This window comes from Entelurus aequoreus, linkage group LG04, assembly GCF_033978785.1.
Source record: "Entelurus aequoreus isolate RoL-2023_Sb linkage group LG04, RoL_Eaeq_v1.1, whole genome shotgun sequence".
Classification (NCBI taxonomy): domain Eukaryota; kingdom Metazoa; phylum Chordata; class Actinopteri; order Syngnathiformes; family Syngnathidae; genus Entelurus; species Entelurus aequoreus.
This window is the reverse complement of record NC_084734.1, coordinates 3102734-3246912: the sequence shown is the minus strand read 5'-3', so window position 1 is coordinate 3246912 and position 144179 is coordinate 3102734. Positions and strand designations below refer to the sequence as shown.

The following is a 144179-nucleotide window of genomic DNA, read 5'->3' as shown; positions in this document are numbered from 1 at the left end:
CATATATATATATATATATATATATATATATATATATATATATATATATATATATATATATATATATATATATATATATATATATATATATATATATATATATATATATATATATGAAATACTTGACTTTCAGTGAATTCTAGCTATGTATATATATTTTTTTATTTTTATTATACATATAAATAAAAGACATACTTGAATTTCAGTGTTCTGCAGGCTATCCAGTAGATGGCAGTATTGTCCTGTTTAAGAGTGTCACAACATTGCTGTTTACGGCAGACGAACTGCTTTACGGTAGACTAAACGTGACGTGTGTTGTTGTGTGTTGTTACCGCGCTGGGAGGACGTTAATGAAACTGCCTAACAATAAACCCACGTAAGAAACCAAGAACCTTGTTGTGCACTCTACTCTCTAAAAGCCGTAGATGTTATGACGTCATCGGGCAGGCAAGCTATTTATATTGTGGGAAAGCGGACGTGAGAACGGCTGTCCCCACTCAGGTCCGCATTGAGCTGGAGGGGGCGTGGCCTCCAGCTCCGGCTGAATACCGGGAGCTTGTCGGGAGAAAATCTCTGCCGGGAGGTTGTCGGGAGAGGCGCTGAATACCGGGATTCTCCCGCTAAAAACGGGAGGGTTGGCAAGTACGCCTCACAGCGACCGCTTAGCAACAAGCCGGATTTGTTTACGTCGGGACAGGTTTAAAAACTCGAATTCTATTGGTTCAGAATGGCGTCATCGGGAATTCCATGCTCATTTTTAGAAAGTAGGTCAACTTGGCGTCACAATGATAGCAAATATGGCTAGGGGGATTCCCCCTTATTGCCGCGAGTGAGCGTTGAAAACACTTGATTTTCTCAAGGAATTTTAACACAAAGGACTCATTTCTGAAGACATACCTCGTACAAAACCTTCAAATAAAGGTGATTTAAGATGTTTTCTTGCTAATTCCATGATTGGGATCGCTAGATTGTGGCTTTATGGACTCATTATTATATGGAAACGGGGTTTGTAGTTTTGGACTCCATAGTTCCTGTTTTTGTGCACCCTTGTTTGTTTTAGTTACTATGGTTACTTATTATTTCGCCCGCTCACCTGCTTCCCGAGCACTAATCAGAGGCATTATTTAAGCCTGCCTTTGCCGGTCAGTCGGCCTGGCGTCGTTCTGTCACCACGGGGTTTTCGCAGCTTACTGCGGGGTTCGTTCTCCCGAAATGCAGACGGACCACTCCGGACATGGCGTGCAGGTCGGAACATGATTTATTCCTCAAAATATCAACGTTGTACAAAAAAAACGGAAAACAAGTCGCACTCGAAGCTAATGCTACTATTTAGCATGGACTATGGACAAGAAATAACCACGTAACTTTGGCATGAAACAAACAACTTACGTAGCAGGTAGCATGAAGCAAACAATGACGCCAGGCCGACTGACCGACAAAGGCAGGCTTAAAGGCCTACTGAAATGAATTTTTTTTATTTAAACGGGAATAGCAGATCAATTCTATGTGTCATACTTGATCATTTCGCCATATTGCCATATTTTTGCTGAAAGGATTTAGTAGAGAAAATCGACAATAAAGTTCGCAACTTTTGATAAAAAAGCCTTGCCTGTAGCGGAAGTAGCGTGACGTCACAGGAGGTAATATTCCTCACAATTTCCCTTTGTTTACAATGGAGCGAGAGACATTTGGAGCGACAAAGCGACGATTACCCCATTAATTTGAGCGAGGATGAAAGATTTGTGGATGAGGAACGTTAGAGTGACGGACTAGAATGCAGTGCAAGACATATCTTTTTTCGCTCTGACCGTAACTTAGGTACAAGCTGGCTCATTGGATTCCACACTCTCTCCTTTTTCTATTGTGGATCACAGATTTGTATTTTAAACCACCTGGGATACTATATCCTCTTGAAAATGAGAGTCGAGAACGCGAAATGGACATTCACAGTGACTTTTATCTCCACGACAATACATCGGCGAAGCTCTTTAGCTACTGAGCTAACGTGATAGCATCTGGCTCAAATGCAGATAGAAACAAACTAAATAAATCCCTGACTGGAAGGATAGACAGAAGATCAACAATACTATTAAACCATGGACATGTAACTACACGGTTAATAATTCTCAGCCTGGCAAAGCTTAACAATGTTGTTGCTAACGACGCCATTGAAGCTAACTTAGCAACGGGACCTCACAGAGCTATGCTAAAAACATTAGCGCTCCACCTACGCCAGCCAGCCCTCATCTGCTCATCAACACCCGTGCTCACCTGCGTTCCCGCGATCGACAGCGCGACGAAGGACTTCACCCGATCATCCGTGCGGTTGGCGGCTAGCGTCGGCTAGCGCGTCTGCTATCCAAGTAAGTCCTCCTGTTGTGTTGCTACAGCCAGCCGCTAATACACCGATCCCACCTACAACTTTCTTCTTTGCAGTCTCCATTGTTCTTTAAACAAATTGCAAAAGATTCACCAACACAGATGTCCAGAATACTGTGGAATTATGAGATGAAAACAGAGCTATTTTGTATTGTATTCATTGGGGTACCGATACTTCTGTTTCACTGGCTACGTCACGCGCATACGTCATCATCCAAAGACGTTTTAAACCGGAAGTTTAGCGGGAAATTTAAAATTGCAATGTTAAGATTTCATCATTGATATATAAACTATCAGACTGCGTGGTCGCTAGTAGTGGCTTTCAGTAGGCCTTTAAGCCTGTCTTTTTCTGTTGGTCGGCCTGGCGACATTTAACTCCGTTACCCGTGTTTAACTCTGATGACTTCTGCTACTCATGTTACCCATGCTACCAAAGTTCCATGCTAAGTGAGTTTTGTCTATTTTCATGTCACAGTAAGTGTTTTCGTTTTCATGTCCACTACAGTGTTGTTTTCGTCAACGATGACGATGACGAAATCATTTCGTTGACGCCACTTTTTTTCGTGACGATAACGAGACGGCGACGAGACAAACGCGTCTCTCTGATGACGAAAACATGACGAGACGTGTGTGAGTTTTCGTTGACGAGACGAGAACGGACGAAAATGTTAGTGGGTAATCTGTCAGACGTTTAAAATGCATGACATTTCTGTTTATTGTGTGCGTCAATTAAAACCACGCCCACCAACTGGTGTGCAGCGCACAACGTACTCAACACGTCAGACTGTTGTTACTCGTCACGCAATGGATCGTGATGGCGGCGGCAGTTTCAACACGGGGGCTCGGTGGTCGCAAACGTAGAGACGACATACGGGTGTATTTTAAATATAACCACGCAGATAATAAAACAGAGTGTATTGTGAAGGAAGACGGTGACAAATGTGGCCACAAAATATGCGGAAAAAATACGACCAACCTTAAGGCTCGCCACAAGGATATTTTTTCGAAGGTAAGTTACAAATGCTGTTAACATAATCGATAAATGTCATATTAAACTGATACATTAGTACGTTTTCCACATACTCCTGGCGCAAATGGGCTGCTAACTTCAGGCTAAAGTTAGCTTTTGTTACGCTAACGTCAATTCATTATGTGTGTGTAAATTTAGCAGCATGTTTAGCCATGTTTACATTCAGTGACGGTGTGGTTATCTCTTTGTGAGTACGTTCTGTCAGCACGTAACTTGATATGTTAAACAGGTCCAGTTACTGTTATACGTAGAGTCTGCTAGCTTTAGCCTCAAAGCCACAAGTGACGTTGTGCAGCCCCATTAAGGAATCAGGAATGAATTGATTATTTTATTACATGGTTTGCACAAAAGAAAGAGATGATATCTGTTGTAATTGCACTGGCAGACAGGGCCAAGTTGAGCATGTGTTCCTCATCCATCACTCATATTTTGGGCATGTTTATGTTCATTGTACTTTAACACATTCTGAGAAATAAAGCCACAATTGCTGAAGTAGAATGTTTTTGTTTTTTGGCTTTTTTGGAGTAATGAACTTTGATTCCACTGTTACCACTTTATCTGTGTGTAATACACAATCCTTGGATCAGAAATTTGCTGTTGGGTGGAAACCTTATATGTCTAAAACAGGGGTCGCCAACCTTTTTGAAAGCAAGAGCTACTTCTTGGGTAGTGATTAATGCAAAGGGCTACCAGTTTGATACACACTTAAATAAATTGCCAGAAATAGCCAATTTGCTCAATTTACCTTTAACTCTATGTTATTATTAATGATTAATGATATTTACACTTAATTGAACGGTTTAAAAGAGGAGAAAACACGAAAAAAAATGACAATTCAATTTTGAAACATAGTTTATCTTCAATTTCGACTCTTTAAAATTCAAAATTCAACCGAAAAAAAGAAGAGAAAAACTAGCTAATTCGAATCTTTTTGAAAAAATTAAGAAAAATAATTTACGGAACATCATTAGTAATTTTTCATGATTAAGATTCATTTTAGAATTTTGATGACATGTTTTAAATAGGTTAAAATCCAATCTGCACTTTGTTAGAATATATAACAAATTGGACCAAGCTATATTTCTAACAAAGACAAATCATTATTTCTTCTAGATTTTCCAGAACAAAAATGTTAAAAGGAATTCAAAAGACTTTGAAATAAGATTTAAATTTGATTCTACAGATTTTCTAGATTTGCCAGAATAGTTTTTTTGAATTTTAATCATAATAAGTTTGAAGAAATATTTCACAAATATTCTTCGTCGAAAAAACAGAAGCTAAAATGAAGAATTAAATTAAAATGTATTTATTATTCTTTACAATAAAAAAATAATAATTACTCGAACATTGATTTAAATTGTCAGGAAAGAAGAGGAAGGAATTTAAAAGGTAAAAAGGTATATGTGTTTAAAAATCCTAAAATCATTTTTAAGGTTGTATTTTTTTCTCTAAAATTGTCTTTCTGAAAGTTATAAGAAGCAAAGTAAAAAAAATAATGAATTTATTCAAACAAGTGAAGACGAAGTCTTTAAAATATTTTCTTGGATTTTCAAATTCTATTTGAGTTTTGTCTCTCTTAGAATTAAAAATGTCGGGCAAAGCGAGACCAGCTTGCTAGTAAATAAATACAATTTAAAAAATAGAGGCAGCTCACTGGTAAGTGCTGCTATTTGAGCTATTTTTAGAACAGGCCAGCGGGCTACTCATCTGGTCCTTACGGGCCACCTGGTGCCCGCGGGCACCGCGTTGGTGACCCCTGCTCTAAAACCATTCCTTTATTGTTATTATTTGTGAAAATAGCAGATCTGCAAGCTTATAGATCTGCTGCTATTTTCACAACTTATGTGTGACACTGCCCAACAGCAATCTCCAATACTTATTGACCTACATTAATTTGTTAAAAGACTATACTTATATACTTATATTATACTTTTTATTTTTATTTTTTTGGACTAAAACTAGACTAAAACCTTTTTGACTTTTCATCGACTAAAACTAGACTAAAACCCTTTTGAGTTTTCGTCGACTAAAACAGGACTAAAACTATCACATATAAAAGTGACTAAAATGTGACTAAAACTAATAAGCATTTCAGTCCAAAAGACTAAGACTAAATGTAAGATGGTTGTCAAAAACAACACTGGTCCTTAGCTTTTGCCCAAGTGCTAGTTTCTTGTTTTCAAAGCCAAGTTTGTACTTCCACCTTGTGTCCTTTTGTTAGTGTTAAAATAAATGATGTAGTCCACTCCAACTATTCTTGCATCTCAGGAAAACAAACCCCCCATAGTCCAGGTAATGACAGCTGCTGAGTACAAAATGGCTAAAGTGACAAAAGGTCGACAATCATGACTAATAAAAGAAGGATCAAATGTATTGTGATTTAGACTAAACTCCCAGGCAGCCATCCTTGCCCTGCATGTGTTTGCTGTTTGTCCGCGGTTGGCTTCTTTATACACTTGTATGCCAGTCAGGAATGTCCTCACTGTGTCATGGCGCATCAAAGTATTTGTTCTTGAGCGTAATCACTCATTTTTACGCGCGTATTGTGTGACAGTTAAGAATGCTACACAGCCACTTAAGACACCGCCAGATTTTGTCACGGCAACAGTTTTGAATGTGTAACTGATTATTTTCATTTACATATGTAATGGGGGGAAAAAAATCGAAATGGAGAATTACCAGCGCTCCGGAGTGGATTATGTTTGACTTTGGAGGTTCCACCGTGCTCAGGAATGCCGCTTTCTCCTCGCCCGGCGCCTCGCTCTGAAAGGCGAGCGACGTCAGCAAGCATCAACATAAGCGAGCTATGGATGGACGTCAACAGCAGCTGGAGTTTGATCCGTGGCGAAGACCCAGGGACCAAACAGCGGTCTTCACATCGGAGGAACCGGCGCTCTCCAAGTATGACGGAGGCACGTCAACTCCGGGGTGAGGCGGCTCAAGCTTTCCCCCCCGCCCCCGCCCCCCGAAAAGTATTTATTCAGGAAGGGATCTGCGCTTCTACAAAGGCACCTCAGTGGTGGCATGAGGGGAAAGTGGGACTGAACCCATGACCTCCCGTCACCGCCGTGTTTATGCTCGGGTTTATGCCCACTTTTCTCCAAATTCATAATTCATGGGCATGTGCGGCGTTGAGTCGTTGATGTTTACGTAGTCAAATACAAACCCTGTTTCCATATGAGTTGGGAAATGGTGTTAGATGTAAATATAAACAGAATACAATGATTTGCAAATCCTTTTCAAGCCATATTCAGTTGAATATGCTACAAAGACAACATATTTGATGTTCAAACTCATAAACTTTAATATTTAACTTGGAATTTCATGGCTACAACACGTGCCAAAGTAGTTGGGAAAGGGCATGTTCACCACTGTGCTACATGGCCTTTCCTTTTAACAACACTCAGTAAAGGTTTGGGAACTGAGGAGACACATTTTTGAAGTGGAATTCTTTCCCATTCTTGCTTGATGTACAGCTTAAGTTGTTCAACAGTCCGGGGGTCTCCCTTCTGCTATTTTAGGTGCCACACATTTTCAATGGGAGACAGGTCTGGACTACAGGCAGGCCAGTCTAGTACCCGCACTCTTTTACTACGAAGCCACGTTGATGTAACACGTGGCTTAGCATTGTCTTGCTGAAATAAGCAGGGGCGTCCATGGTAACGTTGCTTGGATGGCAACATATGTTGCTCCAAAAGCTGTATGTACCTTTCAGCATTAATGGCGCCTTCACAGATGTGTAAGTTACCCATGTCTTGGGCACTAATACACCCCCATACCATCACACATGCTGGCTTTTACACTTTGCGCCTATAACAATCCGGATGGTTCTTTTCCTCTTTGGTCCGGAGGACACGACGTCCACAGTTTCCAAAAACAATTTAAAATGTGGACTCGTCAGACCACAGAACACTTTTCCACTTTGTATCAGTCCATCTTAGATGAGCTCAGGCCCAGCGAAGCCGACGGCGTTTCTGGGTGTTGTTGATAAACGGTTTTCGCCTTGCATAGGAGAGTATTAACTTGCACTTACAGATGTAGCGACCGACTGTAGTTACTGACAGTGGGTTTCTGAAGTGTTCCTGAGCCCATGTGGTGATATCCTTTACACACTGATGTGGCTTGTTGATGCAGTACAGCCTGAGGGATGGAAGGTCACGGGCTTAGCTGCTTACGTGCAGTGATTTCTCCAGATTCTCTCAACCCTTTGATGATATTACGGAGCGTAGATGGTGAAATCCCTAAATTCCTTGCAATAGCTGCTTGAGAAAGGTTTTTCTTAAACTGTTCAACAATTTGCTCAGGCATTTGTTGACAAAGTGGTGACCCTCGCCCCATCCTTGTTTGTGAATGACTGAGCATTTCATGGAATCTACTTTTATACCCAATCGTGGCACCCACCTGTTCCCAATTAGCCTGCACACCTGTGGGATGTTCCAAATAAGTGTTTGATGAGCATTCCTCAACTTTATCAGTATTTATTGCCACCTTTCCCAACTTCTTTGTCACGTGTTGCTGCCATCAAATTCTAAAGTTAATGAGTATTTGCAAAAAAATAATAATTATCAGTTTGAACATCAAATATGTTGTCTTTGTAGCATATTCAACTGAATATGGCTTGAAAAGGATTTGCAAATCATTGTATTCCGTTTATATTTACATCTAACACCATTTCCCAACTCATATGGAAACGGGGTTTGTAGAATAGGACAGGCCTGGGCCAATATTTTGACTTGGGGGGCCAAATTTAGAGAAAAAAATGTGTCCGGGAGCTGATTTTTAGGAACACTAATACAAAACCTCACAATTAGAGATGTCGGATAATGGCTGTCTTGCCTTTGTCCAACTCTTAATTACCGATTCCGATATCAAGCGATACCGATATATACAGTCGTGGAATTAACACAATATTATGCCTAATTTTGTTGTGATGCCCCGCTGGATGCATTAAACAATGTAACAAGGTTTTCCAAAATAAATCAACTCAAGTTATGGAAAAAAAAATGCCAACATGGCACTGCCATATTTATTATTGAAGTCACAAAGTGCATTATTTTTTTCAACATGCCTCAAAAAAGCAGCTTGGGACATGCTCTCCCTGAGAGAGCATGAGGAGGTTGAGGTGGGCGGGGTTATTGGTAGGGGGTAGCGGGGGGTGTATATTGTAGCGTCCCGGTAGAGTTCTGGGTATTTGTTGTGTTGTGTTTATGTTGTGTTACGGTGCGGATGTTCTCCCAATATGTGTTTGTCATTCTTGTTTGGTGTGGGTTCACAGTGTGGCGCATATTTGTAAAAGTGTTAAAGTTGTTTATACGGGACCCTCAGTGTGACCTGTATGGCTGTTGACCAAGTATGCCTTGCATTCACTTGTGTGTGTGAAAAGTAGTAGATATAATGTGACTGGGCCGGCACGCAAAGGCAGTGCCTTTAAGGTTTATTGGCGCTCTGTACTTCTCCCTACGTCCGTGTACACAGTGGCGTTTTAAAAAGTAAAACATTTTACTTTTTGAAACCGATACTGATAATTTTGAAACCGATACCGATAATTACCGAAATTACATTTTAAAATATTTATCGGATATTATCGGACATGCCTACTCACAATAATGTCTGATTGAATGCTAAAAACGTTTTGACAGACCGCCTGAAAAACCGGAATGGGATTCTATTTTTTTTTACTGAATAGGAATGTACATGTAAATAAAGAATGTGGGATTTACAATATTAACTATGAAGGGTAAAACACTGAATATTGACAAAATATGAACGTCACACCCCCTCTCGATCGACATATTTTACAATCAAGCGAAATGCAACAAACACGGTGAAATATGAACACAAGGGGGGAAAAAACCCCACCTACGATCTGATATATCTGATATATCACTAAGCTTTAGAGCTTTGTTGTAAAAATCTCCTTCCACGTCTGTCCCTGACACCCGCATTTCTGTACACACTCTGTGGAAACGCTCCCCACCCACACTGCTTGGTGCCTCGTCTCAGCTGCTGTGACTTAGACGCTGTCTACATTAAGCCGGATAACTCATTAAACATATAATTATTTAGCCTAAGCCCCGTTTCGGCCACAATAAATCATTGTTTAAAGTTCCCCTACTTGAATAATTTTTTACACGGGTAAGTGCGCCGTCTATTTCTTGAATCTCCGGCTCTTAGCTTTGTATGGACTCATTGCGCCTATAATAATCCGGACGGTTCTTTTCCTCTTTGGTCCGGAGGACACGACGTCCACATTTTCTAAAAAAAATCTGTAATGTGAACTCGTCAGACCACAAAACACTTTTCCACTTTTGCATCAGTCCATCTTAGATGAGCTGGGGCCCAGCTAAGCCGGCGGCGTTTCTGGGTGTTGTTGATAAATGGCTTTGGCTTTGCATAGTAGAGTTTTAACTTGCACTTACAGATGTAGCGACAAACTATAGTTACTGACAGTGGTTTTCTGAAGAGTTCCTGAGCCCATGTGGTGATATCCTTTAAACACTGATGTCTACAAACTGAGTTCGGGGAGGAAGTGACGCCAGAAAGACCGCGCCCCGTACAGGAAGTGACGTCAGAAAGAATGCGCCACAGCCAGCTTCGTAATAAAGCGGTTTCGTAACTCGGAGGTAACCACTGGAAATATGGAGGCGAGTCATCCAGACATGCTCGTGTTTCTCCTTCTTCTACATGTACAGATGCTTGAGAAGGCGATTGCAGCTATTTGGGATACAACACTTCTCAGACGGCAAGAGAATGTTCCAACGTCCAGGTCAGCTGTGATTCTACTTACCGAAAAACTTTGTCCATTTGTGGAAGGAGAGACAACTAGAATGTGAGCTCCCGTGGATGTGATAAAAAAAGGTAACGTGTGCTTTGTATTACCTGGCCGACGAGGGAAGACTACGGGAAACGGCAAATGCTTTTGGACTGGCAAAGCAGACTGTATCAGTTATTGTCCGCCATGTATGCCGCGGACTCAACGTCTAGGTCCAGAGTATATAAATCAATCAATCAATCAATGTTTATTTATATAGCCCTAAATCACAAGTGTCTCAAAGGGCTGTACAAGCCACAACAACATCCTCGGTACAGAGCCCACATACGGGCAAGGAAAACTCACCCCAGTGGGACGTCAATGTGAATGACTATGAGAAACCTTGGAGAGGACCGCATATGTGGGAAACCCCCCCCTAGGGGAGACCGAAAGCAATGGATGTCGAGTGGGTCCGACATAATATTGTGAAAGTCCAGTCCACAGTGGATCCAACACATCAGCGAAAGTCCAGTCCATAGTGGGGCCAGCAGGAACCATCCCGAGCGGAGACGGGTCAGCAGCGTAGAGATGTCCCCAACCGATGCACAGGCTAGCGGTCCATCCCGGGTCCCGACTCTGGACAACCAGCACTTCATCCGTGGCCACCGGACCTGTGCAACTCCCCCTCCAAAAAGGAATGGACAATGAAGGTGAAGGCAAAAGAGTGAGGAGTGTCCTGACCAGATATCTAGATCCCTAGATTGATTGTTGTCAAATGTTCTTTATCACATTGTTTACGTGTCTAATAAAGTTGTGATTAATGTATGATGTCTCAGGTGTGATTGACTACAATAGTGCCCCACAGCACACTGGATTCCAGTTCATTGAAATACCACAACACTGGATATTGTTCAGATAAGTTACATTTAAGAACTTGCACACAAAGCAACACTGGAGGTGACTAGGACGTGCGCATTTTCCGAGCATGCGTACTAGGTCGCGTTGCGCCGGCTGACGGACACGGGGTAGGGGGTCTTAAACGACCATTGTGTGTGTGTGTGGATAAGGTTAGGTGGGATTTACCCTGGATAACGGTGGAACAGGGGTTAGTGCATCTTTCTCACAATACGAAGGTCCTGAGTAGTCCTGAGTTCAATCCCGGGCTGGGGATCTTTCTGTGTGGAGTTTGCATGTTCTCCCCATGACTGTGTGGGTTCCCTCCGGGTACTCCGGCTTCCGCCCACCTCCAAAGACATGCACCTGGGGATAAGTTGATTGGCAACACTAAATTGGCCCTAGTGTGTGAATGTTGTCTGTCTATCTGTGTTGGCCCTGTGATGAGGTGGCGACTTGTCCAGGGTGTAACCCGCCTTCCGCCCGAATGCAGCTGAGATAGGCTCCAGCAACCCCCGCTACCCCGAAAGGGACAAGCGGTAGAAAATGAATGAATGAATGAATGAACCTTAGCCGGCTTAGTGTAGAAGGGGCCTTAGATTACCATAGTAACTAATTAGATTACCATATTAACTAGTATATCATGCAAAAGGATAGGATAGAATAGGACTTTATTGTCATTGCACAAGTACAACGAAACTATGTTTTCAGCACAAACCCATTCAAGATTAGACAAACAAACGGTGTACAGTGTTACAGAACAGGAACGCTGATGGGTCGCCAAAGGCGCCCCGTAAAAGATAAGAAAAGGGTAAAACGCTGGGGAAGAAGATGAGTAAAAAAATACAATCTAGACTGGGCTCCTAAGGGGGTCTAGTCTGGAGTGGGGAAAAAACCTCCATGCCATGCACACATAAACATGTTACATTTAAGCTAGTCAGGTTACTTCTAGACCTCCACCCCAGATCCCACCTCACTCCTACCCACTTCTCCAAAGTGGGCTGGCTCAAGGTGGAGGACAGGGTTAAACAACTTGCACTGAGCCTAGTCTATAAAATCCACTACACCTCCCTGATACCGAAGTACATGTCAAACTACTTCCTTAACGTAAATGACCGCCATAACCACAACACCAGGGGGAGCTCCACTAACCACGTTAAACCCAGATTCCGAACTAACAAAGGTCTTAACTCATTCTCTTTCTATGCCACATCAATGTGGAATGCGCTCCCAACAGGTATAAAAGAAAGGGCATCTCTATCCTCCTTCAAAACCGCAATGAAAGTTCACCTCCAGGCAGCTACAACCCTAAACTAACACCCTCCTCGGATTGCTAATAATCAAATGTAAACAATCAAATGCAGATACTTTTTCTTATGCCTTCTGATCTATCTCTCTCTCTCTCTCTCTCTCTCTCTCTCTCTCTCTCTCTCTCTCTCTCTCTCTCTCTCTCTCTCTCTCTCTCTCTCTCTCTCTCTCTCTCTATGTCCACTACTTGCTGTCCATATCCTACCCCCCCCCCCACCCCCCCCCGATTCGGGTGTTACCATTTAGTGGTCAATTGTACGGAATATGTACTTCACTGTGCAACCTACTAATAAAAGTCTCAATCAATTAACCAATCAATAATCACGACAACTCGCAACAGAGGGGTGGGGAGTTGGGACCCTGGAGGTCGACTGCTGCTATGAAGCGCTGCCAGCCGTCCATCACCTTGAGGGGAAACAAGCGGTGGTGAAGGCGTGGGGTGGGGGAGGGAGGGGGGTGTGTATGTGCCCATTGTCTTGGGTGTGATGATGTAATGTTCTTAAGCTGGGGCCGTTCCGCATGCAAGCAAAAGTTCAACTCCAGGTGTCGTTGAGGAGGGAGGGAGGACAAAAGCATCCATCATTGAGGTGTCCTCAGGGGTGTTTTCAGAACAGTCTGTTCCTGTTGTTCGCAGCCTCAAAGCCATTCGAGGGAGTCAAATCGTAGATTAGGATGTTTGTTTTCCGCGAGCAGACATTACAATGACTTGTCTGTTCTATCCGTCCATGCTGGCCCTCATATTCAATTTCTCCTTTTCAGCAAGCTTCTCCATGATGTGATCCATCTTGCGATTCAGTTCAGAAATCGCGGATTCCAACCATTGAAATACTTTGTATATTTCAAGACTTACGGTCATTTGAAAACATCACTGCACATCATAACGGCAGCTACAGTTTCTATCTTAAAGATCTAAAAAAAAAGTATTTGGTAATGTCCGGCGGGCCAGATTGAAAAGCTTAACGGGCCGCATGCGGCTCCCGGGCCTTAATTTGCCCCGGCCTGGAACAGGATCACAGCTGTACACCAGAGGGAGAGGAAAGAGGGAACGGAGCAGCGAAGAAGGACGGTTACCAACTCTTATTGATGTGCACTGTGAACCGTATACATCACACCGCATGGCCCATAAAAAGCCCCACATGCTTGCAAAGATGCGTTCGCCCGGGAGAAGCACGCACAGACGTTGCTCACATGTCGGAATTCCACGCTCGAGTCCGTGTGAGTTCACGCTCATTTGTTGACTATTTTCAGACTGTCTTCCTGTTCTGTCATATTCCACTGAGCCATCATACTCCTTGTTTCCACCGCAGGAAACACACGCGAGGCCCTGCCACTTCTCCCACACGCCTGACGCGGCAATACAACACAACAATCCACATCCAGAGTCCTGTCATGAGTTATAATTCGCCACTTAGCTTTTCCCTCCAACTGTCACCTCTCGGATATTACCGTCACTCACGTCGTCGGCGCCCAGCGGAGGTGTCGTCCGTGTTTCGGCGCCCAGCGGAGGTGTCGTCCGCGGTTCGGTCCGAAAGGATTCGCGCAGGCCTCACCTGTGCATGAATGGAGCAACGATTAGAGCGGGACAGGAAGAGGTGAGCGTACCAAGGTGAAGATGACAAAAAGCAAGAGGGCCTACCCATGTTAGGCTGCATGGTTAGCAGGGGGCTACCCTGCAGGCCTCTCCATATGGAAAGTGTTAGCCCGGCGACGTCTAATGAAATGCAGGCTGACGTCAGACCGGCACCCACCCATTGTTTTGCTCCTTAATTTGTTATAATATTTGTCTTACAAATGAGGATTCAACCGGGGCAGAGGAATGACTTTTACTGTAAAAAAAACAAAAATATAAAATGGCAGAGGGTGAGAGGCACACAATGAAGGGTTCTCATCCGTTTGAGTGGCCAAACGTCTGCAAGGAATTGGTGTTTATTGCACATGGAAGTTGAGCGTGAACAAACATTTGAATATGACAATATTTTCTTTAAGCGAAATGAATCACTCGGCTGACACGTTTATGTATCCTCATTTACTCAGGCTTAAAGAGGACTTGGATCCACAACACCCGAAACCGGTGAAGTTGGCACGTTGTGGAAATGGTAAATAAAAATTTGCTAATCCTTTTCAACCTATATTCAATTGACTAGACTGCAAAGACAAGATATTTAACGTTCGAACTGGCAAAATGTGTTGTTTTTTGCAAATATTTGCTCATTTAGAATTTGATGCCTGTAACATGTTTCAAAAAAAGCTGGCACAAGTGGCAAAAAAGACTGAGAAAGCTGAGGGATTCTAATCAAACACTTATTTGGAACATCCCACAGGTGAACTAACGATTTGGGAACAGGTGGGTGCCATGATTTGGTCTTCTGTCCTCTGTTGTCCTGTGTGTTTTTTTATACATTTTGATGTCTATTTTACTGTTTTAATTGGTTTTACCCTTTAAAAATCGCTTTTAATCATATTTATTTTTTATATTGTCTCTGTATTGGTTTTCTATTAATTTATTCTTTGTTTTTATTCAGTCATTGGTGTAGCATAATATTGTTTTTAATATTGTTTTTAATATTGTTTTTAACATGGCTGTGCAGCACTTTGGAAACATTCTTGTTGTGTAAATGTGCTATATAAATAAAGTGGATTGGATTGAGTGGATTGGTATAAAAGCAGCTTCCATGAAATGCTCAGTCGTTCACAAACAAGGATGGGGCGAGGGTCACCAATTTGTCAACAAATGCGTGAGCAAATTGTCGAACAGTTTAAGAACAACATTTCTCAACCAGCTGTTGGAAGGAATTTAAGGATTTCACCATTAAAAAGATTCAGATAATCTGGAGGAATCCCCGCACGTAAGCGATGATATTACGGACCTTGGATCCCTCAGGCGGTACTGCATGAAAAAGCGACATCAGTGTGTAAAGGATATCACCACATGGGCTCAGAAACACTTCAGAAAACAACTGTTCGTAACTACAGTTGGTCGCTACATCTGTAAGTGCAAGTTAAAACTCTACTATGCAAAGCGAAACCCATTTATCAACAACACCCAGAAAGGCAGCCGGCTTAGCTGGGCCCGAGCTCATCTAAGATGGACTGATGCAAAAGTGGAAAAGTGTTTTGTGGTCTGACAAGTGCCGACTTCACTGGTTTTGGGGTTTGTACATTTAAAATACATCCTTAAAGGCCTACTGAAAGCCACTACTAGCGACCACGCAGTCTGATAGTTTATATATCAATGATGAAATCTTAACATTAAAACACATGCCAATACGGCCGGGTTAACTAATAAAGTACAATTTTAAATTTCCCGCTAAACTTCCGGTTGAAAACGTCTATGTATGAGGACGTATACGCGTGACGTAGCCAGTGAAACAGAAGTATCGGTACCCCATTGAAAACAATACAAAAAAGCTCTGTTTTCATCGCAAAATCCCACAGTATTCTAGACATCTGTGTTGGTGAATCTTTTGCAATTTGTTCAATGAACAATGGAGACAGCAAAGAAGAAAGCTGTAGGTGGGAAGCGGTGTATTAGCGGCCGGCTGCAGCAACACAAACACGTAGCCGGTGTTTCATCGTTTACATTCCCGAAAGATGACAGTCAAGCTTTGCCATTGGCCTGTGGAGAACTGGGACAACAGAGACTCTTACCAGGAGGACTTTGAGTTGGATACGCAGACGCGGTACCGTGAGTACGCAGCTGCGGCTTCCAAACATTTGATCGCTTGCCCGTACGTGCGTGCCGCTATGTGCATGTCACGTACGTAACTTTGGGGAAATATATGTGCTGTATGAACTTTGCGGAGGTGAACGGTTCTTTGGGCTGTGGGATTGAGTGTGTTGTGCGGGTGTTTGATTTGTATTGGCGGGTTGTATGGACGGGAGGGGGGAGGTGTTTGTTATGCGGGGTATAATTTGTGGCATGCCCTCTAGTCCTTCACTCTCACTTTCCTCATCCACAAATCTTTCACCCTCGCTCAAATTAATGGGGAAATCGCCGCTTTCTCGGTCTGAATCGCTCTCATGATTGTAAACAATGTGCAGATGTGAGGAGCTCCACAACCGGTGACGTCATGTCCATATCGTCTGCTACTTCCGGTACAGGCAAGGCTTTTTTTATCAGCGACCAAAAGTTGCGAACTTTATCGTCAATGTTCTCTACTAAATCCTTTCAGCAAAAATATGGCAATATCGCGAAATGATCAAGTATGACACATAGCATGGACCTGCTATCCCCGTTTGAATAAGAAAATCGCATTTCAGTAGGCCTAGATAACATGTATCGGATAGATATATCCTGTTCATGGTTTTATGGCATCTGTATCGTCCATGAGCGAGATCGTATTAGGCCGATTACATGTATTAACTGTAAATGTTTCAATTCCTCTGTGCTGAGTGCTATTGACAGCTTAACGGTATTAACACAATGTTTAAACACGTTCCTTATTCTCTTTTATTACATATAATTGTTTGAGCAAAACAAAGTCAATAGTACACAACGGGGACTTTGATAGGATAGACGTTAATATTTTATCTCACAATGGGGAACTTATGCGGCTGCTGGGCAGATTCAAAAAGTCTACCAAAAAATTAAGTAAAAACACATGAAAACAAGAAAGGAACACAAAGGACACGGAAGTCAATAAAAGAGTACTGAGCTGATGCAACCAGCTGCCGCTACAACGGTGCCACTTCTGCGTACAATAACAAAAGTAAAACGCGAACGGAAAAACAAATTTGCGTGCAAAAATATCCAAACAAATACAAAAACTACTATCTGCTACGTATTTGCCCTCAACGTCCTCCTGTGTCCAACAAACTATTCCCAGAGTTTGTAAACATTAACATCCCATGATTGTTTTTCTACATTTTTAAACACTTTCTTGTGGTCGACATAAAATGGAACCATTTGCATATAGATTTTGTTTTAAAGACAAATTTTCAAGCCACTTGTTTCTCCCTTTTAAAACGAATCGTTCTGAAAGGTGGAGTTGTTCGATGCAAACGAACCTCTCCCCACCACGCCCCCTCACGCTGACTGGGCATTCGCCCCCCCAGCCCCGCAGAAATCTTTTGTAGTTTTTTCGCTTTCAATTATTTTGACTCGGGGGGGGGGGGGGGGGGGGGGGGGGGTGCAAATTTAAATCAAATCAAATCAAATCAACTTTATTTATAAAGCACATTTAAAATTTACCACGGGGGTAGCCAAAGTGCTGTACAATGGGCAGGTTAAAAATAATACGAGAACCGAGCAAACAACACAACACAAACAGAACACGATAAAAAAATAAATAAATAAAATATAAAAACATAAAAACATCAAAACAGGTTCACAGCAGGTGTATTATGGGGTGCCATTGCAGGATGGGTATCACTCAGTGTTAAAAGCCATGGAATAAAAGTATGTTTTTAAGAGAGATTTTAAAACAGGAAGAGAGGAGGCTTGTCTAACACTCAGAGGTAGGTCGTTCCAGAGCTTGGGAGCAGCAGCGGCGAAAGCTCTGTCACCTCTAAGCTTCAGCCTTGTGTCCGGGACCGTCAGTAGCAGCTGATCGGCTGATCTTAGGGATCGGGTGGGGCAGTAAGGCTGAAGGAGGTCGGAGAGATATGTTGGCGCGAGGTTGTTTAGACATTTAAAAACGAATAAAAGGAGTTTAAAATTGATTCTGTAACGCACAGGGAGCCAGTGAAGGGACGCTAATATAGGGGTGATGTGCTCACGTCTGCGGGTCTGTGTTAGCAGACGAGCAGCAGAGTTCTGCAGGCGGGCTAATGCCTACATACAGGGCATTGCAGTAGTCTAAACGAGTCGAGATAAAGGCGTGGATTAATTTCTCGAGATCATGTCCTGATAGAAGCGGTTTCACTTTCGCTATTTGGTGTAATTAAAATCTGAGTCGAACTTTACCCCCAGGTTTGTGACACAGTCGCTGAGATACGGGGTCAGAGTGCCGAGGTCAACGTTGAGGGAGGGGGAGCGACTTAGACCGAACAACATAACTTCTGTTTTGTCTTCATTTAGGCTCAGGAAGTTAGCTGAAAGCCAGGCTTTGATGTCGTGCAGGCAGTCAATAAGACGTTGAACCGTGTTATTTTGTGCCATGGGAAAATAAATCTGGCAATCATCGGCATAAAAATGAAATGCAATATCGTACTTCCTAAAAATAGAACCAAGGGGGAGAAGGTAAAGCGCAAATAAGATTGGGGCAAGGATTGAGCCCTGGGGGACCCCATGTGGTAAGGGAGCTGTGGAAGACATAAAACTGTCTATTTTTTAGAGAAAAAAATGTGTTTGGGGGCCAGTATATCAGATTTTTTTAGGAACAAAACCTCACAATAATGTCTGATTGAATGCTAAAAACGTTATGACAGACCACCTTAAAAAACGGAATACAATAGTGACCACCACTTCAGCATCTGGCAGACGTTACACAGCAATCCTAGGAGATGAGGATGCTGCGGACGGAAAGAAAAAAAAAAGCAAGAAGATGAACCAAGATAGAAAAGAAAGGAAAGATTAATGGAGGAGGGTGTGTGGTTCTTGCTCTCCCACTCTGACATGCCAGCTCCAAGGTGCTTTATTGGCGTGAGTAACGATGGGAGGTGCTGCCAGAGCAATTACATAGCACATTAAAGGGTTTTTACAAACATTACAGTTCCTCCTTTGCCCAGTGGCAAGGCCGAAGGGCAGCCAGAGAGGAAAAAACTGAATTAGACGTGGTGAGAGAAGGTCGGAACAGCGGGGGGGGAAGGCAGCGAGGACAAGTGAAAGGTGAGGGAGGAAGAGGAAACGTGGTAGGGAGGAACAAGGAAGTGGCGAAGAGGGAGGACGAGTGAAAGGAATGGATGATCACCATCATTTTTCACATAGTATCGTGATACCAGCAGGGTACTTTAGATTCCATTGCTGAATGTGTGAACGATACCTACAAAAACATCCAGGGGAGAACAGGGTTAGTTATAAGGCACACTGCCGATAAGCGGGTCTATTCAGGTCTATTTTCATACAAAAGGCGCACTGGATTATAGGGCGCATTAAAGGCCTACTGAAAGCCACTACTAGCGACCACGCAGTCTGATAGTTTATATATCAATGATGAAATCTTAACATTGCAACACATGCCAATACGGCCGGGTTAACTTATAAAGTGACATTTTAAATTTCCCGCTAAACTTCCGGTTGAAAACGTCTATGTATGATGACGTATGCGCGTGACGTAGCCAGTGAAACAGAAGTATCGGTACCCCATTGAATACAATACAAAGTAGCTCTGTTTTCATCTCATAATTCCACAGTATTCTGGACATTTGTGTTGGTGAATCTTTTGCAATTTGTTTAATGAACAATGGAGTCAGCAAAGAAGAAAGTTGTAGGTGGGATCGGTGTATTAGCGGCTGGCTGTAGCAACACAACCAGGAGGACTTACTTGGATAGCAGACGCGCTAGCCGACGCTAGCTGCCAACCGCACGGATGATCGTGGTGAAGTCCTTCGTCGCGCCGTCGATCGCTGGAACGCAGGTGAGCACGGGTGTTGATGAGCAGATGAGGGCTGGCTGGCGTAGGTGGAGCGCTAATGTTTTTATCATAGCTCTGTGAGGTCCGGTTGCTAAGTTAGCTTCAATGGCGTCGTTAGCAACAGCATTGTTAAGCTTTGCCAGGCTGAGAATTATTAACCGTGTATTTACATGTTCATGGTTTAATAGTATTGTTGATCTTCTGTCTATCCTTCCAGTCAGGGATTTATTCATTTTGTTTCTATCTGCATTTGAGCTAGATGCTATCACGTTAGCTCAGTAGCTAAAGAGCTTTGTCGATGTATTGTCGTGGAGATAAAAGTCACTGTGAATGTCCATTTCGCGTTCTCGACTCTCATTTTCAAGAGGATATAGTATCCGAGGTGGTTTAAAATACAAATCCGTGATCCACAATAGAAAAAGGAGAGAGTGTGGAATCCAATGAGCCAGCTTGTACCTAAGTTACGGTCGGAGCGAAAAAAGATATGTCTTGCACTGCATTCTAGTCCGTCACTCTAACGTTCCTCATCCACAAATCTTTCATCCTCGCTGAAATTAATGGGGTAATCGTCGCTTTCTCGGTCCAAATCGCTCTAGCTGCATTGAAAACAATAGGAAAATATAAGGAGGCGAACAACCGACTACGTCACGCTACTTCCGGTAGGGGCAAGGCTTTTTTTTATCAGAGACCGAAAGTTGCGAACTTTATCGTCGATGTTCTATACTAAATCCTTTCAGCAAAAATATGGCAATATCGCGAAATGATCAAGTATGACACATAGAATGGATCTGCTATCCCCGTTTAAATAAAAACATTTCATTTCAGTAGGCCTTTAAAGAGGTCTTATATATATTTTTTTTCTGAATGTAAAAGACTTCCTTGGGGTCTACATAACATGTAATGGTAGTTCTTTGGTCAAAATGTTGCATAGATGATGTTTTACACATCATCTTCAAGTCGCTTTCTGACAGTCGCTTCAGGATGCGCCGTTTTGTGGGCGATTTTATTTACATGGCTCACCTTCGACAGCGTCTTCTCCCCGTCATCTTTGTTGTAGCGGTGTAGCGTGCAAGGACGGGAGTGGAAGAAGTGTCAAAAGATGGCGCTAACTGTTTTAATGACATTCAGACTTTACTACAATCAATAACGGAGCAGCATCTCCTCATCCGTGGCTCACTAGTGCAACAACAACGCTGGAAATGTGTCCCGTGAAAAAACGTACGACCGGAACTCTCTAATAACTGAAGTTCCTTGGGTGAATAATGTAAAATCACTACACCGGTATGTTTTAGTGCTTTCATGGCGAGTTTACTGACAGATATAAGTAAGAACTTTACACTACTTTATATTAGAAATGGCAACAGCGGAGGATGAATGTCACATAACAAGAAGATAAGAGAAAAAGAAGAAGCTTATCGACTACGGCGTTGGCACGGACTACAAAGGCAAACGCAGGCAAATTTTCAGGATTCATGCAGATCCCAAATACAGATCAGTAGGTACCAGAAGGTAAGAAAAGTCTCTTTTGCATAATATTATGAAACAAAACGCCAGATAATGTCTTACCAAAAAAAAGTTGGAATAACTGAAAACCTGTTTTATATTCTAGTTTCTTCAAAATAGCCACCCTTTGCTCCGATTAATGCTTTGCACACTCTTGGCATTCTCTCCATGAGCTTCAAGCACACCTGTGAAGTGGAAACCATTTCAGGTGACTACCTCTTGAAGATCATCGAGAGAATGCCAAGAGTGTGCAAAACAGTATTCAGAGCAATGGGTGGCTATTTCGAAGAAACTAGAATATAAAACATGTTTTCAGTTAGTTCACCTTTTTTTGTTAAGTACATAACTCCACATGTGTTCATTCATAGTTTTGATGCCTTCAGTGACAATCTACTATGTAAATAGTCATGAAAATAAAGAAAACGCATTGAATGAGAAGGTGTGTCCAAACTTGTGGTCTGTACTGTATGTGTTTGTTCACCTGTGTAACAAATTGAGTGTGTAAGAACTTGCTATGAAATGAAAAATGGGTAGAATTAAATAAGCTTTGCTTCTTCCGACTGTTTTCCGGACATGCTCTAATGTGAAACTGTAAATTAGTAACAGCATGCATGCTTTCAAATAAACCAACACCATAGCCTCAAGTTGAGCTGTCTCACTCCAGTCCAGAGAAGACTACGTAGGTAAGCTCTGGGGCCGTATTTATCAAGCTTCTTAGAATTACTCCTAAGAAGTCTGCTAAGAGTTAACTTAAGAGTAAATAAATTCTTCGCTGAAAGCTGCACTTAAATGTTAGTTATCAAGTGTCTTACTCACACTTTCAGCGAAGTGTAGGACTGAATCTTAAGTGTCACACTCAGAGCTGAATTACGACGTTACTTTGTGCCGTAAACGGAATTTTAGGTGACGTCATTTCTGTGTCCATAGAAATGACCAATCACAGAAGGGAATCCCTTGTCTAAGAATAAAGAAGAATCTTGGAAATATTTAAGTGGACAATGGGAGTGTATATTTTGACAATAAACTACAAAATAATACAAAACAAACTAGTCCCCGCCGGCACTCACGCTACCGCTCCCTCTCTTCTATCGCCCACACACTCACTGACGTCACTCACCTCACGGCCACACACATACGCTACTGTCATAACATTTTCTTTCCAATTCATTAATTAGGCAACTAATTTGAAACTGGTGTGGGTGGCTCTATATATACTAGCCCACTGCAGCCACATGCAGAAATCAACAAGGAATCGAAAAGTATTAAATCTGTGACAAAAATAATATCCGCTCTGTCTAAACGATACCGTTTGATCAGCTGCTCGTCATCAAAAAAAAAAAACATTGTTCCGTTCCCTGAACGTTCGCGCACGTCTCTCTCGCCTCAGTGCCATCCCCTGCTGGCAACTCCTAACCACTTAAGACACCTCTGAAGGTCTCTTAAATATCGTGGAGAGTAGGAGTGATTCTTAGACTTAAGAACGTTGATAAAAAGCTTTTATTCTTAAGTTTGAGAGTAGGACTAAATTTCGCAAATTCTCAGGACTTAAGTGTAAAATGGCACTCTAAGAAGCTTGATAAGTACGGCCCCAGGGAAGACTACGTAGGTGAGCTCTGGGGCCGTATTTATCAAGCTTCTTAGAATTACTCCTAAGAAGTCTGCTAAGAGTTGACTTAAGAGTAAAGAAATTATTCGCTGAAAGCTGCACTTAAAAGTTAGTTATCAAGCGTCTTACTCACACTTTCAGCGAAGTGTAGGACTGAATCTTAAGTGTCACACTCAGAGCTGAATTACGACATTACTATGTGCCGTAAACGCAATTTTAGGTGACGTCATTTCTGTGTCCATAGAAATGACCAATCACGGAAGGGAATCCCTCGTCTAAGAATAAAGAAATATCTTGGAAATATTTAAGTGGACAATGGGAGTGTATATTTTGACAATAAACTACAAAATAATACAAAACAAAAAAACAATATTGGCAATGAATCAAAAATAAATGTTTCCTTTTTGTTGCACCTTTCCTGCTTCCTGCTCCCAGACTGTAGTCGAAGAGCGCAGGGGAGACACTTCTCCAGGGCCGATGTATGCTCGGGGCAACACCCTTCACTTTACCCGGCAGTGGGTCTCCACAGCGGACGACTTTAGGGTGAATGATGAGTCCGGCGATTAGTTGCAAATCTTGCTTTATTGATTGCTTGCACACAGCCAATCCAACACAAAACAAACTAGTCCCCGCCCGCACTCACGCTACCGCTCCCTCTCTTCTCTCGCCCACACACTCACTGACGTCACTCACCTCCCATGCTGTCACCTATTAAAGGGCCACACACATACGCTACTCTCATAACATTTTCTTTCCAATTCATTAATTAGGCACCTAATTTGAAACTGGTGTGGGCGGCTCTATATATACTAGCCCACTGCAGACACATGCAGAAATCAACATGGAATCTAAAATGATTAAATCTGTGACAAAAATAATACCCGCTCCGTCTAAACCAGGGGTCACCAACCTTTTTGAAACCAAGAGCTACTTCTTGGGTATTGATTAATGCGAAGGGCTACCAGTTTGATACACACTTAAATAAATTGCCAGAAATAGCCAATTTGCTCAATTTACCTTTAACTCTATGTTATTATTAATAATTAATGATATTTACAATTAATTGAACGATTTAAAAGAGGAGAAAACACCAAAAAAATGACAATTACATTTTGAAACATAGTTTATCTTCAATTTTGACTCTTTAAAATTCAAAATTCAACCGAAAAAAAGAAGAGAAAAACTAGCTAATTTGAATCTTATTGAAAAATTTAAAAAAATAATTTATGGAACATCATTAGTAATTTTTCCTGATTAAGATTCATTTTAGAATTTTGATGACATGTTTTAAATAGGTTAAATCCAATCTACACTTTGTTAGAATATATAACAAATTGGACCAAGCTATATTTCTAACAAAGACAAATCATTATTTCTTCTAGATTTTCCAGAACAAAAATTTTAAAAGAAATTCAAAAGACTTTGAAATAAGATTTAAATTTGATTCTACAGATTTTCTAGATTTGCCAGAATAATTTTTTTGAATTTGAATCATAATAAGTTTGAGGAAATATTTCACAAATATTCTTCGTCGAAAAAACAGAAGCTAAAATGAAGAATTAAATTAAAATGTATTTATTATTCTTCACAATAAAAAAAATAAATGTACTTGAACATTGATTTCAATTGTCAGGAAAGAAGAGGAAGGAATTTAAAAGGTAAAAAGGTATATGTGTTTAAAAATCCTAAAATCATTTTTAAGGTTGTATTTTTTCTCTAAAATTGTCTTTCTGAAAGTTATAAGAAGCAAAGTAAAAAAAAAAAATGAATTTATTTAAACAAGTGAAGACCAAGTCTTTAAAATAGTTTCTTGGATTTTCAAATTCTATTTGAGTTTTGTCTCTGTTAGAATGAAAAATGTCGGGCAAAGCGAGACCAGCTTGCTAGTAAATAAATAACATTTAAAAAATAGAGGCAGCTCACTGGTAAGTGCTGCTATTTGAGCTATTTTTAGAACAGGCAAGCGGGCTACTCATCTGGTCCTTACGGGCTACCTGGTGCCCGCGGGCACCGCGTTGGTGACCCCTGGTCTAAACGATACCGTTTGATCAGCTGCTCGTCATCAAACAAAGCCAGGACATCCTTCCGCTCCCTGAACGTTCGCGCACATCTCTCTCGCCTCAGTGCCATCCCCTGCTGGCAACTCCTAACCACTTAGGACACCTCTGAAGGTCTCTTAAATATCGTGGAGAGTAGGAGTGATTCTTAGACTTAAGAAAGTTGATATATGAAGTTTATTCTTAAGTTTGAGAGTAGGACTAAATTTCGCAAATTCTCAGGACTTAAGTGTAAAATGGCACTCTAAGACGCTTGATAAATACGGCCCCTGATCTCAATTCCGTAAATATCCAGACCTCAATCCGAGAGACAGCCACCCTCGGACGTGTGACAACCAACTCCGTTCTCCCCCCCCCCGGTGTTTTAACGTCCCACAAAAGGCACAGCTGCATGCAGGGCGTGTAATAATTCTTCTATACACAAATACACACTTCAACCCTGAACGACACCGCCTCGCACACACCCTTGTTGACCCAATCTGCGCACGCCACGCGGCACAGATGTGCGCAGCCTGTCGCAGAAGTCCACGACACACTCCCTCAACCAGAAACACACCACCATCAGGACCATAATCCAACAAATGTGTTGAGCGCTGCAGATTCATGCACAAGCTGGTTGGTCCAAAGCAATGAACTGGAACATCCTCGGAGAGTGTGGAATCCAATAAACAGGGTGAAACAGAACTAAAATTGTCATCACACGCAATAGTCCAGTTTAGTATATCACTGTCAGAATAGTTAGCCAGGATCTGGAGGGTACGGACGCTGGGCAAATATTTTGATTCGGGGGCCACATTGAGAGAAAAAATGTGTCTGGGGAGCCAATGTGTATGTGTGTATAAATGATATATACACATTTAGCTGTAAAAATCTGCTGCACAGTATGTGTCCCTTTTTTTCAGGAACACCAATACCAAAAGTCACAATGTCCGATAGAGTTCTAAAAAAGTTATGACAGACCACCTTGAAAAAAACGGAATGGAATTTTACATTTTTTACTGAATGGGACATCCAAAATGTAGATGGAAATAAAGAAAGTGGGATTTACAATATTAACTATAAACAATAAAACACTGAATATTAACAACGTATGAACGTCGCTCCTCTTTTACTTCTCAGACCAGCTCCTTGATAGTTGTGTATCTTTTACAACCAAGCAAAACACAACAAAAATGTAACAAACAAACAAGTGTAATAAATACCTACAATATGATGTATTATCACTTTTATGCAGAAATTAGTTGTAAAAATGTACTTCCGCATCTGTTCCTGACACATGCGTTTCGGGCTGGCTGCTCTGAAAACAAACCCCGCCCACTCTGCTTTGTTCCTGGTCTGAGCTGCTGTGACGTACATTACCGTAATAACTCCTATAACACCCAAAAGCGCAGATTTCAACCATTGAAATACTGTCTAAAAAAGTTATGACAGACCACCTCAAAAAAATGGAATGGAATTTTACAGTTTTTTACTGAAGGGGACACCCAAAATGTACATGAAAATAAAGAAAGTGGGATTTACAATATTAACTATGAACAATAAAACACTGAATATTAACAACATATGAACATATTTTACTTCTCAAACCAGCTCCTTCATAGACATCTTGTACAATCAAGCAAAACACAACAAAAATGTAACAAACAATTGTAATAAACACCTACAATATGATACATCATCACTTTTATGCAGAAATGTGTTGTAAAAATGTACTTCCGCATCTGTTCCTGACACATGCTTTCCGGGCTGCCTGCTCTGAAAACAAACCCCGCCCACTCTGCTTTGTTCCTGGTCTGAGCTGCTGTGACGTAGATTACCGTAATAACTCCTATAACACCCAAAAGTGCAGATTTCAACCATTGAAATACTTTCTAAAAAAGTTATGACAGACCACCTCAAAAAAATGGAATGGAATTTTACAGTTTTTTACTGAACGGGACACTTAACATGTACATGAAAATAAAGAAAAAGGGATTTACAATATTAACTATGAACAATAAAACACTGAATATTAACAACACATATATCACCCAAAAGTGCAGATTTCAACCTTTGAAATACTTTCTATAGTTCAAGACTTACCGTCATTTGAAAACAGCACTGCTACAGTTTTGATGTTAAAGGTCTAAAAAAAATCATGTAGAACGTCCGGCGGGCCGGGTTGAAAATCTTAATGGGCCCCATGAGGCCTTCGGGCCGTATTTTGTCTGCTGTAACGAGAACCCAAACCAAAGCTGAACAGACCCTGAACAGGATAATATGTGGATCTTTAATAGAGATTGATTTCTCCCCCTGGTTTGTTCATCTGATATCCCAGCACATGTTCCGAATTAATAGATATTTTGGCAGCCATCAGCCACATCAATGACTATAAATCTGCTAATATTGAACATATTACTCTGCATCTCAAGAATGGCGCGACAATTAGAAGTCATGAGACGTTGTGATGGCAGGTGTAACTTGATGAACAATTCACTCTACAAAGCTTTGGCCTGACAGATATGAAGGATCACCCTGACGCAGGTCCAATCAAACCCTTCAAATGTCGAGTCAAACCTCTTCTGGGCGGCGTAGAGACAACAGCTGCAATGGATTCCGCGGAGTAAACGCCCGTCATCGGATTCATCTCGCTAAGGGAGAGAGAGGTGCACCACCAACATCACGGCTAATAAAAACAATATTCGGCTTTTCTCTTCATCCCGCCGCACCGCCCTATCACACCAGGGTCTCTTACTTAGCTGCAGCTGTCCCTCCTCGCACACGCAGACAAGTGGCAAACAGGTTCTGGCTTCAAAGCCGGTCGCGCCGTACACATTCCACCACTTTGCACGGGGCCCCCTTGTCATCAAAGGGCCTTTATTACGCGTCTCATGCGTTTACACATTGGGAAACGGTTTAAAGTTGGCCCGTGATTAACAGAGCAGCGATATCAATCCCAGAAACCAATGTTAGGCTGACAGCTCAACATCTGATGTGAAGTTTAGGGTCTGCAGGTATTAATCAAAGCCAAAAGCCCGCCTTATGTTTTCTCTCTTTGCTACACGTACGGTCCCCCCCCCACACCCCACCCTTCAAACACACAGGCCAGCTATAGGCCAGGCTAATTGGGCAAAATCCTCTGCAATCCTTCAGGATGATGGATTGCATTTATACTCTTCAGACTTTTCAGAGTGTGCACAGCAGTTTGTCTTTGACTAAACCAATGTATTTCTTAGAATTAGACTTAGACTTAGACTTCCTTTTATTGTCATTCAAATTTGAACTTTATAGTACAGATAAGGACAAAATGTTGTTGCATTAGCTCGTTGTGGTGCAGGATCAAAGAGCAATAAGGTGCAGATATAAATAAATAGATTACTGTACAGATAAATATATTGCACTTTTGCATATGCATCCAGGTTTATGAATGTATGTTATATTGTCTTTATATTCCGGCGAGTTCATCCATTTTTGGGGGGATTATTATGATGCGTTCGAGAGTCATATGGCCTGAGGGAAGAATGTTGCCGTTTTTGTGACCCCAAGATGCAAGAACCAGGAGGACCAAGAGCAGGTAAGATGATTTTAATTATCATCAACAGAGGAGAAAGCAGTCTTGCATGAAACAGTTCCAACATAAAGTGATCTTCAAGCACTGAGGAGTGCTCCAGACAAAGCATAAATAGGATACATGTTGATTGGCAGCAGGTGTGGACCGGCTGCCAATCAACGGCAGGTGAGGAAAAACCAGTGCTTTGCGGAACAAACAGGAAATGGAACAAAATAAGAGCACTGACGGGAAGTAAATACAAAAACAAGGAAACAAATAGAAATGAAGTGACCGATCGTCACGAAGAAGCCGTTACAGCACCTGGAGGTTCTTCTACGGAGGCTGCGGAACCTCTTTCAAGAGTCCAGCAGGGAAAACAGTCCTTGGTGGGGGTGGGAGGAGTCTCTACAGATTTTCTGAGCCCTGGTCAGGCAGCGGCTTTTTGCCATTTCCCGGGTAGGAGGAAGAGGAGTCCTGATGATCTTTTCCGCAGAGACTTCCAGTCTGAGGCACTGCAGGCTCCAGTCCAGACAGAGATGCAGTTGGTCACCTACCTAGGTTCCATTCTAGAGGCTAACCTTTCCTGTGATAAAATGGCAACCAAGGTAATCAAAAAGGTTAACCAACGAACGAGATTTATCTACAGAATCTCCTCACTGGTCAACAAAAGCACCATGAGGATTCTGGCGGGAACTCTCCTTCAACCCTTTTTCGATTACGCATGCACCTCCTGGTACCCTAGCACCTCCAAAACCCTCAAATCTAAACTCCAAACATCCCAGAACAAGCTAGTCAAGTTACTTCTAGACCTCCACCCCAGATCCCACCTCACTCCTACCCGCTTCTCCAAAGTGGGCTGGCTCAAGGTGGAGGACAGAGTTAAACAACTTGCACTGAGCCTAGTCTATAAAATCCACTACACCTCCCTGATACCGAAGTACATGTCAAACTACTTCCTTAACGTAAATGACCGCCATAACCACAACACCAGGGGGAGCTCCACTAAACACGTTAAACCCAGATTCCGAACTAACAAAGGTCTTAACTCATTCTCTTTCTATGCCACATCAATGTGGAATGCGCTCCCAACAGGTATAAAAGAAAGGGCATCTCTATCCTCCTTCAAAACCGCAATAAAAGTTCACCTCCAGGCAGCTACAACCCTAAACTAACACCCTCCCCGGATTGCTAATAATCAAATGTAAACAATCAAATGCAGATACTTTTTCTTATGCCTTCTGATCTCTCTCTCTCTCTCTCTCTCTCTCTCTCTCTCTCTCTCTCTCTCTCTCTCTCTCTCTCTCTCTCTCTCTCTCTCTCTCTCTCTCTCTATGTCCACTACTTGCTGTCCAACTGCATATCTGAATCAATTTAAGTGGACCCCGACTTAAACAAGTTGAAAAACTTATTCGGGTGTTACCATTTAGTGGTCAATTGTACGGAATATGTACTTCACTGTGCAACCTACTAATAAAAGTCTCAATCAATCAATCAATCAATGGTCAGTAGGCTCTCTATAGTGCCTCTGTAGAATGTGGTGAGAATGGAGGGAGGGAGCAAAAAGTGCTGAGCTCTTTTTACAAGAGTGTAGGGACCAGGTCATATTGTCAGTTATCTGCACACCGAGGAACTTGGTGCTGCTTACCATCTCCACTGCTGTGCCGTTGATGAAGAGTGGAGTGTGGCTGGACCGGTGCCTCCTGAAGTCGACAATAATAATAATAATGGATTCGATTTTATGTCGCGCTTTTCTATTGTTAGATACTCAAAGCTCTCACAGAGAAGTGGGAACCCATCATTCATTCACACCTGGTGGTGGTAAGCTACATTTGTAGCCACAGCTGCCCTGGGGTAGACTGACGGAAGCGAGGCTGCCAGTTTGCGCCTACGGCCCCTCCGACCACCGCCTATCATTCATTCATCATTCATTCACCAGTGTGAGCGGCACCGGGGGCAAGGTTGAAGTGTCCTGCCCAAGGACACAACAGCAGTGATTTGGATGTCAAGAGGCGGGGAGCGAACCTGCAACCCTCAGGTTTCTGGCACGGCCACTCTACCCATGCCGCCCCAATCCAATGATCTCCTTGGTCTTGTCGACGTTCAGGACCGCACTAGTCAACCAGATGTTTCACCTCCTCCCTGTAGTCCGTGTCGTTGTTGTCACGGATGAGGCCCACTACTGTTGTGTCGTCCGCATACTTCACAATGTGGTTAGTAGAATTGACTCGCGGAGTCCGCCTCCAGAGCACGGCCTGAAAGTCCAGAACGCCGTGCTCCTTCGCCATGACGACCTCAGGGTCAGGCCAGAGTGCCCTCATATAATGAGAGTGCTGTTCGGGGGATTTTGCTCGGATGTGATAGAGAAAGGGCAAGCGCACGCAATGCACCCTGGGTCTTTGTCTGGGTGCTAACGGTATTGACGAGCACTGATCGATGTTAATTGCTAGACAGAATGGCCGTATTGACCAGTGCTCCCTGGATGAAGAAGCCTGCAGGCCCACTGAAAAGAGCGGCAGATACAGAAAGAAAGCGATGCTGCAGAGCCTCACAAAGGGGTGACGTCCATCAGTGCCAAGTATATTGAGCACAACGTGTGTGTACTCCCGACCGTGTGTCTATAGTATGACATTGGTGTGTAACAAACTGAGATAGCAGACGACAAAGGGACCGCCGTGGACGCAATAGTGTGTGTGAATGCCAGTTGCTGTGTGCGCGTCTTATCCGAAGATCGATAGACAGAAGCCGCAGAGGCAAAGACAATCAATAAGCAGGCTGCAAACAGAGGCAGGGACAGGGGGAGCAGATAAAGAATGGCCGGGCAGATGAAATGGACAGATAAGGGAGGACAGGAAATGAAAGATAGCCGGTGATGTGACAGATGAGGAAACAGAAAAAGGAAGCGTCGCGTTGGCTTTCAATCTGTCTTTTCTCCCAACTTAAGGCTGCTTTTATGATTGTGGGAAGCTTTTAATGTCCGAGTCACCGGCGGTCTTGTGGTTGACTGGCCGGACCTCGTGGGCTCAGTTCACACTCAGTGACCGTGTGCAATCTGATAAGAACCAAGCAGATGGATACGAGTCCTATTCAGCAAAACACAGCCTAGACCAGGTCTTGGTGGTGTTTATTTATTTAACCGCACAGAGTAACGGGTGTTTGTTACGATCAGGCCCTTCTTACACAACTTGCTTTTCTCCGTTCTCCTATTGGTCCATGCAGAGAGTGCTCACGGTTGAAATAATGTTCTGCTGCTAAAAAAGAAACGACAAGTTGCATTTATTTTTCACTTTTTTACGTCCAATACGACACCAAAACCCTGAGTATTGGCCGGTACGGATATCAATCTGATACAAAACCAGCATGAATCCTAGTCCTTAATTACATATTTTGTTGTGTGGAATGTTAGAAAAGGCTTGTTTGAATGAAATTACTCAAACAGAGAACAATGGTAACTGGAATGGACTTACACCAGGGATGGGCAAACTACGGCCCGGGGACCACATCGTCTTTTTATTCCGGCCCGCTAAATATCTATCTATTTTCTACCGCTTGTACCTCTCAGGGTCGGGCCCGCCAAATATTAGAACAAAATTAAGCAAAGATCCGTTTTGAGAATTGCCACAACAGAACTAAACTTCGACACATTGGCAAAAAAAAGGGTGCTCAGTAACACTGCACCCACTGAAGGAGAATGTAAATGTTAACCCTGTAATACCATTGTTACGTTTCTTTGAGGTTCTGATATGATATTGTTGAAAATAGATGTATAGCCCATGTTTGGGAGGTCAATTCTACTCTCAACAGATATGATATGCTTTGAAATGCATCATAAACCGTCTGTCAAATTTCAAAAGCCAATGTGGCCCCTGAGTCAAAAAGTTTGCCCACCCCTGACTTACACGGTCTTTAATCACATTAAAGTAGTCTTTTTGGGCGACACCTAGTGGTCACAATTGTTCATTAAGTTTAGCGCATGACTCTCATCATGCGGATGTGAATGATCTAGAAACATTTGTTATTTGATACTTTTTAATTAGTTTCTAACTACATACTTAAGTAATATGCAATTTATTTAAAACCGGTTTATATTGACAAATATTGCATTTCAGACTGCAATAATGTTAATACTGATAATAATGGATTAGATTTAAATTAAAGACAGTTCAGATGTATAGCTTGTTTGTTATTACTAAGCTACCTCGAGGTCCACGTTAATCAATTCATGGTAAACCAAAGACTATAAAAATGGGACCCATTACCTCCCTGCTTGGCAAAAAATGATTCCCGGGCGCAGCCACCGCTGCTGCTCACTGCTCCCCTCACCTCCCAGGGGGTGAACAAGGGACTGGGTCAAATGCAGAGGACAAATGTCACCACACCTAGTGTGTGTGATACAATCATTGGTACTTTAACTTTAACTGGGGGTTAAATCACCAAATGATTCCGAGCGCGGTGCACGCTGCTGCTCACTGCTCCCCTCACCTCCCAGTGTGTGAACAGGGGGATGGGTCAAATGCAGAGGACATATTTCACCACACCCAGTGTGTTTGTGGCAATCGTTGGGACTTCAACTTTTTAATCCAGAGGCAAATGCATACATTATTCGCCCTCTGATGGCAGCCACAACCACTTTGTGGCCCTCAATGGAAACCGGTTCGACACCCATGTCCTACATCGTCGTCTCGCATTGCGTTCCTCTCCTTCCACGGCAGGTTACTATGCAGCGCTCCTATGATGTCACATCGCCGACACAGCTATTGCAATATGGCCTAAATCCCCCGCCAGTGGAAACACAAGGTAGATCAAGGTTTACTGTTTCAGACTGTACTGCTTAGTGGAAATGTGCCTTTAAAAAGAATCTCCGCTTCAGAATCAATCAATCAACTCTCCGTTTGGCTCTCCGGCAGTAGGTATTCAACAGTCCTCCGTCTTGAAACCTTCCATCTGGGCTTAACCGTACCAGACGTCCTCATACCTCACCACCGCAGCGCGGTTCAGATCCCTCTCCACAACATTTACGCTCATGTCCCTTGCAGCGGTGTGGCGAGCGGGCACCCAAACACAGGTGCAAAGACCCGGAGCCGAGCCAGTGGTGTCGGAAAGGAGGCCAGAGGCTTTTCTGGAAAGGCATTGGACCGCAGCACCCGTCTGCCCGTCCCTGCTCCGAGCCCGTCAACTTGTGTGCATGTGTGTATGATTTAAAAAGTACAATGATGAAAAGAATCAACCTTCTCTCGGAGCCAAGATAACTGTCCCCTCCCACCGCCAATGCACTCTCCTTCACTCTATCCTCTCTCACTGTGTGTCAGTGAAAGGTATGGCAGGAGTGTTGTGTTGGCTTGGCTGACCGTCTGCGGTTGTGAGAGGGAGGGTTTTTTTTCAGGGGTGGGGGGAGCGCAGGCGTTTCTGCAGAAATCCCTGAGAAATGTTCCTTTTGGATCCGTGTCCGTGCTTACATACCGCCCTCCCGACTGTCTTTGATTGTCCGTTTCATTTCCCCTCTTAAGGTTTCACTTAAAAGTGGAGAAAAGGGGAGTCAGAATGTATCACTTGAACGAACAGTGACGGCTGGCTGTGGGGTGTTATCGTAGGGAGGGGGGGGGATTTTTAATGCATGGGGTCTTTCTGTATGGAGTTTGCATGTCCTCCCCGTGACTGAGTGGGCTCTCTCAGGGTACTTCCTCCCGCCTCCAAAGACATGCACCTGGTGTTAGGCTGATTGGCGTCAATAAATTGGCCCGAAAGGGGGAATACTTTGCTCAAAAAGGTTCATTATGTCTTCTTGTTCATGTACTTTCTCAAATGTTTTTGTACTCAAAGCATATTTTCGGTATATTATATGGAATCTTAACCTGTCGTCTGCAGTCTTCTTCAGAAGGGTCACCTGACTACAGTGACGTGTTGCCTATCAGCTGTTCTTATAGGCGTGGCCAACCAGGTAGACTTTTTTCTATTCTTTATAAAGTAAGACACATGCTGGATAAGAAATGAGTGCAATTATTCTTTTATTTGTCTATATCTAACATATTTGTCATGATCCGTTGCCCGGATCATAGTTTTTGGTTTTTGACTCCCTAAGTTCTGCGATGAGGTGGCGACTTGTCCAGGGTGTACCCCGCCTTCCGCCCGATTGTAGCTGAGATAGGCTCCAGCGCCCCCCGCGACCCCAAAGGGAATAAGCGGTAGAAAATGGATGGATGGATGGACTCCCTAAGTTCCTGTTTTGTGCACCCTTGGGTTTGTTTTGGTTGCTATGGGTGCAAATTAGTATCACCTGCCTCTGATTAGTGTCCGGTATGCTCACCTGCTGCCGGGCACTGATCATAGAGATATTTATTCACGTTGCTCGCCACACACTGTCTGGCTTCGTTGTGTTACGCTGGATGTTTACCTTGCTTCTCGTTTCTATGCTTGTTTATTCTTTTGATTCCTATGCTAAGTTTTACCTTAGCTCCCCGTGCAATCGGCACGCATCCCTTGTGTTTGTTTCCTGCATGTTTGTACTGTTTATGATTTATGGACAATAAATCATGTCCTACCTGCACGCTTCGTCCGGAGTTTTCCGTCCGCATCCTGAGAGAACGAACCCCGACGTGACAGAATGAAGCCAGCCTACCGTTCCCTCGCAACGGGCTTCGAGGAGGTTGATGAAGGTACGTGGAGGGTGTTAAGAGTGATGGAAGCGGAGACGCGCCGCTATTCCCCTCTGGCCCGGGGACATCGCCACACCACAGTACCGGACGCACCAGCAAAGTCGGAAGCCGTCCAAGAAGGCATCGAATCGCGGTCAGGACGGGCCAATCCCGCAATCTCCTCCTCCGGACAGAAACAAACCCAGGGGTGCACAAAACAGGAACTGAGGGAGTCCAAAACCAAACAGAACATGATCCGGATCTTAGGTTATTTAAATTAAGAGGAGATAACTATAATTTACGGGGGATATTGATTTTTGAAATATGTAAAGTAAGAAGGTATATAAAATACAAATGTATTTCAGTTTTAGGAGTTAAATGGTGGGACAAACTCAGCGATGATTTGACGACATGTAGTTCTTTGTTAAAGTTTGAAAGCCTTGAAAGGTGAAATAACGGAAAAGTATAAAATATAGCAGGGATTACTTTCATCCCATTGATTTTTTGAACGTTGATGTCCCAGGCAATCAAATGTTTAGTGAATGTATAGGATAGGCAAATATAAAAGCCTTTTTCTGTCATTCTTTTTCTTTTTGTGTGTGTATGTGTATGATTGTTAATATGTATAATCTGCGCTGTTAAATTGACCACACAAAATGGTTGCTTATATGACCAAAATAAACTAATTTCATGGTTAATGGAGGAGGGAGTCCCAGGTATAGTCCCTCATCCCGATTGATGGTTTTCTTGGGCCGCTTCCTTAGTTCGATCGCCTCCTTAATCCATCGTTTGTTACTTTCTGTGCCGATGATTTTGCCGTTGTCCCGGTCCATGATGTGGTTATTTATTTTGCAATGATCTGATATGACTGATTTTAGGATTTCCTGTTCAAGTTTTTGTTTTAGGCTTCTTGTAAACCTTCCAGTTGTCTCTTTTTCACATTCTTTCTGATGTTCTTTCTTCCTTGTGTTGAATGTCCTCCCTGTTTCTCCCATGTATGATTTTTTTTGTATGATTTACACGGGATTTCGTCAATTACATTGCATTAAAGGTCTACTGAAATTAATTTTTTTTATTTAAACGGGGATAGCAGATCCATTCTATGTGTCATACTTCATAATTTCGCGATATTGCCATATTTTTGCTGAAAGGATTTAGTATAGAACAACGACGATAAAGTTTGCAACTTTTGGTCTCTGATAAAATCAATCAATCAATCAATGTTTATTTATATAGCCCTAAATCACAAGTGTCTCAAAGGGCTGTACAAGCCACAACGACATCCTCGGTACAGAGCCCACATACGGGCAAGGAAAAACTCCCCCCAGTGGGACGTCGGTGAATGACTATGAGAAACCTTGGAGAGGACCGCATATGTGGGTAACCCCCCCCCCCCCCCCCCCTCTAGGGGAGACCGAAAGCAATGGATGTCGAGTGGGTCTGACATAACATTGTGAAAGTCCAGTCCACAGTGGATCCAACACATCAGCAAGAGTCCAGTCCACAGCGGGGCCAACAGGAAACCATCCCGAGCGGAGACGGGTCAGCAGCGCAGAGATGTCCCCAACCGATGCACAGGCTAGTGGTCCACCCGGGGTCCCGACTCTGGACAGCCAGCACTTCATCCATGGCCACCGGACCTGTGCAACTCCCCCTCGCAAGGGACAGGGGAGAAGAGGAGAGAAGAAAAGAAACGGCAGATCAACTGGTCTAAAAAAGGGGGGTCTATTTAAAGGCTAGATTATACAAATGAGTTTTAAGATGGGACTTAAATGCTTCTACTGAGGTAGCATCTCTAACTGTTACCGGGAGGGCAAAAAAAAGCTATTATTACGTCTTTGTTACTTAGAATATGTTCCCCTAGTGTCTAAAAAACTCTAAATTAAGCCTTTGTTACTTAGAATATGCTCCCCATACTAAAGTGTTACCAAAAACATATAACTTTGTCTTGAATTTGAAAAAAAACATTTTATTTTTCACTAAAGAAGGGTTGGGTGAATGCGCATATGAAACTGGTGGGGTTCGGTACCTCCAACAAGGTTAAGAACCATTGATCTATATGCTTATTTAACCGTTATTTATCCAGGTTAAACTGCCAGTTGAAAGGAAAAACTAATTTACTCTGTACGCTTACTTGTGTTTCATTGTTTCCATCAAACCATATCTAATAGTATTTACAATCCGCAAAATATGTTAAATTACCGTGTAAACAGCACAAAATGCCACAATTTCAGACGTTCATTTTGAATATTCCGCTCCGAAGGTCTTCGGCAATTTCCGTGTATTTGGAGTCGGATGACTTCAATACGAGAACGCTTCTGACCATATCAGCAGATCATCCGTACTGGAAATAGGCAGAAATTAGAAAGAGATGTGTTGTCTATCGTTCACACACACATCCCAGATTCGAGGGATAGAGCATCACTCCTTGTGTTTCATAAGGCTTAGACGTTTGATCCTTCACTACTGCGTGGTGTAAAAAGTGTTAAACAATACAGTATTTTGGGGTTGAGGTCACAACGTACACTTAAAGGCCTACTGAAAGCCACTACTAGCGACCACGCAGTCTGATAGTTTATATATCAATGATGAAATCTTAACATTGCAACACATGCCAATACGGCCGGGTTAACTTATAAAGTGCAATTTTAAATTTCCCGCTAAACTTCCGGTTGAAAACTCCTTTGGAGGATGACGTATGCGCGTGACGTAGCCAGTGAAACAGAGGTATGGCTCCCCCATTGAGGCCAATACAAAATAGCTCTGTTTTCATCTCATTATTCCACAGTATTCTGGACATCTGTGTTGGTGAATCTGTTGCAATTTGTTCATTGCATTATGGAGAAAGAAGCTGAGCAAGCAAAGAAGAAAGTTGTCGGTGTGAAGCGGAGTATTTTGCGAGGGAAGTCAGCAACACAACACAGGCGGCGTTTCATTGTTTACATTCCCGAAAGATGCAGTCGGGATAGAATAACTCGGACAACAGAGGCTCTTACCAGGAGGACTTTGACTTCGATACACAGACGCCTGTAGAGAACTGGGACAACACAGACTCTTACCAGGATTACTTTGATTTGGATACACAGACGCAGACGCGGTACCGTGAGTACGCAGCTGCGCTTCCAAACATTTGATCGCTTGCCCGTACGTGCGTGTCACGTACGTAACTTTGGGTAAATATATAAGCTTTATGAACCTTGGGTTAGGTGAACGGTCCTTTGGGCTGAGTGATTGTGTGTGTTGTGCAGGTGTTTGAATTGTTTTGGCGGGTTATATGGACGGGAGCTAGTAGCTAGGAGCTAGGAGCTAGCATAACAAACACCTAGGTGTTTTTATGCGGGATTAATTTGTGGCATATTAAATATAAGCCTGGTTGTGTTGTGGCTAATAGAGTATATATATGTCTTGTGTTTATTTACTGTTGTAGTCATTCCCAGCTGAATATCAGGTCCCACCCGCCTCTCACAGCATCTTCCCTATCTGAATCGCTTCCACTCCCCACTAGTCCTTCACTTGCACTTTCCTCATCCACAAATCTTTCATCCTCGCTCAAATTATTGGGGAAATCGTCGCTTTCTCGGTCCGAATCGCTCTCACTTCTGGCCGCCATCACTGTAAACGATAGGGAACTTTGCGGAAATGTTCAACTGACTACGTCACGCTACTTCCGGTAGGGGCAAGGCTTTTTTTTGTCAGATACCAAAAGTTGCATCTTTATTGTCGTTCTATACTAAATCCTTTCAGCAAAAATATGGCAATATCGCGAAATGATCAAGTATGACACATAGAATAGATCTGCTATCCCCGTTTGAATAAAAAAAACTCATTTCAGTAGGCCTTTAAACCATTGTGTGGGGAGGCGGGGTCGGCAGTCCAACAGCGAGGCAGGGCACACCGGAGCCCGCTCCAAGATGGCGGCGAGGAGGCGTGGACGACGAGCGAGCGGCGAGGCGCGGCACGCCGGGAGCGACGCCGCAATCAGGGCAAGGTGCGGACAATGTAATCACCCTCTCGCACCGTATAAAAGGGCGGGAGACGTAAACGTCGAAAAGAGAGACGGAGAAAGAAGACAGACACAACAAAAGGCGGATGCAGAGCGAAAGAGAAAGCGAAGGAGCCAGAGGGGAGCCGACGCTGAGCGAGAGCGACAAAGAGCGCAAGGGAGGCGACGACGCACGCAGCTGAAGAGCTGGAGAGCGGAGGAGCGAGCAGAGCCAAGCGGAGCTGAAAAGCAACCCACAAAAGACTTTTTCTTATTTGCAAAAATAAAGAAGTGTACACCTGCTCCCCACTATGTCATTTCTTGATGGTCCTTGGAACCCACCCGACAGCTTGCGACTGTCACATTTCTTTTGTGGGCTGCTTTTCAGCTCCGCTTCGCTCTGCTCGCTCCTCCGCTATTACAAACCCTGTTTCCATACGAGTTGCTGCTCCGTCGGCGGTCTCGTCTTGTCTCCTTGTAACGTATGTCTGCTCTTAGGGGGACTGTGCCCAAAATGTACTTTTCAGTTTTTATGTGTCTTGTGCATGTTAAGAATTGACAATAAATCATCTTTAAAAAATTATCTTCAATATATATATATATATATATATATATATATATATATATATATATATATATATATATATATATATATATATATATATATATATATATATATATATATATATATATATATATATATATATATAAACACACTACCGTTCAAAAGTTTGGGGTCACATTGAAATGTCCTTATTTTTGAAGGAAAAGCACTGTACTTTTCAATGAAGATAACTTTAAACTAGTCTTAACTTTAAAGAAATACACTCTATACATTGCTAATGTGGTAAATGACTATTCTAGCTGCAAATGTCTGCTTTTTGGTGCAATATCTACATAGGTGTATAGAGGCCCATTTCCAGCAACTATCACTCCAGTGTTCTAATGGTATAATGTGTTTGCTCATTGGCTCAGAAGGCTAATTGATGATTAGAAAACCCTTGTGCAATCATGTTCACACATCTGAAAACACTTTAGCTCGTTACAGAAGCTACAAAACTGACCTTCCTTTGAGCAGATTGAGTTTCTGGAGCATCACATTTGTGGGGTCAATTAAACGCTCAAAATGGCCAGAAAAAGAGAACTTTCATCTGAAACTCGACAGTCTATTCTTGTTCTTAGAAATGAAGGCTATTCCACAAAATTGTTTGGGTGACCCCAAACTTTTGAACGGTAGTGTATATATATATATATATATATATATATATATATATATATATATATATATATATATATATATATATATATATATATATATATATATATATATATATATATATATATATATATATATATATATATATATATATTGTGATTTAGGGCTATATAAATCAACATTGATTGATTGATTGATTGATATATATACATACAGTTAGGTCCATAAATATTTGGACATTGACACAATTGTCAGTATTCCAGCTCTGTACAACACCACAATGGATTTGAAATGAAACAATCAAGATGTGCTTTAAGTGCAGACTTTGAGCTTGTATTTGTTTTATTTTGTATTGTTTTATTTTTTTATTTTTTTTTGTCATAAAGAAATACAATCATGTGTTCTTACGGACTGTATCCCTGCACACTGTATTGATCTATATTGATATATAATGTATATATTGTGTTTTTTATGTTGATTTAATAAAAAAATAAAAAATAAAAAACTGTTTTTTTTGGGTTTTTTTGTTGTTTTTATTTTTATTGCCCGGTGGTTGGGGACCACTGCCTTAAAAGGTGGAAGGCACATATAAAATGTGTTGTAATTCCTACACCGTTCACCTGATTTGGATGTAAATACCCTCAAATTAAATATATATAAATGATAAATGATAAATGTGTTATACTTGTATAGCGCTGTTCTACCTTCAAGGTACTCAAAGCGCTTTGACAGTATTTCCACATTCACCCATTCACACACACATTCACACACTGATGGCGGGAGCTGCCATGCAAGGCGCTAACCAGCAGCCATCAGGAGCAAGGGTGAAGTGTCTTGCCCAAGGACACAACGGACGTGACTAGGATGGTAGAAGGTGGGGATTGAACCCCATATATATATATATATATATATATATATATATATATATATATATATATATATATATATATATATATATATATATATATATATAAGATTACCCGACAGTGCTCGGGACTACCGGCGGGCTGAATATGGCCCGCCAGCGTCCAAAATTCGTAGTTTGAGGACCCCTGGGATAGATTTAAAAAATGATAATAAAAAAAAATAAAAATAAAAAAAATAGAATAAATGTATTTTAGTTTTTTAACTCAAGACTACCAGCGGGCCGGATTTTGGAAGCTGGCGAGGCGTATCTGGCCCGTGGGCCGTAGTTTGAGGACCCCTGGGATAGATACAAAAATTATAATTAAAAAAATTATATATATATTTTTTTAAATTCTATTTATGTTTTTACTCGAGACTACCCGCGGCCCGGATTTTGGACACTGGCGGGCCGTAGTTTGGGGACCACTGATCTATATTGTGTCAAGGCTAACATTTCAGACAAAAAATACCGATTTATGGCCTTTTTAGGGGTTTATGGAGTCAACGCAAAGATCTGCCACTGTGTTTCCACTGGTCAAACGGAGAATGACTATCAAACTGTGGTACGGGGCTCCATCTAGTGGTACAATTACTTGTGTTCAATTCATTATTTAAGTGCAGTGTTTTATTTTCCTATATTCAAACACAGTGTTACTGTTCAAACTGTGCGTAACGTCACGGAGACCAAAAATATGAACCGTACACGTTAACTTCTGCCTTGTTTTTAATGAAGGCCTCAGGCCTACTACGCTACCGTATTTTAACGTTGGTCATCATGGTGGTATTTGGAGAGTGTTTTCTGAAGGTGGTACTTGCTAAAAATAATAGAATTAAAATAAAAAGTTTTGGAACCACTGCTCTATAGTGTATTGGGCAATTTTCTGCAAAAAAAAAAAAGTTGTTAACTGGACTCAGTGGCCGGTCTGGTGTCTTTCCCACGCCAGTTGAATAGCCTTTGTGATCTATATCCATCAATATATCACAGAGCTGGGCAAATATTTTGACTTGGGGGCCACATTGTGAGAAAAAATGTGTCTGGGGGGCCAAAGTGTATAAATGATGTATACACATTTAGCTGTAGAAACCTGCTGTACAGTATGTGTGTTTGGTCACTTTTTTTCAGGAACACTAACACCAAAAGTCACAATGTCCGATAGAATTCTAAAAAAGTTATGACAGACCATCTCAAAAAAACGGAATGGAATTTTACAGTTTTTTACTGAATGGGACACCCAAAATGTACATGGAAATAAAGAAAGTGGGGTTTACAATATTAACTATGAACAATAAAACACTGAATATTAACAACATATGAACATATTTTACTTCTCAGACCAGCTCCTTCATAGACATATTTTACAATCAAGCAAAACACAACACAAATGTAACAAACAATTGTAATAAACACCTACAATATGATATATTATCACTTTTATGCAGAAATGTGTTGTGAAAAGTGGCTTCCGCATCTGTTCCTGACACAAGCATTTTGGGCTGGCTGCTCTGAAAATAACACTGAAAAGCGCAGATTTCGACCATAGAGATACTTTATAAAAAAGCTTTCACAGACCACCTCAAAAAAACGGAATGGAATTTTACCATTTTTTACTAAATGGGACACCCAAAATGTACATGAAAATAAAGAAAGTGGGATTTACAATATTAACTATGAGCAATAAAACACTGAATATTAACAACATATGAACATATTTTACTTCTCAGACCAGCTCCTTCGTAGACATATTTTACAATCAAGCAAAACACAACAAAAATGTAACAAACAAGTAAAATAAACACCTACAATATGATATATTATCACTTTCTTACAATATTAACTATGATCAATAAAACACTGAATATTAAAGGCCTACCGAAATTAAATGTTTTTATTTAAACGGGAATAGCAGATCCATTCTATGTGTCATACTTGATCATTTCGCGATATTGCCATATTTTTGCTGAAAGGATTTAGTAGAGAACAACGACGATAAAGTTCGCAACTTTTGGTCTCTGATTTTAAAAAAAGCCTTGCCTGTACCGGAAGTAGCGTGACGACACCGGAGGAAGGACTCCTCACATTTCCCTATTGTTTAAACCAGCAGCGAGAGAGATTCGGACCGAGGAAGCGACGATTACCCCATTAATTTGAGCGAGGATGAAAGATTCGTGGATGAGGAACGTTACAGTGAAGGACTTGAGAGGCAGTGATGGACGTATCTTTTTTCGCTCTGACCGTAACTTAGGTACAAGCTGGCTCATTGGATTCCACACTCTCTCCTTTTTCTATTGTGGATCACGGATTTGTATTTTAAACCATCTCAGATACTATATCCTCTTGAAAATGAGAGTCGAGAACGCGAAATGGACATTCACTGTGACTGAACATGTAAATACACGATTAATAATTCAGCTTTGCGAAGCTAAAAAAAAATAGAAGCTAACCTAGCTACGTAGCCAACGTGATAGCAGCAGTCTCAAATGCAGATAGAAACTAAATTTAAAAAAAACCTGACTGGATGGATAGACAGAAGATCAATAATAGTATTAAACCATGAACATGTAAATACACGATTAATAATATTCCGCTTGGCGAAGCTAAAAAAAAACAGAAGCTAACCTAGCTGCGTAGCCAACGTGATAGCGTCAGTCTCAAATGCAGATAGAAACTAAATTTTAAAAAAAACCTGACTGGATGGATAGACAGAAGATCAATAATACTATTAAACCATGAACATGTAAATACACGATTAATAATATTCCGCTTGGCGAAGCTAAAAAGACAGAAGCTAACCTAGCTGCGTAGCCAACGTGATAGCGTCAGTCTCAAATGCAGATAGAAACTAAATTTAAAAAAACCCTGACTGGATGGATAGACAGAAGATCAATAATACTATTAAACCATGAACATGTAAATACATGATTAATAATATTCCGCTTGGCGAAGCTAAAAAAACAGAAGCTAACCTAGCTGCGTAGCTGGCTTAGATGCGGCGGCGGGCGTTGTACGCTTTTGACGACACCCCGGCCGCCATCAATCGGCAAGAAACATATATTTCCCCAAAGTTACGTACGTCACATGCACATATCGACACGCACGTACGGGCAAGCGATCAAATGTTTGGAAGCCAAAGCTGTACTCACCGTAGTGCGTCTGCTATCCTGCTCAAAACACAACACAACCTCCTGGTGTTGGTGTTGCTGTAGTCCGCCGCTCCACCGGCTCCAACTTTCTTATTTGCAGTCTCCATTGTCCATTAAACAAATTGCTCAATCGCTTTATTAACAAGCGGTAACTGGTTGTAGTTCAAAAAGTAACGCACACACATGCACGAGCTGCTGTTAGCCAAAAGTCACGATCACACACACTCAAGTTCTCCGCCAACTCACTCGCGCATGCGCGTTCCCCAAACCCTTAAAGACACAGTACACTAATGCAAATATCACAGATATTACAGTATTGTACTTAGCCGCTAAGACACCGATCCATCCCACCTACAACGTTCTTCTTTGCAGTCTCCATTGTTCATTAAACAAATTGCAAAAGATTCACCAACACAGATGTCCAGAATACTGTGGAATTTTGTCGAAGAAAACAAGAGGCTTTTCTATCGGGTCCGATGGGGTCCAACCACTTCCGTTGCTTTTGTGACGTCACCCGCATAAATCATATCCAAAGGAGTTTTTCAACCGGAAGTGTGGCAGGAATTTTAAAATGTCACTTTATAAGTTAAAGGCCTACTGAAATGAATTTTTTTTATTTAAACGGGGATAGCAGATCTATTCTATGTGTCATACTTGATCATTTCGCGATATTGCCATATTTTTGCTGAAAGGATTTAGTATAGAACAACGACGATAAAGATTGCAACTTTTGGTATCTGATAAAAAAAAGTCTTGCCCCTACCGGAAGTAGCGTGACGTAGTCAGTTGAACATATACGCAAAGTTCCCTATTGTTTACAATGATGGCCGCATGAAGTGAGAGAGATTCGGACCGAGAAAGCAACAATTTCCCCATTAATTTGAGCGAGGATGAAAGATTTGTGGATGAGGAAAGTGCAAGTGAAGGACTAGTGGGGAGTTGAAGCTATTCAGATAGGGAAGATGCTGTGAGAGGCGGGGGTGACCTGATATTCAGCTGGGAATGACTACAACAGTAAATAAACACAAGACATATATATACTCTATTAGCCACAACACAACCAGGCTTATATTTAATATGCCACAAATTAATCCTGCATAAAAACACCTATGTGTTTGTTATGCTAGCTCCTAGCTCCATAGAACACGCCAATACAATTCAAACACCTGATCAACACACACAATCACTCAGCCCAAAAGACCGTTCACCTAACCCAAGGTTCATAAAGCTTATATATTTTAAAAAAGTTACGTACATACGCAAAAAAAAGTTGCACACATACGGTCAAGCGATCAAATGTTTAGAAGCCAAAGCTGCATACTCACAGTAGCACGTCTGCGTCTTTGTCATCCAAATCAAAGTAATCCTGGTAAGAGTCTGTGTTGTCCCAGTTCTCTACAGGCGTCTGTGTATCGAAGTCAAAAGTCCTCCTGGTTAGAGTCTCTGTTATCCGAGTTCTTCCATCTTGACTGCATCTTTCGGGAATGTAAACAAAGAAGCGCCGGCTGTGTACTGTTGTTGCTGACTACGTTCGAAAAATACGTCCATTTCGCACCGACAACTTTCTTCTTTGCTTGCTCAGCTTCCTTCTCCATAATGCAATGAACATGATTGCAACAGATTCACGAACACAGATGTCCAGAATACTGTGGAATTATGAAATGAAAACAGAGCTTTTTCGTATTGGCTTCAATGTGGAAGGCATACCCGTGTTCCCCGGGCTACGTCACGCGCATACGTCATCCTCAGAGGCGTTTCGAACCGGAAGTTTAGCGGCAAATTTAAAATGTCACTTTATAAGTTAACCCGGCCGTATTGGCATGTGTTATAATGTTCAGATTTCATCATTGATATATAAACTATCAGACTGCGTGGTCGCTAGTAGTGGCTTTCAGTAGGCCTTTAACTTTAAAAGTGCAGATTTCAACCAGGTATAGTTCAAGACTTCCGGTCATTTAAAAGCAGCACTGCACATCGTAATGGCGGCAACAGTTCTGATGTTAAAGGTCTAAAAAAAAGGATGTAGAACGTTGAAAATCCTAATGGGCCAACATTTCACTTAAAAGTAAAAGTTTGGTGGTGGTCTGACATAGCAGACCACCACCAAAGCCTTGGGTCGCCCCCCTCCCATAGACCTCCATGGAAGAGGTCATAAAGTCCCCCTGCGCGTTCTTCACCTGTCCAAAGCGTCATATTGCTCTAGTCTGCGTCACATCAGCAAGTGGCTAATCCCGTTCTGATCCAATAAGTGTGCATGTGCGTGTGAGAGAGCGAGGAGCGGGAGAGAGAGAGGGAGAGAGAGGGGAGGGAGAGGAGGAGGAGGGAGGAAGGGAGGATTGATCAGCGTCTGTTAAAATCTTGTTCTGGTTGTGTTGGAGTGAGGTCTGAGCCTGCATGCCGACGTGCCTCTCCTGTGTGCGAGACCTGTTTATGCAAAGAGACGCTGGATTTTTTTTTTTTTTTTTTTTTTTTTTTTTTTTTGCATAATAGCAGGAAAGTGCACACTTTTTTGTTGTTGTTGTGAATGAAAGAGAAGAAGAAAAAGGAGCAGCAGGTTTTTGGATCTGTCAGTGGGATTTTGGGGTAAACACGATTCCAGTCTTCAACTTTTTTTATTTTTTTTTATTCCTGCAAGTAAACCTGGCGACTCCTCTCTTGTTGCACCGTGGAGCTTTTTTTTTTTTTTTTTTTTTTTTTTTTTTTTCTTTCTTCTTTTTTTTTTTTTTTTTTCCCTCGGAATGCTTTTCGCCCCACAGTCTTCATAGGAACTGCTTAAACTTTCTAGGTTTAAAAAAATAAATAAAACGATCGGATTGCATCCCCCCCCCCCCCCCAACCCCCCCCCCCCCCCCCCCTCCAACCCCCCCTTCAAACATTTTGGCGGTGATGTCATCGTGCTGTGTTTTGGCTGGTATCGTGTCGAGGAGGCGCAGAGAGAAGAGCTGCAGCCAGGCGGCAACCAGCGGCTGAAGTCCGGGGAAATCAGGTGCAAAGTGCGGCTGTCATTTCCTCCAGCCACCCCCCCTCCCACCCTCCTCCTCCTCCTCCTCCTGCGTCCTTCCGAGTCGCAGCGCTCCCTGGACCCGCGGTTAGTGGCGCATGGAGCGGACATGACCAACGCCGCCGTGCGTCCCCCTGCGCCCGCAGAGGCTCCATCTCCACCCGGCCGTGTTCTCCATCAGCCTCCAACAGTCCTAACTCTGGACTAAACGAGCTCTTCCACGGTAACGCATTGGGATTACGCGCGCTATTACGCACGCATCTTTTTCTTTTTTCTCCGGGAGATCTGAAAACAGTGCGCGCGATTTCACCTGTCTTCCTTGTCGGGGGCGCGCATCTTCCAGGCGACCCCGCCCACTCGCAGCTGTTTTGAGGTCGGCCCCCGCGGTCACAGTGGCCCGGCTACTCCGGCCTCAGACGCGTGTTTATCGCCCTCGCTGTGGGAACCGGGCCACGCCGCTGCCGATGCCAACTGGAGTGGCCGCTGACTCTTTGACTCTGCCTCACTTCCGCCGGATTTCCACCGCAGGGGGAGACTCTCCGGGCTGCCGGACTGGCTCAGGCCGAGCGAGGAGACTGTCTCTGGGCCGAGTTCCATAGTGGAGGGGGGAAGAGATGTGGCCCCTTCTTTCCACGCTGACCCTCCTGTAAGTCTCTCCTTTTTTCTTTTTTAAATGTCTTTTTTATCGTGCAGTAATCAGATCTCTGTGTTGAAACTCCTTTCGCGTAAAGATAATGGAGGGGTTGCGGGTGTCAAACGATGACATCACTCCCCTCCAGTCCCCCGTGGAACACATGCCAGGAAAGCCCTGTTTTGATTGGCTGACAGTTGAGGGTCACCGGGTCACGCTAGGGGCCGTGTTACTCATAAAAGCTGCCATAAACATCTCCATCACCTTCTGCACTTACTTCAGGGATGTCTGGGAACAGCCTTCACAACTTTATTATATTTATGTAGCACTTTTTCTCTATAGCAGGGGTCGGCAACCCAAAAATGTTACGGGGCCATTTTGGACCAAAAATACAAAAAAAAAAAAAAAAAATCTGTCTGGAGCCACAAAAAATTATAAGCCTTATATAAGTGTTATAATGAAGTGAAGTGAATTACATTTATATAGCGCTTTTTCTCAAGTGACTCAAAGCGCTTTACATTGTGAAACCCAATATCTAAGTTACATTTAAACCAGTGTGGGTGGCACTGGGAGCAGGTGGGTAAAGTGTCTTGCCCAAGGACACAACGGCAGTGACTAGGATGGCGGAAGCGGGGATCGAACCTGCAACCCTCAAGTTGCTGGCACGGCCGCTCTACCAACCGAGCTATACCGTCCCGAAGGCAACACATGATGTAAGTGTCTATATTAGCCTACTATCAAAATGACTTTAAAAGTATTACATAAGTGTTATAGTGAAGGCAATGTCTATATTAGCTTACTATCAAAATGACTTTAAATGTATGATGTAAGTGTTAAAATGAAGGCAACACATGATGGAAGTGTCTATATTAGCCTACTATCAAAATTACTTTAAAAGTAGTATATAAGTGTTATAATGAAGGCAACACATGATGGAAGTGTCTATATTAGCCTACTATCAAAATGACTTTAAAAATATTATATAAGTGTTATAATGAAGGCAACACATGATGGAAGTGTCTATATTGGCCTACTATCAAAATGACTTTAAAAGTATTATGTAAGTATTATAATGAAGGCAACACATGATGTCAGTGTCTATATTAGCTTACTATCAAAATGACTTTAAATGTATGATGTAAGTGTTATAATGAAGGCAACACATGATGGAAGTGTCTATATTAGCCTACTATCAAAATGACTTTAAAAGTAGTATATAAGTGTTATAATGAAGGCAACACATGATGGAAGTGTCTATATTAGCCTACTATCAAAATGACTTTAAAAGTAGTATAAAAGTGTTATAATGAAGGCAACACATGATGGAAGTGTCTATATTAGCCTACTATCAAAATGACTTTAAAAGTATTATGTAAGTGTTATAATGAAGGCAACACATGATGGAAGTGTCTATATTAGCCTACTATCAAAATGACTTTAAAAGTAGTATACAAGTGTTATAATGAAGGCAACACATGATGTCAGTGTCTATATTAGCCTACTATCAAAATGACTTTAAATGTATGATGTAAGTGTTATAATGAAGGCAACACATGATGGAAGTGTCTATATTAGCCTACTATCAAAATGACTTTAAAAGTATTATATAAGTGTTATAATGAACGCACTGCATGATGTAAGTGTCTATATTAGCCTACTATCAAAATGACTTTAAAAGTATTATATAAGTGTTATAGTGAAGGCAATGCATAATGTAAGTGTCTATATTAGCCTACTATCAAAATGACTTTAAAGGTATTACATAAGTGTTATAATGAAGGCAACACATGATGGAAGTGTCTATATTAGCCTACTATCAAAATGACTTTAAAAGTATTACATAAGTGTTATAGTGAAGGCAACACATGATGTTAGTGTCTACAGTAGCTATATTAGCCTACTATCAAAATTACTTTAAAAATATTATATAAGTGTTATAATGAAGGCAACACATGATGGAAGTGTCTATATTAGCCTACTATCAAAATGACTTTAAAAGTATTACATAAGTGTTATAATGAAGGCAATGCATGATGTAAGTGTCTATATTAGCCTACTATCAAAATGACTTTAAAAATATTATATAAGTGTTATAATGAAGGCAACACATGATGGAAGTGTCTATATTAGCCTACTATCAAAATTACTTTAAAAGTAGTATATAAGTGTTATAATGAAGGCAATGCATGATGGAAGTGTCTATATTAGCCTACTATCAAAATGACTTCAAAAGTATTATATAAGTGTTATAATGAAGGCAACACATGATGGAAGTGTCTATATTAGCCTACTATCAAAATGACTTTAAAAATATTATATAAGTGTTATAATGAAGGCAACACATGATGGAAGTGTCTATATTAGCCTACTATCAAAATGACTTTAAAAATATTACATAAGTGTTATAGTGAAGGCAATGCATGATGTAAGTGTCTATATTAGCCTACTATCAAAATGACTTTAAAAATATTATATAAGTGTTATAATGAAGGCAATGCATGATGTAAGTGTCTATATTAGCCTACTATCAAAATGACTTTAAAAATATTATATAAGTGTTATAATGAAGGCAACACATGATGGAAGTGTCTATATTAGCCTACTATCAAAATTACTTTAAAAGTAGTGTATAAGTGTTATAATGAAGGCAATGCATGATGGAAGTGTCTATATTAGCCTACTATCAAAATGACTTCAAAAGTATTATATAAGTGTTATAATGAAGGCAACACATGATGGAAGTGTCTATATTAGCCTACTATCAAAATGACTTTAAAAATATTATATAAGTGTTATAATGAAGGCAACACATGATGGAAGTGTCTATATTAGCCTACTATCAAAATGACTTTAAAAGTATTATATAAGTGTTATAATGAAGGCAATGCATGATGGAAGTGTCTATATTAGCCTACTATCAAAATGACTTTAAAAGTATTATATACGTGTTATAATGAAGGCAATGCATGATGGAAGTGTCTATATTAGCCTACTATCAAAATGACTTTAAATGTATGATGTAAGTGTTATAATGAAGGCAACACATGATGTCAGTGTCTATATTAGCCTACTATCAAAATGACTTTAAAAGTATTATATAAGTGTTATAATGAAGGCAACACATAATGGAAGTGTCTATATTAGCCTACTATCAAAATGACTTTAAAAGTAGTATATTAGTGTTATAATGAAGGCAACACATGATGTCAGTGTCTATATTGGCCTACTATCAAAATGACTTTAAATGTATGATGTAAGTGTTATAATGAAGGCAACACATGATGGAAGTGTCTATATTAGCCTACTATCAAAATGACTTGAAAAATATTATATAAGTGTTATAATGAAGGCAACACATGATGGAAGTGTCTATATTAGCCTACTATCAAAATAACTTTAAAAGTATTCTATAAGTGTTATAATGAAGGCAACACATAATGTAAGTGTCTATATTAGCCTACTATCAAAATGACTTTAAAAGTAGTATATAAGTGTTATAATGAAGGCAATGCATGATGTCAGTGACTATATTAGCCTACTATCAAAATGACTTTAAATGTATGATGTAAGTGTTATAATGAAGGCAACACATGATGGAAGTGTCTATATTAGCCTACTATCAAAATGACTTTAAAAGTATTACATAAGTGTTATAGTGAAGGCAATGCATGATGTAAGTGTCTATATTAGCCTACTATCAAAATGACTTTAAAAGTAGTATATAAGTGTTATAATGAAGGCAACACATGATGGAAGTGTCTATATTAGCCTACTATCAAAATGACTTAAAAAGTATGATGTAAGTGTTGTAATGAAGGCAACACATGATGGAAGTGTCTATATTAGCCTACTATCAAAATGACTTTAAAAATATTATATAAGTGTTATAATGAAGGCAACACATGATGTAAGTGTCTATATTAGCCTACTATCAAAATGACTTTAAAAATATTATGTAAGTGTTATAATGAAGGCAACGCATGATGTCAGTGTCTATATTGGCCTACAATCAAAATGACTTTAAAAGTAGTATATAAGTGTTATAATGAAGGCAACACATGGTGTAAGTGTCTATACTAGCCTACTATCAAAATTACTTTAAAAGTCTTATATAAGTGTTATAATGAAGGCAACACATGATGTAAGTGTCTATATTAGCTATATTAGCCTACTATCAAAGGCTGACGCAAATTTTCGTTGACGGAAATGTTGTATTTTAATATTTATTCTACACCTTTTTACAACATTAGAAACCATTAGTAAATCAGAGGCTACTCAGAGGATGAGATAACTCCTGGTAATGACTGTCTCAGAACGGCCAACAGTATAGATGTGTGTGTCCAAGTTGAAGGAAACGGCAGACTGTCTTCTTTTCATGGATCTATTACAATCTTTGCAAGCTGGGTAACGTTTGCTGTGGTCTGGAACAACATGGCACACAAACAACTATGAGAAATGCAGCCAATATTACATACAGAAAATGTGTCATGAGACATGCAAATATAAATGAAATACACAGAGGACATAAATAAAGGAAATTAAATGAGCTCAAATATAGCTACAAACGAGTCATAATGATGCAATATGTACATACAGCTGGCCTAAATAGCATGTTAGCATCGATTAGCTTGCAGTCATGCACTGACCAAATATGCCTGATTAGCACTCCAATAACATCAACAAAGCTCACCTTTGTGCGTTCACGCACAGCATAAAAAATTTGGTGGACAAAATGAGACAAAGAAGGAGTGGCATAAAACACGTCTTTCTGTGGCAGCGTCGGAGAAAGTTGCACGTGTAAACAAACTACGACGAGTTCAAGGATCGCTGAAATTAGTGGGACAAAACGGTGCTGGCCAAATACTCTCATCAGTGAAGCATGTTTAATAGAAACTGTGGGATTTATAACAATTAGGAAGGTTTGTCCTCCTACAGAAAATATATTAAAGCAAAAACAAAACATTTTTCTTTATCTTTTTCCATTTTCACGCTGACCCCCACTCTATAGTGAGTCTAAACCAGGGCTGTCAAACGTACGGCCCGAGGGCCGAATCAGGCAGGTTTTATTTTGCTAGGTATAAAAATCAACCTGATATTTTTGTATAAAAAGAAACTGCTGTTCTAAATGTGTCCACTGGATGTCGCAATAGCAATTCTTTGTATCTTTGTAGATGATGCTACATATGTACAAAATAAACCACATGATGTTTTAGTGCATCAGTGGAGGAAAATGATCAAACTACATAAATAACATACTGTCATTTGATTTTGTTATAATTTTTCAACCACAACAGGTAATTGTAAAAAAAAAAACTAAAAAATAACAACATTATGATTAGAGATGTCCGATATTATCGGCAGAAAAATGCTTTAAAATGTAATATCGGAAATTATCGGTATCGGTTTCAAAAAGTTACATTTATGACTTTTTAAAACGCGCCAATAAACCTTAGAGGCACTGCCTTTGCGGGGGGGCTTGGTCGGGGGGGGGGGGGGGGGGGGGGGTTTGGGGGCGTGGTTATTTACAGCTAGAATTCACCAACTCGAGTATTTCATATATATATATATATATATATATATATATATATATATATATATATATATATATATATATATATATATGTATATATATATATATATATATATATATATATATATATATATATATATATATATATATATATTTGTTTTATTTACATAGAAAAAAAAATAGTTGAATTTCAGTGTTCCGTTGGCTATCCATTAGATGGCAGTATTGTCCTGTTTAACTTCTCCGTTCATTGGGCAGGCAAGCTGTTTATATTGTGGGAAAGCGGACGTGAGAACAGGCTGTCCCCACTCAGTCTCAGGTCCGCATTGAGCTGGAGGGGGCGTGGCCTCCAGCTTACGGCTGAATACCGGGAATTTGTCGGGAGAAAATCTCTGCCGGGAGGTTGTCGGGAGAGGCGCTGAATACCGGGATTCTCCCGCTAAAAACGGGAGGGTTGGCAAGTATGAGTTATCGTGCCGTGGTTTTACCAGTCCGGCCCCCGATCTAAAATGAGTTTGACGCCCCTGCTCTAAAGACTTTATATTGAGAAACATTTAAGCTACATTTACTCCAGTGCGGGTGGGACCGGGAGCCAGGTGGGTTGCAGTGTCTTGTCAAAGGACGCAACGGCAGTGACTAGATTCGAACCAGGAACTCGGAAGTTTCTGGCCCCCGATATAACGCGACTAAAAAGACGGAAGATGCATACTTGCTTTAGTTTTCTTTGCTCGCGCCGGATCTCCAGATAACCTACTCAGTGGCCTAGTGGTTAGAGTGTCCGCCCTGAGAGCGCTAGGTTGAAGTTAAAGTTAAAGTACCAATGATTGTCTCACACACACACATTAGGTGTGGTGAAATTTGTCCTCTGCATTTGACCCATCCCCTTGTTCACCCCCTGGGAGTTGAACTCACAACCTACCGATCTTAGGGCGGTCACTCTGACCACTAGGCCATACTTGCCAACCCTCCCGTTTTTAGCGGGAGAATCCCGGTATTCAGCGCCTCTCCCGACAACCTCCCGGCAGAGATTTTCTCCCGACAAACTCCCGGTATTCAGCCGGAGCTGGAGGCCACGCCCCCTCCAGCTCAATGCGGACCTGAGACTGAGTGGGGACAGCCTGTTCTCACGTACGCTTTCCCACAATATAAACAGCTTGCCTGCCCGATGACGTCATAACATCTAGGGCTTTTAGAACAGACTTAGAACAGAACTATGTAGAACAGACTTCTCCATTGAACACGGTGGACGAAATGATATACTCATCATGAACGCAGAAGTTAAACAGGACAATACTGCCATCTAATGGATAGCCACCGGAACACTGAAATTCAAGTTTTTTTTTTTTTTTCTATGTAAATAAAATAAATATATATATATATATATATATATATATATATATATATATATATATATATATATATATATATATATATATATATATATATATATATATATATATATATATATATATATATAGCTAGAATTCACTGAAAGTCAAGTATTTCATACATATATATACATATATGTATGAAATATTTATTTTATTTACATAGAAAAAAAAAAAATACTTGAATTTCAGTGTTCCGGTGGCTATCCATTAGATGGCAGTATTGTCCTGTTTAACTTCTCCGTTCATGATGAGTATATCATTTCGGCCACCGTGTTCAATGGAGAAGTCTTTTCTTCAAAGTTCTGTTCTAAGTCTGTCTCGAGTTGGTGAATTCTAGCTGTAAATAACCACGCCCCCAACCACACCCCCCGCCCCCAAACACCCCACCCCCACCCCCCACCTCCCGATATTAGAGGTCTCAAGGTTGGCAAGTATGCACTAGGCCACTGAGTAGGTGAGTGAGTTGTGAGTTCAAACCCCGGCCGAGTCATACCAAAGACTGTAAAAATGGGAGCCATTACCTCCCTGCTTGGCACTCAGCATCAAGGGTTGGATTTGGGGGTTAAATCACCAATGATTCCCGGGCGCGGCCACCGCTGCTGCTCACTGCTCCCCTCACCTCCAAGGGGTTGAACAAGGGGATGGGTCAAATGCAGAGGATAAATTTCACCACACCTAGTGTGTGTGTGACAATCATTGGTACTTTAACTTTAACAGATGCTTGTCATTCCTCAACCTACCTACGTGCCGCCACCGTTGCCTAACTTTTAACCGCCTATCTGTCTCCTGGACTCGCCCGGCACCGGTTTTTTTTTGTTTGTTTTTTTTTTCCCCCCGCAGATGCTCGCTGAGATAAAACGTAAGAATTAATAACTGATGAATGACGGCGCCCCTGGCAGTATCTGAGGAGGAGCAGACCGACTGTTTAGTCTGCTGGTTTTAGTTAAGGTCGACCAAAGCCAATCATCGAGCCGTTCATTTCCTCCCCGCTTCACCACAGACACTTATGGATTTACTTCCCCCCGCCCTCCGAAAAATGCAGTTTCGCCCATTTTATCGGCGAAAAAAAGCCCTAACCGCAGCAACCTGTTGCTACTCTCTTAAAAAGCCGCAGATCCACTTTGAGGCTTTCTCCCGACGACTGATTCGCAGTCAGGATTGTTCCTGCTGATACCGCTCGCACGCCCGCTTGCCTCACCGCCGAGACCCGCAGAGGAACGTGCAATGCACCGCTCTAACCGCCGCTACACCCTGACGCAAACCGCTCCACGCCGGTGCCCGGTCGGTTGGTTTGTCCGACCGCAGCCTTCCAGCCAAGGGGCGCAGGTTTATGATGTCAGAGGACCTGGCTTGTTTTGGCAGGCGGCCACCTCTCTCCACCGCCTTCTGGCCTCTTCCACACCTTTTCTCATCCCTCCCCCAACCCTCCTTTCTTCTCGCCTTCGCTCCACGGCTGGCATAACACGGAGTGTCTGTGGTTTTTGCGGGAGCAGGGGAATCCAGCGCCGAGGCACTTTTCCTGCAGTGTCCTCGGTGGTGTTTTAACAGCTGAGAGTCCTCACAATGCTCAGGTTTTTTTGGCCGCGCAGGCAAAATGTAAGGGGGCCAACACCTCCTTGCCAACGATGTCTGCATCTATTAGAATGACTCAAGGGTCAACACGGCGAAGTATGCGGCTGTCAGAAGGAGGTGTACACTATATGTCTGTAGTTTCTCAGCCATCCGTGGCCAGGGTGGACTGGAAGGCGAAGCATCCTTAACAATGAAGACCAGAGTCCGGGTGCTTCGGATTTATTGATAAGTGTCATGTACTCCGACGTCACGAATAGGAAACTGTAAATGTAAACTTTTTGCACATCCAACATCCAACCGAGTGTTGGTGTCAAACTCATTTTAGCTCAGGGGCCGCATGGAGGAAAATATGTGCACACGCGGGCCGGACTATTAAAATCATGGCATTAAAACTAGAATATAGAACAAAAATAGAACAAACACATTCAATAAAAATATAGAAGAAAAAAAATACCGGTAAAGTTTAGACCCATGAAGGAAAGAATAAAGTAAATTAATGTTTATAACTGAATACATTTACATGTAAGTCTCCCTACTAACCCACCAGTGCCTCCATGGAAATGCCCCCCTCTACCTCAAAGAACTACTCACCCCGCAAATCCTCCACACAGGCTAACCTCCTCCAACCTCCGAGGACAAAGCTACGAACAATGGGTGACCGGGCTTTCTGCTCCGCCGCTCCCAGTTTGTGGAACGATCTCCCTGACCACCTGAGGGCACCACAGACTGTGGATGCTTTTAAAAAAAGATATATGCATACTAGTTTTAGCTATTTGGCTGTTCTAGTTTTTATTTTTTAAATGTTTTTATTATCTTTTAATTTTTTTTAATACACTGTAGCTCTTTGAGGTTTATTCAATGTAAAGTGCTTTTTACAAATAAAATATATTATTATTATTATTATTATTATTACATATGCATAAAAATGTGTTTTCTTTTAATAAATGAAGTATCGTTAATGACAACCTTTTTCCAAAACACAATATAGAATGTGAGCTATAACAGAATAATGCGTACATTTATCATTTGTTTTCAAAACGGTTACAAAAAAAGTGAGACCCCCAAAAATGGACTGTGGGACCCCACTTTGAAAATTCCTAGCGCCAACACTGATGGAGTATTGGTGCGTGCAAAACAGCAGCAGGTGGCTGTGGCCTGCGGGCCGGTTCTAAATACTAATCAAATCCAATCCAATCCACTTTATTTATATAGCACATTTACACAACAAGAATGTTTCCAAAGTGCTGCACAGCCATGTTAAAAACAATATTAAAAACAATATTAAAAACAATATTAAAAATAATATTAAAAACAATATTATGCTACACCAATGACTGAATAAAATCAAAGAATAAATTAATAGAAAACCAATACAGAGACAACATAAAAAATAAATATGATTAAAAGCTATTTTAAAGGGTAAAACCAATTAAAACAGTAAAATATCCCGGGGGCCATAGATAATTCATTCGCGGGACGGATCTGGCCCTCGGCCCTTGACTTTGACACATAGGATGTAGTAGAAACATACCTGAACGCTGAAACTGTGAGTCAAAACCATGCTGTAATATATACTTTAAGTCATTCAAAACCAATAGCGACCCTAAATTGTGTGAATCAGTAGTTTCTCAAACTTTTTATTTTTATTTTACCAAGTACCACCTCAGAAAAGACTGGACTCTCCAAGTACCACCATAATGACTAACATTAAAATACAGTAGTGTAGTAGGCCCAAGTATGCATTGAAAACAAGACCGAGGCTTTATTTAAAAAGCATATTTAGTATTGTTGGCCACAGTAACATTACACCCAGTTTGAACAGTAACAATGTGTTTGAATATAGGAAAGTAAAACACTAATCACCTAACTGATTCTTCGGCGTACCACTAGATGGAGTGCCCGTAGCAGGCTAAGTCATTAAGCATGAACTGATGAAGTTGTTTTTGTCAGTTCATGTTCATAGACTTAGATTGGTTAGATCTAGTCTAGTCACACTGACAAGACTAAGTACCTGAGAATGAACTGGCAAAATGAATTCTAAGACCAACTGAACAGTCCTGTTCAGTTTGATGTTTCTCCTCTCATTCATGCAGGCTTCCCCAGTTCATGTTCATAGACTAAGCTTGGTCAGATTTAGTCCGACTGGACTGGATCTGAGAAAGCTAAATAAACTGCCGAAAAATCTTCTAAAACAAACTGAACAGTCCATTGGACGACGTTTCACTGATCTGGATCTTTCAAAGTTTAAAATACGATCTCAATGGGATGTGTGAGTGTCTCTCTGAGTCATGCCAGTGTCAAATTGAAGCTGATAATGCCATCCAAAGAAGCGTGGATGTATTGTTCTTCTCTAGACATCAAAGTTGAGTCCGGACCAGCCAAGTAGTGCGCTCTATACAGCGGGGATATCAAACTAAATTGTTTAGGGGGACCACATTTCCAGAAAGCTAAGGACCTCAGGGGCCGGACTTTTTCGTCCACATATGAGAATGAGCTTCATCTACAGGGGAAATTTGATTATGAAAAAATAGCTTTGTCCATACAACAGGAGTTCTCTGCAGTTTTTAAGGACCCACTGCAAAAAAGCTTTCTAACCTTTAACCAAAGTTTGATCAAGTGAAATTGCTTGAGAACAGGAGTAAGTAATAACATCACTAACCTCATGGCAGATTTAGGCTTTTTAAAGTTATGTGTTAATTTTAGCAACACCTAGTGGCCAAAGTAGTTCATTAAATGAAGCACATGACAGAAAATTGAATGATGCCGACATGTTTTTTATTGGATACTTTCTGATAGCCGTCTTGGAGACTTTGTATCTATAAGTAATATGCAATTATAATTATTTGATACTTGTTTATACTGATACATGTGGTGTTTTAGACAGTGATATTGTTCAATTAGGGACCCCTTTTGTTATGTGTTTAGCTGTTTTTGTACACTACCTGCTAACTCTTAGTAGCTATAGCTTACCATATTTACCTTTTGCAAATGACTTCATCAAAATACAAGAAAATACCAAACTTGTGTGCTTAACTGGCCGTCAACTTATAATAAAGATTTTAGATGCAAGCCGATACCATTCGATACTAGTTTTTTGCATCAGACGGCAATGCGATAACAATATTGGATGGAGACAGCCCTATTTACAGTACTTTACATTTTAATCATCTTCATTCAGCATATGTAACCTACTTACAGTTTAACTGCTCCAAACCTTGTCAAAGGACCAAGGCTTAGGTCAGGCTGATTACGAAAATAAATACTGATCTCATATACCGCAAAGGAAGGGACTAGCTGCTAACTCTTAGTAGCTATATCCTACCATATTTACCTTTTGTAAATGACTTCACCAAAATCCAAGAAAATACCAACCTTGTGTACTTATCGGAGGACTTTAACTGATGTGAACTTGTATTCAAGATTTTAGATGCAAGCCGATAACATTCGATACTCGTGTTTTAGATCGGTCGGAAATGCGATAACAATATTGGATTGAGACAGCCCCACTTACAGTACTTTCAATTTTAATTGTCTTAATTCAGCATATTTAACCTACTTACTGGTCCAAACCTTGTCAAAGGACCAAGGCTTAAGTCAGGCTGATTACGAAAATGAATACTGATCTCATATACCGCAAAGGAAGGGACTAGCTGCTAACTCTTAGTAGCTATATCCTACCATATTTACCTTTTGTAAATGACTTCACCAAAAACAAAAATATACCAACCTTGTGTGCTTATTGGAGGACTTTAACTGGCTGTCAACTTATATTAAAGATTTTGGATGCAAGCCGATACCATTCGATACTAGTTTTTTGCATCAGACGGAAATGCGATAACAATATTGGATTGGGACAGCCCCACTTACAGTAATTTTAATTTTAATCGTCTTCATTCAGCATATTTGACCTACTTACAGTTTAACTGCTCCAAACCTTGTCAAAGGACCAAGGCTTAGGTCAGGCTGATTACGAAAATGAATACTGATCTCATATACCGCAAAGGAAGGGACTAGCTGCTAACTCTTAGTAGCTATATCCTACCATATTTACCTTTTGTAAATGACTTCACCAAAATCCAAGAAAATACCAACCTTGTGTACTTATCGGAGGACTTTAACTGATGTGAACTTGTATTAAAGATTTTAGATGCAAGCCGATAACATTCGATACTCGTGTTTTAGATCGGTCGGAAATGCGGTAACATTATTGGATTGAGACAGCACCACTTACAGTACTTTCAAATTTAATTGTCTTAATTCAGCATATTTAACCTACTTACTGGTCCAAACCTTGTCAAAGGACCAAGGCTTAAGTCAGGCTGATTACGAAAATTAATACTGATCTCATATACCGCAAAGGAAGGGACTAGCTGCTAACTCTTAGTAGCTATATCCTACCATATTTACCTTTTGTAAATAACGTCACCAAAAACAAAAATATACCAACCTTGTGTACTTATCGGAGGACTTTAACTGGCTGTCAACTTATATTAAAGATTTTGGATGCAAGCCGATACCATTCGATACTAGTTTTTTGCATCAGACGGAAATGCGATAACAATATTGGATTGGGACAGCCCCACTTACAGTACTTTTAATTTTAATCGTCTTCATTTAGCATATTTAACCTACTTACAGTTTAACTGCTCCAAACCTTGTCAAAGGACCAAGGCTTAGGTCAGGCTGATTACGAAAATGAATACTGATCTCATGTACCGCAAAAGAAGGGACTAGCTTCTCACTCTTAGTAGCTATATCGTACCATATTTACCTTTTGTAAATGACTTCACCAAAATCCAAGAAAATACCAACCTTGTGTACTTATCGGAGGACTTTAACTGATGTGAACTTGTATTAAAGATTTTAGATGCAAGCCGATAACATTCGATACTCGTGTTTTAGATCGGTCGGAAATGCGATAACATTATTGGATTGAGACAGCCCCACTTACAGTACTTTCAATTTTAATTGTCTTAATTCAGCATATTAACCTACCTACAGTTTAACTGCTCCAAACCTTGTCAAAGGCTTAGGTCAGGCTGATTACGAAAATGAATACTGATCTCATATACCGCAAAGGAAGGGACTCGTAAAAAATAAACGCATTCAAACTAACTTAATAAATATGTGCCATTCAGTCTACTGACTGATGCAATACTGCCTCAAGTGGTGGAAAAATGGCATTAAAATTGAGTACCGTAGCGGCCCATACGGACCACGGATGACAAATATTTTTGGCGGCCCATTATGGGGCACTCGGGTCATGGCCATATGGTTATGGTAAAATGTTAGTAATTCCCGAGTTTTTTTTAACTAAACCGGTGGGTCGGCTTGTTGTCAGATTTGGGCCCCTTGTTGCCAGTTGAATAGTCCTTCTATAATGCTTCTTCAGCAACACCAAACCCACTAATCCACCAATTGGTCAGTTCTTTGACCACCGAGTGTCAATCAAAGGAATAACTATATTTTTTCTAAGCGTGTGGTAAAGAGAGGAAGTTGGAGTATGTGGTGATGTACGTGTGCCAGAGTCAGGAGGCAGCGACGTGTGTTATGATGTGCATGACTTGTAACCTCTTCCCCTTTCTTTGCCATTATTTATCTTTTTGTCTACTTCTCACGCCAAAGCAGACCACACCGCGCGGTTACTGTCTCTGCTGCTTCTTTTCTGCCTCCTCGGAGATCCAACCTTTTATGATTGCCTCCCCTATCCTCCCTTTTCACATCAGCCCCATTCTTTCCTGATTTTATCTCGAACCTCTTTCATTCCCTGGCTGTTCTCTCCATCCTCTCTCCCTCGCTATCTCGCGGCCTCAGCGGCGGTGCACATGTCTTTGCTTTGGCCCAGCTGTCAGCTGCCTGCTCCCCCTGTATACACACATCTGTGTGCATGCCCATGACAGTGCAGAGGAATCACCTCGCTAACCCCAAACATAAAGCTTGGAGGCAGGGGGACGATAGGAAGGAGAGACAAAGAGGTGGAGGAGAGATAGGGAGGACAACAAGCCGGAGAAAGAGAGGGAAGAGGCATGCGGAGATAGCGCAAGATGAGGTGGAGAAAGACAAGATTGTTACAATTGCTGGTCAGCCTATGATCTTGGTTCTGAAAATCATCCAGCCGCTAATATAGAGCAGCTCAAGGTTTTGCAGGGTTTCTAGAATCCAATTCTAATGCTTTAAATTACAAGCGACAGCTCCAAGGTCAACGTCTAATCTTAGATAAAGTGAGATGAATTTGTACAAAACCAGATGGTTCTGTTGTGAAGGTGCAAAGTTAGTAATACTCTAAGTGCTTTCAATCCATCGCAACTGGTTTGTTCAGGCTTCATCGGTTCATGCTTTTGTCCAAACAGTGTGACTGGACCAACTAGACTAGATCTGACCAGAGTAAGCCTATGAGCATGAAATGATGAAGCCTGATTGGATGAGACGCAAAATGTCTTCTAAGACAAACTGAACTGGACCGTTCAGTTTGTTTTAGAAGACGTTTTTATGTTTTAGAAGATGTTTTTAGTCAATTGACATAGATTGGTCCGATATAGTCGAGTCAGAGTACATCCGACCAATAATCTAAAACGTTTGTTTCCGGAGATGTTTTTCGGCAATTGACTTAGATTGATCAGATCAATCTAAGTCTAAGAGCATTAACTGATGTAGCCTGCTCGATTGAGAGGAGAAATGTCTTCTAAGACTAACTAAACTGGACTGTTCAGTTTGCCTTTGAAGACATTTTGTCGGTTCATGCTCATAAACTTAGTCTGGTCCGTTTGACTGGACTAACTAGACTAAATCTGACCAGAGTAAGCCTATGAGCATGAAATGATGAAGCCTGATCGGATGAGACGCAAAATTTCTTCTAAGACAAACTGAACTGGACTGTTCAGTTTGTTTTAGAAGACGTTTTTTTGTTTTAGAAGACGTTTTTAGTCAATTGACATAGATTGGTCCGATATAGTCGAGTCAGAGTACATCCGACCAATAATCTAAAACGTTTGTTTCCGGAGATGTTTTTCGGCAATTGACTTAGATTGATCAGCCCAATCTAAGTCTAAGAGCATTAACTGATGTAGCCTGCTCGATTGAGAGGAGAAATGTCTTCTAAGACAAACTAAACTGGACTGTTCAGTTTGCCTTTGAAGACATTTTGTCGGTTCATGCTCATGGACTTAGTCTGGTCAGTTTGACTGGACTAACTAGACTAAATCTGACCAGACTAAGTCTACGAGCATGAACTGATGAAGCCAGATCGTATGAGAGGCGAAACATCTTCTAAGTAAAATTGAACTGAACTTTTCAGTTGTCTTTGAGAAGTCGTTTTGTCAGTTAATTCTCATAGACTTAGACAAGATCTGACCAATTTAAGTCTGTGAGCATGAAGTGATGAAGCCTGCTCGGTTGAGAGGCGAAACGTCTCCTAATAAACTGTTCAATTTGTTTTAGAAGATGTTTCGGCAGTTAACTGAGCTTGGTCAGATCTAGTCTAGTCAGACTAAATCTGACCCAGCTTAGTCTATGAACATGAACTGATGAAGCCTGCGTGAATGAGAGGCGAAACAGATTGAACTGGACTGTTTAGTTTGTCTTAGAAGTCCTTTCGCCAGTTCATTCTCACATACTTAGTCTGTTCAGTGGGACTAGACTAGATCTAACCAATCTGAATCTATAAACAAGAACTGACGAAACAACTTAATTAGTTCATGCTCATTGACTTAGCCTGGTCAGATCTAGTCTAGTCAATCCAGTCAGACAAGAGCTGATCAATTTAAGTCGATGAGCATGAACTGATGAAACTTGATCGGCTGAGAGGCGAAACATGTTTCGTAAGTTGACTTAGATTGGTCAGATCTACTGTAGTCAGACTAGCTTGGTCAGATCTAGTCTAGTCAGACTAGATTTGACCAATCTAGGTCTATGAACCGATAGAGCCTTCAGCCCTTTGAGACAATTGTGATTTAGGGCTATATAAATAAACATTGATTGATTGATTGATAGTCAGACTAGATTAGTCGGATCTAGTCTAGTCAGACTAGATTTGACCAATCTAGGTCTATGAACCTATAAAGCCTTCTCGGATGAGAGGCGAAACATCTTCTAAGACAAACTGAAAAGGACCTTTCAGTTTGTTTTAGAAGCTGTTTCGTCAATTGACTTAGATTGGTCAGATCTAGTCTAGTCGGACTAGATTGGTCAGATCTAGTCTTGTCGGACTAGATTTGACCAATCTAGGTCTATGAACCGATAAAGCCTTCTCGGATGAGAGGCGAAACGTCTTCTAAGACAAGCTGAAATTGACCTTTCAGTTTGTTTTAGAAGCTGTTTCGTCAATTGACTTAAATTGGTCAGATCTAGTCTAGTCAGACTAGATTGGTTGGATCTAGTCTAGTCAGACTAGATTTGACCAAACTAGGTCTATGAACCGATAAAACCTTCTCGAATGAGAGGCGAAACCTCTTCTAAGACAAACTGAAATGGACCTTTCAGTTTGTTTTAGAAGCGGTTTCGTCAATTGACTTAAATTGGTCAGATCTAGTCTAGTCGGACTAGATTGGTCAGATCTAGTCTTGTCAGACTAGATTTGACCCATCTAGGTCTATGAACTGATAAAGCCTTCTCAGATGGGAGGCGAAACGTCTTCTAAGACAAACTGAAATGGACCTTTCAGTTTGTTTTAGAAGCTGTTTAGTCTATTGACTTAGATTGTTCATATCTAGGTCTAGTCGGACTAGATTTGACCAATCTAGGTCTATGAACCTATAAAGCCTTCTCGGATGAGAGGCGAAACTTCTTCTAAGACAAACTGAAATGGACCTTTCAGTTTGTTTTAGAAGCTGTTTCTTCAATTGACTTAGATTGGTCAGATCTAGTCTAGTCGGACTAGATTGGTCAGAACTAGTCTTGTCAGACTAGATTTGACCAATCTAGGTCTATGAACTGATAAAGCCTTCTCGGATGAGAGGCGAAACCTTTTCTAAGATAAACTGAAAGTGACCTTTCAGTTTGTTTTAGAAGCTGTTTCGTCAATTGACTTAGATTGGTCAGATCTAGTCTAGTCAGACTAGATTGGTCAGATCTAGTCTTGTCAGACTAGATTTGACCAATCTAGGTCTATGAACTGATAAAGCCTTCTCGGATGAGAGGCGAAACCTTTTCTAAGATAAACTGAAAGTGACCTTTCAGTTTGTTTTAGAAACTGTTTCGTCAATTGACTTAGATTGGTCAGATCTAGTCTAGTCAGACTATATTGGTTGGATCTAGTCTAGTGAGACTAGATTTGACCAATCTAGGTCTATGAACTGATAAAGCCTTCTCGGATGAGAGGCGAAACCTCTCCTAAGACAAACTTAAATGGACCTTTCAGTTTGTTTTAGAAGCTGTTTCGTCAATCGACTGAGATTGGTCAGATCTAGTCTAGTCAGACTAGATTGGTCAGATCTAGTCTAGTCGGACTAGATTTGACCAATCTAGGTCTATGAACCGATAAAGCCTTCTCAGATGGGAGGCGAAACGTCTTCTAAGACAAGCTGAAATTGACCTTTCAGTTTGTTTTAGAAGCTGTTTCGTCAATTGACTTAGATTGGTCAGATCTAGTCTAGTCAGACTAGATTTGACCAAACTAGGTCTATGAACCGATAAAGCCTTCTCGGATGAGAGGTGAAACGTCTTCTAAGACAAACTGAAAAGGACCTTTCAGTTTGTTTTAGAAGCTGTTTCGTCAATTGACTTACATTGGTCAGATCTAGTCTAGTCGGACTAGATTGGTCAGATCTAGTCTTGTCAGACTAGATTTGACCAAACTAGGTCTATGAACCGATAAAGCCTTCTCGGATGAGAGGCGAAACCTCTTCTAAGACAAACTGAAAAGTACCTTTCAGTTTGTTTTAGAAGCTGTTTCGTCAATTGACTTAAATTGGTCAGATCTAGTCTAGTCAGACTAGATTGGTTGGATCTAGTCTAGTCAGACTAGATTTGACCAAACTAGGTCTATGAACCGATAAAACCTTCTCGAATGAGAGGCGAAACGTCTTCTAAGACAAACTGAAATGGACCTTTCAGTTTGTTTTAGAAGCTGTTTCGTCAATTAACTTAGATTGGTCAGATCTAGTCTAGTCAGACTAGATTGGTCAGATCTAGTCTTGTCAGACTAGATTTGACCAATCTAGGTCTATGAACTGATAAAGCCTTCTCGGATGAGAGGCGAAACCTTTTCTAAGATAAACTGAAAGTGACCTTTCAGTTTGTTTTAGAAGCTGTTTCGTCAATTGACTTAGATTGGTCAGATCTAGTCTAGTCGGACTAGATTGGTCAGATCTAGTCTTGTCAGACTAGATTTGACCAATCTAGGACTCTGAACTGATAAAGCCTTCTCGGATGAGAGGCGAAACCTTTTCTAAGATAAACTGAAAGTGACCTTTCAGTTTGTTTTAGAAACTGTTTCGTCAATTGACTTAGATTGGTCAAATCTAGTCTAGTCAGACTAGATTGGTCAGATCTAGTCTTGTCAGACTAGATTTGACCAATCTAGGTCTATGAACTGATAAAGCCTTCTCGGATGAGAGGCGAAACCTTTTCTAAGATAAACTGAAAGTGACCTTTCAGTTTGTTTTAGAAACAGTTTCGTCAATTGACTTAGATTGGTCAGATCTAGTCTAGTCAGACTAGATTGGTCAGATCTAGTCTAGTCAGACTGGATTCGACCCATCTAGGTCTTTGAACCGATAAAGCCTTCTCGGATGGGAGGCGAAACGTCTTCTAAGACAAACCGAACTGCCGAGTTGCAATCGATCGAATGCCCTGCAGAGAATACGATGACCTGGATGATTGAGAACATCCATCGACAAAATCACAACAACAAAGCCAGTGTGACTACACACATGAATCCCGCATCACCATAATTATTCCTCCAGAAATGATTTTTCCACACATCGGGTAGCTCATGTTCTCACTTATTCATAGCATCTCTAATTGGTGCTGCAGTCCTCTCCCGGCCAAAACCACATCACAGCCCAGCGTACACCTGTAGTCCAGCCCAGCTGTCTACATACAGGCGGCAGCCAAATAAATCCGGTCGTTCCCTCAGATGTGCGAACCAAAACATATTCTATTTGTCTCGGCATGTTTGCCACTCTGCTGGGTCCAAGGCGGGTCATTTGGAGGCCAGATTCTGGCATGGCCCGGTCCGACCTTTAGGTCGGGGACAGATGTCTGGTAGCGTGACTCTAAACTACATGTGGTGCCTGGACATCTGCCTGTCTGTATGGCAAAGTGCCGTGCCTGCCAAGCAGCGTGAGGAATGGCCAATAAGGAAAAGAGCTGTTGAACAGACAGAAAGAAAGAAGAAAAAACAAGACATGGGATAAATGATGGCGTCATGCTTGACTCTTTGCAGTTATCAATGTTGCTTGACTATTCCTGTGTTTTCACTATTTCCAGATGTATCCAGATGTTGCTGGTGATGTGCAATCCATTGCAGGTGAGCTGCATGACCACGAACCGTTTTCCAGTCGTAAAACAAAACAAAAAAAACGGTTGTATTTTTCACGGACGTTTCTCAAGCGACCCGCGGCGTGTTTGCAGCAGGTGCTCGGTGTGGATGGAGTCAACTTCAGCGTGCACGTGGAGAACCAGACGCAGGTGCGAGACACCATGAGTCGACGACACCACCGGGTGTACCAGCTCTACAGTCGCACCAGCGGCAAACACGTCCAAGTGATCGGACGCAGAATAAGCGCCCGGGGAGAAGACGGAGACAAATATGGTAAGACACACACACACACACACACACACACACCCACACACTGAGGTGTGCAGAGAGCACAATCATTAACATTTTGGCACTCGTGAGAAACATTCCGATTGCCGTGCACGCTCACGCACCCTAAAGACCGCGAGTACAAAGACTTGGAGGTTAAACAAGTGAATGCATGAACGGATGCAAGCTCACTCACAATAGTACACACACACACACTCTTGTATTTGTTACCTTCTTGAGACTTCTGAAAATGCCGACCTCTTTAGGACCACCCTTTCTAGCAGTGGCGTGCGGTGAGGTTCATGTCTGGTGAGGCGCTGCATCATCACAGTCAGATTTACAAACATATGAAACCTAAATAGTATCTTATTCACCGTGTGATTGGCACCAGTTAACGGGTTATGTTTAAAAGCTCATACCAGCATTCTTTACACAACTGTAGCACACAAAAAAGCACATTTAATAAAAAAAACCATTATTATGGTCTTACCTTTCTTGCTGGACAGCCTTTGCGTGTGTACCACGCCGTTTGAAAAGAACGGGTCTTCTGTCCCGAAGTCAAAAGCAAACCTTTTAGCTCCGGCGTTGGTATACCTTTAAGTATTACCTCCTGCTTCGATTGAAAGTCCAGTTTAGAAAACTGTTTTATTTTACATATGTAATCCTCCATGTTTTTAATAAAAGTCCAGGCGAGAGGAAATAAACAATAGCTTGCAAACTTTTTTTTTTTTTTTTTTTCTTCTGCGGCCGAGGAATGATCTCTGGGATCACTATACCGCCCTCTACCACCAGGAGGCCGGATTACTGCGAGCCTCAACCAGTACGTCTTTTGCAGCAGATTTATGAATGCTCAGCACAAGAAATATGTTACACACATACACTTTTTGACAAAATACACTGTACATTATATACCTCAGCTAACTAAACTATGGCATAGTTTAGTTAGCTGATATAATTCATATAGCAATACAGTCTCACTGCACAGCAGCTCAGCAGTTAGCCGAGTCATTGTGCACAATCCATGTTGAGGCACAAATCAGCGACGTGCCTCAACTGGCTGCTGATCGCCGCACCGTCTCTTCTCAGTATTTGAACGGCAAATGTGAAAATAAAAATAAAAATAATCTAAAACTGGTGAAGTTAAATGGAAAATAACTTTAGTATAATCACCGGATACATATAACAATTTAATTATTTTTTTTTCTTTTTACATTTTTTTTCTTTCCATGACGGCAGGTGAGGCACCGCCTCCCCTGCCTCTAGTGACGGCACGCCACTGGTTTCTAGATATATAGAGATGTGTATTTACAAACATTTGTACAACATTAATAATATATACATACTGTGCAAATATAAAAAAAAGTTTGTTGTGAAAAATTAGTTGGAATTCACCAAAAACTTGGCAGCATTGTAATAAAAGTCGTCATTTTACTCAACGCGAGTCAACATTTTACAAGAAAAACTGAACGTTTGTCCAATATTATGACAAAGGTTGGAATTTTACTCAATATCTGTCGCAATTTTACAAGAAAAGCTTAAAATTGTGGCGATTTTATGAAAAGAGTGGTAATTTTACTCGGCAAAAGTCACAATTTATAAGAAAACTTGAACATTTTGCCAATATTATAATAATAATCGCAATTTTACTCGGCAAAATTATGACAAAAATCATTATTTTACTCAAAAAATGTCACTATAAACAAGTGATTCAATGCTAAATAAAGATTTCTACACATAGAAGTAATCATCAACTTAAAGTGCCCTCTTTGGGGATTGTAATAGAGATCCATCTGGATTCATGAACTTCATTCTAAATCAGGGGTCACCAACCTTTTTGCAAGCAAGAGCTACTTCTTGGGTAGTGATTAATGCGAAGGGCTACCAGTTTGATACACACTTAAATAAATTGCCAGAAATAGCCAATTTGCTCAATTTACCTTTAACTCTGTTATTATTAATAATGAATGATATTTACACTTAATTGAACGGTTTAAAAGAGGAGAAAACACGAAAAAAAATGACTACCACATTTTGAAACATAGTTTATCTTCAATTTCGACTCTTTAAAATTCAAAATTCAACCGAAAAAAAGAAGAGAAAAACTAGCTAATTCGAATCTTTTTGAAAAAATTAAAAAAACTATTTATGGAACATCATAAGTCATTTTTCCTGATTAAGATTAATTTTAGAATTTTGATGACATGTTTTAAATAGGTTAAAATCCAATCTACACTTTGTTAGAATATATAACAAATTGGACCAAGCTATATTTCTAACAAAGACAAATCATTATTTCTTCTAGATTTTCCAGAACAAAAATTTTAAAAGGAATTCAAAAGACTTTGAAATAAGATTTAAATTTGATTCTACAGATTTTCTAGATTTGCCAGAATAGTTTTTTTGAATTTTAATCATAATAAGTTTGAAGAAATATTTCACAAATATTCTTCGTCGTAAAAAAACAGAAGCTAAAATGAAGAATTAAATTAAAATGTATTTATTATTCTTTACAATAAAAAAAATAAATTTACTCGAACATTGATTTAAATTCTCAGGAAAGAAGAGGAAGGAATCTAAAAGGTAAAAAGGTATATGTGTTTAAAAATCCTAAAATCCTTTTTAAGGTTGTATTTTTTCTCTAAAATTGTCTTTCTGAAAGTTATAAGAAGCAAAGTAAAAAAAATAAATGAATCTATTTAAACAAGTGAAGACCAAGTCTTTAAAATATTTCCTTGGATTTTCAAATTCTATTTGAGTTTTGTCTCTCTTAGATCTAAAAATGTCGGGCAAAGCGAGACCAGCTTGCTAGTAAATAAATAACATTTAAAAAATAGAGGCAGCTCACTGGTAAGTGCTGCTATTTGAGCTATTTTTAGAACAGGCGAGCGGGCTACTCATCTGGTCCTTACGGGCTACCTGGTGCCCGCGGGCACCGCGTTGGTGACCCCTGATCTAAAAATTTCTTCACAAAAAAAAAAAATCTTTAACATCAATATTTATGGAACATGTCCACAAAAAAATGTAGCTGTCAACACTGAATATTGCATTGTTGCATTTCTTTCCACAGTTCTTTTTGACAGACATTTTGGTGAGGGTCAAACCATCATGGCATGGGGGAAACTCTGCGTTTATGGTAATGAATGGAATAGCCTACTTGATTTGATGTTCAGTTTATGAACTTACATTCATATTTTGTTGAAGTATTATTCAATAAATATTAGGGATGTCCGATAATTGCTTTTTGCCGATATCCGATATTCCGATATTGTCCAACTCTTTAATTACCGATACCGATATCAACCGATACCGATATCAACCGATATATACAGTCGTGGAATTAACACTTTATTATGCCTAATTTGGACAACCAGGTATGGTGAAGATAAGGTACTTTTTTAAAAAAATGAATCAAATAAAATAAGATAAATAAATTAAAAAAAATTTCTTGAATAAAAAAGAAAGTAAAACAATATAAAAACAGTTACATAGAAACTAGTAATTAATGAAAATTTGTAAAATTAACTGTTAAAGGTTAGTATTATTAGTGGAGCAGCAGCACGCACAATCATGTGTGCTTACGGACTGTATCCCTTGCCGACTGTATTGATATATATTGATATATAATGTAGGAAGCAGAATATTAATAACAGAAAGAAACAACCCTTTTGTGTGAATGAGTGTAAATGGGGTGGGTTGGTGCACTAATTGTAAGTGTATCTTGTGTTTTTTATGTGGATTTAATAAAAAAAAACAAAAAAACCCGATACTGATAATAAAAAAACCGATACCGATAATTTCCGATATTACATTTTAACGCATTTATCGGCCGATAATATCGGCAGACCGGTATTATCGGTCGATAAATGCGTTAAAATGTAATATCGGAAATTATCGGTATCCTTTTTTTATTATCAGTATCGTTTTTTTTTGTTTTTTTTTTTCTTTTGTTTTTTTTATTAATGTCCGATAATATCGGCAGACCGATATTATCGGACATCTCTAATAAATATATTTATAAAGGATTTTTGAATGGTTGCTATTTTTAGAATATTTTAAAAAAAATCTCACGTACCCCTTGGCATACCTTCAAGTACCCCCAGGGGTACGCGTACCCCCATTTGAGAACCACTGGTCTATTAGATGCAATGTTATTGGGACCATGATTTATGTCCTCATATGGAAGCTACTTTTCCTTCTTGACGTCCCAAGAAGGGTAGAAATACAAGAACACACACACACACACACACACGAACACACACACAAAAAAAACACACACACACACACACACACGCACACACACACGCCTCCCCGGGCTTTGGCACAGGGGCATTGGAGCTTGTCTTGCAGTACAAAGACCTCATCGACTGGCTGCTGACTCAATGATTCACTTGCCAGCAAAAGACAGAAAATGAGCGAGAGAAGGAAGATATCGAATACAACAACAACAATGAAGAAGTGAGCATTTAGAGCAGGGGTCACCAACGCGGTGCCCGCGGGCACCAGGTAGCCCGTAAGGACCAGATGTGTAGCCCGCTGGCCTGTTCTAAAAATAGCTCAAATAGCAGCACTTACCAGTGAGCTGCCTCTATTTTTTAAATGTTATTTATTTACTAGCAAGCTGGTCTCGCTTTGCCTGACATTTTTAATTCTAAGAGAGACAAAACTCAAATAGAATTTGAAAATCCAAGAAAATATTTTAAAGACTTGGTCTTCACTTGTTTAAATAAATTCATTAATTCTTTTACTTTGCTTCTTATAACTGTCAGAAAGACAATTTTAGAGAAAAAATACAACCTTAAAAAGGATTTTAGGATTTTCAAACACATATACCTTTTTACCTTTTAAATTACTTCCTCTTCTTTCCTGACAATTTAAATCATTGATCGAGTAAATTTATTTTTTTTATTGTAAAGAATAATAAATAAATTGTAATTAAATTGTTAATTTTAGCTTCTGTTTTTTCGACGAAGAATATTTGTGAAATATTTCTTCAAACTTAATATGATTAAAATTCAAAATAAATATTCTGGCAAATCTGGAAAATCTGTAGAATCAAATTAAAATCGTATTTCAAAGTCTTTTGAATTCCTTTTAAAAATTTTGTTCTGGAAAATCTAGAAGAAATAATGATTTGTCTTTGTTATAAATATAGCTTGGTCCAATTTGTCATATATTCTAACAAAGTGCAGATTGGATTTTAACCTATTTAAAACATGTCATCAAAATTCTAAGATTAATCTTTATCAGGAAAAATTACTAATGATGTTCCATAAGTTATTTTTTTATTTTCTCAAAAAGATTCGAATTAGCTAGTTTTTCTCTTCTTTTTTTTCGGTCGAATTTTGAATTTTAAAGAGTCGGAATTGAAGATAAACTATGTTTCAAAATGTAATTGTCATTTTTTTCGTGTTTTCTCCTCTTTTAAACCATTAAATTAAGTGTAAATATCATTAATTATTAATAATAACATAGAGTTAAAGGTAAATTGAGCAAATTGGCTATTTCTGGCCATTTATTTAAGTGTGTATCAAACTGGTAGCCCTTCGCATTAATCACTACCCAAGAAGTAGCTCTTGCTTTCAAAAAGGTTGCTGACCCCTGGCTTAGAGGCTGTCGGGCCCCGACGTCAGAAACTCATCTTCTTCATTGATCCGCGCATTGATTTCTCATCCTCTCCTCGAGGTTCAAAACAGCAGGCTTCCTCTCCCTCCCCGCCTCCCACCATTCTTCAACGTGTCCATCCCCCCATCGCATCCTCTTCTCCACCTTCGGCGCGATCACGTCCGACCCGTTCTTAAACCGCACGCGATCAATGAGCGGGAGGCGTCCGTGCTTCTTTGGACGACTCGCGTCCTTTCTCCAACCAGTTGCTCCAGTTATATATATATATGTGGGAAACCATTCCAAAAGACTAAAAAGAAAGCAGGTAATGCCCGTGAGGCGAGAGGATGGTGATGAAGGAGGAGAGTTGGAGGGGAATTGATTTATTTTGACCCCTTTGTTGACTAAGGTCATGTAGGAACCATTTTAGGGATTTATTTTTAACCACTCTTTGAGGAAGTGATATCGCCCGGGAGGATGCTACACGGCGGCACTCGTGCGCGCGCCTTCACGCACAAACCCCGTTTCCATACGAGTTGGGAAAATGTGTTAGATGTACACTACCGTTCAAAAGTTTGGGGTCACCCAAACAATTTTGTGTTTGAGCCTTCATTTCTAAGAACAAGAATAGACTGTCGAGTTTCAGATGAAAGTTCTCTTTTTCTGGCCATTTTGAGCGTTTCATTGACCCCACAAATGCGATGCTCCAGAAACTCAAACTGCGCAAAGGACGGTCAGTTTTGTAGCTTCTGTAACGAGCTAAAGTGTTTTCAGATGTGTGAACATGATTGCACAAGGCTTTTCTAATCATCAATTAGCCTTCTGAGCCAATGAGCAAACACATTGTACCATTAGAACACTGGAGTGATGGTTGCTGGAAATGGGCCTCTATACACCTATGTAGATATTGCACCAAAAACCAGACATTTGCAGCTAGAATAGTCATTTACCACATTAGCAATGTATAGGGTCCTTGAGGGTGCATGGGAGTTTGCCCAACCAGTCTACATGTGTTTTGTGGACTTGGAGAAGGCATTCGACCGTGTCCCTCGGGAAGTCCTGTGGGGAGTGCTCAGAGAGTATCGGACTGTCTGATTGTGGCGGTCCGCTCCCTGTATGATCAGTGCCAGAGTTTGGTCCGCATTGCCGGCGGTAAGTCGGACACGTTTCCAGTGAGGGTTGGACTCCGCCAAGGCTGCCCTTTGTCACCCATTCTGTTCAGAACTTTTATGGACAGAATTTCTAGGCGCAGTCAAGGCGTTGAGGGGATCTGGTTTGGTGGCTGCAGGATTAGGTCTCTGCTTTTTGCAGATGATGTGGTCCTGATGGCTTCATCTGGCCAGGATCTTCAGCTCTCACTGGATCGGTTCGCAGCCGAGTGTGAAGCGACTGGGATGAGAATCAGCACCTCCAAGTCCGAATCCATGGTTCTCGCCCGGGAAAGGGTGGAGTGCCATCTCCGGGTTGCGGAGGAGACCCTGCCCCAAGTGGAGGAGTTCAAGTACCTCGGAGTCTTGTTCACGAGTGAGGGAAGAGTGGATGGTGAGATCGGTGCGGCGTCTTCAGTAATGCGGACGCTGTATCGATCCGTTGTGGTGAAGAAGGAGCTGAGCCGGAAGGCAAAGCTCTCCATTTACCGGTCGATCTACGTCCCCATCCTCACCTATGGTCATGAGCTTTGGGTTATGACCGAAAGGACAAGATCACGGGTACAAGCGGCCCAAATGAGTTTCCTCCGCCGGGTGGCGGGTCTCTCCCTTAGAGATAGGGTGAGGAACTCTGCCATCCGGGGGGAGCTCAAAGTAAAGCCGCTGCTCCTCCACATGGAGAGAAGCCAGATGAGGTGGTTCGGGCATCTGGTCAGGATGCCACCCGAACGCCTCCCTAGGGAGGTGTTTAGGGCACGTCCGACCGGTAGGAGGCCACGGGGAAGACCCAGGACACGTTGGGAAGACTATGTTTCCCGGCTGGCCTGGGAACGCCTCGGGATCCCCCGGGAAGAGCTGGACGAAGTGGCTGGGGAGAGGGAAGTCTGGGTTTCCCTGCTTAGGCTGCTGCCCCCGCGACCCGATCTCGGATAAGCAGAAGAAGATGGATGGATGGATGGCAATGTATAGAGTGTATTTCTTTCAAGTTAAGACTAGTTTAAAGTTATCTTCATTGAAAAGTACAGTGCTTTTCCTTCAAAAATAAGCGACATTTCAATGTGACCCCAAACTTTTGAACGGTAGTGTACATAGGTGTATAGAGGCCCATTTCCAGCAACTATCGCTCCAGTGTTCTAATGGTACAATGTGTTTGCTCATTGGCTCAGAAGGCTAATTGATGATTAGAAAACCCTTGTGCAATCATGTTCACACATCTGAAAACACTTTAGCTCGTTACAGAAGCTGCAAAACTGACCTTCCTTTGAGCAGATTGAGTTTCTGGAGCATCACATTTGTGGGGTCAATTAAACGCTCAAAATGGCCAGAAAAAGAGAACTTTCATCCGAAACTCGACAGTCTATTCTTGTTCTTAGAAATTAAGGCTATTCCACTAAATTGTTTGGGTGACCCCAAACTTTTGAACGGTAGTGTATATATAAACGGAATAAAATGATTTGCAAATCATTTTATTCCGTTTATATTTACATCTAACACAATTTCCCAACTCGTATGGAAACGGGGTTTGTAGAATGGGAGAAGACATCCAGTCTGTGCCTTCCCCTTCACTCCTCTCTGGGTGTTGTTGTCTTTTTGGCTTTACGAGGCCCATTTGTGGTTAGCCGGCCTTATCTTAAAACCATCTGTTCCACCGGGGACAGTTTCATCAGCCTTTTAGAACCGTGGGAGTCGAGGCAGAGTCAGATCTAATCCCACGTAAATAATCGGTGGGATCGGTGGCACACGTTGCTGCATTACTACCGTAGTTCACTTTGGAACAGTACCGTTGTCCGGTTGGGGGTTCCAGTCGGCGATAGTTGTGGTGTGGCTTGGTGAACGGTGGCCAAGAGTTGCAAAATAAGTGAATGGTGATTTCTTGCTTAAAATGGTTATGATGTACAAACCCCGTTTCCATATGAGTTGGGGAATTGTGTTAGATGTAAATATAAACGGAATGCAATGATTTGCAAATCCTTTTCAAGCCATATTCAGTTGAATATGCTACAAAGACAACATATTTCATGTTCAAACTCATAAACATTTTTTAGTGTAGAATTTGATGGCAGCAACACGTGACAAAGAAGTTGGGAAAGGTGGCAAAAAAGACTGATAAAGTTGAGGAATGCTCATCAAACACTTATTTGGAACATCCCACAGGTGAGCAGGCAAATTGGGAACAGGTGGGTGCCATGATTGGGTATAAAAGTAGATTCCATGAAATGCTCAGTCATTCACAAACAAGGATGGGGCGAGGGTCACCACTTTGTCAACAAATGCCTGAGCAAATTGTTGAACAGTTTAAGAAAAACCTTTCTCAAGCAGCTATTGCAAGGAATTTAGGGATTTCACCATCTACGCTCCGTAATATCATCAAAGGGTTCAGAGAATGTGGAGAAATCACTGCACGTAAGCAGCTAAGCCCGTGACCTTCCATCCCTCAGGCTGTACTGCATCAACAAGCGACATCCGTGTGTAAAGGATATCACCACATGGGCTCAGGAACACCTCAAAAACCCACTGTCAGTAACTACAGTTGGTCGCTACATCTGTAAGTGCAAGTTAAAATCTCCTATGGAAGGCGAAAACCGTTTATCAACAACACCCAGAAACGCCGTCGGCTTCGCTGGGCCTGAGCTCATCTAAGATGGACTGATGCAAAGTGGAAAAGTGTTCTGTGGTCTGACGAGTCCACATTTCAAATTGTTTTTGGAAACTGTGGACGTCGTGACCTCCGGACCAAAGAGGAAAAGAACCATCCGGATTGTTCTAGGCGCAAAGTGTAAAAGGCAGCATGTGTGATGGTATGGGGGTGTATTAGTGCCCAAGACATGGGTAACTTACACATCTGTGAAGGCGCCATTAATGCTGAAAGGTACATACAGCTTTTGGAGCAACATATGTTGCCATCCAAGCAACGTTACCGTGGACGCCCCTGCTTATTTCAGCAAGACATTGCCAAGCCACGTGTTACATCAACGTGGCTTCATAGTAAAAGAGTGCGGGTACTAGACTGGCCTGCCTGTAGTCCAGACCTGTCTCCCATTGAAAATGTGTGGCACCTAAAATAGCAGAAGGGAGACCCCCGGACTGTTGAACAACTTAAGCTGTACATCAAGCAAGAATGGGAAAGAATTCCACCTGAGAAGCTTCAAAAATGTGTCTCCTCAGTTCCCAAACCTTTACTGAGTGTTGTTAAAAGGAAAGGCCATGTAACACAGTGGTGAACATGCCCTTTCCCAACTACTTTGGCACGTGTTGCAGCCATGAAATTCTAAGTTAATTATTAAAGTTTATGAGTTTCAACATGAAATATGTTGTCTTTGTAGCATATTCAACTGAATATGGGTTGAAAATGATCTGCAAATCATTGTATTCCGTTTATATTTACATCTAACACCATTTCCCAACTCATATGGAAACGGGGTTTGTATTTGTTGCAAACAAGTTACATGAAAGAAGCTCATGTGGTTGCATTTGCACAATTCATCAATATCTGAAAAGAAGTAGGAGGAAGCAAAGCTTATATTAAATTAAGTCTTTTTCCTGACAGTTCATTCACACCATAACCCAGAGCCGGGCAAATATTAGGACTCGGGGCCACTTTAAATGGTAAAAGGGTGTAACGGTACACAAAAATGTCGGTTCGGTACGTACCTCGGTTTAGAGGTCACGGTTCGGTTCATTTCCGGGACAGTAAGAAAACAACAAAATATACAATTTTTGGTTATTTATTTACCAAATTTGTAAACAATGGCTTTATCCTTTTAACATTGGGAACACTATAATAATTATGCCCAAAAATAGAAATAGCTGTGTGTGTGATGGATGTGCGCCACCACTAGGCTGATCAGTGCAACAGCAGGCAGTCATGAATGCTAAGCATAACAATAACATACATATACACACACAGACAGTCATGAATGCTAAGCATAACAATAACATACATATACACACACAGGCAGTCATGAATGCTAAGCATAATAATAACATACATATACACACACAGGCAGTCATGAATGCTAAGCATAACAATAACATACATATACACACACAGGCAGTCATGAATGCTAACATAATAATAACATACATATACACACACAGGCAGTCATGAATGCTAAGCATAACAATAACATACATATACACACACAGGCAGTCATGAATGCTAACATAATAATAACATACATATACACACACAGGCAGTCATGAATGCTAAGCATAACAATAACATACATATACACACACAGGCAGTCATGAATGCTAACATAATAATAACATACATATACACACACAGGCAGTCATGAATGCTAACATAACAATAACATACATATACACACACAGGCAGTCATGAATGCTAAGCATAACAATAACATACATATACACACACAGGCAGTCATGAATGCTAACATAACAATAACATACATATACACACACAGGCAGTCATGAATGCTAACATAACAATAACATACATATACACACACAGGCAGTCATGAATGCTAACATAACAATAACATACATATACACACACAGGCAGTCATGAATGCTAAGCATAACAATAACATACATATACACACACAGGCAGTCATGAATGCTAACATAACAATAACATACATATACACACACAGGCAGTCATGAATGCTAAGCATAACAATAACATACATATACACACACAGGCAGTCATGAATGCTAACATAACAATAACATACATATACACACACAGGCAGTCATGAATGCTAAGCATAACAATAACATACATATACACACACAGACAGTCATGAATGCTAAGCATAACAATAACATACATATACACACACAGGCAGTCATGAATGCTAAGCATAATAATAACATACATATACACACACAGGCAGTCATGAATGCTAAGCATAACAATAACATACATATACACACACAGGCAGTCATGAATGCTAACATAATAATAACATACATATACACACACAGGCAGTCATGAATGCTAACATAACAATAACATACATATACACACACAGGCAGTCATGAATGCTAAGCATAACAATAACATACATATACACACACAGGCAGTCATGAATGCTAACATAACAATAACATACATATACACACACAGGCAGTCATGAATGCTAAGCATAACAATAACATACATATACACACACAGGCAGTCATGAATGCTAACATAACAATAACATACATATACACACACAGGCAGTCATGAATGCTAACATAACAATAACATACATATACACACACAGGCAGTCATGAATGCTAACATAACAATAACATACATATACACACACAGGCAGTCATGAATGCTAACATAACAATAACATACATATACACACACAGGCAGTCATGAATGCTAAGCATAACAATAACATACATATACACACACAGGCAGTCATGAATGCTAACATAACAATAACATACATATACACACACAGGCAGTCATGAATGCTAACATAACAATAACATACATATACACACACAGGCAGTCATGAATGCTAAGCATAACAATAACATACATATACACACACAGGCAGTCATGAATGCTAAGCATAACAATAACATACATATACACACACAGGCAGTCATGAATGCTAAGCATAACAATAACATACATATACACACACAGGCAGTCATGAATGCTAAGCATAACAATAACATACATATACACACACAGGCAGTCATGAATGCTAACATAACAATAACATACATATACACACACAGGCAGTCATGAATGCTAAGCATAACAATAACATACATATACACACACAGGCAGTCATGAATGCTAAGCATAACAATAACATACATATACACACACAGGCAGTCATGAATGCTAAGCATAATAATAACATACATATACACACACAGGCAGTCATGAATGCTAACATAACAATAACATACATATACACACACAGGCAGTCATGAATGCTAAGCATAATAATAACATACATATACACACACAGGCAGTCATGAATGCTAAGCATAACAATAACATACATATTCACACACAGGCAGTCATGAATGCTAACATAACAATAACATACATATACACACACAGGCAGTCATGAATGCTAACATAACAATAACATACATATACACACACAGGCAGTCATGAATGCTAAGCATAACAATAACATACATGTACACACACAGGCAGTCATGAATGCTAACATAACAATAACATACATATACACACACAGGCAGTCATGAATGCTAACATAACAATAACATACATATACACACACAGGCAGTCATGAATGCTAAGCATAACAATAACATACATATACACACACAGGCAGTCATGAATGCTAAGCATAACAATAACATACATATACACACACAGGCAGTCATGAATGCTAACATAACAATAACATACATATACACACACAGGCAGTCATGAATGCTAAGCATAACAATAACATACATATACACACACAGGCAGTCATGAATGCTAAGCATAACAATAACATACATATACACACACAGGCAGTCATGAATGCTAACATAACAATAACATACATATACACACACAGGCAGTCATGAATGCTAACATAACAATAACATACATATACACACACAGGCAGTCATGAATGCTAAGCATAACAATAACATACATATACACACACAGGCAGTCATGAATGCTAAGCATAACAATAACATACATATACACACACAGGCAGTCATGAATGCTAAACATAACAATAACATACATATACACACACAGGCAGTCATGAATGCTAACATAATAATAACATACATATACACACACAGGCAGTCATGAATGCTAACATAACAATAACATACATATACACACACAGGCAGTCATGAATGCTAACATAACAATAACATACATATACACACACAGGCAGTCATGAATGCTAAGCATAATAATAACATACATATACACACACAGGCAGTCATGAATGCTAACATAATAATAACATACATATACACACACAGGCAGTCATGAATGCTAAGCATAACAATAACATACATATACACACACAGGCAGTCATGAATGCTAAGCATAACAATAACATACATATACACACACAGGCAGTCATGAATGCTAACATAATAATAACATACATATACACACACAGGCAGTCATGAATGCTAACATAATAATAACATACATATACACACACAGGCAGTCATGAATGCTAACACAACAATAACATACATATACACACACAGGCAGTCATGAATGCTAATCATAACAATAACCTACACCTGGAGTCGTCTTCATTTTTAAGTTATCATGCCATGATTTTACCATTACGGCCCACTTGGGAATACATTTTCCTCCCTCCTAGACTATTTTTCCCCACAAATATTTACGTTAAATTGTAATTATTTTTGCATTATTTATGAAACTGCTTTATAAAAACCTACAATTGTGTTTGGAACCTGCTACAGGTTCTTCAGTTCCCCATTCTTAATACATGCAAAATAATCCACAAAGTCAAAACGCTTGGCATGCTCACCACCAATTAACCGTCAATTAACTATCTTTTAAGCCGACGTAAAAGGACTTCAGTGTAGATTTTTAAATGTATTTATTTGACATTTTTCGCTCAAATTTCTCAGTTAACTTCAGTCCTTTACAAAAAAATATCAAACAAGTAAGGGACAAGCGGTAGGAAATGGATGGATGGATGTAATGTTGGTTTTTTTCTCACCCATTTGAATGCATTTTGATCAGATAATGTCACAGGTTTGAATTATTAAAACAACTCATGTTATGAAAATGTATACTAATTAATAACTGCGACGTCATTTGATGAAAATGCCTCTAAAGTGTTAAAATAAACAATTAAAAAAATGTAAAAAAAATTTGTATTTTTGTTTTGAGCTGGAGTTGATTGAGGGATTTGAGCAAACAAAAGAAAAAAATAATCCAAAATGTTTTTTAAGCGGTTTGGCTTTGGGGTGTTGTTGAAAAACTGATAGTGTTGGACATTGAATTATTTGATATTTACCATGAAAAAAACAATTTTAGGATTGATTTAATTTTTAAGTGAGATTGCATTTTTTATTACATCCAGGAAAATACAAGTAGTACAATTGATCCTATCGATAAGGTACTTAACTACCTGTATTGTAGCAGCTGCTATGGTTCATAAGAGGGCGGAGCTAGTCCAACCACAGTCTGCCAATAGTCCAATCAGGACTCAATACAAAAGAACTGACGGATGTGTCATTTTTACAGTTGTTTCTCGTTTCGGACAAAAACTCCTCTGACCCAACCCTGTAGCAAGTTGTCTAAAGCAGTGGTTCTCAAATGGGGGTACGCGTACCCCTGGGGGTACTTGAAGGTATGCCAAGGGGTACGTGAGATTTTTTTTAAATATTCTAAAAATAGCAATAATTCAAAAATCCTTTATAAATATATTTATTGAATAATACTTCAACAAAATATAAATATGTAAGTTCATAAAGTGAACATCAAATCAAGTAGGCTATTCCATTCATTACCATAAACGCAGAGTTTCCCCCATGCCATGATGGTTTGACCCTCACTAAAATGTCTGTCAAAAAGAACTGTGGAAAGAAATGCAACAATGCAATATTCAGTGTTGACAGCTACATTTTTTGTGGACATGTTCCATAAATATTGATGTTAAAGATTTTTTTTTTTTTGTGAAGAAATGTTTAGAACAGGGGTCACCAACGCGGTGCCCGCGGGCACCAGGTAGCCCGTAAGGACCAGATGAGTAGCCCGCTGGCCTGTTCTAAAAATAGCTCAAATAGCAGCACTTACCAGTGAGCTGCCTCTGTTTTTTAAATGTTATTTATTTACCAGCAAGCTGGTCTCGCTTTGCCCGACATTTTTAATTCTAAGAGAGACAAAACTCAAATAAAATTTGAAAATCCAAGAAAATATTTTAAAGACTTGGTCTTCACTTGTTTAAATAAATTCATTGTTTTTTTTACTTTGCTTCTTATAACTTTCAGAAAGACAATTTTAGAGAAAAAAATACAACCTTAAAAAGGATTTTAGGATTTTTAAACACATATACCTTTTTACCTTTTAAATTCCTTCCTCTTCTTTCCTGACAATTTAAATCAATGTTCGAGTAATTTTTTTTTTTTTTATTGTAGAAAATAATAAATACATTTTAATTTAATTCTTCATTTTAGCTTCTGTTTTTTCGACGAAGAATATTTGTGAAATATTTCTTCAAACTTATTATGATTAAAATTCAAAAAAATTATTCTGGCAAATCTAGAAAATCTGTAGAATCAAATTTAAATCTTATTTCAAAGTCTTTTGAATTCCTTTTAAAATTTTTGTTCTGGAAAATCTAGAAGAAATAATGATTTGTCTTTGTTAGAAATATAGCTTGGTCCAATTTGTTATATATTCTAACAAAGTGCAGATTGGATTTTAACCTATTTAAAACATGTCATCAAAATTCTAAAATTAATCTTAATCAGGAAAAATGACTAATGATGTTCCATAAATTTTTTTTTTTTCTTTTTTCAAAAAGATTCGAATTAGCTAGTTTTTCTCTTCTTTTTTTCGGTTGAATTTTGAATTTTAAAGAGTCGAAATTGAAGATAAACTATGTTTCAAAATGTAATTGTCATTTTTTTCGTGTTTTCTCCTCTTTTAAACCGTTCAATTAAGTGTAAATATCATTCATTATTAATAATAACATAGAGTTAAAGGTAAATTGAGCAAATTGGCTATTTCTGGCAATTTATTGAAGTGTGTATCAAACTGGTAGCCCTTCGCATTAATCACTACCCAAGAAGTAGCTCTTGGTTTCAAAAAGGTTGGTGACCCCTGGTTTAGAATGACGTTCATGAATCCAGATGGATCTCTATTACAATCCCCAAAGAGGGCACTTTAAGTTGATGATTACTTCTATGTGTAGAAATGTTTATTTAGAATTGAATCACTTGTTTATTTTTCAACAAGTTTTTAGTTATTTTTATATCTTTTTTTCCAAATAGTTCAAGAAAGACCACTACAAATGAGCAATATTATGCACTGTTATACAATTTAATAAATCAGAAACTGATGACAAAGTGCTGTATTTTACTTCTTTATCTCTTTTTTTCAACCAAAAATGCTTTGCTCTGATTAGGGGGTACTTGAATTAAAAAAAATGTCACAGGGGGTACATCCCTGAAAAAAGGTTGAGAACCACTGGTCTAAAGTACCAAAATAGCTGACGTATCCAGTAGAAGTTTTCAGCACCCTTTGTTGTGGGGCTAATTGCTTCAATTCGTTGTGATTTCTGCAGTCCTCAAAACAACTCTGATGTCATGTAGACTGAAAAAAAAACAACACTTTTTAAAAAGTTCCGCGTGTAAACGGCTCCTTTTTTCTTAAATCCTTTTCTTAGTTCAGTGAGTTTTTCCGGTCCTGTATTTGTGCTTTGGCACTCTTTCATTAGAACACCAAATGTAAACACAAGATGCTTGCCCAAAACATGAAACAGAAATGTGGAGTTCACTCGTTCCTGTACTTAAAACTACAGTCGTGTAAAAACTGAACGGGATCAAACTGTTGTAGTCTGCTTGATTGTTAAAAAAGGATGGAGTCAACTTTAGTGTGCAACTGGAGAAAACATCTAAGACAAACTGAACTGGACTGTTCGGTTTGTTTTAGAAGATGTTTTTAGTCAGTTGACATAGATTGGTCAGTTATAGTTGAGTCAGAGTAGATCCGACCAATTCATCTAAAACGTTTGTTTCAGAAGATGTTTTTCGTCAATTGACTTAGATTGATCAGATCTAGTCTAGTCAAACTAGGTCAGACCAATCCAAGTCTAAGAGCATTAACTGATGTAGCCTGCTGGAATGAGAGGCGAAACGTCTTCTCAGACAAACTGAACTGTCTCTTTTCAGTTTGTCTTGGAAGACATTTTGTCGGTTCATGCTCATGGACTTAGTCTGGTCAGTTTGACTAGACTAACGAGACTAAATCTGACCAGACTAAGTCCACGAGCATGAACTGATGAAGCCAGATCGTATGATAGGCGAAACATCTTCTAAGTAAAACTGAACTGAACTTTTCAGTTGTCTCTTAGAAGTCGTTTTGTCGGTTAATTCTCATAGACTTAAGACAAGATCTGACCAATTTAAGTCTGTGAGCATGAAGTGATGAAGCCTGCTCGGCTGAGAGGCGAAACGTCTTCTAATGAACTGTTCAGTTTGTTTTAGAGGATGTTTCGGCAGTTAACTTAGCTTGGTCAGCTCTAGTCTAGTCAGACCAAATCTGACCCAGCTTAGTCTATAAACATGAACTGATGAAGTGAAAGAAATTGAACTGGACCGTTCAGTTTGTCTTAGAAGTCCTTTCGCCAGTTCATTCTCACATACTACGTCTGGTCAGTGGAACTAGACTAGATCTAACCAATCCAAGTCTATGAACAAGAACTGACGCAACAACTTAATTAGTTCATGCTCATTGACTTATCTGACCAGACTAAGTCTACGAGCTTGATTGTAAAAAAAGGAACATAGCAGATCTTGTCGGCATTGTCTTCAGTGGCTCTAACGTCTGTCTGTCCCTCTGTCTGTCCCTTCACAAGCCCAGCTCGTAGTGGAGGCCGACACCTTTGGAAGCCAGGTGAGAATCCGGGGCAAAGAAACCAACTTTTACCTGTGCATGAACCGCCGGGGAAAGCTGGTAGGAAAGGTGAGAGGAGTTCTGCCGACCGAAGAACGGTGTCGTTCCACTGTCCTGACCCAGCCTTTCTTTGCTCCCTTCAGAAGGCCAGTAACAGAAGTGCCGACTGCGTCTTTGTGGAGAAGGTTCTGGAAAACCACTACACAGCTCTGATGTCGGCACGCTACACGGGCTGGTATGTGGGGTTCACGAAAAGAGGGCGCCCTCGCCGCGGCCCCCACACGCTCCCCAACCAGCAGGACGTACACTTCATGAAGCGTTTCCCGCCTGGGGAGCAACCGGACCTCACCACGCCGTTTCGCTTCACCACCATCAGCAAGCGGGGCAAGAGGGTTCGCGCCACCGGGCCGCGCTAGTGGCGGGGCCGCGCTAGTGGCGGGGCCACGCTCTAGTCGGCATAGAAGCCTTGACCTGAGCCTGCCTATGGCTGAAGCGGTCAAACAAAAAAACCCGAATCGCATTCCACTGAACAAGTCCCTTTGTCGGGACAAACATTGACCAGAAACTTGACGAATCATTTAGGGGGTTTCTCTTCACATGTTGCCACTACAGCCCCTTTCCTTGTAGATCATTCCTCTCAGAAGTTACTCCTTGCCGGGACCCTTGGTGGTCCATCACTGGAAGCGATACGGACTTGGTCTGCTTCCCTTCACGGAGCAGAACTATTGACAGAATACCTGAAGGGCAGCCAAGGCTCACGGCTCGACAAAGGCCTTCATTCCGCAGCCACAAAAAAACAAAAAGCCACATTGCCTTTTACATCTCCTGTTGTGGACCAGCTGGACAGTGTCAAGAATGGAATTACAACTGGACCGTGGAGGGAGAGGACAAGGGTGAAAAGGAGCAAGTGTCTAAAGGGGGGGGGGGGGGGAGGAGGACTACGGCGTGGATGAAGGGATGGAACCATCTGCACGGATCGGTAAACGGACTGCTGACATGTGACGCACTTATTCCTCTCGCCGCGAAAAATAGGTGGGAACCTGTGAGAGTGACCGACGGGTGAATGGGCCCGACTGACTTGCTTAATACGTGCATGTCTGTAACATGAAGAAGTGTACGTGTGTGTGTGTGTGTCAGTGTGTGTGTGTGTGTGTGTGTGTGTGTGTAAGCAGGGACCGACGCTCTGGCGGAACTGGAATGTATAAAACAAATGTACCAAAAAAAACAGATCAACCAAACCGGTGAGCAACCAAAGACGAGCGGGAGGACGTGACTCCTCCCCTTTTTGCACCCTCAGCTTGGAGGTGACGACGACGACGACGATGATGATGATGAGCACAGAGGGGGAGCACACAAGGGAAGGTGCCTTCTCTACAAGCATTGCTATAGAAACGACCCGGGGGACTATGCTCCTGTGCGATACCGTGGATACAGAATGCTGCTACCAGGACATTCAGTGGAACAAACCAAAGTCGTGCATACACACACAGGAGAACTCAATATTAAAGGGAACAATTTATTGAAAGATATATATAGTATATATTATATATATATATATATAAAGAGACCCCGAATAAGCAATCCTACTATGATGGTTAGTATAATTATTATGATAAAATTATTTCTTTTATTTATTTCAGCTCTGTGTGCAGCAGTCTTTCTCGACTCAGTAAACCCTACAGAACCATTCCACCCGTCTCTGAAATGATTTGTCTCGCGGCATGCCGTACACAACCACAGGAACGTTTCATGTAGGTTTTGGATAGAATTATTAGGTTATGAGTGTCTGACACAACAGGCACGGTTCATGTAGAACGTTAAAGTACCACTGATAGTCACACACACACACTAGGTTCCGGTCCCTTTGCAGAAAAACAACCCCAGATCATGATGCTTCCAGCCCCATGCTTCACAGTATGGTGTTCTTTGGACGTAGGTTAAGTTAAAGTTAAAGTACCAATGATTGTCACACACACACACTAGGTTCCGGTCCCTTTGCAAAAAAACAACCCCAGATCATGATGCTTCCAGCCCCATGCTTCACAGTATGGTGTTCTTTGGACGTAGGTTAAGTTAAAGTTAAAGTACCAATGATTGTCACACACACACACTAGGTTCCGGTCCCTTTGCAAAAAAACAACCCCAGATCATGATGCCTCCAGCCCCATGCTTCACAGTATGGTGTTCTTTGAACGTAAGTTAAGTTCAAGTACCAATGATTGTCACACACACACACACTAGGTGTGGTGAAATTTGTCCTCTGCATTTGACCCATCCCCTTGTTCCACCCCCTGGGAGGTGAGGGGAGCAGTGAGCAGCACTTGGTGATTTAACCCTCAATTCCAACCCTTGATGCTGAGTGCCAAGCAGGGAGGTAATGGGTCCCATTTTTTTTATAGTCTTTGGTATGACTCGGCCGGGGTTTGAACTCACAACCTACCCATCTCAGGGCGGACACTCTAACCACTGAGCAGGTCTATATATAAATCGACATATAATAAACATCGAAAAACTGCCCTATATTTGTTTTTTTGTTCGCATTTCAGAATTGGAAATAGAATGAACGGAAGGTACACGGACCCTTTTCCTTCGAATTTAGCATGTTTTTAGCATAGCGCTAACACCTGATTGAAATCATTCTATTTCCAACCTTTAAATGCAAATCCAAAAACAAATTCCGGGCCATTTTTTCTATTTTCATAACTGAAACAAAAGTTGGACAACTATTTAATGACACCTTTTTGGATTTTTGTGTTTATCTGGGAAAATAAAAATCCATAAAAGGAAAAAAAAAACACAAAATCGAATTTTATGGCGATATTTGAATGAAAATCAACCCTTTTTTGTCTGTTTTCAAAACTGCCATACATAGTAAAAATTGAAAAACGGCCCTAATTTTGTTTTTTGATTTGCCTTTCAGAATTGGAAATAGAATGAACGGAAGGTACACAGACCTAAAATACTGCTTCCGGTTCGATTTGTCATTACACAATTTTGCATTTAGGATAAACATATATTAGATTTTTGTGTTTATCTGGAAAAATAAAAATCTGTAAAAAGAAAACAGCACAAAAATCCAATTTTGTAACAATAATTTCATGAAAATCAACCCTTTTGTGTTTGTTTTAAAATTTGCCACAAATAATAAAAATAGAAAAACAGCTCCAATTTTGTTTTTTGATTTGCATTTCAGAATTGGAAATAGAATGAACGGAAGGTACACAGACCAACATAGGTGTAAGCGTTATGCTAAAAAGTAAAAGCTAAAATACTGCTTCCGGTTCAATTTGTCATCACACTGAAAATCACACATTTTTGCATTTTTGGATTAACATATATTGGATTTTTGTGTTTATCTGGGAAAATAAAAATCCATAAAAAGGAAAAAAAACACAAATCTAATTTTATGGCGATATTTGAATGAAAATCAACCCTTTTTTGTCTGTTTTCAAAACTGCCATAAATAGTAAAAATTGAAAAACGGCCCTAATTTTGTTTTTTTGATTTGCCTTTCAGAATTGGAAATAGAATGAACGGAAGGTACACGGACCTAAAATACTGCTTCCGGTTCGATTTGTCATCACACATTTTTGCATTTAGGATAAACATATATTCGATTTTTGTGTTTATCTGGAAAAATAAAAATCCATAAAAAGAAAACAGCACAAAATCCAATTTTGTAACAATAATTTCATGAAAATCAACCCTTTTGTGTTTGTTTTAAAATTTGCCATAAATAATAAAAATAGAAAAACAGCTCCAATTTAGTTTTTTGATTTGCGTTTTAGAATTGGAAATAGAATGAACGGAAGGTACACAGACCAACATAGGTGTAAGTGTTATGCTAAAAACTAAAAGCTAAAATACTGCTTCCGGTTCAATTTGTCATCACACTGATAAACACACATTTTTGCATTTTGGATTAACATATATTGGATTTTTGTGTTTATCTGGGAAAATAAAAATCCATAAAAAGGAGAAAAAAAACACAAATCTAATTTTATGGCGATATTTGAATGAAAATCAACCCTTTTTTGTCTGTTTTCAAAACTGCCATTAATAGTAAAAATTGAAAAACGGCCCTAATTTTGTTTTTTTGATTTGCCTTTCAGAATTGGAACTAGAATGAACGGAAGGTACACAGACCTAAAATACTGCTTCCGGTTCCATTTGTCATCACACATGTTTGCATTTTGGATAAACATATATTCGATTTTTGTGTTTATCTGGAAAAATAAAAATCTGTAAAAAGAAAACAGCACAAAATCCAATTTTGTGGCAATAATTTCATGAAAATCAACCCTTTTTTGTTTTAAAATCTGCCATAAATAATAAAGATAGAAAAACAGCTCTAAATTAGTTTTTTGATTTGCGTTTCAGAATTGGAACTAGAATAAACGGAAGGTACACAGACCAACATGGGTGTAAGTGTTATGATAAAAACATGCTAAACGCCAAAGCTAAAACACTGTAAAAATAACCTTTAAGTCCCATCTTAAAACTCATTTGTATACTCTAGTCTTTAAATAGACCCCCTTTTTAGACCAGTTGATCTGCCGTTTCTTTTCTTTTCTCCTCTGCCCCCCTCTCCCTTGTGGAGGGGGGGGACACAGGTCCTGTAGCCATGGATGAAGTGCTGGCTGTCCAGAGTCGGGACCCGGGGTGGACCACTCGCCTGTGCATCAGTTGGGGTCTCCTGCTGGCCCCACTATGGACTGAACTCTCACTATTATGTTAGAATCTAACATAATAGTGAGAGTCCAGTCCATAGTGGATCTAACAGTTAGATCCACTATGGACTGGACTCTCACACTATTATGTTAGATCCACTATGGACTGGACTCTCACACTATTATGTTAGATCCACTATGGACTAATGACTTCCTGACAGATCAAAGACAGCACGTACGGCTGGGGAAGATTGTCTCGGACAGTCGAACCACAAACACTGGTACTCCTCAGGGCTGTGTACTCTCCCCCTGGCTCTTCTTCCTGCATACAAACTGCTGCACCTCCAGTCACCAATCCGTAAAACTGCTCAAGTTTGCGGATGACACCACCCTCATGGGGCTCATCTCGAATGGCGATGAGTCCGCCTACAGGAGAGAGGTGGACCGGCTGACGTCCTGGTGCAGCCTCAACAACCTGGAGCTGAACGCCCAGAAAACACATATGCGATCCTCTCCAAGGTTTCTCATATTTATTCACATTGACATCCCACTGGGTTGTGAGTTTTTCCTTGCCCTTTTGTGGGCTCTGAACCGAGGATGTCGTTGTGGCTTGTGCAGCCCTTTGAGACACTTGTGATTTAGGGCTATATAAATAAACATTGATTGATTGATTGATTGATTGATCTTCCGGTTCAATTTGTCATCACACAGATAAACTCGCATTTTTGCATTTTGGATGAACATGATTTGGATTTTTGTGTTTATCTGGAAAAATACAAATCCGTAAAAGGGAAACAGCACCAAATCCAATTATATGGCGATATTTGAATTAAAATCAACCCTTTTTTGTTTGTTTTCAAAACTGAAATATATGGTAAAAATCAAAAAACAGCTCTAATTTAGATTTTTGATTTACCTTTCAGAATTGGAACTAGAATGAACGGAAGGTACACGGACCTAAAATACTGCTTCCGGTTCCATTTGTCATCACACATGTTTGCATTTTGGATAAACATGTATTGGAATTTTGTTTTCAACCGGACAAATACAAATCCGTAAAAGGAAAACAGCACCAAATCCAATTTTGTGGCAATAATTTCATGAAAATCAACCCTTTTTTGGTTTGTTTTAAAATCTGCCATACATCATAAAAATCGAAAAAAGCCCCTAATTGTGGTTTTTTGATTTGCATTTAAGAATTGGAACTAGAATGAACGGGAAGGTACACAGACACAGAAGATAATACTTGCTACAAAAAAAACATTTTTATTTTGTTTATTCCTGGAAAGGGTCTAAGACAGTGGTTCTTAACCTGGCTTCGATCGAACCCTAAGGCATACTTGCCAACCTTGAGACCTCCAATATCGGGAGGTGGGGGGTAGGGGGTGGGGGGAGGGGGGTTGGGGGCGTGGTTATTTACAGCTACAATTCACCAACTCGAGTATTTCATATATATTTCATATATATATATATATATATATATACTGTATATATATATATATATATATATATATATATATATATATATATATATATATATATATATATATATATATATATATATATATATATATATATATGTATGAAATACTTGACTTTCAGTGAATTCTAGCTATATATATGTAACCTATTTTTATTATATTATATATATATATTTATTTATTTTATTTACATAAAAGAAATACTTGAATTTCAGTGTTCCGGTGGCTATCCATTAGATGGCAGTATTGTCCTGTTTAACTTCTCCGTTCATGATGAGTATATCATTTCGGCCACCGTGTTCAATGGAAAAGTCTGTTCTGCATATTTACAGGCAACATACACCTTCCCCTTCGAACTGTCCTGGATGAACTGAAATTCTTGTTTCCATTCGTTTGAATTCGTTAGGCAAGCTGTTTATATTGTGGGAAAGCAGACGTGAGAACAGGCTGTCCCCACTCAGTCTCAGGTCCGCATTGAGCTGAAGGGGGCGTGGCCTCCAGCTCCGGCTGAATACCGGGAGTTTGTCGGGAGAAAATCTCTGCCGGGAGGTTGTCCGGAGAGGCGCTGAATACCGGGATTCTCCCGCTAAAAACGGGAGGGTTGGCAAGTATGCCCTAAGGGTTTGAGGAGTCGGCCTCAGGGGTTCGGCGGAGGTCGAGACACACCCGACTCATCGTGTAAATACAAACTTCTCCCTATCGGCGTATTACGGATTTGCAGGTGTGTGATTGGTTGTGAGTTTATGCACTGTGTTGGTTTTGTTGTTTGAACAAGGTGATGTTCATGCATGGTAACACTTTAATATGGGGAACATATTCACCATTAATTAGTTGCTTATTAACATGCAAATTAGTAACATATTGGCTCTTAACTAGTCATTATTAAGTATTTATTAATGCCTTATTCGGCATGGCCTTATTATAACCCTAACCCTCTAACCCTGGCCCTAACCCTCTAACCCTGGCCCTAACCCTCTAACCCTAACCAAATAACTCTAAATTAAGTCTGTGTTACTTAGAATATGTTCCCCATACTAAAGTGTTACCAAAAACATATAACTTTGTCTTGAATCTAAAAAAATAAATAAATATATTTTTCACTATAGAAGGGTTCGGTGAATGCGCATAGGAAACCGGTGGGGTTCGGTACCTCCAACAAGGTTAAGAACCACTGCTCTAAGACTATTGCTACTTCCATGCATGTCATTATACCGGTTCTTTACAAGACGACCTCATCACTCCCATATGGTGATGTCACCTTCAAGAGTCAGCTGTCCCAATCCTCCGGTTTTGACGTTTTCATCTCAGATTAAGCCGCCCCGTTCAGGACCGCAGTCAGTAAAAGCTGTAAAGTGTGAAGCCCCCCCACCCCCCGTAAGGAAAACAATGTGTTAGGAGTCTCATCCATCCCCCTCTTGGCCCCTCCCCTTCCTTCCATATCATAGCAGGAGGTCAGTGAGGAGATGTTGCTGCCAAATGAGCCAATCAGACACAAACAGCTGACTCAGGGGGGGGGGGGGGGAGGTTGGTGCCAGAGGATTCCTATTGCAAGGCAACAGGAATCTGTAGAGGTGGGAGGCCAATGGGGGTGGGGGGTTTGGGGGGGGGGGTAAAAGAAGAGCAAGTCACAGGCCGATTTGTTCATTTGTGAAACATTGTTCCAGCTCCGCTCAGGAATTATGGAAATATTTTTTTGCGTAGTGAGACCCGAGAGTGGAAGGTGAATGGTAATCATGTCGGGGAAGGAATGCCAAATATGTGCGTGAGAACGGAGCGGTGACCTGAGAGCTGCAGGAATTATGGGCCAAAATCCCACAGACCCAGCGGAAGCACACACACCCACACACACACACACACACACCCACACACACACACACACACACACCATATATTCTATAGCCGTGCTCCACCCAGCACAAATAACATATCAGTGAAATAAACCCACCTGCTTCAAGTGTGAACTACCACCACGTTGTTTCTGAGGTATACTACTTTTTTTCCACGACGTGCACTATTTTGAAGTATTTATTCAAACATGCATTCTTCTCTAAGTTATACAAGATGGTGTACAGTATGTGACCTACTGTAACAGGTTGTTTCAGGGAGGGTGGGATCATCTGGCTCTCTGCTGCCATCTGGTGGCCGTGTGGCATACTGCCGTGACTCAGTGGCAGGCCCTTCAGGAGGAGATTTGGGTTTAAAGTTCAGTCCATAGTGGATCTAGCATAATATTGTGAGAGTCCAGTCCATAGTGGATCTAACATAATAGTGAGAGTCCAGTCCATAGTGGATCTAGCATAATATTGTGAGAGTCCAGTCCATAGTGGATCTAACATAATAGTGAGAGAGTCCAGTCCATAGTGGATCTAGCATAATATTGTGAGAGTCCAGTCCATAGTGGATCTAACATAATAGTGTGAGAGTCCAGTCCATAGTGGATCTAGCATAATAGTGTGAGAGTCCAGTCCATAGTGGATCTAACATAATAGTGTGAGAGTCCAGTCCATAGTGGATCTAGCATAATAGTGTGAGAGTCCAGTCCATAGTGGATCTAGCATAATATTGTGAGAGTCCAGTCCATAGTGGATCTAACATAATAGTGAGAGTCCAGTCCATAGTGGATCTAGCATAATATTGTGAGAGTCCAGTCCATAGTGGATCTAACATAATAGTGAGAGTCCAGTCCATAGTGGATCTAACATAATAGTGAGAGTCCAGTCCATAGTGGATCTAACATAATAGTGTGAGAGTCCAGTCCATAGTGGATCTAGCATAATATTGTGAGAATCCAGTCGATAGTGGATCTAACATAATAGTGTGAGAGTCCAGTCCATAGTGGATCTAACATAATAGTGTGAGAGTCCAGTCCATAGTGGATCTAGCATAATAGTGTGAGAGTCCAGTCCATAGTGGATCTAACATAATAGTGTGAGAGTCCAGTCCATAGTGGATCTAACATAATAGTGTGAGAGAGTGGATGACTTGGTAACGTCCAAAGAGTTCCACTTCCAATCAGATGCCAGCAAGATGGGGTTTAGGATTTAGAGGTGTAAGGTTATTGTATTTTTCGGACTAGAAGGCGCACTTAAAATCCTTTTCATTTTCTCAAAAGTCGACAGTGCGCCTTATAACCCGCTGCGCCTAATGTACGGCATGATTCTGGTTGTGCTTACCGACCTCGAAGCAATTTTATTCGGTACATGGTGTAATGATAAGTGTGACCAGTAGATGGCAGTCACACATAAGAGATACGTGTAGACTGCAATATGATGGCGGTAAACAACACCAAAATGTTATATGTTCCATTGAGAATATAGACAATCACACACGGCGCTCAAAAATCTGTCAACATGTTTTTAGGTGGACTTTGGTAAGCTATGAAGCCACACCACACTGTCGGCGTATTAAACATACGAGTATTATTATGGTGTGTGTATAAGGACCACAAAATGGCACCTATTAGCAGACATATTATCTGGCGTTTTGTTTTGCAATATTATCGAAAACCAACTTTTCTTACCTTCTGGTACCTGCTGATGTGTATTTGGGATCTGCAAAAGTCCTGAAAATGTGTGCGCGTCCGCCATTGTAGTCCGTGCCGACACCGTAGTCATAAGCTTCTTCTTTTTCTCTACCTTCTTGGTAGGCCCAGTTCTCCCACTTGCTATCAGAGACAAAATGAGGAACAAAAATCCAGAAAAATGACATTGTCGGATTTTTAAATAATGTATTTGCTAATTATCATGGGTCAATAACAAAGGTTTGCCTCAAAACTTTGTTATTTACCCTTTGTTGGTAATGACAGAGGTCAAAACAGGGATGTTTTGGGGCTGTCGCTGGGCAACACAGACTTTCAACTCCCTCCAAAAAAAAAATGTTCTATGGGGTTGAGATCTGGACCCTGGCTAGGCCACTCCAGGGCCTTAAAATGCTTCTTACGAAGCCACTCCTTCTTTGCCCGGGTGTTGGGTTTGGGATCATGGTGACGCTGAAAGACCCAGCCACGTTTCATCTTCAATGCCCTCGCTGAAGGAAGGTTTTCACTTACTCACGATACATGGCCCCTTTCACTCTTTTATTTATACGGATCAGTCGTCCCGGTCCCTTTGTAGAAAAACAACCCCGAATCATGATGCTTCCACCCCCATGCTTCACAGTAGTTATGGTGTTCTTTGGATGTAACTCAGCATTCCTTCTATTTTGGTTTCAACTGAAATTCTCCCAATACTCTTCTGGTTCATCCAAATGCTCTCTGGACATGGACAGGATTTGAGTCCCTGGCAGCGTAGCGTGTTACTTTGGTCCCAGCTCTCTGCAGGTCATTCGCCAGGTCCCCCCGAGGGACTCTGGAACTTTTGCTCACCGTTCATGTGATCATTTTGACCCCACAGGGTGAGATCTTGCATGGAGCCCCAGATCGAAAGAGATTATCAGTGGTCTTGTATGTCTTCCATTTTCTAAGAATTGTTCCCACAGTTGATTTCTTCACACCAAGCTACTTACCCATTGCAGAGTCAGCCTTCCCAGCCTGGTGCAGGTCTACCATTTTGTTCCTGGTGTCCTTTGAGAGCTCTTCGGTCTTGGCCATAGTGGAGTTTGGAGTGTGACTGTTTGGGGTTGTGGACAGGTGTCTTTTATACTGATAACGAGGCCAAACAGGTGCCATTAATACAGGTAAGCAGGCCTGGCCCTAACCAATCTGGCGCCCTAGGCAGGATTTTAGGTGGCGCCCCCCCACATTCCCTCTCATGTGATATTGCTTAATTAACATTAATGATGTGCACTTTAACAACTAGGCTTACAACTATACCTAATATATAAAGGGGTGGAAAAGTGACTATTACCTGCAGGGCAAACATTAGCTAACCAGAAGACAATAACAATGTAAACAAAAAACACCTGCTTAAAAGATCTAATACAAATGTCCCTGAGGAATGTAAGGTGGGAGTACTGTAATTACCTAACGTTACATTATTATTTTCCATAACAATTTAGCCCCCTCCACAATATTAACCCGACGTTAAAGCAGAACTAGCTATTTATTGAATAGCAATTGCCGAATCATGTAACATTAGCTTAATGCTAAAAAGCCAGGTTACTATCACATTCTGTAACAGACAAATAATTTCATGTAGGCTAACGTTACCTACCTGCTACCTCTGTCTTTTTCTCGTTTCTCCTCTTCTTTTCTCTTTTTTCTTCCCTGGGCACCTGACAGCTTTGACATTTTGTGTTGATTTTTTGGTGGTGACGTCCAAAAAGAGTCATGATACGGGAAGGGAGGGGGCACACCGTGCGGGGGGAGGGGGAGCGTAATGTTGTAACAAATAATATTTCTATTAAATAGGCTTTACTTTGCATTTTAATTAACGTGGGATTATTTTTTGTATTTAGAAATAATAGTACCAACTTTTTTTTTTCTCCAACATTTGTGTCACTGGCGTGGCGCCCCCTGATGGACGGCGCCCTTAGCATTTGCCTATACGGCCTATGCCACGGGCCGGCTCTGCAGGTAAGGAGTGAAGGACAGAGGAGCCTCTTAAAGAAGAAGTTACAGGTCTGTGAAAGCCAGAAATCTTGCTTGTTTGTAGGTGACCAAATACTTATTTTACAGAGGAATTTACCAATTAATACAAAATCCTACAATGTGATTCCCTGGATTATTTCCCCCCATTCTGTCTGTCATAGTTGAAGTGTACCTCAGATGAAAATTACAGGTCTTGGCATTCTCTCCATGAGCTTCAAGCACACCTGTGAAGTGAAAACCATTTCAGGTGACTACCTCTGGAAGCTCATGGAGAGAATGCCAAGAGTGTGCAAAGCAGTAATCAGAGCAGAGGGTGGCTATTTTGAAGAAACTAGAATATAAAACATGCTTTCAGTTACTTCACCTTTGTTAAGTACATAACTCCACATGTGTTCATTCATAGTTTTGATGCCTTCAGTGACAATCTACAATGTAAATAGTCATGAAAATAAAGAAAACGCAAATTATATACATATATATATATGTATATATATATATATATATATATATATATATATATATATATATATATATATATATATATATATACACAGGCATATATATATACACACACACACACACACACATACATACATACATACATACATACATACATACATATATATATATATATACACACACACACACACACACACACACATATACACACAAATATACATATATATATATATACATACATATATATACACAGGCATATATATATATATACACACACATATACATATATATACATATACATACATACATACATACATACATACATACATACATACATACATATATATATATATATATATACATACATATATATACACAGGCATATATATATATATATATACACACACATATACATATATATACATTCATATACACAGGCATATATATATATATACACACAAATATACATATATACATACATATATATACACAGGCATATATATATATATATATATATATACACACACATATATATATACACATATATATACATACATATATGTATATATATGTGTATATATATATATATATATGCCTGTATATATATATATATATATATATATATATATATATATATATATATATATATATATATATATATATATATATATATATATATATATATATATATATATATATATATATATATACATGTATATTTGTGTGTATATATATATGTATATGTGTGTGTGTATATATATATATGCCTGTGTATATATATATATATATATATATATATATATATATATATATATATATATATATATATACATATATATACACTACCGTTCAAAAGTTTGGGGTCACATGTAAATGTCCTTATTTTTGAAGGAAAAGCACTGTACTTTTCAATGAAGATAACTTTAAACTAGTCTTAACTTTAAAGAAATACACTCTATACATTGCTAATGTGGTAAATGACTATTCTAGCTGCAAATGTCTGCTTTTTGGTGCAATATCTACATAGGTGTATAGAGGCCCATTTCCAGCAACTATCACTCCAGTGTTCTAATGGTACAATGTGTTTGCTCATTGGCTCAGAAGGCTAATTGATGATTAGAAAACCCTTGTGCAATCATGTTCACACATCTGAAAACAGTCGAGCTCGTTACAGAAGCTACAAAACTGACCTCCCTTTGAGCAGATTGAGTTTCTGGAGCATCACATTTGTGGGGTCAATTAAACGCTCAAAATGGCCAGAAAAAGAGAACTTTCATCTGAAACTCGACAGTCTATTCTTGTTCTTAGAAATGAAGGCTATTCCACTAAATTGTTTGGGTGACCCCAAACTTTTGAACGGTAGTGTATATATATATATATATATATATATATATATATATATATATATATATATATATATATATATATATATATATATATATATATATATATATATATATATATGTGTGCCACACACTCACTGAGGCGTCATTCACATAACGCAACTTCCTTATGAGGATCCTGCTCAACTCTTCGCCAGTTGTGGTTTACTATATGCAAGAATTAGTACATTAACTTGGAAAGGGCAGCATCTCTCGACTCAAGCTTGCATAAGTCGGAATAACTATTAGGTAATTCAATGGAACACCGACAGAAAATGTAAGAGTTAATCCTATAACCACAAAAAGTCTGGCTGCAAAGAACGTATCCATGTTGGTCTCCGCTAGAAAAGAAAAGAAATGTTATTTAGTGCTGTCCTCCCACACTTTCTTTCCCATACGACATAATTAGACAACCGTCCCAGTTACAATTGGCTCAACACTCACTGTCAAGTACTTTATTCACAATAAGGTCATTTTTCTTCTTTAAAAAATCATTTTTAATATACAACACAATTTTAGACAAGACAAGTCCGTTTACAACTAAATTTTGAGCCTCGGGAATTCCAGCTTCTCTCATAACCAAAGCAAGCACAGAGATGGAGTGAGCGGGACGGACAAACAGATGTGAAGTTAGAAGAAAGAAAAAGCAAAAAAAAAGAAGGGAGAGGACTAGTATGAATTTGTACTAACAAACAAAAAACATACTCGAATAAAATTAGAAAATAACTGTCATAGAAAAAAAGAGTTAAAGAAAAACAAAATAGCAGAAGTTGCTGTATCCATGGCAACCTCACATGCATGTCTGACGCTTTTGCTGCTCTGCCAAGTCCACGTACATAAGCACACACTCACCTGTGTGCGTGCCCCCGTACTCCAAGCTAGTGTGCATCTCTGGGGGCGGGGACATGAAGCAGGAAGGGAAGTAGTTGGAGGTTAGATGTGGAGGAGTGAGGAGGGAAGCGTGCGAGGGACACCCGAGGTCTCCACAATGCACCTCCGCCTCATGCGCTCCCTCCGTCTTTCCCATCCTTCCTTCTTTTTTTCCTGGAGCCGACTACAGAGTCTCTGTCTCCTGCGTCACAGCTCCGGCCATCCTCTTGTCCAGCTGTGCCGCTCAGTGTGCGCATTTTGCATGTGTGTGTGTGTGTGTGTGTGTGTGTCATCTATAAATAGAACTGTAAGCAAGTCCTTGTCTGTCCAGTTATTGGCTCGGGGTGGAAAAACAGAAGAGCAGAAGCTTTGTGAATTTTTATCTTGGGGAGGGGCTTATTTAGGGTCTGTTAATACTGTCATTAGTGTATTTTACAAAACATAAATTAGTAGAAGGTGAAACTCCTGGGGAAGTGCCGTCGGTTGTACTGTCGAGCATCTGTGGCGCTGGCTGGAAAACGGGCACACGTTCAGAGGTTCTGTCTGGAGTCTGGAAGGAGGCGCGAGCGGGCGTGGAAGTGGACAAAGAGATGACAAAGAGGAAGGGGGAAGAGATGGGCTCCTTTCCATGATGGACGCACCCATCAAGCCCAATCAGCTCCAACAAGAGAGGGTGCGGTGCATGGAGCCACCTGGGGGAAACAGAGACATGGTTCTGGTCTGCTTAGTGGGCACAAACACCAGCTGAATAGCATCCTTCACACACATGTGCAGACTTTTGTTGAGAAACTTCAAGCGCTCCTGTCATTTCCCGGACCATAGGGCGCACCAGATTAAAAGGCGCACTGAAAGCCACTACTAGCGACCACGCAGTCTGATAGTTTATACATCAATGATGAAATCTTAACATTGCAACACATGCCAATACGGCCGGGTTAACTTATAAAGTGACATTTAAAATTTCCCGGGAAATATCCGGCTGAAACGTCGCGGTATGATGACGTATGCGCGTGACGTAGTCAGTTTAACGGAAGTTATGGTACCCCGTAGAATCCTATACAAAAAGCTCTGTTTTCATTTCATAATTCCACAGTATTCTGGACATCTTTTGCAATTTGTTTAATGAACAATGAAGGCTGCAAAGAAGAAAGTTGTAGGTGGGATCGGTGTATTAGCGGCGGACTACAGCAACACAACAAGGAGGACTTTGCTGGAGAGCAGACGCGCTAGCCGGCGCCCTCACCTTGACTTCCAACGTCTCCGGGCCGCCAAACGCATCGGGTGAAGTCCTTCGTCCTTCCGCCGATCGTTGGAACGCAGGTGAGCACGGGTTTTGATGAGCAGATGAGGGCTGGCTGGCGTAGGTGGAAAGCTAATGTTTTTAGCATAGCTCTGTGCGGTCCGGTTGCTAAGTTAGCTTCATTGGCGTCGTTAGCACAGCATTGTTAACCTTTGCCAGGCTGGAAAGCATTAACCGTGTATTTACATGTCCACGGTTTAATAGTATTGTTGATTTTCTATCTATCCTTCCAGTCAGGGGTTTATTTTTTTTGTTTCTATATGCAGTTAAAGCACGATGCTATCACGTTAGCTCGTAGCTAAAGCGTTTCACCGATGTATTGTCGTGGAGATAAAAGTCACTGTTAATGTCCATTTCGCGTTCTCGACTCTCATTTTCAAGAGGATATAGTATCCCAGGTGGTTTAAAATACAAATCCGTGATCCACAATAGAAAAAGGAGAGAGTGTGGAATCCAATGAGTCAGCTTGTACCTAAGTTACGGTCAGAGCGAAAAAAAATATGTATTTCACTGCATTCTAGTCCGTCACTCTAACGTTCCTCATCCACGAATCTTTCATCCTCGCTCAAATTAATGGGGTAATGGTCCGAATCGCTCTAGCTGCGTTGAAAACAATAGGAAAATATGAGGGAGTGAACAACTGACAACGTCACGCTACTTCCGGTAGGGGCAAGGTATTTTTTATATCAGAGACCAAAAGTTGCGAACTTTATCGACGTTGTTCTATACTAAATCCTTTCAGCAAAAATATGGCAATATCGCAAAATGATCAAATATGACACATAGAATGGATCTGCTATCCCGTTTAAATAAAAAAATGTCATTTCAGTAGGCCTTTAAAAGGCGCACTGCCGATGAGCGGGTCTACTCAGGTCTATTTTCATACAAAAGGCGCACCGGATTACAGGGGTCACATTATTATTAGAGATGTCTGATAATGGCTTTTTTGCTGATATTCCGATATTGTCCAACTCTTAATTACCGATTCCGATATCAACCGATGCCGATATATACAGTGGTGGAATTAACACATTATTATGCCTCATTTTGTTGTGATGCCCCGCTGGATGCATTAAACAATGTAACAAGGTTTTCCAAAATAAATCAACTAGGGATGTCCGATAATGGCTTTTTGCCGATATCCGATATTCCAAGATTGTCCAACTCTTTAATTACCGATACCGATATCAACCGATATATACAGTCATGGAATTAACACATTATTATGTCTAATTTGGACAACCAGGTATGGTGAAGATAAGGTACTTTAAAAAAAAATTTAAAAAATAAAATAAGATAAATAAATTAAAAACATTTTCTTGAATAAAAAAGAAAGTAAAACAATATAAAAACAGTTACATAGAAACTAGTAATTAATGAAAATGAGTAACATTAACTGTTTTCCGATATCAATATAGGATCGGGACATCCCTAACATAAACACAACAGAACAAATACCCAGAACCCCTTGCAGCACTAACTCTTCCGGGACGCTACAATATACACCCCACCTCCAACACGGCCCACCTCAACCTCCTCATGCTCTCTCAGGGAGAGCATGTCCCAAATTCCAAGCTGCTGTTTTGAGGCATGTTAAAAAAAATAATGCACTTTGTGACTTCAATAATAAATATGGCAGTGCCATTTTGGCATTTTTTTCCATAACTTGCGTTGATTTTAGGGATGCCCGATAATATCGGCCTGCCGATATTATCGGGCGATAAATGCGTTAAAATGTAATATCGGAAATTATCGGTATCGTTTTTTTTTTAATCGGTATCGGTTTTTTTTGTGGGTTTTTTTTGTAATTAAATCAACATAAAAAACACACTTACAATTAATGCACCAACCCAAAACAACTCCCTCCTCATTCACACAAAAGGGTTGTTTCTTTCTGTTATTAATATTCTGGTTCCTACATTATATATCAATATATATCAATACAGTCTGCAAGGGATACAGTCCGTAAGCACACATGATTGTGCGTGCTGCTGCTCCACTAATAGTACTAACCTTTAACAGTTAATTTTACTCATTTTCATTCATTACTAGTTTCTATGTAACTGTTTTTATATTGTTTTACTTTCTTTTTTATTCAAGAAAATGTTTTTAATTTATTTATCTTATTTTATTTGATTCATTTTTTTAAAAAAGTACCTTATCTTCACCATACCTGGTTGTCCAAATTAGGCATAATAATGTGTTAATTCCACGACTGCATGTATCGGTTGATATCGGTATCGGTTGATATCGGTATCGGTAATTAAAGAGTTGGACAATATCGGAATATCGGAATATCGGATAACGGCAAAAAGCCATTATCGGACATCCCTAGTATTTATGATATACTGTACATATATTATGTAAATATTACGTATATATGTTATATTTTATATTGTTTTTAGTTTCTTATACCTGCATTGTCCTTTCCATCTTTTCCATCATTGTAACTAAGCTACTGTGTGGAACAAGCGTGTTTTTAATTTATTTATCTTATTTTATTTGATTCATTTTTTAAAAAAGTACCTTATCTTCACCATACCTGGTTGTCCAAATTAGGCATAATAATGTGTTAATTCCACGACTGTATGTATCGGTTGATATCGGTATCGGTAATTAAAGAGTTGGACAATATCGGCATATCGGCAAAAAGCCATTATCGGACATCCCTAATTTTAAGCGTTATATCCCGCCCTCTTACGGCTTTCAACTCGTAACGACGTAACTACGCCCGTACGTAACACGCACTCGCGTATTAACTTTGTGTGTTGTTAGCTATATGATAGCAATTTAGCAAAGTTTAGCTACTAACGTTAGCCATCATTGAATTTACAATACAGGCCGAAAGTTTGGACACACCTTCTCCTCTTTCAATGTGTTTTCTTTATTTTCATGACTATTTACATTGTAGATCAAAACTATGAATGAACACATCTCCACACACTGAACTCTTTTGACCAAGTTACTTTTTTTAAACAAACAAAATAAATACACAATGTTAGAAAACCCACTATTTTGCATGTTTTGTATTCTTCACTGCATGTGTTTTAGTCATAGTATTGCATATGCTTTAATGGCTAAGCTTTTATTATTCTAAATATTGGTTTGTACTGTAGGACGAAGATTTATTTAAATGAAAAGTGCGTAACAAATCAAATGGATTTTTTGGTATTCATTTTTGGCAGGCGTTGGGGCATCCTGCTCTGTTCAGCGGTCCTTAAACGCACCATAAAAACACCCCTGTCTCGTATTCCTCTGAATATAGAATGATCACTCTGTTCTATGCTTGTAAGTTCAATGTGCACAATTGAATAGCTTAGGTCAGTGTTTTTCAACCTTTTTGGAGCCAGGGCACATGTTTTGCCTTGAAAAAATGCGGAGGCACACCACCAGCAGAAATCACTAAAAAACAAAACTCAGTTGACAGTAAAAAGTTGTCGTCGCAATTGTTGGATATGACTTTAAACCAAAACCAAGCATGCATCACTATAGCTCTTGTCTCAAAGTAGGTGTACTGTCACCACCTGTCACATCACGCCGTGACTTATTTTGAGTTTTTTGCTATTTTCCTGTGTGCAGTGTTTTACTTCTTGTCTTGCGCTCCTATTTTGATGGCTTTTTCTCTTTTTTTGGTATTTTCCTGTAGCAGTTTCATGTCTTCCTTTGAGCGATATTTCCCGCATCTACTTTGTTTTAGCAATCAAGAATATTACAGTTGTTTTTATCCTTCATTGTGGGGACATTGTTGATTGTCATGTCATGTTCGGATGTACATTGTGGACGCCGTCTTTGCTCCACAGTAAGTCTTTGCTGTCGTCCAGCATTCTGTTTTTGTTTACTTTGTAGCCAGTTCAGTTTTAGTTTCGTTCTGCATAGCCTTTCTTAAGCTTCAATTACTTTTCTTAGGGGCACTCACCTTTTGTTTATTTTTGGTTTAAGCATGAGACACCTTTTTTACCTGCACACTGCCTCCCGCTGTTTCCGACATCTACAAAGCAATTAGCTACCGGCTGCCACCTACTGATATGGAATACTATTACACGGTTACTCTGCCGAGCTCTAGACAGCACCGACACTCAACAACAACACATCATTTGCAGACTATAATTACTGGTTTGCCAAAAATATTTTTAACCCAAATAGGTGAATTTAGATAATCTCCCACGGCACACCAGAACTGTATCTCACGGCACTAGTAGTTGAAAAACACTGGCTTAGGTGATCAGACAGCAATGTGTTTGTACAAGTTTAGATTGAATGTTGGGGAAAGACGCTAATGTCTCTTGTTTTCATGTTGACATGTAAGCTAGCGAGCTGGCGCCAGTCAGTCAGTGAGTTTATCAATTTTGTTTAAAACGGTAATACTCACTGTCGGGCGTTTCACCGCGATTATCAATAATACTGTTTATCGCTACATACAGTACAGGCCAAAAGTTTGGACACACCTTCTCATTTCAATGTGTTTTCTTTATTTTCAAGACTATTTACTAGGGATGTCCGATAATGGCTTTTTGCCGATATCCGATATTCCGATATTGTCCAACTCTTTAATTACCGATACCGATATCAACCGATATATGCAGTCGTGGAATTAACACATTATTATGCCTAATTTGGACAACCAGGTATGGTGAAGATAAGGTACTTTTTAAAAAAAATTTGTAAAATAAGATAAATAAATTAAAAACATTTTCTTGAATAAAAAAGAAAGTACAACAATATAAAAACAGTTACATAGAAACTAGTAATGAATGAAAATTAGTAAAATTAAGTGTTAAAGGTTAGTACTATTAGTGGAGCAGCAGCACGCACAATCATGTGTGCTTACGGACTGTATCCCTTGCAGACTGTATTGATATATATTGATATATAATGTAGGAACCAGAATATTAATAACAGAAAGAAACAACCCTTTTGTGTGAATGAGTGTAAATGTGGGAGGGAGGTTTTTTGGGTTGGTGCACTACTTGTAAGTGTATCTTGTGTTTTTTATGTTGATTTAATAAAAAAAAACAAAAAAAAAACAAAAACAAAAAAAAAACGATACCGATAATAAAAAAAACGATATCGATAATTTCCGATATTACATTTTAACGCATATATCGACATCTCTACTATTTACCTTATAGACTGTCACTGAAGGCATCAAAACTATGACACCTGTGAAGTGAAAACCATTTCGGTGACTACCTCTTGAAGCTCATGGAGAGAATGCAGAGAGTGCGCAAAGCAGTAATCAGAGCAAAGGGTGGCTATTTTGAAGAAACTAGAATATAAAACATATTTTCAGTTATTTCACCTGTTTTGGTTAAGTACATAACTCCATTAAGTTCATTCATAGTTTTGATGTGACAATCTACAATGTAAACAGTCATGAAAATAAGGAAAACACATTGAAGGAGAAGGTGTGTCCAAACTTTTGGCCTGTACTGTACCTAGTGTATGAGACAGCGGTGAGTGAGAGCCTGTGTGGCAAACTAATATTCAATTTCTACTCAAAGTAAGGAAGTAATTGTGAAAGATACAGACACTTTTAAAAAGTATATTTTCTGTTAAACCACTAATGGTCACATCAGCTAACCTGGTGGTGTTCTTATAATATTTTTAACGGCTGACATTTATTTTGCTGCCCTCAGCTCCATGTTGAGCTCCAAGTTCAGTTATTCTGTCTACTTCCGCGGTAGCTTACAACCGGAAGTTTGGCTGTTGTCATGCACATTTCCGTTGGATAGAGTGAATATGCTGACAACTGAACACTGTAATCGGCCTGAAATGTATTATTTAGATGTATTAAATTGATCGATCGCATTCGTATAAGCCAGAGTTGTCAAACTCATTTTCATTGAGGGCCACATTGTAGTTATGGCTAAGGCTGAAACGACGCGTCGACGTCATCGGTTACGTAAATACGTCGACGCCGTTTTTGTGCGTCGACGCATCGCATATTTACGTCACACTACCGTCATGGCGAAGCGCAAAGCAGACGATCAAAGCAGACGACGCGAGCGGTGCGAGCGAGGGGGAAAAATCACGCCAAAAGTGGTCAAAAGTGTGGGAGTATTTCAATACACAGCCTAATAATGTTGTTGTATGCACACTGTGTCGAGCGGAAATGGCCTATCATAGCAGCACAACGGCTATGAACGAACATTTGAAAAGAAAACCATCAACCATCAACTAGTCAATCGTCCGCGTGAGCATACGTTGTCATCATTACACAAAAACATGAATGTGTCATTTGTATCTGCTAGGGGTGTAACGGTACGTGTTTTGTATTGAACCGTTTCGGTACGGGGCTTTCGGTCCGGTACGGGGGTGTACCGAACGAGTTTCTAAGCTAAAGCTAACTTTAGCTGCTAAAGTCTTAACAAGCTGCTTCGCTCCTTCTGCCTCTGTCTCAGCACGCAGCATTGTCCCACCCACACAACCATCTGATTGGTACATACAAAGCATTATCAGCCAATCAGCAGTGCGTATTCAGAGCGTTAGCAGCCAATCAGCAGTGTGTATTCAGAGCGCATGTAGTCAGCGCTTCAGCGTGGAGCAGATAGGTGTTTAGCAGGTGAGCATCAGGCAGCGGACTCTCCCCAAATGATAATAAACACCTCCCAGTCAACTACTAGTAACATCACTATGAGCCCGTTGACCTTCTAGAAACTTCAACTGCAGCTCAGCTCACTCGCAGTCCTGGCTTGAGGTGAAGGCTAATTACCTCTCAGTTCCAGCCACATCGACCCCTTCTGAGCGCCTATTTTCAGGAATATTGTAAACATGAAAAGAACCAGAGCATGTAGACATGCTAACCTTTCTTCATTACAACTGTTAGTCACTCACTGGAATGAGTAGAATTGGTTATTGTGTACTGTGTTGGACTGGATGCTTATTTTGCACATTTTAAAAGCAATACTTAATGTTTACAGTGCTCCAGAATATTTAGATTGGCACTTTTTTGTATTGGATGTTTATCTTTATTTTTGCACATTTTAGCAAATAAGCAATACTTTCACTTTTGTTGAAATGTTTACACTGTTGTTACAGAATATTTCGTTTTACACTTTTTTGTATTGGATGTTTATCTTTATTTTTGCACATTTTAAAGCAAAATAAGCAATACTTTTACTTTTGAAATCTTTATATTTTTGCAGAATATTAAGATTTGCACTGGATGTTGACTTTTATATTTGCACATTAAAAAGCAAATAAGCTACTTTTAATTTTGTTAAAGGTTAAAAGTTTTAAATGTTTACATTGTTACAGAATATTTAGTCATGTTGTTGTCAATGTTGACTGAGTGGCCATACTTCTTTTTTTTGGTAAATAAAAGCCATGCCTTTTGAAAAAACTGGCCTACATTTATTTTTTCATCTTCATTTTGAATTAAAAAATAATCGGTAAAAGGAAAAATAAGCTATAGATTAATCGAAAAAAATTATCTATAGATTAACCGATTAATCGAAAAAAATAATCTATAGATTAATCGATAGAAAAATAATCGTTAGCTGCAGCCTTAGTTATGGCAGCCCTCAGAAGGCCGCTTGTAACAACGAATGATATATGAATTTGCCTACGCATTTGATTATTATATTAATTGTTCACATACACTGTAAAAAAAATCAAATTTTTACAGAAAACAACCAGCAACTCAATCACCAGAATTTCACTATAAAATGTACGGTGTTTGCAACATATTACGGTAAATGGAAAAACTTGACCAACGTTTTTTATTTTATTCTGGCAACTGAGCTGCCAATTGTTTACCGTTAAAAAATACGGTGATACTGTTTCAGCATAAACAGTAAAAATATCAACCATAGATCTTACAGTAATAACACTGGCAGCTCAGTCGACAGAATTTCCCGTAAAAAACAGTGGTAGAGTTTTTTCAATTTAAGGTAATATGCTGTAAAAAACATCACAAATTTTACAGTAAAATATATGGTCAGAAATTCAAGTTTTTTAACAAAATAAAACCTTTGGAAAGTATGATAATATATGTTTTATTTTTAGTTTAAAAGGTATGCAATGTCATGCGGTACCTGCATTTTGTTCCTGTTAAAATGGAAAGAACAAGTACATTTAGTAAGAAAAGATAAAGTACTTTGACGCATATTAATTCAAGGCCTTTGTGGGCCACATAAAATGATGTGGCAGGCCAGATCTGGCCCTCGGGCCTTGAGTTTGACATCCCTGGTATCAGCCTTATATTTTTTGATGGGGAAAGTTTGTTTTGAAATACCAACATTTGGAAATTAATCAGCGTCATAGTACTGGAATTGCTTTCTTTGAAAAAATATGTTCAATGGAACGAGATAACCGATCTGAATGTTCCTAACTCCTGTTTAGTGGCACAGAAATAATGAGGAGCAGCTTATTAGTACACACCCAATTTGCATCAATTGCTTAAAGACGAGTTTCAAATTTCAGCCCCGCATAAACAACGTGAATTCTTAAGAAATCAATGAATCGGGTATCCTGCCCGTCCCTTGGATAGCGATGCATGTGAGGATAGAAAGTCAGCTGACATGCCGACAGATGTGGGGACATTCCTGAGTGCTCTTGATTTCTAACAGTGCGAGCACAGATGGAAAAAGCTCTTCACACTGAGGGAAGGCCAGATGTGCGTACAGTGGAGAGTGAAGCACACGCTCTGGAATCATTCATTGACGGGCACATTTGTATGGAAACATGGAACATTTGACACACTTGAAAGGGATCAGCGTTGAAGTCGGCCGTAATTCTACACGGCTGAAGAAAAAAGCAAATTACTCGAACTAGTTCGGATCGCCTGTTTGAGGCGAGATGATTTAAGCTACGCTGATGACATGCTTACGTATCTTTTTCACCAGATCAGCAGGAAAAAAGAACATCTTGAAGACAGAGGCATACTTCTACCTAAATCAAAGGGCTGTCTACATACGTGTGCGTGCGTACCTGCTATCTAGAAATGTACGTATAGGTGCGGGAGGGAGATCGTCCTTCTGACTGGCCATTGGTCAAAACGTTCAAGAAGTCCCAGATCAGAATGGTGTCGTCGTGAGAGCTGCTAATGATCTGGAACTCATCAAACTGCAGGCGAAACACGCGGCCAGAATGCTCCTAGAACAACAATTACAACAATACACTGTCAGACATTAAACAAGATCAGCGACTATTAGGTAAACCTGCACAAATATACAGTATAGTACAGGGGTGCACATTAGATAGATATAGTACTTTATTGATTGCTTCAGGAGAGTTCCCTCAGGAAAATAAAAATTCCAGCAGCAGTGTACAAAAGTGAGATCGAATTTAAAAAGTAAATTAAAGCTGCAAGCAGCGTTGGTCGGGTCCGCATTTTGGCAGGTGCTAGTCCTAGGTGTCCCAATACTTTTGTCCAGTGGTAGTCCTGAGTGAGACCTACATCGAGGTTTTTGTTTCATGTCTCTACGATATTCGTACTGGGAGTTAGAGGAAGTTGTGTCTGTGTTTTTTTCCTAGGTGCTGCGGCACAGTGGTTCTTTTCTTTGAAGGCTCGTAAAATCAAAACCGTAGCACTTATTAAAACGCTTTCGCCAACTTTTAATCAGAAGGGTTCAATCTCTCTCCTGTAGTAGTTTGAAGCCAAAACGACAAACGCGCTCAGAGGAGATAATGTTTGATGTTTGGTGACCGCTTTTTAAAAAAAAATTGTTTTGAAGTGGGGATATCAAACTTCCTGTTGATTTTTGCTGAAGGATTTCAATCTATGAAATGTAGGTCTAAGTGAGACCAACGTAGAGGTATTTGTTTCATGTCTCTAAGACGTTCCTACCAAAAGTTACAAGCAGTTTTGTCTGAGTTTTCCTCTGAGGAGCAGTTTTTTCTCTGTTTTATTAAAAAATTATGTAGAGCACAATTTTGAGTTTTGGGGTTCGGTTTTATTTTAGATCGCAATTTCCACCAGTCCCGATGTGTGTGCGAAGTTTGGTGAGTTTTGAAGTATTTTAAGGGGGTCAAATAACAGGTCAAAAAGCAAAAATGAGTGTTCATTTTTAGTCTAGAACGGGGAATTGCCAACTTCCTGTTAATTTTTGCACGAAGAAATAAATTAATGAAAAGTAGGTCTAAGTAAGACCTACATAGAGCTTTTTGTTTCATGTTTCTACGACATTCGTACTGGGAGTTAGAGGCAGTTTTCTTCCTAGGGGGCGCTAGAGAGCAATTGTGATTTTTGGGGTTTGTTTTTTTTTTACCAAAGAGTTTTGTTTGCGTTTTTTTATGTGTGCCAAAAATTTGGTGAGTTTTGAAGCATGTTAAGGGGGGCAAAGTAGTCCGCAAAGCTGCGGAATAATAAAGAATAATTAAAGCTGCAAGCAGCGTTTGTCGGGTCCGCATTTTGGCAGGTGCTAGTCCTAGGTGTCCCAATACTTTTGTCCAGTGGTAGTCCTGAGTGAGACCTACATAGAGGTTTTTGTTGCGTGTCTCTACGATATTCGTACTGGGAGTTAGAGGAAGTTGTGTCTGTGTTTTTTTCCTAGGTGCTGCGGCACAGTGGTTCTTTTCTTTGAAGGCTCGTAAAATCAAAACCGTAGCACTTATTAAAACGCTTTCGCCAACTTTTAATCAGAAGGGTTCAATCTCTCTCCTGTAGTAGTTTGAAGCCAAAACGACAAACGCGCTCAGAGGAGATAATGTTTGATGTTTGGTGACCGCTTTTTTAAAAAAAATTGTTTTGAAGTGGGGATATCAAACTTCCTGTTGATTTTTGCTGAAGGATTTCAATCTATGAAATGTAGGTCTAAGTGAGACCTACGTAGAGGTATTTGTTTCATGTCTCTAAAACGTGCCTACCGGAAGTTACAAGCAGTTTTGTCTGTGTTTTCCTCTGAGGAGCAGTTTTTTCTGTTTTATTCAAAAATTATGTAGAGCACAATTTTGAGTTTTGGGGTTCGGTTTTTGTTTTAGATCGCAATTTCCACCAGTCCCGATGTGTGTGAGAATTTTGGTGAGTTTTGAAGTATTTTAAGGGGGTCAAATTAGAGGTCAAACACGTAAAAAGCAGTGTTTTTAGTACATTTTTGTCTAAAATGGGTAATTGCCAACTTCCTATTGGTTTTTGCCCGAGGATGTGAAATTATGAATTGTAGGTCTAAGTCTGACCTACATAGAGGTTTTTGTTTCATGTCTCTACGACCTTCCTAGTGGGAGTTACAGGCAGTTTGTTTTTATTTTTTCCTAGGGGGCGCTAAAGCGCAATTTTGATTTTTGGGGTTTGTTTTTTTTATTTAAGTGTGCAGTCCCAGTTTTTCTATGTGTGTATACAATTTGGTGAGTTTTGAAAAGTAAAAAAAAAGACCTAAAAATGAGCGATCATCAATCTTCACTATGACGTCACTTGTTTGACATTCACGGCACCCAAGGGTCTTGTGAGATGACGCTGGCTGCTGCCAGATCATTATTAAGAAGAAAATGACCGACAGGAAAGGCGAGAAACACTTTTTATTTCAACAGACTCTCGCGCCGCACCTGCCGTCTAAACTCTAAAGACCGACTGCAGAGTTCCTGTCTTCACAATAAAAGCACTACTTCATCCTGCCTGCGCTAACAAAACAAGAGTCTCAGAAAGCTGGCGTGCACAAGCTAGCAAGCTACGGCGTTTGCCGTCAATTAGAGAAGTCCGATAATGGCTTTTTTGCCGATAACCGATATTGTCCAGCTCTTAATTACCGATACGATATATACAGTTGTGGAATTAACACATTATTATGCCTAATTTTGTCGGGATGCCCCGCTGGATGCATTAAACAATGTAACAAGGTTTTCCAAAATAAATCAACTCCAGTTATGGAAAAAAGTGCCAACATGGCACTGCCATATTTATTATTGAAGTCACAAAGTGCATTATTTTTTTTTAACATGTCTCAAAACAGCAGCTTGGAATTTGGGACATGCTCTCCCTGGGAGAGCATGAGGAGGTTGAGGTGAGCGGGGTTGGGGGTAGCGTATATTATAGCGTCCCGGAAGAGTTAGTGCTGCAAGGGGTTCCGGGTATTTGTTCTGTTGTGTTTATGTTGTGTTACGGTGCGGATGTTCTCCTGATATGTGTTGGTCATTCTTGTTTGGTGTGGGTTCACAGTGTGGCGCATATTTGTAACAGTGTTAAACTTGTTTATACGGCTACCCTCAGTGTGACCTGTATGGCTGTTGACCAAGTATGCATTTGCATTCACTTGTGTGTGTTAATAGCCGTAGATATTATGTGACTGGGCCGCCACGCTAAGGCAGTGCCTTTAAGGTTTATTGGCGCTCTGTACTTCTCCCTACGTCCGTGTACACAGCGGCGTTTTGGCCTAGTGGTTAGAGTGTCCGCCCTGAGATGGGTAGGTTGTGAGTTCAAACCCCGGCCGAGTCATACCAAAGATGATAAAAAAATGGGACCCATTACCTCCCTGCTTGGCACTCAGCATCAAGGGTTGGAATTGGGGGTTAAATCACCAAAAATGATTCCCGGGCGCGGCACCGCTGCTGCCCACTGCTCCCCTCACCTCCCGGGGGGTGAACAAGGGGATGGGTCAAATGCAGAGGACAAATTTCACCACACCTAGTGTGTGTGTGACAATCATTGGTACTTTAACTTTAAAAAGTCATAAGTTTTACTTTCTGAAACCGACACCGATAATTTTGAAACGGATACCGATAATTTCCGAAATTACATTTTAAAGCATTTCTCGGCCGATAATATCGGCAGTCCGATATTATCGGACATCCCTACCGTCAATGTATTTCTTGTAAAGTGCATAAAAAGAAGAATGGAAGCTGGACAAATAAGATGCCTAAAAGCCAACCACTTTCATGTGGTATTGGACAGAAATTAGTACTTTTTTTTCTCCTCCTTTTGAAAATGTGGACGTTATCAGCACTACTGTCTGATTCCAATCAATGCAAGTCATCACGATCAGGTAATACACCAACTTATATTCTTGTCTTCATGAAAGAAAGGAATCTATATGTGTTAAACATGCTTGTATTATCATTAAACACCTTTAACTTGTAGACAAAAACCTCTCTTTCATAAATAAATGCATATAAATGATATAAATGAATGAGGTAGATCCCCTCCACTTGGTCAATTAAAAAGTAGCTCGCCTGCAGAAAAAGTGTGTGCACCCCTGGACAAATACATACATTTTACAAAGACAATGATGGTCAGTTTTGATGATAGCGCTATGCATTTAACATGTTTATTAATCTTGCTGTACTTTGCAGTGGGTGAGAAGTCCAATTGCGTCACTCACCACTAGAGTTCGCAGGCATAGTGTGCTTGCAGGGGCTCGCGGGTCCAGCGCTGCCTGCAAGTCCCACACTTTAATCTTACTGCAGAGAGAAACATGACACGATGTTAAGTCGCATAGTACGGGTGGTATAGAAAACAAAGGTGCTCGTTCGGAGAGAAGACTCACCCATCATAAGCGCCACTGACAATCCGCTTGTTGTCGAAGCGAATGCAACGCACAAGCTCTTCGTGGCCCTCCAGCACTCGCAAACATGCGCCACACTCGATGTCCCATAACCTGCGGGGAGAGGAGCGCCACGCTGATTTGACACTTTTAAATGGCATGATAAAAAAAGAGCCTTGTGCTCGCATGACATGAGCCTGGATGTACATCCATCAAACCTCAAAAGTGTCTATTTAGGTAATCATGCTGATCACGCCATAAGACCAACAACTAAATCGATGCAATAAGCAATAAATGTCTTGGTAAGGGTTTAAATGACTGAATAGAGTAGAAAACGGATGGATAGTGCTAAGACTGTCAGATAAAAATACAGTGGAACCTCAATTTACGAACCCCTCATTGTATAATCTTTTCGATCTATGAGCCACCGACCGTAATAAAAGATGTTTTGGCAAACAAACTGTATCTTTGTTTACAAAAGTTTCATCCACACATTGCAGTCATTTTATGCCTGGCAGCACAGCCATTGTGGGCGGGCTGATTGCTGTTGGTGCCCATTCAGACCGTGTTGCTGCTAGCTACAGTGCTACCATATTTTTCGGACTATAAGCCGCTCCGGAGTATAAGTCGCACCGGCCGAAAAAGGAAAAAAACACATATAAGTCGCACCGGAGTATAAGTCGCACCAGCCGAAAATGCATAATGAAGAAGGAAAAAAACATACACTACCGTTCAAAAGTTTGGGGTCACCCAAACAATTTTGTGGAATAGCTATTATTTCTAAAAACAAGAATAGACTGTCGAGTTTCAGATGAAAGTTCTCTTTTTCTGGCCATTTTGAGCGTTTAATTGACCCCACAAATGTGATGCTCCAGAAACTCAAGGTTAGTTTTGTAGCTTCTGTAACGAGCTAAACTCTTTTCAGATGTGTGAACATGATTGCACAAGGGTTTTCTAATCATCAATTAGCCTTCTGAGCCAATGAGCAAACACATTGTACCATTAGAACACTGGAGAGATAGTTGCTGGAAATGGGCCTCTATACATCTATGTAGATATTGCACCAAAAAGCAGACATTTGCAGCTAGAATAGTCATTTACCACATTAGCAATGTATAGAGTGCATTTCTTTAAAGTTAAGACTAGTCTAAAGTTATCTTCATTGAAAAGTACAGTGCTTTTCCTTCAAAAATAAGGACATTTCAATGTGACCCCAAACTTTTGAACGGTAGTGTATATAAGTGGTACTGGAGTATAAGTCACATTTTTTGGGGAAATGTATTTCATAAAAGCAAACACCAAGAATAGACATTTGAAAGGCAATTTAAAATAAATAAAGAATAGTGAACAACAGGCTGAATAAGTGTACGTTATATGAGGTGCCTGGTATGTTAACGTAACATATTATGGTAAGAGTCATTCAAATAACTATAACATATAGAACATGCTATACGTTTACCAAACAATCTGTCACTCCTAATCGCTAAATCCCATGAAATCTTATACGTCTAGTCTCTTACGTGAATGAGATAAATAATATTACTGTATTTTCCGCACCATAAGCCGCACCTAAAAACCACAATTTTTCTCAAAAGCAGACAGTGCGGCTAATAACCTGGTGCGCCTTATATATGGATTAATATTAATATTTATTTTCATAAAGTTTAGGTCTCGCAACTACGGTAAACAGCCGCCATCTTTTTTCCCCATAGAAGAGGAAGCGCTTCTTCTTCTACGGTAAGCAACCGCCCCCATAGAAGAGGAAGCGCTTCTTCTTCTACTGTAAGCAACCGCACCCGCCCCCGTAGAAGAAGAAGCGTGCGGATATTACGTTTCATTTCATTGGTGTGTTTCTGTAAAGACCACAAAATGTCTCTTACTAAGAGACACGCGTACAAGGTTCCACTGACTTTTGATATTCCTGTGAACCGCACTGTGGATACAACGGGAGCACGTACGGTGAATATTCGCACCACAGGGAATGAGAAGTCGTCCTTCACCGTGGTTCTAGCTTGCCATGCTAACGGCCAGAAACTTCCAACCCACGGTGATATTCAAAAGGAAGACCTTGCCAAAAGAGAACTTTCCAGCCGGCGTCATCATAAAAGCTAACTCGAAGGGATGGATGGATGAAGAAAAAATGAGCGAAGAGACCGGGTGACTTTTTTCACGCAGCTCCATCCCTGTTGATCTACGACTGCATGCGCGTCCACATCACAGATGGTGTCAAAAAACAAGTGAAGCACACCGAACAAGAAGAATTCGAGGGATTTGTGGATGAGTAATAACTTCAGAAAGTGAGCTTTAAATGTTTATTTTGTGTGTCGTGTGACACTAACGTATGAGCAACGTTGAGTTATTGATGTTGCTATTGCTCGGCACTATTTTGAGTGTTACTATTTTTGTGATTGCACATTTGCACATTACATTTTGGGAGTGAACAGAGTTGTTAGAACGCTGGTTTGTAATATATTATTAAAGTTTGACTGACCTATCTGATTGTTTTTTTGACATTCCCTTTAGCGTAGCGTAGGTGCGGCTAATAGCACGGGGCGGCTAATAGGTAAACAAAGTTTTGAAATATGCCATTCATTGAAGGTGCGGCTTACAACACGGGGCGGCTTATGGTGCGGAAAATACGGTATTTGATATTTTACGGTAATGTGTTGAAAATTTCACACATAAGTCGCTCCCGAGTATAAGTCGCACTATGAAACTATGAAAAAAAACTGCGACTTATAGTGCAAAAAATACAGTATGATCTACTTTGTAAATGTCATTTAGCCTTTTTGCAACATTTTCATATATTCTTCAAGCTCAATATGAGTCCAAAAAAAGCAATTGACAAGCGATGTGTGGTTTGAAACATTTAGGAAGTATCCACAGTGTTCTCCACTTTGACCCAAAGCCCCTCTACCATGGCACGCAAAAAAAATAACCAGCAATTTAAAGTAGATTTAATTTGTTTCCTCTATTATCTAATTATTGTACAAAACTGTCTGTTAAAGTAAAGGAGTTCTGAGTGCACCACAGGGGCTAGTGACTGTGTGTGTGCGTGGCGGCTACAAATAAGGACAGTTAGATAGTTGTTGTTTTGACTGTTATTACCGTGTTTTTCGGATTATAAATCGCTCCGGAGTATAAGTCGCACCGGTCGAAAATGCATAATAAAGAAGGAAAAAAAACATATATAAGTCGCACTAGAGCAGGGGTCACCAACGCGGTGCCCGCGGGCACCAGGTAGCCCGTAAGGACCAGATGAGTAGCCCGCTGGCCTGTTCTAAAAATAGCTCAAATAGCAGCACTTACCAGTGAGCTGCCTCTATTTTTTAAACTTTATTTATTTACTAGCAAGCTGGTCTCGCTTTGCCCGACATTTTTAATTCTAAGAGAGACAAAACTCAAATAGAATTTGAAAATCCAAGAAAATATTTTAAAGACTTGGTCTTCACTTGTTTAAATAAATTCATGAATTGTTTTACTTTGCTTCTTATAACTTTCAGAAAGACAATTTTAGAGAAAAAATACAACCTTAAAAATGATTTTAGGATTTTTAACACATACCTTTTTACCTTTTAAATTCCTTCCTCTTCTTTCCTGACAATTTAAACCAATGTTCAAGTAAATTTATTTTTTTTATTGTAAAGAATAATAAATACATTTTAATTTAATTCTTCATTTTAGCTTCTGTTTTTTCGACGAAGAATATTTGTGAAATATTTCTTCAAACTTATTATGATTAAAATTCAAAAAAAATATTCTGGCAAATCTAGAAAATCTGTAGAATCAAATTTAAATCTTATATCAAAGTCTTTTGAATTTCTTTTCAAATTTTTGTTCTGGAAAATGTAGAAGAAATAATGATTTGTCTTTGTTAGAAATATAGCTTGGTCCAATTTGTTATATATTCTAACAAAGTGCAGATCGGATTTTAACCTATTTAAAACATGTCATCAAAATTCTAAAATTAATCTTAATCAGGAAAAATTACTAATGATGTTCCATAAATTCTTTTTTTAATTTTTTCAAAAAGATTCGAATTAGCTAGTTTTTCTCTTCTTTTTTTCGGTTGAATTTTGAATTTTAAAGAGTCGAAATTGAAGATAAACTATGTTTCAAAATTTTATTGTAATTTTTTTGGTGTTTTCTCCTCTTTTAAACCGTTCAATTAAGTGCAAATATCATTAATTATTAATAATAACATAGATTTAAAGGTAAATTGAGCAAATTGGCTATTTCTGGCAATTTATTTAAGTGTGTATCAAACTGGTAGCCCTTCACATTTATCAGTACCCAAGAAGTAGCTCTTGGTTTCAAAAAGGTTGGTGACCCCCCGGCCAATGCTGCTGCCCACTGCTCCCCTCACCTCCCGGGGGGTGATCAAGGGTGATGGGTCAAATGTAGAGAATAATTTTGCCACACCTAGTGTGTGTGTGACAATCATTAGTACTTTAACTTTGTCATGTTTACATTGTTTCTTATGAAGTAATTTGCTTCACTATAACAGCTTTTTTATAACAAACCCTGTTCAAGAGCCAATTAAGTTTGTAAATCCAGCTTTCACTTTACAGACTTGTTAACATTATATATTACACCGGAGTAAGGGAATGTTCTTTGCTGTGGCATAAATGTGATTAATTGACCAAACATTTTGGTGGTAGCGAGACAGCAGTATTATACTCCAGTCTATTTTTTTCATATACTTCAGAGGTTTTGGAAGGAACAACCTTCTGTGGGGAATCAGTTCAAAAGCCAGTCACATCCTCTGTTAACATAAGCGCCAGGATGTGCGGTAAAGTCTTCATCTCATCATAGATCATACGCCTTTGTGGAGGAAACAGGCCCGTTCGAGCGGCGTGTCAAACATACCTAATTGTGTTATCAGATGAGCCGCTGACAACCAGTCTATCCCGATACTGTAGACAGGCGATGCCTCGCTTATGACCGTTTAAAGTACGGACAAATTCACAGGTGCTGGTGCTCCATACCTGCACAAGAGCAAAAGGAAAACTTGTAAAATGACGATTATCGTCCTTTAGAAGACATTACAGAGTGAGTTTCAGGTGTGGGAAAACCAGTTATGCATTGAAAGACAGGTATGGACTTATGGACGAATGTAAAGATAAAAAGAAGCTTTATGTAACACACCGAACTGTGAATAAGATCTCAGTTTGCTGTTACCTTGATGGTGCGGTCCCCTGAGGCAGAGACAATATATTTGTCATCAAAATCGACCACGTTGACGGCAGCCCGGTGACCCACGAGGACGCGCCGTAAGCTGATGTCTGTTGGAGACGCCATGTCCCACACAGCAATCGAGCGGTCCTTGGAACACGTGACCATCAGGCCGTTGGCGAAACGTAAATGAAGCACGGCCTCGTTGTGGTGGATCAGCGTGTTCAGTACCTCGCCCGTCGTCACCTCCCACACCCTGTAGCAGAAGGGAAGGGCGGTGGAACGCCGGAGCAAAGAGGAGAGACGGAGACGACAGGAAGGAGCGAGGTTTAGAGGTGAAATTGGCCAGGAAAGAAATTCAGAAGATCGAGAGGATGCAGGGGGAGGCGTGGAGATGCAGGAAAGAAAGTTGAATAAAAAAGTGAGTAAAAGCAGCCAAATTGAACATAAACATGAGAATATAATGCAAACTAGTTTAAAACACTGCATGCAAACATGAGAATATAATGCAAAGTAGTTTAAAACACTGCATGCCTGCACGTAAACAGACAAGAAGAGCATGTGACTGTGCTGCGTCTTAAGAACCAGGTGTGACTTGCAGAACACTATGGACAAGTTCCTGGTAAGTTGATGCTAAATAGCTGAAGTCACATTTTTTTCCTGGGCACCGCTCAAAAGATCACAGTTCAGGTGATACTCCATATTAGAATCAAGAATCAAGCTCTGAACTTGCATTTTGAAGGTCAAATGTACAGGTTTGTCCCAAGGCACAGACTTGTTGTTCTATGAAGCCAGTAGCATGGTATAATAATTACCAGTAGCATGATATAATAATTACCAGTAGCATGGTATAATAATTAACTGGTGAAAAAAAAAATCAGTTAATACCATTAATGTGACAGTTTACTGAACTAGTTGATAAATAAAGTAGATAAGCAACATTTTATGAATGCAATGCAAGGTTGCCCTCTTCTGGCCATCAAGAATGATGCAGGTTAGAGGCACCTATCATGGTCACAAAAACGGTAACTCATCATCAAATTGACAAATAAATTTAGTGTTGGGAATAATATATATATATATATATATATATATATATATATATATATATATATATATATATATATATATATATATATATATATATATATATATATATATATATATACACACACACCTTCTCATTCAATGGGTTTTCTTTATTTTCATGACTATTTACATTGTAAATTGTCACTGAAGGTATCGAAACTATGAATGAACACATGTGGAGTTATGTACTTAACAAAAGAAGGTGAAATAACTGAAAACACGTTTTATAGTCTAGTTTCTTCAAAATAGCCACCCTTTGTTCTGATTACTGCTTTGCACACTCTTTGCATTCTCTTAATGAGCTTCAAGAGGTAGTCACCTGAAATGGATTTCACTTCATAGGTGTCATAGTTTTGATGCCTTCAGTGACAATATACAATGTAAATAGTCTTGAAAATAAAGAACACTCATTGAAACAAAGGTGTGTCCAAACGTTTGGCCTGTACTGTTTTTTATATATACACTACCGTTCAAAAGTTTGTGGTCACATTGAAATGTCCTTATTTTTGAAGGAAAAGCACTGTACTTTTCAATGAAGATAACTTTAAACTAGTCTTAACTTGAAAGAAATACACTCTATACATTGCTAATGTGGTAAATGACTATTCTAGCTGCAAATGTCTGCTTTTTGGTGCAATATCTACATAGGTGTATAGAGGCCCATTTCCAGCAACTATCACTCCAGTGTTCTAATGGTACAATGTGTTTGCTCATTGGCTCAGAAGGCTAATTGATTATTAGAAAACCCTTGTGCAATCATGTTCACACATCTGAAAACAGTTTAGCTCGTTACAGAAGCTACAAAACTGACCTTCCTTTGAGCAGATTGAGTTTCTGGAGCATCACATTTGCGGGGTCAATTAAACGCTCAAAATGGCCAGAAAAAATAACTTTCATCTGAAACTCGACAGTCTATTCTTGTTCTTAGAAATGAAGGCTATTCCACAAAATTGTTAGAGTGACCCCAAACTTTTGAACGGTAGTATATATATATATATATATATATATATATATATATATATATATATATATATATATATATATATATATATATATATATATATATATATATATATATATATATATATATATATGTGTGTGTGTGTGTGTGTGTGTGTGTTTATATACATACATACACATGTGTATGTAAAACCCAAAAAAGTGACTTTGTAAATGCAATTGTAAATGTTATCGTTTTTAACAGACTTGGACAGATGCAGTCTTTTATTTATCAAAATAAAACATCAAGTCTATCTAATAAAGTTATTAACACATCAAGAATACAATAACAACATTTTTCAGAGTATTCTATATATGTTGAACTTGTTCCTTTTTTCTCTGCTTCCAATAATATAAAATAAATAAAACAGACCCATTATTCACAGTACTAGCATACGTTACTAATAGTGGTTTAGGGCAGTGGTACCCAACCACCGGACGACCAATTGGTACCAGGCCGCACAAGAAATTAAAAAAAATAAAAAATTAAATATATTTTTTTATTTTATTAAATCAACATAAAAAACACAATATATACATTATATATCAATATAGATCAATACAGTCTGCAGGGATACAGTCCGTAAGCACACATTTAAAAAAAAAAAAATAATAATAATAATAATATTATCATAATCATAACATCATCCCTAGTTATTATAGTATAAAGTCAGCTTAATGTGGGTCAACACACACCAGGAAGTGACGCTATTTGTAATAGTGTAACAGATAGATAAAGCATGGTCTTCCATACGCTAAAACAAGACAACATTCAAACTTATACAAACCATAAGCACACTTATTTAAGTTTGTGATGATGGGATATAATTTATCTTATTCACACTATTTTACATGACTGTCCAAGTCTCGTGACAGAGTGATACCTCCTTTTTCACCATGGCTACATACTATCTTTGTGTCACAAGGCAGTACCGTCGTTGCTCTCAGTCAAGCAACTCGTGGGCATACGGAGATTGCAACATTACAGATAGAGAAATATAACGCTGAATATGACTAATCGCAAACACAGCGATAATTTGATACCACTATATCACATATTTGAACGTAAGCATTCATATGACGCCAATGAGTTGCTTACTGTGTACAGTAAATACGGTAAAGACTCTTGCTCGTGAATGCCCACATGCCGAGCAGCTTGAAAAGGATGCATGTTTGTTATATGCGACAAGATGTGTTCATACCTGACGGTTGAGTCAGAGGACCCAGTGACGATGACCCTCTCATCATACTGGAGGCACAACACTGAACCTGTGTGACCAGTCAGTATTTTCAGACACTCCAGTGACTGTTTATCCCATATCTGCAGGTACACAGAGAAACAATACAACACAGAGGACACACAAGGAGAGGAGTAAATTAGTGATTTTGGATTGGGTGCAGATTTAGGTCATGCAAAGAAAGGCCATTTGTCATTGTGATGCTCGTGTTCTGTTTACGCCCCATTTCCCCGCTGCGGAGGGGAGCTGTACGTGTGCGGTTGCAGCGCAATTTAGTGCGTCCCTGGGCGCAGAACAATAAGATGACAAATCCACTTCGTTCCCTCCATCCTCCCCTGCTCTTCTTCCTCTTCTCTTCCTCTTCTCCCAGGCCGGGCAGATAAGTGGGACACAAAACCACCACTGGAGTTGAGCCCTTTTAGCCAATAATTGACTTTTTTGCTTTTTCACAGTCTGCTGGTTAAGGCCAACGGCAGGAAGATGATGATGTGTATCGAGCCAAATAAAAGGGTACTCTCATAAATATCCAGTTATAGTAGAAAATAACCACATGCACATTTATGTAGACTTCAATATGAACGCGTGGGGTCGTCTCTTCTGATGATGCAGCACGCACTCGTCAGATCAATGCTAATTACTACATGCCGGTTGAGGCCATTTGGAGGGACGAAAATGTGCCAACAGTAAAGTTTCACTTCCTCATCCACAGAGGAAAACAAACCTTAAAGTCCAATGTGACATTAGATGCTATCAGTACGCGCTGTGACATACCCCCAGAGTAAATTAGGGGACTTTGTCGTCCTTTGAAGTACATTTTTGCTCCATTTTTGGCCATACTGCGGTTCTGTTCATCCGAATGGAATATTTTTCCCTAAGAGGGTTTTGTTTCATGTTTAATTTTAATATATTCATCTCAAATACCGTAATTTCCAGACTATAAGCCGCTACTTTTACCCCTCGTTCTGGTCCCTGCGGCTTATACAAGGGTGCGGCTTATTTACGGCCTGTTCTTCTCCGACACCGACGAAGAGGATTTCGGTGGTTTTAGTACGCAGCAGGAAGACGATGACACAATGATTAAAGACTGACTTTCATATGTAGGCTGGTTATTTTGATAACGTACAGGCGAGCACTTTGTATTACTTTGCACCGTTGTATTATTTGTACTCTGCACGAATGCTGTTCGCCATGTCAAAGATGTGAAAGTTTGATTGAATGATTGAAAGATTTATATGGCGTCACATTAGTACCAAAAATCCAAGCGCGTAAAAACTGTTGTCGCGTGCTGATTCTCCACTTCGTGCGCGCACGCGACACCCTTTTGCGCGCGCGCGGTGCCTTTCTGCGCGCGCCCGGTCTCGGTCTGTGCGCTGTCATGTTTCATTTTGGTACTTTGGGGGCGGGCATGCTCAGACCGCCGCTTCTTTCTGATTGGCTTTGAAAAAAAAAAAAGAAAAATACAACTTCAAGTAGGTTGTAAAAAAAGGCAGATGAAGTGAAACTATAGCAATGCTTTTCTTTACACTCTCTCATGCACACAGATACTCATGTTATGAGAAGTATATTGTTTCAAAAATATTAACATTAATTGTTGATATTTTAAACATCTTTCAGATTACATTGCTCGAATTCAAAAACCACTTTGCTACACAAATATTAGGCCCAATGTGCAAGATTATTCTATTAGTATTAGTTATTTTTATGTTTTATCATATCTTAGCTTATTTTTATGTTATATCATATCTTAGCCTATTTTTATATGGTTTTATTATATTTATATTTCAGTTTTTATTGTATTTTATTTTATTTTATAGTTTTTCATATTGTAGTTTATTTTTATGTTTGATTATATCTTATCTTATTTCATATTATTTTTGGACTTTTACCTGATGTGTATTTTAATTATTTTTAATCCATTTATTTGATCATCTAGTGTTTCCTCAAAGAGCCCTCTGGATCTCCACGTCCAGAGGGTTCCTGTGATTGGCTATTGTCATTGTGTTGTTATTATTATTGTTGTTGTTGTTTGTTTATTTGTATGTACATGTTTGACTGTCTTCATGGGGTGTGGGCGTTATTTCTCATTTTGTTTTTAACTATGTAAAGCACTTTGAGCTGCATTTTAAATGTATGAAAAGTGCTTTATAAATAAAAATGTATTATTATTATTTTTAGTAATAGTACCCTTACAATCACTCTAAACCAGTTCAATAACTTACCTCTTTTTCAGCCAACATTTTTTTATCCACTTCTTCCTCAGTAAATCTTGATACATATTGACGATGACCCGCCCTGCTATACTTCTGATTGCTCAAAGCCAATCAGAAAGAAGGGGCGGTCTAAGCATGCCCGCCCCCAAAGTACCAAAATGAAACATGACAGCAGAACGAGACAGCGCGCACGCAGAAAGGCACCGCGCGCACGCAAGAAGGCGCCGCGCGCGCGCACAAAGGCACCACGTGCGCGCAAAAGGGTGTCGCGCGCGCGCACGAAGTGGGGAATCAGCGCGCGATAACAGTTTTTACGCGCTTGGATTTTTGGTACTAATGTGACGCCATAGATTTATTGTTAATAAATGGGACTCTTTGCGTTCCCAAACAGTCATCTCTGTCCCGACAATCCCCTCCGTGGTAGCAGGAACCCCTATATACTACGCTAATTACACATCAAAACCCTGCGGCTTATAGTCGGGTGCGGCTTATATATGGAGCAATCTGTATTTTCCCCTAAATTTAGCTGGTGCGGCTTATAGTCAGGTGCGGCTTATAGTCCGGAAATTACGGTACTTTTAGAGATACACTGGGAAATAATTTTAGCCGAATAGAGGAGCAAAACGATGAACATGTCTTTAGAGAATTAAAAAGGCTGTTTGCAATGCTTTTTAAACCCCCAAAAATACAAGAACACCATTGGCTAGGTTTTGTTACTCTTACTAGTTTAACAAAACATTTGATTTCAAATTGTCTATATTTTTCACAAATACTAAGTTTATGTAGTAAACATTTTTGCCCGCCCAAAAGAAAATTATTGGTGTTTATGGCTGTCACTCGACCTGTCACGTAAACACGTGCACGCATACAAAAGCAGTCCAAGAGAAGCAACTAAATATTTGCAGTTATGTTGTTGTTGTTGTTATACCTTATACATTCAATGACAGGTGACCAAAAACTATCCAAATCGCTATTATTAGCTAACAACGCCCAAGGTTAATGTGCGTGCATGTGATACGTCAGTGTTTCCCACACATTCATTTATTTGTGGCGGCCCGCCACGAAAAGAATTACGTCCGCCACAAATAAAATAATACAATTTTTTTTTTATCGTGTCCAGCTTCTCAGGCAAATCATATAGTTGATGTAGATGCCCATATAGGCTGTTCAGATTTACTTTACAAAAGAGAAGTGTAGGATACTTCTCTTGTTGCCTTATTTGTATTTGACCACTACTGTTTTCTGTTTATTTGTTACCGACTGTGGCAGGACACCTATGCCTCTGTTTCACTTTATGTTGCTGGTAAATAATATGGTTGTAGTAGTAGGCTAAAGTTAAATTATTTAGTATGCACTAATTAAAGGGGCCGAGCTTTAAGAGACATTTTAGCTTTTATATTTTATAAGATATATTTTTTGTAAGAACCACAATTAATAAATATATTTCAGTGAATAACTTATTGTTTAAATCTGTATATAAATATGTAGTGTTGTAATTATATTGTAAAACGGATGGATGGATGGACGTTTAAAACAAAACTGTTATTATTAATTAGTAAGTATACATTTTTTTAGCCTTTTTAGAGAAAATCATATCATTGTAGTAAGTTATGCAAATTACTCGATGATGTCATGGTGACCACGCCCATAGCCACGCCCCCAGCGCCACAGGTATCTTGGCAGTTTATGGGAAACACTGTACGTACACATCTGGGGCCGTACTTATCAAGCTTCTTAGAGTGCCATTTTACACTTAAGTCCTGAGAATTTGCGAAATTTAGTCCTACTCTCAAACTTAAGAATAAAAGCTTTTTATCAACGTTCTTAAGTCTAAGAATCACTCCTACTCTCCACGATATTTAAGAGACCTTCAGAGGTGTCTTAAGTGGTTAGGAGTTGCCAGCAGGGGATGGCACTGAGGCGAGAGAGACGTGCGCGAACGTTCAGGGAACGGAACAATGTTTTGTTTTTTTTGATGACGAGCAGCTGATCAAACGGTATCGCTTAGACAGAGCGGATATTATTTTTGTCAGATTTAATACTTTTCGATTCCTTGCTGATTTCTGCATGTGTCTGCAGTGGGCTAGTATATATAGAGCCACCCACACCAGTTTCAAATTAGTTGCCTAATTAATGAATTGGAAAGAAAATGTTATGACAGTAGCGTATGTGTGTGGCCGTGAGGTGAGTGACGTCAGTGAGTGTGTGGGCGAGAGAAGAGAGGGAGCGGTAGCGTGAGTGCCGGCGGGGACTAGTTTGTTTTGTATTATTTTGTAGTTTATTGTCAAAATATACACTCCCATTGTCCACTTAAATATTTCCAAGATATTTCTTTATTCTTAGACAAGGGATTCCCTTCCGTGATTGGTCATTTCTATGGACACAGAAATGACGTCACCTAAAATTGCGTTTACGGCACATAGTAATGTCGTAATTCAGCTCTGAGTGTGACACTTAAGATTCAGTCCTACACTTCGCTGAAAGTGTGAGTAAGACGCTTGATAACTAACTTTTAAGTGCAGCTTTCAGCGAAGAATTTATTTACTCTTAAGTCAACTCTTAGCAGACTTCTTAGGAGTAATTCTAAGAAGCTTGATAAGTACGGCCCCTGGTGTACGTCATTACGTCCTAGAAGCTGTAAAAGGGCGGGTTATACTGCGTAATACACATTGGAAAGTTAGCGCCCTCTCGGCTTCTGTGTAAATGTTGCAAATAGCTCCTTTAAGAGTGTATAAAAACATTTTTGGATCCATATTTTCTACCTACTCAGTGGCCTTGTGGTTAGAGTGTCCACCCTGAGATCGGTAGGTTGTGAGTTCAAACCCCGGCCGAGTCATACCAAAGACTTAAAAAAAATGGGACCCACTACCTCCTTGCTTGGCACTCAGCATCAAGGGTTGGAATTGGGGATTAAATCACCAAAAAATGATTCCCGGGCGCAGCCACTGCTGCTGCCCACTGCTCCCCTCGCCTCCCAGGCGGTGAATAAGGGGATGGGTCAAATGCAGAGGACACATATCACCACACCTAGTGTGTGTGTGACAATCATTGGTACTTTAACTTTAACTACTTTTTTGCTCAAATCTCATGATCCAACTCCAGTCCTAAATAAAAATAATAAACATTTCATGCTTTTTTTCCTCCTTATTAACACCTTCAATGCTCATTTAATTAATAATGATTATTTAGGACTAGGGATGATACTCGAAACCGGTTTTCCCGGTTGTTTGATAAGAAAAGAACCGAGTCCTCGGACTCGAATCCCTTTTTGAGAACCGGTACCCGTTATCGAGACCACTATTGAGTTTGAGTTTGAGTTTGAGTTTATTTCGAACATGCAAGCATACAACATGATACATCACAATTTCCAGTTTCTTTTCAACATGTTCGAAAAGGAGTAGGAAGAAGCAGAGCTTATTTAATCCTACCCCTTTTCTTTACATAACAGTTGCAAAACTTTTTGTTCACTTCCTGTTCACAATTTTTTCACAATAAACTCCATAAGTAATTACAATAAAAATAAATAAATAAATAATAGTAAGAATTTAATAATAATAATTGGTGAAGTAAGTCATATTTCATATGATGAGATAAGTAAGATTACTTTAAGAATGAATGAATGGATGGATGAAATAAATTGAGAATGTTTGTCATGGTTCTTCTTCATTGTACTTTGTAAACACTTTAAGTTTGAAGAGTTTCTTGAAGTGGATCATATTAGTACATTGTTTGATTGCTTTGCTTAATCCATTCCATAATTTAATTCCACATACTGATATACTGAAGGTCTTAAGTGTTGTACGTGCAAACAAATGTTTTAAATTACGTTTTTCTCTAAGATTATATTTCTCCTCTTTTTGAGAAGAATTGTTGTATATTCTTGGGTAGCAGGTTATAGTTTGCTTTGTGCATAATTTTAGCTGTTTGCAAATTCACTATGTCGTGGAATTTCAGTATTTTTGATTCAATAAATAAAGGGTTTGTATGTTCTCTATATCCAACATTATGTATTATTCTAACTGATCTTTTTTGTAACACCGTTAATGAATGAAGTGTACTTTTGTAATTATTTCCCCATATTTCTACACAGTAGCTCAGATATGGTAACACTAGTGAGCAGTAGAGAATATGAAGGGATTTTTGGTCTAGAACATGTTTTGCTTTATTCATTATTGACGTGTTTCTTGCAACTTTATGTTGTATATTTTTTACGTGAGATTTCCAGTTCAATTTATCATCAATCATTATACCTAGAAATTTGGTTTCGTTTACTCTTTCAATTTCTATTCCGTCTATTTGTATTTGTGTTTGACTTTCTCTTCTACTGTTACCAAATAGCATTATTTTAGTTTTACTAAGATTCAACGATAGTCTGTTTTTGTCAAACCATCTTTTTAATTTGTTAATTTCTTCTGTTATTATTTGTATTATCTCCTGTGTGTTCTCTCCTGAACAAAACGCTGTTGTATCATCCGCAAATAATACTGACTATAGTAAAGGAAAAGAGTTGATTCTTTATTCGAATCCCGTCCCGACCAGAAATGCTCCGTGAGACATCACAAGAAATGACGTCACGTAGCTCAGTCATTAGGCGCAGATAGCGAAAGCAGGAAAACAATGGACGGGAAAAAGCGCTCCAAGGTGTAATAAAGTTCAAAACAAAAGCTATAATCCATCGAATAACTTTACTGAGAGATTTGAGCAGGGTAAAACACATGACCAACACTTTTACCACCAAGCGGAAACATAGCAACCAGGCTAGCAACGCACCTCCTTTACGGCAGCTGTCGCAACCTTCTTAAAACAACCGCAGCACATACATATATATACAACATATCTCCCTTTCTTAACTTTTGTTTTTCTTTCCTTGTAAACAAAACAAAATCACACTGTAGATGTATTGTCGGTCTAATTATAAATAATGCAGACGAGGCGTGTTGGCTGAGTTCTTGACGTTTACTTTCACAGCGTGGCAACATGAAACACTTTTCGGGGCTACCGCGCATGCTCGTAACTCCCGTTGCATGCTGGGTAATGTAGTTGTAATATTCTCTAGCTCATGACATTTTTCCCCCATAAAGAAATAATGTTTACTCAATAAAGTGTATTTCTTTTTTTTAGCTTTAACTTTTCATTTTTTAGCATTGTAACCACATTTGCAAACAACTTTTCTCTTCATAGAATGTTCTTTCAATAAAGAAATAAAGTGCAAAAATGTCAAAGCATCATAACAAACAGTTATGTCAAATAGCAGCAGAAGTGCACTTTTTGGAGAGCTGTATTATTTTCAGTTTTGTGCCCAAGGGACTGATTTTATTTAACACTATATTATTATTTATACACCTATAGTGATCACAGAGACAGGTTGTTTTTGTGTTGCTGTATATTGTTTCTCTGAAAAATCCCACTTAATATACTTTGGGTAACAACAGTCAATATTTATTTATTTTATTTTATTTTTTTAGGTGGGTAACAGTCAATATTTATTTATTTATTAGATTTTATTTTTTTATTATATAGTAAAAGTGAGCTTTTGTTAAACCAAATATTGTGTGTTTTTTTCCATATACAACAACCTATCTGGAATCGATAAGAGAATCGATAAGGAATCGGTTCGATAAGAGGATTCGATAATAGGCTCGAACTCGATAATTCCTTATCAAACATCATCCCTATTTAGGACTGATGTTGATTGAAAGATTTGAGCAAAAAGCAGAAAAAGCACGAGTCGTTTTCATTAAACTTCAAATGGAATGATTTGGTTGAGTTGTTTGTGTTATTTAATGATTGATACAGGTTTGTGGGAGGAATGGACTCATTTGCAAAACCAGCTGTCATTCTAAAGGAACAGGGGTAGGATTTCATAAGCTCTGCTTCTTCCTACTCCGTTGAAAAGAAAAAACTGGAAATTGTGATGTATCATGTTGTATGCATGCATGTTCGAAATAAACTCAAACTCAATTCTATATTTTGGTTAACATTCACAACTAGAGGGACATTACATTGGGACGTAAGAAACTGGAAAACAATTTTGTCAATCAAAACCTGCAAATTCCCTGAATTTGTCTCAATAATGAAGCACTGTAGCAAATACAAACAACCTCAAGATTTTGAACATTGTAAAAACACACTGACACAAACCTTAATGGAATTGTCCCTAAGGCCACTGATGATCTTGTCGTCATCGTACTGGAGACAATAAACCCCTTTACTGTTTTCCGAGCGACACTGAATCCTCTGCAAATTGTGTCTGCCACATCGCCAGTTAGCCTCAATAGTCTGCAAGAAAAGTAAGTACAGTAATGAGAAAGACAACAATACAAAAAGCAGAAAAAATATATTTTGGTCAGAAGATGTACATCAGGGGTCACCAACGCGGTGCCCGCGGGCACCAGGTAGCCCGTAAGGACCAGATGAGTAGCCCGCTGGCCTGTTCTAAAAATAGCTCAAATAGCAGCACTTACCAGTTAGCTGCCTCTATTTTTTACATTTTAGTTATTTACTAGCAAGCTGGTCTCGCTTTGCCCGACATTTTTAATTCTAAGAGAGACAAAACTCAAATATAATTTGAAAATCCAAGAAAATATTTTAAAGACTTGGTCTTCACTTGTTTAAATAAATTCATTATTTTTTTTACTTTGCTTCTTATAACTTTCAGAAAGACAATTTTAGAGAAAAAATACAACCTTAAAAATGATTTTAGGATTTTTAAACACATATACCTTTTTACCTTTTAAATTCCTTCCTGACAATTTAAATCAATGTTCAAGTAATTTTTTTATTTTTATTGTAAAGAATAATAAATACATTTTAATTTAATTTTTCATTTTAGCTTCTGTTTTTTCGACGAAGAATATTTGTGAAATATTTCTTTAAACTTATTATGATTAAAATTCAAAAAAAATATTCTGGCAAATCTAGAAAATCTGTAGAATCAAATTTAAATCTTATTTGAAAGTCTTTTGAATTTATTTTAAAATGTTTATTCTGGAAAATCTAGAAGAAATATGGGGCGGTATAGCTCGGTTGGTAGAGCGGCCGTGCCAGCAACTTGAGGGTTGCAGGTTCGATCCCCGCTTCCGCCATCCTAGTCACTGCCGTTGTGTCCTTGGGCAAGACACTTTACCCACCTGCTCCCAGTGCCACCCACACTGGTTTGAATGTAACTTAGATATTGGGTTTCACTATGTAAAGCGCTTTGAGTCACTTGAGAAAAAGCGCTATATAAATGTAATTCACTTCACTTCACTTCAAGAAATAATGATTTGTCTTTGTTAGAAATATAGCTTGGTCCAATTTGTTATATATTCTAACAGAGTGTAGATTGGATTTTAACCTATTTAAAACATGTCATCAAAATTCTAAAAGTAATATTAATCAGGAAAAATTACTAATGATGTTCCATAAATTCTTTTTTTTATTTTTTCAAAAAGATTCGAATTAGCTAGTTTTTCTCTTCTTTTTTTCGGTTGAATTTTAAAGACTCGAAATTGAAGATAAACTGTGTTTAAAAATGTAATTGTCAATTTTTTCGTGTTTTCTCCTCTTTTAAACCGTTCAATTAAGTGTAAATATCATTGATTATTAATAATAACATAGAGTTAAAGGTAAATTGAGCAAATTGGCTATTTCTGGCAATTTATTTAAGTGTGTATCAAACTGGTAGCCCTTCGCATTAATCAGTACCCAAGAAGTAGCTCTTGCTTTCAAAAAGGTTGGTGACCCCTGGTGTACATAAATATAGTATGTTGTTAAAGGAAAATACAACTAATTGTCAAATGAGAGAGAGGTGGTTAGTTTAAAAATGGGAAACGTTAAAGAGTTAAACAAAACATTTGTGATGAACCAGTGTAATATCCATGACATTGGTTGGTCTGTGATGTATCCTGTAAACTCCCTTGTAGATCAAGAAAATTGTTTCGTACTTAAGAGTTACACAAAAGTTCACATTTGCTTTGGATTCTCTTACCTCTATGTCTTGGATGATTTTGGGATAAAGGGAGTGATAGTAAGAGTTGGGTGGGACTTCTAATGTGCGGTTTTTGAACAGATATTTCTCCCTGTTGGGAAAATAAAGATCAGTTGTATTTTGTTTCTTCGTAACCACATTCCACAATTAATGCTTGTACAGTATGGTCTTAAACATATCCAAACTTTTAATGTACAGTACAGGCCAAAAGTTTGGACACACCTTATGATTTCAATGTGTTTTCTTTATTTTCATGACTATTTACATTGTAGATTGTCACTGAAGGCATCAAAACTAGGACACCTGTGAAGTGAAAACCATTTCAGGTGACGACCTCTTGAAGCTCATCGAGAGAACGCCAAGAGTGTGCAAAGGAGTAATCAGAGCGAAGGGTGACTATTTGGAAGAAACTAGAATATAAAACATGTTTTCAGTTACCGTATTTTTCGGACTATAAGTCGCAGTTTTTTTCATAGTTTGGCCGGCGGTGCGACTTATACTCAGGAGTGACTTATGTGTGAAATGATTAACACATTACCGTAAAATATCAAATAATATTATTTATCTCATTCACGTAAGAGACTAGACGTATAAGATTTCATGGGATTTAGCGATTAGGAGTGACAGATTGTTTGGTAAACGCAGTGTTTCCCACACATCCATTTATTTGTGGCGACCCGCCACGAAATAATTAAGGCCGCCACAAAAAATGTTTTATTTTATTTATTTTTTTGGTCCTGTCCAGCTTCTCAGGCAAATCATATAGTTGATGTAGATGCCCATATCGGCTGTTCAGATTTACTTTACGAAAGAGAAGTGTAGGATCAAGATTTTTGGAGCTCTTTGTTCAGTGGATCAGATGTTTGATGAAGCTTTGTGTCTATCTACCACCACTACTGTTTTCTGTTTATTTGTTACTGACTGTGGCAGGACACCTCTGCCTCTGTTTCACTTTATGTTGCTGGTAAATAATATGGTTGTAGTAGTAGGCTAAAGTTAAATTATTTAGTATGCACTAATTAAAGGGGCAGAGCTTTAAGAGACATTTTAGCTTTTATATTTTTACAAGATATATTTTTTGTAAGAACCACAATTAATAAATATATTTCAGTGAATAACTTATTGTTCAAATCTGTAATCGAATATGTACATAATGTGTTGTAATTATATTGTAAAATGGATGGATGGATGGACGTTTAAAACAAAACGGTTATTATTAATTAGTAAGTATACATTTTTTGAGCGTTTTTAGAGAAAACCATATCATTGTAGTACATTATGCAAATTACTTAATGATGTCATGGTGACCACGCCCATAGCCACGCCCCCACCACCACAGGTATCTTGGCAGTTTATGGGAAACACTGAAACGTATAGCATGTTCTATATGTTATAGTTATTTGAATGACTCTCACCATAATATGTTACGTTAACATACCAGGCACGTTCTCAGTTGGTTATTTATGCCTCATATAACGTACACTTATTCAGCCTGTTGTTCACTATTCTTTACTTATTTTAAATTGCCTTTCAAATGTCTATTCTTGGTGTTGGGTTTTATCAAATACATTTCCCCAAAAATGCCACTTATACTCCAGTGCGACTTATATATGTTATTTTCCTTCTTTATTATGCATTTTCGGCCGGTGCGACTTATACTCCGGAGCGACTTGTACTCCGAAAAATACGATATTTCACTTTTTTTTGTTAAATACATAACTCCACATGTGTTCATTCATAGTTTTGATGCCTTCAGTGACAATCTACAATGTAAATAGTCATGAAAATAAAGAAAACGCATTGAACGAGGTGTGTCCAAACTTTTGGCCTGTACTGTACATGCCAGAAAGTATGATACAAACACTACAAATATCTTATAAGTAGGCTTTAAAAATACAGTATATACTAACTTACCACTGGTGTCTTTCGGAGAGCCCTTTCCACAGCGGGTCAGTGCGGACCATACGTTCTATGAGCTTTTTCCACAGCATACCCTCGGAGATGACCCTCTGCCACTCCTTACACACCAGCTCAGCCGCACAGAGCGAACGTGCATCCAGGAAAGACAAAATGTTCTCTGCTATGTGATCTAAGCCTTGAGCTGGAAAAGACAGGACAAATGTATCACATACATGACGCAACAAAACGCTTATGAAATGTGTTCTGGACTCAATCCAATTCACGTTGGAATATGTTCACAGGTTATTCCTGTTAGCTGTACGTACCTGGTAGCGCTGTGATGAAGTCCCTCTGCAGCATGGGTTTGAGGTAGGAGTTAATGTGGCCGTGCTGGTAGTGGCACATTCGGGATATCAGACGCTCAACAAATTCCACTTGGTCGGCCTCCGACCACTGGTCGAACAGGGCAATGCAGTGTTCCTTCTCCTTCTCGTAGTTCCCTTCTGACGGGCGCTTACGGGACCCCACAACGGGACCATTACTAAGCTGTGAGGAGAACAAATCATTCAAGTTATAAGTGACTGTTACACTTAGGGAAATTGAGGCTACAATGGCAGCAACATCATATTAGGGCTGGGCGATATATCGAATATACTCGATATATCGCGGGTTTGTCTCTGTGCGATGTAGAAAATGACTACCGTATTTCCTTGAATAGCCGCAGGGGCGCTAATTAATTTAAAACCTCCTGTCACTCCGGCGTTTACCGGAAGCCTGCGGGATGGCCGTGCATGCGCTAATTATTTTAAAACCTCTTCTCACTCGTTTACCAAAAGGAATGCGGTAAATTTAGGCGTGCGCTTTGAGTGTGATGTAAGCATACCATCATGAAAAGCACATTTAATAAAAAAAAAACGTTAATATGGTCTTACCTGTACTTATAAATGGAGTCCATTTGCAGCTCCTTCTGACCAAAAGCATCGATAACTTGTTTATAGAAGTCTTCCTTATTTTCCTTCTTCAGTTTTAAAAGTCTCTCTGTCTCGATGGAGATATCCCTTTAATTATTACCTCCTGCTTCCATTGAAAGTCCAGTTTAGAAAACTGTTTTATTTTAGATACCGGTATGTAATCCTCCATGTTAAAAGTTCAGGCGAGAGGAAAAAAAAGAGATGATCTGTTGCTGCGTGTTGTCACTTCTTCTGCAGTACCGGAAGTCGCAAGAAGGATCACTAGCGCCCTCTACCACCAGGAGGCGGGAGTCATTTAATGACTCATACCGTATTTGACACACGCAGCTACGGTATATTAATAAAACATAGCTGCTTACTGTTCTTTTTAGCATACCGTACCGGTATTCAATAGCTTGGACCTTAAATCCTACTGAATAGCTCTTTATCTTTTTTCCTTTGTGCGATTGCAAACTACTGAAATCAGCTTCCTCCATTTTGAAAATGAGGACAGGTAAATCGTCACCCGTGACGTAACGAATTTGACCCGGCGGAAGTTCTAGACATATGCTAAATATTTTGCGAAACGAGTTTGACCCGGCGAAAATTATAGACATGCGATAATAAAATTAATATTTTGCGAAACGAATTTGATCCGGCGTTAATAATGAACCGGCGATAAGGCCAAGCATGCGTTAATTATTTTGAGAAACGAGTTTGACCCGGCAGTAATTCTAGACGTGCGAATACTATATTCCCTGCGCCAATTCAAGGAAATACGGTATATTGTGATATTCGAGTATACGTTCTCACGCAGTTGCTTTTAGCTGCGGGCATTACACTACATGCTCTTCTCACTCTTTCTTGTCTCTCCTTCTCACAGAGACGTAAAACAAGCGCACCTTCTTACAAACGTCACATACTGTCGCGCGTGCAACGTCATACGCCCTCGCGGAGCAGAGAGGTAGCGGCATGGGCAACGTTAGCTGTGGTGCTAGCGGAGTGGTGCGAGTGGTAACACGAGAGAAAGAAGGTGTGAATCTGGTAACAAATGAAGGAAGAATGAATTCCCGAGAAAAACAGCACGGGGTCCATCTTCTAGCGGTGGTTTGGCTTCAAGCGGGAAGATGTTGAACAGACAACCGTAATATGTCACGAATGCGGCAAAAGCGTTGCTACAAAAAGTAGCATTACTGCTAATTTGTAGCATCATTTGAAAAGTCACCCGCTAGAGAATAAGGAGTGCTTGAAACTCCGCGTGTCAACATCTCCGGCCAGTGCCACACCCACAAAATGGCGAAGCAACCTGCACATCAACACCGTATGAAAAAAATAGTCAACAACAGAAGGAGATAACATCCGCAGGAACCTACCACAGTGAAGGACATACACTATTTGATTTCCTATTATGCAGCTCATTTTTATTTGACACTTATTGAAATATCTTGTGTGACATCATGCACAAAAGTGCACTTTATTTGTTTTAAACTATTGTAGTGGCGTTCTGTACAAAAAGTGCACTTTAATTTAGTGTTATTTTGATATGTCATCTTAGTGACAACATGCACAAAAGTGCACTAATAGCTTGTTTTAAAATGTTTCTGACAATATTGCATGTTCTGTTTTGTAAATGACATGAATGTTTGTGCCACTGCTTAATAACTGTTTAATAAATACACTTTTGGTAAATTGACTTAGTTGTGATTTCCCTCTCTGCATAAAAGTTTAAAATGAGCATTAATCAGTACCCAAGAAGTAGCTCTTGGTTTCAAAAAGGTTGGTGACCCCTGCCGTAGTATATAGGGGTTCCTGCTACCACGGAGGGGATTGTCGGGACAGAGATGACTGTTTGGGAACGCAAAGCGTCCCATTTATTAACAATAAATCTTTCAATCATCCAATCAAACTTTCACATCTTTGACATGGCGAACAGCATTCGTGCAGAGTACAAATAATACAACGGTGCAAATTAATACAAAGTGCTCGCCTGTACGTTATCAAAATAACCAGCCTACCGGTATATGAAAAGTCAGTCTTTAATCATTGTGTCATCGTCTTCCTCCTGCGTACTAAAACCACCGAAATCCTCTTCGTCGGTGTCGGAGAAGAACAGGCCGTTGTATAAGCCGCACCCTTGTATAAGCCGCAGGGACCAGAACGAGGGGAAAAAGTAGCGGCTTATAGTCCGGAAATTACGGTATTTAAGAATTACACCAAAGCAATAACAAGTGCGTATTATCTAAACCACAAGGACGTGTGGTAAATGTAGAATCAAATCATCATAGGTCCCATTTAAATTTAAGGTAGAATACTGAAATAAATGTAGTACCTCATCTACTTAGCAGATGGTTTGAGATTGGACACATTGACAGGAATAATTTTCTGATTTAACCCGAGTCAACATTTGTTTGCCATGTCATTCAAAGTCAATTTATCCATTGATTAAAGGAGCCTTTAAACTCGACATTACTCAGGTTATAGCTGAATGAAAACTTTAAAGTCCTTTAAAAAAATGCATCGCCTCATAATCAAAATGGAAAAAACCAGGTAAATAAACGGATCACCACCAACTGACAACAAACATACCTTGAGAACTGTGTTCTTCTTTGGCGACAGGTCATCTAGGTTCTGCGAGTCCATCCCTGACGTGTTCTGTTTAAAAAGGACACAAACAAAGACAAAATATGCAGTTTAAATGTGTCACTTTCTTCTTTTTTGCGCTGAGTTTATTAAAAAGGCATTGTGTTGAGCCAGGACGGTGGTGTGGTTAGCGCCGGACAAAGAAAATGCCACAAAAACAGCAAAGGAAGGGTAACTGTCATGACTTTTTGAGGCTTGCGTGCACAAACACATGTACACATGTACACACACACACACGCGCGCACACACCCACACAGAGGAGAAAAAACTGGTCAGTGCAACAAATGTATTATTTCTTGCCCGGTATGCAAGCTACAAGACAGGATAAGAACAGGAAATTAAACCATACCATCGTGGATGGTAAAGGCATCTGCTTGTTTGAAATTAAAATCAGATAATGGTCGATGTTATGAAAAAGAAGTGGTGTTCAAAAAATAGCTAGTAAAAACAATGTACATCAAAGATTGAAAAGGTTTACTGCACTTTACATATGGAGCAAGTGCAATGTACAGCTGCCGTACCCAAACTTCAAACCAGGATCCGAAGTGTTTAAATTGCGTCAAATGGAATTAATTTCTTTGTTCTGAAAGTATCAAAGAACCGATAAACCAAACACTCTGACTATTTTCATTCCTACATATAATTGGAAGAAGGAATGTTATGAGATGGGGGAAAAAAACAAGCTTGCTTTGTTTTGTGACAAGTTGAATGACTAAAATATTGTACAATGGAGGATTACACGTCCACACAAAGGTTTCCTGTTTTCTGCTATGAATGTTATTTAGCCTTGAGGTCACTGTATTTAAAAACTGAATGGTACTGAGAAGGTTGCAATCTGCCCCTTCACACCCCGAAATCACAAAATAAACACTCAGATGTTAGCGAGGTAAGATTCCAGTGCTCTCATTCAACAATAAGCAACCTTAAAGGCCTACTGAAATGATTTTTTAAAATTTAAACGGGGATAGCAGAGCCATTCTATGTGTCATACTTGATCATTTCGCGATATTGTCATATTTTTGCTGAAAGGATTTAGTAGAGAACGGCGACGATAAAGGTCGCAACTTTTGGTCGCTGATAAAAAAAAAGCCTTGCCTATACCGGAAGTAGCGTGACGTCACCGGAGGAAGGACTCCTCACATTTTCCCATTGTTTACAATGCAGCGAGAGAGATTCGGACCGAGAAAGCGACGATTACCCCATTAATTTGAGCCAGGATGAAAGATTTGTGGATGAGGAAAGTGAGAGTGAAGGACTAGAGTGCAGTGCAGGACGTATCTTTTTTCGCTCTGACCGTAACTTAGGTACAAGGGTTCATTGCATTCCACACTTTCTCCTTTTCTATTGTGGATCACAGATTTGTATTTTAAACCACCTCGGATACTATATCCTCTTGAAAATGAGAGTCGAGAACGCGAAATGGACATTCACAGTGACTTTTATCTCCACGACAATACATTGGCGAAGCTCTTTAGCTACTGAGCAAACGTGATAGCATCGGGCTCAAATGCAGATAGAAACAAAATAAATAAATCCCTGACTGGAAGGATACACAGAAGATCAACAATACTACCAAACTCTGGACATGTAACTACACGGTTAATGCTTTCCAGCTTGGCGAAGCTTAGCAATGCTGTTGCTAACGACGCCATTGAAGCTAACTTAGCTACGGAACCTCGACAGAGCTATGCTAAAAACTTTAGCTCTGCACCTACGCCAGCCAGCCCTCATCTGCTCATCAACACCCGTGCTCACCTGCGTTCCAGCGATCGACGGAAGGACGAAGGACTTCACCCGATCATCCGTGCGGTCGGCGGCTAGCGTCGGCTAGCGCGTCTGCTATCCAAGTCAAAGTCCTCCTGGTTGTGTTGCTACAGCCAGCCGCCAATACACCGATCTCACCTACAACTTTCTTCTTTGCAGTCTCCATTGTTCATTAAACAAATTGCAAAAGATTCACCAACACAGATGTCTAGAATACTGTGGAATTTTGAGTTGAAAACAGAGCTTTTTTGTATTGGATTCAATGGGGTACCAATACTTCCGTTTAACTAGTGACGTCACGCGCATACGTCATCATATATAGACGTTTTCAACCGGAAGTTTAGCGGGAAATTTAAAATGTCACTTTATAAGTTAACCCGGCCGTATTGGCATGTGTTGCAATGTTAAGATTTCATCATTGATATATAAACTATCAGACTGCGTGGTCGCTAGTAGTGGCTTTCAGTAGGCCTTTAAAAGGGGTCATATTATGATTTTTTTCTACTTTTAAAACACTTCCTTGTGGTCTACATAACATGTAATGATGGTTCACCATTCTTTGGTCAAGATTTTGCATAGATGATGTTTTACAGACCATCTTCAAGCCGCTTTCTGATAGTTTCTTCAGGGTGCGCCGTTTTGTGGGCGGTCTTATTTACGTGCCTCCACTTCGACTGCGTCTTCTCCCTGCCAGTCATGTTGCAGTTATTAGCGCTTCCATATCTACTGACCGTAAGAAATGGCAACAGCGGAGGATGCATGAGCATGTACAAGCCAGCCTGCCGGCCTACAACAAGAGGGTAGAGAAAAAAAAAAAATCTTATTGACTACTACAGCATCGGAGTACAATTGCGGACTCGCACAGTTCTCATCTGGTAAAACTTTACCATATATGGAGATATTCGCTGACATCACCAATTGAAAAACCAATTGGACCAATTCCAAATTGCTTCTTTGGAGGAAGTATGAAGGAAGGCAAGATTGTTTTATTAATATATCCGCCATCCCTCCATGTTTCGATCTTAAATGTTTTGGACTTATGCAGATCCCAAAAACACAAAAACACCTTGGTTTTGCCTAATGGATCCTCTTTAATGTTCTATGCTAAGTGATATTACAATGTTTACAAAAGCTGCATGTCTGTGTAGGAAAAAATACAAGAATAAAGTAGGACCATCAAAGTTGACACGTTCACAGTGTTTTTCAACCACTGTGCCGCGGCACACTAGTGTGCCGTGAGATATTGTCTGGTGTGCCGTGGGAAATTATGCAACTTCACCTAATTGGTCCAAAAAATATTTTTTTGCAAATCAATAATTTTAATAATGTGCCATTGTCTAGTGCAGTGTTTTTCAACCTTTTTTTGGTATGTAACGCTTAAACCAAAAATGAACAAACGGCAAGTCCCGCTAGGAAAAGGCACTGAAGCATAGGGATGGCTATGCAAAACAAAAGTAAAACTGAACTTGCTACAAAGTAAACAAAAACAAAATGCTGGACAACAGCAAAAACTTACAGCGTGTGGAGCGGGGACGGCGTCCACAATGCACATCCGTACATGACATGACAATCAACAGTGCCCCCACAAAGAAGGATAGCGTACAAACAACTTAAATAGTCTTGATTGCGAAAACAAAGCAGGTGCGGGCAATAGAACTCAAAGGAAGGCGTGACGCTGCTACAGGAGAACACCGACAAAACAGGAAGGGTCACCAAATTAACAGCGCAAGACAGGAACTAAAGCACTACACACAGGAAAAACAACAATCTCAAAATAAGGCATGACAACCTGGTGGAGTTTCATTTTTTACCCTTTTCTGCTGGGGGTGTGCCTCCGTATTTTTTTTTAAATGAAAAAAATATGCCTTGGCTCAAAAAAAGTTGAAAAACACTGCGTTAACACACGCGATCAATCACAAAAACCATGTAAAAACATTAAGTAATCACAGGTTTTTTGAGCACATATGCTCCTTTACCCTAATGACTGGAAAGAACAGAAATAAAAAATGTTAAATATAAATTATTGTTTTTTTTACACACGTCACATGAAACGCCCTACGGTCAGTGATCAGAGATGAATGAGGAATGGCTGCAGGATTTGATTACTTTAGTCATCAAAAAAGATATTAACTTGTTGTATTAATCAACTGGTTGGATAACACACACATTATAAAGACTGTATTTTAGGGAAAATGGTTTAAATTAAGAACACATTTTTCTGCTTCCCATAACCGTAATTCTTTTTTTTCTAATAAATCATCAACATTAAAATTTCACTTTGAACATGTTTGCATTAGTACTAATAAAGAAATAAAATACATTTCCGGTGTTTGCCCCTACTCACTGCTCTAATGCAGCGGGTGTGCGTATTTAAAGTTTCAGTATGTGGTCCAGATTTGATCCATTTTAATAGTTTCAATCGAAGCAACAGAAAATGAATCCAGGTATTTTTTTCCTAATTGACTAAATCGATTTAATCAATTAACCGTTGCAACCTATAGT

The 144179-nt window shown here is 39.8% G+C and overlaps 2 protein-coding genes across 4 annotated transcripts in view; one reads left to right on the top strand and one right to left on the bottom strand.

Moving 5' to 3' along the window:
• The first annotated feature begins 47491 nt into the window (after window positions 1-47491).
• Window positions 47492-87564, top strand: fgf18a (fibroblast growth factor 18a). 3 transcript variants are annotated; one of them, XM_062043370.1, is made up of 5 exons: window positions 47492-48092; window positions 67998-68037; window positions 68145-68322; window positions 86603-86709; window positions 86784-87564. In XM_062043370.1, the coding sequence occupies exons 1-5, from the start codon at window positions 48061-48063 to the stop codon at window positions 87054-87056; spliced, it is 630 nt and encodes a 209-aa protein (XP_061899354.1). In that variant the 5' UTR covers window positions 47492-48060; the 3' UTR covers window positions 87057-87564. The 3 variants fall into 3 exon arrangements, with proteins under 3 accessions (XP_061899354.1, XP_061899353.1, XP_061899352.1); XM_062043369.1 differs by having other exon boundaries at window positions 68142-68322; XM_062043368.1 differs by having other exon boundaries at window positions 68121-68322.
• Window positions 87565-100586: 13022 nt separating this feature from the next.
• Window positions 100587-144179, bottom strand: part of LOC133648188 (F-box and WD repeat domain-containing 11-B) — a 64242-nt gene continuing 20649 nt past the window's right edge. The window contains exons 2-13 of the mRNA XM_062044015.1: window positions 139860-139925; window positions 136650-136869; window positions 136339-136525; window positions 134425-134515; window positions 132597-132734; window positions 124210-124328; window positions 120926-121175; window positions 120614-120732; window positions 115748-115858; window positions 115583-115661; window positions 111261-111425; window positions 100587-101721 (exon numbers count right to left, since the gene is read on the bottom strand). Coding sequence (XP_061899999.1) covers window positions 111264-111425; window positions 115583-115661; window positions 115748-115858; window positions 120614-120732; window positions 120926-121175; window positions 124210-124328; window positions 132597-132734; window positions 134425-134515; window positions 136339-136525; window positions 136650-136869; window positions 139860-139925 — 1542 coding nt within the window. The 3' untranslated portion in view covers window positions 100587-101721; window positions 111261-111263. The remainder of the gene's footprint in view (window positions 101722-111260; window positions 111426-115582; window positions 115662-115747; window positions 115859-120613; window positions 120733-120925; window positions 121176-124209; window positions 124329-132596; window positions 132735-134424; window positions 134516-136338; window positions 136526-136649; window positions 136870-139859; window positions 139926-144179) is intronic.

Excerpts from the sequence above, each read along its gene's own strand:
- fgf18a (XM_062043368.1), top strand. The coding sequence starts at position 48,061 with ATGTGGCCCCTTCTTTCCACGCTGACCCTCCT. Across the intron at positions 68,323-86,602 it reads AGAAGACGGAGACAAATATG|CCCAGCTCGTAGTGGAGGCC; the intron begins GTAAGACACACA and ends TCCCTTCACAAG. Across the intron at positions 86,710-86,783 it reads GGGGAAAGCTGGTAGGAAAG|AAGGCCAGTAACAGAAGTGC; the intron begins GTGAGAGGAGTT and ends TGCTCCCTTCAG.